The following is a 107,888-nucleotide window of genomic DNA, read 5'->3' as shown; positions in this document are numbered from 1 at the left end:
CTCCAGCCACCTCCATGGGGAGGTCCTGTGGTGCTGGAACTAAGCCCCTGTGAGGACAGCAGAGCCGGCATGCAGCCCAGGCGCACAGTGCCTGGCTCTGTGGCCCAGGGCCCACAAAGCCCTCATTGAGTCACCACCGGCCCCCGGCAGAGGATGAGGTGGCAGTGGCGCCGGGCGCCTGCCACCTAATGGCTATCCTGGCGGGGCCAGATGTTCCCCAGACCTCGGCGGCAGTGCCGAGCAGGGCCCGCCTGGGCAGCCGGCACCGCGGAGGCCACTCATTCCAATTAACCCGCTTCAGCTGAGCAAACAGCGGGCAGTGGGGCCTGGCCCGGGCAGCAGGCCCGGCCGGCAGAGCCTGTGAGTCTAGACTCCAGATGTGAACTGCCACCACCAGAGTCCCATGGAAAGATGGCACCCAGCCGGGCACGGACTGGGCCTCCACACTGGGTGTCAGCAGTAGGCAGGCGGTAGACAGGGCCCTGGCTGGTGTGTGGAGTCTTAGGAAAAACTCTGGGAGTTGCTGGGGCTCTGCCTCAGACTCCCCTGACTGCAGAAAGAAGAATTGGCCCAGGAACCCCAAGGACACTCCTTACAGTGGAACATGCTAATGTCACAAGTGACTAAGCATGTTTGATCGTGAGCCCTGTGAGGAGGGGGCCGGTAACATGTTGGTCAGAAAAGGAATCTGAGGCAGAAACGTTTAGTAAGTACACAGATGGGGATGTAAGGTGCACACTGGGACTTCCTGGTTCCTTCATTGATCCTTGGGTTTCTGGGGTCCTAGCTCGGGGGTGGGACACGGCCTCCCAGGAGGAGGAGCAAAGGGGTGATGACCTTGGCTCCTCCAGGGAGCAGCTACAGCACCAGGTGTAAGTCCCACGGGTCCAGGCCTGCGGCACGCCAACACACCCCCAGCTGACATTCTGGGGACAGATGTGGCTGAGCTAGAGTGGGACAGGAGATGAGGTGGCTCCTGGTCACCACCATGCAGTCCTAGCTGGAGTCCCTGACAACCCAGGAGGTCGCAGTTCAGGGCTCCTTGCACAAATGTTAAAACTGAGTCCTCCCCACCGCCAAGAAAAAAAAAGAAAAGGCTTGAGCCCGGAGTCCTACAGTCACTGCACAGCTGTGAGGCCATGGCCGCTCGCCCCGGCTGCCCTGGTCCCCGCCTCCCTTCCAGGCCAGGGCGCAGAAGGCTGCGTCCTGCCCGGGTGCTCAGGAAGGGCTCAGCGAGCGGGAAGGAAAGCACCCCCCACCCTCGCTACCCGCACCACGGCCACACCTGGGCTCCCAGGCAGGCAGCGGGGGACCCTGCCGGCGCCTGGCTCCAGTGAGTCTGGGACGCCTCCCCGCGCCGCCCCGTGGGGGCCGCCAGATGGGCCACCCGCCCGCCCAGCGACTGGAACAGGAAACAGCCGGCAGGGCTGCCAGGAATGGGGGCGCGGCCTGCAGCCACGCCCCGCCGCGGGAGGAGCGCAGGGGAGCAGAACTGGTGCCAGCCGCCCAAGCCCTCCTCGGGGCACCGGGCTTGTTCGAATCCAGGCTCACCTCCGAGGCAACGGGTGACCCGCAGGGGAGAGGCGGTCGGCTGTCCCAGCCTCTCAGGCTCCCTGCTTGTGAAATGGGGCTGCACAGCTAGCTCGTCTCACCTGGAGAAGGGGTGAAGAGTTGCACCTGTCCTGCCTCCCGCTCCCGCACACCTGTGAACAAGTGAACAGGCCTGGCGTCGTGAGCAGACACAGCCCTGGGGTCTCAGCACGCTGCTTCCCGCTGAGCGGCATTTTGCTCTCATCTAATGCAGAATTGGGAGGAGTCCGTGGGGTAATCCACGGAGGGCACACATCGGGTGTCCCCAAGAGGTGTTTTGTGGAAGAGGCTCTGAGATGTGAGAGACACAGGTGGAGACAAGGCACATGCTAGGAACTGGCGGCTTGTGAAGCCATCTTTGCTGTATGTGTAGACTATAAAACAGCACTTCCGGGGACTAAAGTCCTCGCCAAAGCCTTGAGGACCAGGAAAGGACGAGCAAAAGCCTTGGGACCCTGAACCTGCGTGGGAGACCTGGAAGTGGCTCCTGGCTCCTGGCTTCAGATCAGCTCCTTTTGTTGCAGCCTCTTAGGGAATGAACAGATCTTTCTGTTTCTCTTCCTCTCTGTATATCTCCATTTCCAGTAATAATAATTCCATCAAGTGGGTGCTTGGGCTGTTACCTGCTGCCTGCCCAGCCCATTACCAGGAAGCTGGTTTTGAAGAAGAGCTTGGACCTGAACCAGGCACAGCCACTCCCACATAGGGTACTGGGGTCCCAAGTAGCCTCATTCCCCACCACAAAACCCTTCCTCCCGACGAAGGGTTGCAATTCTGGCTGCCATTTTATTGGTTTTCCCCATCTGTGAAATGGGATGTGTAGTGGCTGGGCCTCCTCTCTCTCCTACTTGCCTTCTTCCCAAACGCTAGCCAGTTCTGTCTCCTCTGGCCAAGTTACCATCACTTTTAAGCCTCAGATCGATTCCCAGTTCCCTCAGCAGCTATGCCCCTGGAATGCAGCTAGCAGGCCCGGGGGGGGCCAGGAACGGCCCAAGGAACTTCAGGCACCGTCTGCACCGCGCAGGCAGGCACTCCTATGTCCACACCCCAGAGGGCCACACAGTCAGTGGGAAAGCTGCAACTGAGAAAGGAAAAGAAAGAAAGAAAGGGTGTTTTCTTCCTCAAAACTTTGCTTTGTTTCCAGTCCGTATCTGGGGAAGCCCCACAGGATGGAAATGTCCTACAAGAGATGAAACAAAAGGGAAAGTCCCATTATCTGGGGGGGGGGGGGTGTGTATGAAGTGGGTCTCTCTCCACCGGACCCCATTCCCAGCCGCTGTGTGGTCCGGGCCTGAGAACGCCAAGCCCCCGCCCCCCAACCCACGCCCACCCACCTCCAGCCCTCTGCCAGTTCCCAGGATTCACATGGTAATGAGGGCATCCATCTTTGCACAGACACACACTAGGCCCTCCCGGCCCGCCAGCCATACACAATGGCCCCAACACTCGGCCCCACCACCTGTTGGATTTTCCCAGGGAAGGGAGAGGAGGGGTAGAGTGGTGGAGGGGACCCCTTTCCTCCCAGCCCCAGCCCTGTGAGCATACTGCTCCTGGGAGCCAGACAGCCATGGTGTAGCCAGCGGCTCCCCAGCTTATCTGGCTCAGCACCCAGGTTTTTGAGTCACCGGGACCACCGGGGGATGCTGCAGCTCTTAGCAGCCTGGAGCCCCTGCTACTCTGCTTTCCATCACCTCCCCGCTAAAACCCCAGGAAGCAGGGGGTGGTGGTCCCAAGTGCTTTAGGCCCCTGCCACCTATGTAGGAGACCTGGCTGGAGTTCCTGGCTCCTGACTTCAGCTTGGCTCACCCAAGCTGCTGTGAGCCAGCAGGTGGGAAAACAACAGAAAATCTCTTGTGTGTGTCCCTCTGTTTTTTGAGTTGATGAAAGTAATTTTTTTAAAGAAATGACAGGGTCCGCCGTGGTAGCCTAGCACCTAAAAGTCTTTGCCTTGAACATGCCAGGATCCCATTTGGGCGCTGGTTCTAATCCCGGCAGCCCCGCTTCCCAGCCTGTGGCCTGGAAAAGCAGTCGAGGACGGCCCAAAGCTTTGGGACCCTGCATCTGCGAGGGAGACCCAGAAGAGACTCAGGGATGCTGGTTTCAGATTGGCATAGCTCCAGCCCTTATGCCCATTTGGGGAGTGAATCATCAGATGGAAGATCTCCCTCTCTCTCTCCTCTTCTCTGTATATCTGACTTTGCAATAAAATGAATCTTTAAAAAGAAAATAACAAAGACAAGGTTACAGAGGTTACAGGTTGTTAAGAAAAAAGGGAAAATCCACCTTAACTCTGAGCATCGGGGCCAGTTCCAGAGGGAAACATTGCTTGTTTTCATGGGTCCCAGTGAGTATAAAAATAGTTTTGGGGGTTGGATGGGGAGGTAGAGGTGGTACAATAGCTCAACTGGCTAATCCTCCACTTTCAAGCATCAGCAATCCTATATGGGCACAGGTTCGTGTCCCAGCTGCTCCATTTCCCATCCAGCTCCCTGTTTTTTATGACCTGGGAATGCAGTGGAGGATGGTTCTAAGTCCTGGGATCCTGCACCTACATGGAAGACCCAGCAGAAATTCCTGACTCCTGGCTCCTGGCTCCAGGACACCTCAGCTCCAGTGATTGCAGTTATTTGGGGAGTAAACCAGCAGATGGGAGATCTTTCTCCTTTTCTCTGTAAATCTATCTTTTCAATAGAAATAAGTTTAAAAATAATTTAAAAAAATACATTCTAGAAAAACCTCCAAGCTCCATGCTGTGTGATAACATCAGTCATGAAAGATCACACAGGAAATATCTACAAAGAATAGATCTATGGAGACAGAAAAAAAATGCATGGGGACACAACAGGTTATTTCTGTAGGTACAGGAGCTAGGGGGTGTCAGAATGTTCTCCAGTGAGCTGTGGTGGCTGCATCACAACACTGGGCATCCCAACAATTCCGGGGTGCCGGTTGGGTGGGTGGAGCAGGGCTGTGTGAATTAAGCCCGCCCAGCTGTTCTCGCCCTCTCCCTGGGTCCGCGTGAACTGTCCCCGACAGCTGAGTCTCCTGCGCTCAGGTGCCCTTCCAAGCACGTGGGCTCAGAGTGAGACAAGACGCCCAGTGGGCCCTCCACCTTTCCCGGAGCCTCTGTGGTATGTGCGTTTAATCCCCTCTCCGAGGCCCTTCCAGTTCCCAGGACAACAGCCACGGCACAGCAGCACTTGCCTTCGCCCTCCTTATCAGACACAAACAAATTCACAACCATCTTCGATCCTTCTCTAATTTATGGATTTAAGAAGTAAACAGATAGGCAGACACGAGCAGAAATAGAACTCTGATCAGCTGCTTTAGGCCCCAGACGGCCCATGACAGCTGGAACTGGGCAGACCAAAGCCTGGAGCTAAGACCTGACTCCTCCAGGGCAGCAGGAAGCTGCTCCCCACAGCCCGGGGAGCTGGGAGCGGGACCCAGACACTCCAGTGTGGAACACGGGTATGGGTACTTTCTTTCTTTTTCTTTTTTTTAAGATTTATTTATTTTTTTGGAAAGACAGATTTGGAGAGACAGAAAGATCTTCCATCTGTTCACACCCCATATGGACGAAACAGCCGGAGCAAGCTGATCCAAAGCCAGGAGCCAGGAGTTTCCTCCGGGTCTCCCATGCAGATGCAGGATCCCAAGGTTTTGAGCCATTCTCTACTGCTTTCCCAGTTCACAAGCAGGGAGCTGGATGGGAAGCGGAGCAGCTGGGACACAAACCAGTGCCCATATGGGACACCAGTGCTTGAAGGTAGAAGATTAGCCAGTTGAGCAATCATGTCAGCCCCTTGAAGTAATTTAAGATAGCAGTAGCATTCTCCTGTTTGTCAGCTGCACAGTTGTCGCCTAGTCCCCTGGTAAGGGATGTGTGGGAGCTTTCCCGTTGGCTGCCCTTCCCATCCATACATCATCTCACATGTTGGCTCACGTCCTTAGGATACATTCCTCAAACAGGAAGTGCTGCCTCATGGTTTCCCAGGGCCACATGGAATTCCGCAGTTTATTTAGTCATCCTCCTTGAAATGGACAGTTAGGTCAGTTCCCACTGGCTGCTCTTAGGAGCACAGCCGCAGGGAGTCTTGCGGCCCATCCTCCTGACCCCACCAACCCCTCCAGGAGTATCAGAGCTGCAGCTTTCTTTCCCCCAAAAAAACACACAGCAAATGCACAGTCTTGAACCCCATCCAGGAGCCCTTCCAAGCCCTGATCAGAACCAACTGCTATTTCTGTGGAGTGGAGAAACACAAGGTGCCTCAGGCTGGGCCACAGGTGTGCACATGGCAGGCAGCGCCACCGAGACCCTCCCTGCTCCAACCCTCCGGTGATTTCATGGTAGCCAGTCACAGACAGACCTCTCTGGGAACTCCCTGGGGTCACAGGATCCACCTCAGCAGGCTGGGGCCAGTCACACTGGCCTCGGCACCCAGCTGGGCACACCTTTGCCTCTGAACTTGGCCCTGCCTGGGGCTTGCACCTGCAATGCTCTGGGTTTTTTTGTTTGTCTGTTTTTAAATCCTCCCTCAATAACCAAGGGCAGCAGGAAACTATCCTTTTTTTCTTCTTTCCTTCCTTCCTTTATTTATTTATTTGTTCTTTCTCTTTCCTCCCTTCCTTCTTTCCTTTTTCTTTTTTCTCTCTTGCAAACAAATGGAAACTGATTTATTTGAAAGGGAGAGTTCCAGAGAGAAAAAGAGAGAAAGCGATCTTCCCTCTGTTGATTCACTCCCCGAGATGACCAAGGAGACCCAGGACCTCCATCCTGGCTTCCCACGGTGATGGCAGGGACATGCACTTGGGCCATCTTCTGCTGCTTTTCCGGGTGCGTTAGCATCCGGGTGGGAATGGGAAGCGCAGCCAGGTCAGCAGAGTACAGAGCACACTGGAAGTTGAGGATGTGTGATGCAGGCTGGGGAGCCTCTGCCGGGCACCAGGGGTGACCTTGGGCGAGTCGTTCAGGCCCTGAGCCCGTCACAGTCCCTGAACTGCACCTCTGCAGGGTGGCTCTGAGAACCCAGCAAGGTCACGGTTGACAGCCTCAGCTAAGGGCTTAGCCAACATGTGCCGGCAGACAGGTGCGCCCTGACACCTGCGCCTGCAGGACATGAGGGGGCGGGGCGGGCAGGCCCGTGGGGCGCTCAGACCGGATTCCTGAGGTGTGTTCTAGAACTTTCCAGCAACAGGGCGGCCAGGCCGCTGTGGCGGGGGCGGCTGGAGGTGAAAAGCTTCTACACCTGTCCTTGGTTCCCGGTTTCCCGGTCGCCTGCAGGGGCCACAAGGCGGAGGACGGCTGGAAGCCGGCCGGATTTTCCCAGGCCCCACCCCCCGCGAACATCTGGTCGCGAACATCTGCCCTGGCCTTTGTCGCGCGGCCGCGGGCCGGCCTCGCACCCATCTGCAGCCGCCCGCGGGCCCGCCCCATCTGCGCGCCCTCGCGCCGGCCGCCCAGCCCGGTTCCCACGGGCCGAGCGCGGGAAGGCCCGGCCGCCCCATCTGCCGCGGGCGGTTGCCAGGGGGCGGCGGGAGCTAGGAGAAGTGGGTCCCCAGCCCAGGAATGCCTTTCAGGCGGAGGATGGGGGGGACGCGCCCCAAACAAAACCCGATTCGGCCCAAAATCCCGGGCCAGGGCTGCTGGGACAGAACTCCCCAGGGTCCTGGGTGTCAGCCTGCTCGCTGCCAGCTCCCCTCGGCTCCCTGCCATGGAGAACTCTCAGGCCTCCATCTCGAATCCCCTGACTGGCCCGGAAGGCCTTCACACAATGATTTAATCTCGCCTTTTTTTTTTCTCTCTCTCTTTTAAACATACATTTATTTATGTTGGAAAGTCAGATTTACAGAGAAAAGGAGAGACAGAGAGGAAAGATCTTGCATCCACTGATTTACTCCCCAAGTGGCTGCAATGGACAGAGCTGAGCTGAGCTTAAGCCAGGAGCCAGGAGCTTCTTTTGGGTCTCCCACACAGCTGCAGGGTCCCAAGGCTTTGAGCTGTCCTCCACTGCCTTTCCAGGCCACAAGCAGGGAGCTGGATGGAAAGTGGAACTGCCAGGATTAGAACCCGTGCCTATATGGGATACCAGCAAGTGCAAGGCGAGGACTTTAGCTACTACGCTACCACACTGGGACCCCTGCACAACTCTTGATTCTATCACTATACCCTTTTACTTTAACTAGTACCCCAATACTATCATTAGCACCCCACTACTGTCACTAGTAGCCCATTACTAGTACCCTAGTACTGCCACTAGCACCCCATTACCATCACTAGTAACATTACTGTTAACTAGTACACCAGTACTGTCAGTAGTACTCCAGTACTGCCCTTAGCACCCCAGTACTCTAATTAGAACTCCATGACTCTGTTACCCAAGTATTGTCACTAGCACCCACTACTATAACTAGTACCCCATTATTACCACTAGTACCCCATACCATCACCGGTACTCCAGTACTGCTCCTGGCACCTCATTACTACAGCTAGTACTCTATGAGTGTCATCGGTGCCCCCTCTCCACCAGGAGCTCCAGGCCATGCGACTTTCAGAGTTCTCCATGCCTTGCATGGCACCCCTCCCCCTCCCCCAATACCGCTGTGGTCTCCTGACACCCCCTCTACGCATACATAGGTCAGCACCGTGTGTGTGGTTATGCAGGGTTTTCTCCAAGCAGCCTCCTGTGTGCGTGTGTCCCACAGAAGGGCCGCAGTCCTGCCCCCCTGTCTGCTCAGGGCTTTATCCTGCACCCTGGCCACTGCCCTCCCTACAGGAGCAGGTCGTGTTGTACTGGGTAGGGTGGGGGATTCGTGATGGCTTCCTGAGGGTTCTGCCCTGCCAGCACCCGCTGTGTCTCAGGCTGGGTCCGTGGGCGTAAGCTGCCAGGTCACAGGGGGTTCATGCGCTCACTTTTACTGGGTGTTGCCACATGGAGCGCCTAAGTGATCATACCAGTTCGCACACCCACCAACAGTGGATGCGAGCTCGCATTTTCCCACATCCTCATCGACATTTAACGTCATCAGACTTCAGCCGTTGGCAGCATGACGATCCTGCAAATGCCCCAGGTGCGCAGACACTGGCAGACATGGGCCTCACCCTTCCTCCTGCGGGAAGGCCTCCTAGACTTCCCTGGGCTAACCGGCAGGCTCTCCCGGGCACGTGTTTCCCACAGCCGCTGGTGCTTGCCCATCACAGCGCTGGGCATTCAGGGAGGTGGGAGATGAGTGCCTCCTTGGAGTCACGGCCCACCTTATGCTCCTGAACTAAGGGGTACCCCCTGAGGTGACAGCAGCACCCGTTGTCATGTGGCATTTCTGCGTTCCCAGCACATGGCTACCACAGCCAGAAGCTGAGCACCCAGCAGGTACAGTTGAACCCCATGTAGGGACTCCCAGCAGAGAGCAGTTCACACAAGTAAGTATATACTGCCTGCTTTTAGAATGGCTGCCAGTGTGTGACGTCCCTGGGCCTACACCCGGTGGTTGGACCAGGGTGACCTCCAGGTGAGGCAGAGCACCTGTGTCCAGGGCTGACACTGAGGGTACCTGCTTCAAGCTCCCTGAGTGGCTTCCTTCCGTGAAGGTACCCAGACTAGGGAGAAGATGGAGTTGTTTCAAAGGAGTGAAGGTGAGCTTTGAACCCAGGACTCTGGCTGCCTGCCAGGCCTCCATGTGCTGTGCCCAGGCCCGCTTCCCTGACCAACTGTGTCTGGAAGGCTATAGCTCTCAGCCAGCACGCCCCATCCAGCCCCTTAGCTTGGTGCCTCTGTCAAGTGATCACAGTCTTCATTTTATGAAGGAAAACTCAGCAAGAGATGGTCCTGGGTCCTAACATGTGGAGAGGCCAGCTCTGCTGGGGTCCCGAGGCCAGGGAGCCACTGTAGGTGCCACCCCGGTGTCCCTGGGGAAGGCAGGGAGCTGGGTGGGGTCCTGAGAGACTCTGCTGGTTCCTGGGTTCCAGGGCCCTAGGGCGGGGAGCAGGGGTGGGGCATAGACCAGGGAGGTAGGTGAGTCAAAGCAAGGCAGGGCTGAATGCCTCTGAGGAGCCTGGCTCTGACTCCACTCAGGGCAGGGGGCCAGCGGGGAAGCCACCGACCCTCCCTTTCTTCCCCCCCGTACCTCTTGCCCAGTCTCCCTCACACCACTTCCCTCCCTGCTGTCCCCAGCCTCAGTTGTCAGGCTCTTAAAGCTGTGGCGGTTGGCCCGAGGCCCCAACTAGCCGGTAGCATCAGCTCCTGTGGCTGCCAGGGTCAGGAGCGGCTCCCACACCTCCAGCCTGGGCAGGGCTCAGGCCTGCGTTCGTGGGCGTGAGATGACTGGGATCTGGACAGGTGTGACTGAGTGTCTGCAGGGCTGTGTGTGTGTGTGTGTGTGTGTGTTGGGGGTAACAGGTTGGTTTATATCTCCAAATCCCCAAAGCACTTGGGGGTGGTGGGCAGCAGGGTGGGTGGGTGCATGGGGGCTGGGAGGTGGTGCATACTTCACCAGCTGATTCTTTATCTGAGGCTGTGGGCGTGCGTGGCAGCATCGTGGCATGGCTGCTGCTGGGGGTGAGTGTTCGGATGTCAGTGTGCGTGGCGTCTGGGGTGTTGAGGTGCAGGGTACACGTATCTATGTATGTGTTACTGTTGTGGGGGGGATTACTGGGGTGTACTCCCTGCGTGTGGTTCTGTCTGGTGTGACATGGGTGGCCTCCATGATCTCTATTTCTGTAGAAGGGTGGATGTTGGCTGTGCAGTGTCGTGTTTGGGTCACATGCGTCAAGGTTGGTGGGTGCAATGTAGAGGATGATGAATTTTGTGTTGGGTATTCAGGCAGACTGCTCTGCACGGTGTGTGTGCGTAGGCTGATGGTCGTGGCACCTGCACACACACGTATTGGTGTGCATGGTACTTGCACATGCATGTGCTGTGTTGGTGTGCACTGTAAGCCGGCCCTGTGGCAGTGTGCTCCCTGCAGGTCTGGCCAGGGGGCTCCCCAGGCCTGGACTCTGCCCCTCCCTCTTGCCCTGTGTGCACAGGAAGGCCCCACCCCCTGCATCTGCAGCTCCCCCCGCCCCCCAGGGCGGGGTGCAGACTGGCCGGCTCCAGCCTCCCGCCCATTGTTCTGGGGCCTCTGGAAAACAGGATGGGAGGCACAAGGTGGACCTCGGCCTGTACTCCGACACTCCCTAAAATAATGACCCAGGAGCCCAGCTCACGATTCTTGGAACGAGGGGCCGGCCACGGACCCCATTCTGCAGACGGGGAAGCTGAGACCCAGAACAGGAAGATGGACTGGGCAGGGGGTTCGCAGTCTGCACCCCTCATGGGTCCCTCCACAGCCTTCCTGCTTAAGTCCAGGGATGGAAAGAGACGACCTTGGACGGTCACGTGCAACTGTTGACTCAGGGGCGCAGTTTAGGGCTTTCGTGCCCTAAGTACTTACAACACCCACCCCGCTATGCTTTGCTGTGTGACCTTGAGCCAGTCGCTTGCTTCCTCTGGCCGCGGATGCGCAAAAGGAGCCCCCAGGCTTCCTTCTTTCCTGGCGCTGAGGGCCTGGGGAAAGGAAGCAGGGAGGAGGGGAGAAGCAGGGCAGAAGGAACTCCACACCGGGAAGCGAAGGTCGTGGCCTGGGGAAAGGAATCCGCAGCATAATCAAGACCAGGGCAGGGGGCGAGCGAGGAGCCAAGGTAGGGCGGCCTCGAAGCCAGAGGAGGAGGATGGCAAGTCTGGTCCGTGAGAGCCCGGGGACAGCCAGGGCCAGGAGGCTGGTGCTGCGGGCACTGCGGGCGGGCATCGCTGGGCCGGGGCCACAGGCCAGGGGAGGAGTCTGGAGCGCCTCCGAGGGGCGACCGGCTGAGTTGGCTGAGCTGAGGGTCCTGGAAACGGGGAGGTCTGAGCTCTCCGGTTACAGGGATGGGGGCGGGGACAGCCGGAGCCAAAGGTCTCTCCCCCGCAGCTCGGGCAGCCCCAGCCCAGAGGCGCCGGCCTGGCGGCTGGAAGACTGCTCTGTGGGCACATCTGGGGAGCAGCTGCAGGGCCAGAGCGGGTCACGTGGCGCGAGGCAGGCCCGCCCCGGAGCCGGCAAGGCCTAGATTCCCAGGAGGAGCCAGTGGGAAAATCAACGCTGGACCCTGGACGTGAACGTTGCTTTCAACCAGGGTGCCCTGGGCTGGAGGCGGTGTGGACGCGCGTGCGCACGGGCCCTGGCAGCCCACCACGCAGTCTCTGCCTCCGAGGACGGGTTCAGGGGCAGCAACCCTCGGCGGGACCGCACGGAAAGCAGCTCTTCCTGGACGTTAGCACCCCAACCAAAAAGCACAGATGCCCGCTGCGCGTTGCCCAAAGGCTGCTTACTTAAGCAGGAACACGCCCCACCCCCCAGCACCTGCTAGGTGCCAGGCAGCGCAGCAAGATCCCAGCATGGGACACCCTGCCCTCCTGAACTTGGGGAAGGCCTTGGATCCATGCCTCCCAAGTGAGTGAGCACTGAGTCAATGGGAGACAACAATGGAGAGCCCAATGGGTGGGGGACATCTTTGTGAAATGGCCCTTCCACCCTGGCAGGTGCCATCCTCAGTTCCTGCTGTGGCAAATTCCACGCTCACAAGCATTCGCTGAGCCCCAGCTCACACACTGGCAAGCTGTGGTGCACCTGTCATAATGGGGGTCCCTTTTCCTCTCTGGCCCTCAGTTTTCCCATCTGTAAAATGGGAGGGTAGTAGGCAAGCACAGCTGCTACAAACCCCAGAGCAACGTGACTTGCAAGAAGGGCTTTCTGAGAGACTGGGTGCATGAGCCCAGGTCGCACTGAGAGGACCCTTGCAGGCCAGACGAAGGGGCCCTGGGTGGGCAGGCCTGGGAGCAGAGAGCATGCTGAGCCGCAAGGCTGGGGAGAGGGCTAGGTATATCAGCCACCGTTTATTTTTATTTGAAAGGCAAACTTGAGAGGAGAGATCGTTCATCCACTAGTTCACTCCCCAAAAGGCCTCAATAGCTGGAGTGGAGTGGATCTGAAACCAGGAGTTTTTATAGTTCTGCCATGTGGGTGCAGGGTCCCAAGCCTTTGGGCCATCCTCCGCTGCTTTCTCAGGACACATGCAAGGAGCTGCACGGAAAGTGGGGCAGCCGGGTTTAGAGCAGGTGCCTATATGGGGTACCAGCACCTGCAACTCAGGCCCCTAAACAGCCTGTCTTTATTCAAACTCCTTGTCAGGCCTTCAACATGCAAGAGATGAAGACCATAGCCCGGAAGTGCTGAAATGCATTTCAGTTGGGTTCAGGTGATGCCCACAGTCCAGGTGTGGAGGCGGGCTTGGGAGGAGAGCTTGTCTTGGAGGCCTTAAGGCCCATTGCAGGGGGCTCAATAAGAACCCCTGACAGCACAGCTGCACCCCACAGGGCCCTGGGGAGGCCTGGTCTCTGTTGATGGAGCCGCTACTCTGCCAGGTGCTTTCCCAGCTCACCTTCATGACTCCTTACAGCGACTTAGGGGAGGTAGAAGGGCCTGCATTTTTTTTTTTAATTTAAGTTTTGAATTTATTGGAAAGAGTGACAGGAGAGAGGGCAAAACAGAGAGATCTTCCATCCACTGGTTCGCTCCCTGAATGGCCATAATGGCCAGGGCGGGGCCAGGCCTGGATTTTGGCGCTCCATCCAGATGTGCCATCTGAGTGGCAGGGACCTGAGTAGTTGGGCTCTTTTCACCTGCTTTTCTAAGCCCATTAGCAGGAAGCTGGAGAACAAACACAGCGACCTGGATTCAAAGCAGTGCCCTGATGGGGGATGCTGGTGCAGCAGGCAGTGGCTTCCTGTGCTATGCCACATCCCCAGCTCCAGCAGCTGCGTGTTTCCCAGTGAGGAAGCAGAGGCCCAGAGAGCTCAAGACTCTTGCCCTTGGCTGCACCATACAACAGGGGTTCAAGTCCTCTGTGGTTGGCTCCCAAGCCACCGCCTTGCAAACCATTCCCAGCCACCGGTTCTCAGGAAGCTGTCAATATTTGACATTTGTCCTGCTCCTTGTGCCCCCAGGCCTTCACCCAGGCTGGTTCTTCGGGTACCTTTCTCCCATCGCATGCCGGAAGGGTGAGTCACCTCCTCCAGGAAGCCTTTCTGACTTCCTCCCAGATGGAATTCATTCTTTGTGTTTATAAGCAGGAAAAATCTATCATACAGTCCTCAAGCAAGAATCCATCCTTGCCACTCCCCAGCTCTGTCTCTCATCTTTAAAAAAAAAAAAAATGCACAAGAAAAAATGCAAGGGATGAGGAACCCTCATGATGGAGTTACTGTGCGCCTTGACAGTGGTAATAGGTGACCCTACTTGTGTGATCATAATTTGCACAGAAAGAACACATCTTTTTTTAAAAAAAGATTTATTTATTTTTATTGCAAATTCAGATATATAGAGAGGAGAGACAGAGAGGAAGATCTTCTGTCCGATGGTTCACTCCCCAAGTGACCGCAACAGCCAGTGCTGCCCTGATCTGAAGCCAGGAGCCAGGAACTTCTTCCAGGTCTCCCACACGGGTGCAGGGTTCCAAGGCTTTGGGCTGTCCTCGACTGCTTTCCCAGGCCACAAGCAGGGAGCTGGATGGGAAGTGGAGCTGCCGGTGTTAGAACCGACACCTATATGGGATCCCAGAGCAATCAAGGTGAGGACTTCAGCTGCTAGGCCATGGTGCTAGGCCCAAAGAACACCTATCTACACTGGATTGCAGATTAATACAGTAAAATCTGAATTTCTTTTGAAATTCAGTCGTGTTATCCCACTGTAGGCATGCAAGATGCTACGGGTAGGGAGGGGAATGGAGGTAAGGGATTTTCTACTTACTTTTTGTTGTGGTTGTAAAAACGAAGGGGCCTCTCTATTTCAAAGATTTATATATTTACATTGGAAAGGCAGACTTACAAAGAGAAGGTGAGACAGAGAGAGATCTTCCGTCCACTGGTTCACCTCCCCAAGTGACTGCAACACCCAGAGCCTGAGCCAATCTGAAGCCAGGAGCCAGGAGCTTTCTCCGGGTCTCCAGTGTGGGTGCAGGATCCCAGCCCTTTGGACTGTCCTCAGTTACTTTGCCAGGCCACAAGCAGGGAGCTAGAAGGGGAAGTGGAGCAGCTGGAATACAAATCAGCACCCCCATCGGACCCTGGCGCATGCAAGACAAGGTAGCCACTTAGGCTACCATGCTGGGCCCACTTTTTTTTTTTTAAGATTCATTTTTACTGGAAAGGCAGATCAGATTTACAGAAGAAGAGAAAACGAGAAAGAACTTCCAGCCACTGGTTCACTCCCAAAATGGCCATGACGGCCAGAGCTAGGCTGATTTGAAGCCAAGAGTCAGGAGCTTTCTCCAGGTCTCCAATGCAGGTACAGCGGCCAAAGGCTCTGAGTCATCTTCCACTGCTTTTCCAGGTCACAAGCACGGAGACAGATGGGAAATAGAGCACCCAGGACACGAACAGGCACCCATATGGGATCCCAGTGCTTGCAAGGTAAGGATTTAGCCTCTGAGCTATTGCACTGGGCCCCCTCCATCACTCTCTATAGTGGTAACCTAGTTTAATAAATTGGTGTTTCTTCTCTCTCTCTGCTTTCCAATCATATCTCTTATTACATCATAATCACATATCACAATCACATCTTTTATTGAGGTGCAATTTAAATACAAAGAGAAGCATGACAAGGCAAGGCATCCACCTGCAGCTACTCCTCATCCTGACAGGGGGCATGTCCCTCACTCCAGGAAGTCCTCCTCCCTCCCCTAGGGGCACCACCACCCTCTGACTCCCACTAGAGTGTTCTAGAACTAGTGCTCTAGAACTTGAGGAGCTGGCACAGTAGCCTATTTTATTTCCAATAAAATAAAATAAATCTTAAAAAAAAAAAGAACTTCACATTAAAGAAACCATATCAGGTTGTGTCTATAATTCCCTCTTGATTTCTTCTCTCTTTTTTTAAAGATTTATTTTTATTGGAAGGTCAGATATACAGAGAAGAGGAGGGACAGAGAGGAAGATTTTCCATCCAATGATTCACTCCCCAAGTGACCGCAACGGCCGGTGCTGTGCCAATCCGAAGTCAGGGTCTCCCACGCAGGTGCAGGATCCCAAGGTTTTGGGCCATGTGCGACTGCTTTCCCAGGCCACAAGCAGGGAGCTGGATGGGAAGTGAAGCAGCCAGGATAAAAACCAGCACCATATGGGATCTTGGCATATGCAAAGCGAGGACTTTAGCTACTAGACTATTGCACTGGACCCTTCCCTCATTATTTCAGTGTCACTCCTAGATACACATCCTTAGGAGCATCCTGTTGGCTTGTTCGCCTGCAGTAGGTCCTCCAGTGACCTTCTTAGGCCTGCTTTCTCTTTCCACCTACTACAGTACTGGGCCACACCACCAATGTGTCAGGTGTGGCTTCTTTGGTGTCGTGGGGGACCAGCAGGTCATCTCAACAGCCTCCTTAACCAGCAATGAATATCTGAATATCTTGGTTGTGGTATAGGGAATCTGGACCAGTGGCAGGCTCAGTGCAGGAACCCCGGTAATGAATGAGCCCTCACGTCCTCTGGCTGACCGTACCCCATCTATTCTCTTCCATCATCCCAGGACTGCTGAAGGTCTGGGGAGGCTGAGGCAGACTGGGGATGTGCTAGGGGAGTGAGGAATGCAGCTCAGTAATTACTGGCATGTCTGTCCCATCAGGCTGCTCTCATCCCCACCCCCCTTAAGATTTATTTCAGTATTTAATTTTTTGAGCTCCGGTCCGCAGAAACAGAAGAACAGTAAACTTCCTTCGGAACTAGGGAGAAGAGTTTTCTCTGGTCCTTGCCTGGTTCCGATTTTGGGTCCCCACCCTCACTGGCAATGACCATCAGGATAGCTCCAGAAACCCCTCAAAAACAACAAACAAACAAATAAGCAAAAAAAAAAAAACCTAGAACAGATAGAGAACAACAAGGAAAGCTTAGAAACAGACAGGAAACAGTCAGCGGGGATGCACTTATAAATCACTGGGTGGGACACAAAGATTAGTTACTCCTCACTAGGGTATTGAAGATTTCTCTGTACATCCCTCCAAAAACTGTTCACCTAAACTGTTGACACATGTCTTGTTAGAGTTATAGAGTTAGACTACCCGAAAAACAGCCAGGTTCAGCAAAATCATGCTTCAACGCTATAAACTGCTAAATACTAAAATTAAAATAGACATGAGACAGCTGAATAGTAATCTATAGCCATTCTAAAGTGTATAGAAACCAGTTGTATATAAACTAATAATTGAAATGTCAATGTGGAAGTCACAGGATGTGGTTCAGAACTTGCATTTTTTTTTTCTTTTAACATATTGGTTACTCAGTACCATGTCAACTAATTCCATAACGTTATAAATAGTTACTGATGTAATGTCAGGGCTGTTAATTGATCGGGATGATACTCTGCTGGCTCTACCTTCAGACCAGAGATGGTCTCCCCAAGAAACCGTTGAACTTACCTGGACAATAAGACGCTGGACTTTATGCTTGGTAAATGCTTGCAATGAAAGAATCTCAACTGAATCTGAACTGTGGTAATGCAACAAGGTGGAGAAATCCACCATGGGGGGAGTTGGGGAGGGGGGAATCCCAGTGCCTATAAAACTGTGTCACATAATACAATGTAATCAATAAAAAATAATAGTAATATTAAAAAAAATTTTTTGAGCTCCTTATAATGGCTCAACAGGCTAATCCTCCCCTTCAAGTATCGGATACCATCTGGGCACTGGTTCATGTCCTAGCTGCTCTACTTCCCGTCCAGCTCCCTGCTTGTGGCCTGGGAAAACAGAGAATGATCCAAAGCCTTGGGACCCTGCACCACGTGGGGGCCCAGAAGAGGCTCCTTGCTCCTGGTTTCCGGTTGGCTTGGCTCCAGCCATTGCAGTCATTTGGGGAGTGAGCCAGTGAATGGGAAATCTTTCTGTATCTCCTTCTCTCTATATATCTAGCTTCCCAATAAAATAAATAAATCTTTTTTTAAAAAAAAGAATTGTTTCATTTTTACTTGAAAGGCAAGAGTTACAGAGAGAAAGGAATAGAGATGTGCTGGGTCACTCTCCAAAGGGCCTCCTCACTGTTCCCACCCAAGCCAGGTGCCAAGACCCCAACCAGGGTCTCCCATATGGGAGACAAGGACCCTAGTGCTAATTTTTTCTTCCTTCTACTTTTCCAGGCACATCAGCAGGGAGTGGGATGGTAACCAGAACACCTGGGGCTGGAACCAGGGTCACACGGGCTGCTGGCTTGGGCAGGAGCTGGTTCAGCCGTTTAACCTGCCGCACCCCGAGGCCAGCCCCTGTCCAGGTTTCCCCATCTGGAGGCAGGCTAGGTTTATTATTCCCAACCTTGGTAGGACCAGGGAGCCTGCTCCCAGCCTGAGGACGCCCTGAGGGCGGGAGGCTGCGTTGTGGTTCACACCTGCTGGGCCCGTTTGTCCCCGATGGCTGGTCCAGGGCTCAGAAGGACGGGCTGTATTACCACTGTGAACCCAGACCATCTCCACGCAGTAACTACGGCTCCTAGGAGCCTCTGCACGCGTGGGCTCCGTCCTTGACTCTTCTCTGGACTCTGGGGCGAGCCCAGCAAGAAATGAGCACGCAGTAGAGCACGATGCGGGGACCCGGAGGGTGTTAGAGAGGTGGGCTGGCACGCGACCCACTTCATCCAGCAGCACCCCCCGGAATTGGAACTCAAGTTTCTGGCCCCTACAAGCAGGAGAGAGAGGAAAAAAAAACACACACACACACACAACCTCCCAGGCTGCAGGGCTGGGTGGGGAGGCTCGCAGGTGTGGGGCGGGGAGGTACAGTGACCCTTGCCCGGCGACCGCGCCCGCGAGCGGCGCATTCCCAGGCCTCCCGCCCGGGGTCTGCAGGTGACGGGCGGGGGGCGCGGGGGAACGCTCCGGCCCCGTTTGCCGTCTCCATGGCCACCGCCCGCGCGGCGCCAGCCTGACAGCCCGTCCCGGTTTTATGAATGGGTGACGTCACGAGCCTGGCGTCTAACGGTCTGAGCCGCTTGTGGAGACGCTGACACAGACCAGCCCGGGAGAAGGGAAGGGGGTGGGGGGCGCCTGGAGCTGCGCAGCTGCCGCGCCGTGGGAGGGAGCCCCTGCTCCGAGGTCTCGGGGGGCGGGGGGGATCCAGCCAAAAAAAAAAAAAAAAAAGGAGAAAAATTGGAAATCGCTGGTTGTTGCAGATGTGCGTTTTTGCAGGGAACGCAAGGTCGAGTTCAGGCTCCGACACCCAGCCTCCTGCCCCGAAGGGCCCCCACACCCGCACTCCGGCCCCTAAGTCTCTGGCCATTCGGGGGAGCGAGTTGCCTGGGGAGCAGAGTAAGAAAGCCAGCCAGCTCTCCGTTTCTGAGGCCCGGGACAGTGTGCAAACGCGGGGTTGTAGGGGTGTGTGTTGGGGGGCGCTCTCGGGGAGCCCTCAGCCTTTCCCATCTGCACAATCGAGCCGCGGGCTGAGCGGAGGACGCGCTCCAGACGCGCGCGGAGCAGCCCCGGCCTCACGTGCCGCGGCCCGCGCGCCCTGTCCGTCCCCCGGAGACGGCGTGCCTTTCCACCAACCAGAGGGCGCGCCCCCGAGCAGGGGGCGGGGCCCGGGCCGCGCCGTCCCGCCCCCCGCCTCCCATTGGCTGCTTTTGAACGCTCTGCGCCCGCCCCCGGCGGCGTCGTTATAAAAGGCGGGCGGCGGGGTTGCGCTTTTGCCTTCTTACCGCCGCCGCCTTCCGTGCGCTCCGGCTTCTCCCGGCACATCCCCGCGCGCGCTCCCCGCCTCCCGGCCGCTCTCCGCCCACCCACCGCCAGAGCCATGAAGGTCGCTAGTGGCAGCGCCGTGGCCACCGCGGGCCCCAGCTGCGCGCTGAAAGCCGGCAAGACGGCGGGCGGTGCGGGCGAGGTGGTGCGCTGCCTGTCGGAGCAGAGCGTGGCCATCTCGCGCTGCGCCGGGACGCGACTGCCCGCGCTGCTGGACGAGCAGCAGGTGAACGTGCTGCTGTACGACATGAACGGCTGCTACTCGCGCCTCAAGGAGCTGGTGCCCACCCTGCCCCAGAACCGCAAAGTGAGCAAGGTGGAGATCCTCCAGCACGTCATCGATTACATCAGGGACCTGCAGCTCGAACTCAACTCCGAAGCCGAAGTCGGGACTCCGGGCGGCCGGGGCTTACCGGGTCGGGCTCCGCTGAGTACCCTCAACGGCGAGATCAGCTCCCTGACGGCCGAGGTGAGAGCCGGAGCAGGCGCGCGGGCTCGTGGGCGGCGTGGGGGCAGCGGGGGACACCTGGCCATGCATGCCCTTGGGACACCCCGGAGAAGCGGCGGGTGGGTCGTGCCCGTCCCCCCAGACCTTCCCAGCTCACACCTCTGTCTGGTTTTCCACAGGCGGCGTGCGTTCCAGCCGATGACCGCATCTTGTGTCGCTGAGGCGCTTGCCCCCGCCCGGGGACCGACGGACCCCCCAGCCCTGCAGGGGTGGTAGTGGGTGTTTGGGGAAAAGAGTCAGTGCTCTCTGGTTATCCCCGCCCCCCACGTACCCCTCCACGTCCACCCCGTGCGTTGCCAGAGCAGGGGGCGAGGAGCAAAACCGACGGAAGCTCGCGAGTCCGGCCCGGGGCCGGGGTCGAGGGGAACGGCCGCCGGAAGGCCGGCCCTCCAGCCACACACCTGCCAGCCTCCAGTGACTGCCGCGCGCAGGGGCGGGCGGGGGGGACACACTTAACCCCCCTCCCCCGTTTGTTTCTATTTTTTGAAAAGCAAGACATTTTTTAAAATGGTCACGTTTGGTGCTTCTCAGATTTCTGAGGAAATTGCTTCGTATTGTATATTACAATGATCACCGGCTGAGAATATTGTTTTACAATAGTTCCGTGGGATGGAAGGGGGTGGGAGGGATGTGTTTTCCTTTTTTGTTATTAAACAAATACTTTAGATGACGGTGGAGTTGCTGTGACTTCTTGGGCTGAGGGGAGGGGCCGGAGGGTGGGTGTGAACTCTGACCCTTGTGCAGCTGGCGCGAGGAGGAGGGGGCCGCGGGCCACATCTGGACAGGCGACCTGAATGAGCGTTTCCGGTGTCTTTCAAGTCTATTCTTCCCCAGCCTAGGCCATTTCCCTGCTCCCTAGTGTCATAAAACTAAATCCCCCACCACCGGGCTTTCCCTCCAAGTAGCCACCGGGCCATCTGGGTCACCTGGGGAGATTGTTAAAATGCAGATGAACCTGCCGAGCCCCCTCTGGAGTGGGAGGTAGTGGAGCCCTTTAAGAACGGGGTTGGGGCCATCTGTTGTGTGTCCCCCCGCCCAACATGCAACATGAGGGTGACCCTAGGAAGGAGGGCCCAGCCCAAGGTCTGTCCTTGTCTGTCCCCAGCTCCCCAGAAGGAGGGCCCTGGATCCCAGCAGGCTGCCCCAGGGCTCCCAGCTTGTCCAAGTGGGTGAGCGAGTTGGCAGGGCCCTGTGGGGCACAGCTGCTCAGCCACCTGCTCCGGGTCTGCACTCGGCCCTCTGCCCTGGGGCTCCTGTGTGGGCCCAACGAGGAGTGGGTGAGTCCCTTCCCCACCTCCCAGCTTCTGAGCCGGAGGAGGTGTCCCTGGCCAGGGCCTATGTGCCTGGACATGCTTGTGCATCTGTGCTCCGAGTTGGGGTGTGTGGGTGCCTGGGCCTGAGTGTGTGTGGCAGGAGGGAGCTGGCAGCTCCCAGCCTCGCCAGGGGCCTGGGTCATCTTCCTGAACAGGCTTGGGAAGGGGGGGGGGCTTGAAGGTGAAAATGAGCCTTGCACACTGAACCCCACTGGGAACTTTCCGGAGATGAGCTGCCCCCTCACCCCGAGGGGCCTGGGCAGAATGGGGGCAGCTGTGTTTGTTCTAACTTGGGAGGCCCACCTCAGCTACCCCTCCAGCCCCAAGTATTACACAGGGAGAAACCAAGGCCGCAGAAGCACAAACAAGGGGTCCCAGGGAGGACAGGATTGTGAACACTACCCGTCCATAAAAAGGACGATAAAAGCTTTAGTACCTCGGTCCAGCAGGCAAATCCGGCGCCCCTTCACAAGCAGGACTTGGCCCAAGGCAGGGGGATGGGGCAGATTCCGGAGCAAGAAGGAAGCTGGGAGAAGGAGATGACCCCCACCCCTCCAATTCATGCCCACGGTTTGCCGCACGCACCAGCCCTCTCCAGGGTTTTCTAGCTCACACCGAGGAATACTGTACAGGCAGGTAAATGATGTCGCCCCTCCCTTCTCCACCCCCACCCCCGCGCAGGGGAACCTCACAAACTGGTCCAGAATAAATGAAATTAATCCAGGGCAACACAGTGCCTGGCACGCCGCGGGTGACAGTTACAAATGAGCCTGTGTGTCCTTGGAGTGTCCTCGGAGGCACACGTGTACACCCCTCCCGCTTGGGCCCCTCTCACCTCCCCCTCCGCCCAAGCCCACCCACGGGGACGCGGTCCCGCGCTCCCCGCGTGCGCTCCCCCACGCCAGGCAGGGCCTCCTTCCAGCGGAGGAAGGGGCTGCGGGCCCCCCCTCCCTCCCCGCCATTCAGGCACTCTCTGGATTCCACGTTTCGCTCTTTTTTCCCCTTTGGCCCGGGCCCAGCCCATCTGGAGGCCGGCTCGGCGGCGGCCTGGGAGCGTTTCCATCAGCTGGGCCCGAGGAATGCGGAGCTATTTAACCTGAGCATCCCCAGGTGTACGGAGGCGCCTGGCTGTCTGGGGCCCGCCGCCTTTGGCACGGCCGCGCTAGACAAACAGCGCGCCGCCCCCGCCCTGCCCCTCCGCCCGCAGCTGCAGCCGGGCCTGGGAACGGAGGGCGCCGGCGGCTTGCATAAGAGGCTCCGGGCCTGGCCGAGGGAGGGAGCGAGGGAGCGAGGGAGCGCGGGAGGGGGACAGAGGCCGCGCCGCCGGGCGCGCGCGCCTGGGCTGCACACGGAGCCCTGCTCCTTGGGAAATCATTAACGATTCAACCCCTCCTGGGCAGCGGCAGTGCAAGGCACCCGGAGAACCCTTCAGCCCCAAGATTTGCGGGGGCCCTGGCCTTGGTCTTTGCAGGGCTGTAGGTCGCAGATTGCCTGAAGTCCTTAGACACTTTAGCGAGTTTAGAGAGTGTTGGTAATCTGCTAGGCGAAGTCATTTAAGGACTAATCAGAGAGCTCATCTAAGTGCTTTAAAAGAAAATCCTTACAACCTTAGTGGGACCACTGGGACACACGCTGATGTTAATGACTATGGTAACAACCGCAGTGAAGAGGCAGGGAGGACTGAGTTTGGAACCCCACCTCTCAGAACCTTTCGCTGCTCACCTGAAATGGGTTCAGAACTGGGGCTCTGCAGCCCCGTGGACCCCAATGCTCCCCAAAAGCTCGACTCAGAGCAGACACTCTGTGTGGCCAGTGAGGGTTTTGAGTCCTTCTGAAGGGGCTAACTCGAGTTCCCTCAGTCTGGGCCACTGCTGGATGAGAGAAGACAGCCAGAAAGGTGAAGCAGCTCCCCCCCTCCCCGTCACAGCAGGTCACAGCAGGCCACCCCCCTGGAGTCCACTGCACACACCAGCCTTCTCCCCCGTGCTCATTCTGCTGGGAAATCAGGACCTGGACAGACATGTCCACGGCTCACCAGGCTGAGCTATTTCAAAAGATCAGACTCAAGCCTGGAATGACAGAACTGGCCCAGCTTCTGTTGACCTCTGAGAGGTCCAGGTGGGTGCCATGTGACCCGGTGAGGAGAAGAGACGCACGCAGCTTGGCCCAGGTGGGAACCCAGGTGGGAAACCAGTTGCACCACAGAAAGGGCTGACCCTGGGCTGGAGGCTGCTGGCTCCCGGGGCCCTGACATCTGGACATACCTCATCCCAGTGCCCCCAGGGGTCACGGATGCCTCCCACACAAACACCAGTCCTGCACCTGCCGGCTGACTCATCTGAACCTCGAGGTTGACTGCATGGGGAAGGCTGCCTAGAATGGTTCCTCACGCCACTCCTTCAGCGAGCACCAGGGACCCGCCCACCCAGCCGCAGGTGGGTCTCCCTTGCATCGCGCCCGGGGGTGCCCGAGTGAAAGGAGGAGGGTGAGTCACAGGGTCAAGCCCCGAGCTGGGTGAGGCTGCAGCCAGGACCCAGCGCGCTGCTGCTTTCCGGGAAAGGGAAGGGAAGGGGAAACCAGCGGGCGAGGTTGGAACAGGAGGAGCTGCAGGGGAGGGGGGGAGGGCACCCTTATCTCCTGACCCGCCCTGGCTGGCCACACTTCCTGCCTGCCCTGACTCTTGCAAAACCTCCTTACCAGTGCTGCCCCCAAGAGAGGTGCCCCAGGCCTGTGCCGGGTTGCATCACAGCCTTGTGCAAGGGGGCGGTTGAGGGGCGGGTGGTGGCTGGAGACCAGGAAGAGGCAAGGAAAGCAGAGTCAAGGACACTTCTGGTGGGGCGTCTGCTTCACCTCCCAGGCCCTCTGTGCCTCCCTCGCTTGACAGCGGGTCTGCCACTCTCTGTTTTGAGGTTTCCAAGATGTCACCCCAAACCTAGTGCTCCCCAAGCCCCAGGCTGGGTCGTTGTCATCACTACCTGAAAAATGGAACCAGCCCCAACTGGCTTGTTCAGGAGATGGTGTTAAATAGAGTTCCTAGGGTGTGCAGGGGCCAGCGGCTGCAGGAGCCGACAGCTCCCACAGACTCCTTGTCCTCCGGGCATGTGCATTTTGCGAGGAGGACAGTCACTAAATACGCGGAGGAGTGATCTGGCTCAGCTCCCCCAGAGGGTTCCTGAGGCTTAGCCTGCCAGCCTTCTTACCTGGAAACAGCTCTAGCCACGTGCTTTTTTGTGAAATTTGCAAAATGTGTATCTAATCAGAGGTTCCCCCAAAGCTGGATTGCCCCCATCTTCCCTTGGGGAAGCACGGCTGCAGCTTTCAGTCTGTGGGCGCTGAGCACTGAGCTGGGGCTGCGCCCGGCCTCCCGCGGCTCCCCGCGCGCGCCCTCTCTGCAGAGCCGAGAAACAGCGGCGCGGGCGACCAAGGAGACCAAAGCTGGTGCCGTGGCGGCCTCTGGTGGACCTGCGAGGCACTGACGGCAAAACCGGGGTGCGTGTTGCCTCCTCTGGGGCTTGAACCTGTGACTTTGTCCTGTGGCGACACCAGATACCATCACCCCAACCCCAGCTCTGATTGGGGTCTTCCTTATCTGACCTTCTACCCATTCTCTTTCAGCCCCTTCCCCCATAACAAGAAATCTTGGGCCCAGCACGGTAACCTAGCAGCTAGGAAGTCCTCACCTTGCATGCCCAGGATCCTATATGGGCACCGATCCCATATGGGCACAGATTTGTATCCTGGTATCCCAGCTTCCCATCCAGCTCCCTGCCTGTGGCCTGGGAAAGCAGTCTAGGACGGCTCAAAGCCTTGGGATCCTGTCCCTGCATGGGAGACCTGGAACAAGCTCCTGGCTTCTGATCGGCTTGAATCAGTGGACAGAAGATGGATGCATGTGGAAGATCTTTCTCTGTCTCTCCTCCTCTCTGTATATCTGGCTTTCCAATAAAATAAATAAATCTTTAAAAACAAATCTTGGGCTAAGTAGTTGAAGGATTTGTTTTAACAATAAAGTTCCTGCCCTTTTTAAAGAGATTTATTTAATTTTATTAGGAAGAAAGATTTAGAGAGGAGAGACAGAGAAAGATCTTCACGTGCTGGTTCACTCCCCAGGTGGCTGCAACGGCCAGAGCTGAGCTGAGCCAATCTGAAGCCAGGAGCCAGGAGCTTCCTCCGGGTCTCCCACATGGGTACAGAGTCTTTGGGCCATCCTCTACTGCTTCTCCAGGCCATAAGCAGGAAGATACGGATGGAGAGTGGAGCAACCAAGACACAAACTGGTGTCCATATGGGACCCTGGTGTTTGCAGGATTAGCCTGTTGAGCCCCAGTATCAGCCCCAAAAGAATATTTTTAAATTGTAAAATATGTCATCCCTACATACAGACGAGCAGCTGTCACAGGTGTCTGAAGCGTAAAGGTGATCGTTGCACTGGCCACGTGCTTAAGGAATGAAGCGTTCCTTCAAAGTCCCCAACGCCCCTCTGGGTACAGTCCCCACCCTTCCCGCGCTGTCCCCTCTGTGCACAGTCTTGTACTGATCAATCATTGCTTCCTCTTGTGTTTCTTTCACGTGCACACCAGCATGCATCCTAAGAGTCTTCTGCTTAGTTCTCCCTTGTTTTTGCCTTTTATGCAAATCAAGACAGAAGCAGGTGTTCAGCCCAGGGGTTAAAGACACAGGTGAAGATAACCTGTGTCCCACACTGGGACGCCTGCGATCTCACTCCAGCTTCCTGCTAAGGTAGGCACTGGGACACAGGGCAGATGGCTCCGGGCACTGGGCTCCGGGCACTGGGCTCCAGGCACTCCTAGAGGAGACTGACTTCTCAGCTCCTGGCTTTGTCTGCACCAGCCCAGGACCGGTGGAGAGTTTCGGGAGTGTGTGTGTGTCTGCTTCTCAGATATTTAAATGAAAGAAACAAGAAACAAAGTGGATCTGTGGTCCTCTCTCCTGTGTCTCCTGTGAACCTGCCTGGGGCTTTTTTTTTTTTTTGCTTGAACAAACAGGTGACAACAAAACTGCTGTCACGTGCAGTGTGAAACAGGAGCGAGCTGCCTTGTGGGCAGGGCCCCCGCACGGACCGATCACAGGTGCAGCTGAGCTCAGCAAGGGAGTCCCAGCCGAAGCTGCATCAGGCCCTACCTGAATCCCTCCATCAGACCACACTTAAATTCATGTCCATAGAATCTCTGAGACATCACCAAGCGCTTGTTGCTGAAGCCACTGAGCTTTTTGGTCTGTTACGATTCAGACTCCAGCAGGACAGTCCTACCTGTGTGTGTTTACTTCTGTATCACGTCTCTGTCTCCACAGTGGGTGCTCCGTGGCCTGCTTTGTTCTCTTACCACTTGTCCACCTTCTAGCACAGAGCCTGGCACCTAGCCAGTGCCCACTAACTCCCCCTGGAGCAGGTGAGAGTGTATATAGGGGGGCAGCATTGGAGCACAGTGCACTAAGCCACTTCCTACAAATGCTGCCATCTCAGAGCAGAGTGCGAGATCAGATCCCGGTTGCCCCCCTGGGGACTCAGCTTCCTGGGAGCTGAGCAGTGAAAGATGGGCTCCTGGCACCCACGTGGGAGATGTGGATGATGTTCCAGGCTCCCGGCCTCGGCCTGACCCAATCCCAACTGTTACAGTCATTTGAAGAATGAACTGATGACAGCCGTGGCCTCCAGGCACGTGAGCCCGAGGTTGGATCCCAAGTGCAGAGCAGACAGGAGGTGAAGCAGGCAGTCTGATATAGGATGCAGGCATTCCAAGTGGTGTGTCAGTCCGCTGTGCCACAGGGCCCAGCCCTCCCCCAGCCTCTCGGTCACAGACACCTGTAGGGCATCCTGAAAGGACTTGTCTACCTAGTGATGGCTGCCCCGGGCACTGGAGGGGAGGGGCTCGGTCCACTCCAAACCCAAAGCTCAAGCTTCAGCTCGGAGCAGGAAGTGACCACAAGAGCCAACCTGGCGGGATTCCAGCCGACCAATGACACACCTAAACAGACATTCCCTACTTTACTAGGGGACTGACAGCCCCTTTGCCAGTCCCCGTGTCCAGAGGGGTATGCGACTCCTCGTCGCATCTCTTGGCTGCGCGAAGGGGACCCAGGATATTATTTCACCAGCGGGCGGTCGGCGGTCATCGTCTAATACCAGGCATCCCCACAAAGCACCTCTCCCCAGAGCTGCCTCCTGCCGGGGGCCGCCCCTCCTGAAAGGGCTGATTGGCAAAGTGACTGTGTGCCTGGAGGGCTGGACCTTCCAGAGACTTACACCCTGTGATGAGATCACTCAGCTTCCGAAAGGCCATGAAGCCAAGGAGCGTTAGGCAGTACCTGGGAGTGTTAACGATTTACGGACAGACAGCTGTCGTGGAGGCATTCTGCATGCTATTGTTTGTGTTGAAGTGATGAGGTCAGAGGCCTGTGCGTACACATCCTTAATCTTCACTACCTGCTTTCTGCTTTGTGTCACGTAGGTGCCTAACCACCACCCCCCCACCACCACTTATTTTGTTCGAGGTGCTTCTTCGTTCATGGCAAGAAGTGGCCACCCGACTGAAGAATAAAGACATTTCACTTGTCTTCTGGAGTCTTGCTCTATTTCTTTATTTTTTTAAGATTTATTTATTTTTATTGCAAAAATCAGATATGTAGAGAGGAGGAGAGACAGAGAGGAAGATCTTCTGTCTGATGATTCACTCCCTAAGTGACTGCAATGGCCGGAGCTGAGCCGATTCAAAGCCAGGAGCCAGGAGGTTCTTGTGGGTCTCCCACACGGGTGCAGGGTCTCAAGGCTTGTGCTAATGGGATTCCATATTGGATACTGGCACTGCAGGACGGAGGATTAGCCTGTGTGCCACCATGCCAGCCCTGGGCCATCTTCTGTTGCCTTGCCAGGCCATCTGCAGGGAGCTGGATCAGAAACAGAGCAGCTAGGACTCAACCAATGCTTTTGTGGAGTATCAGTGTCAAGGGTGTTGACTTATCCTGTAGCCCTGTGACTGACTTATTCAAAATTGACTATAGGGACCAAGTATTTGGGCCCCTTTACCCACATGGGAGACCCAGAAGAATTTTGTTGTTGTTGTTGTTAAAGTTCATTTATTTTTATTGCAAAGTTAGACAGGGAGAAAGAGAGACAGAGAGGAAGAGCTTCTGTCTGTTGATTCAGGAACTGCTTCCATGTGAAGCCAGGGGCCCAGAGCCTCTTCTGTGTCTCCCACACAGGAGCAGGGTCCCTAGGCTTTGGGCCATCCTTGACTGCTTTCCCAGACCACAAGCAGGGAGCTGGATGGGAAGCGGGGCTGCAGGGATTAGAACTGGCGCCCATATGGGATCCCGATTGTGCAAGGTGAGGCCTTTATCCATTAGGCTACTGTGCTGGGACCTCCAGAAAAATTTAACTCCTGGCTTCAGCCTGGTCCCAGTCTGTACCATAGTAGCTATCTGGGGAATGAACCAGCACATGGAGAATCCCTCTCTCTCTTTCTCTCTCTTAAAAAAAAAAAAAAAAAGATTTATTTTTATTGCAAAGTCAGATACACAGAGAGGAGGAGAGACAGAGAGGAAGATCTTCCATCCGATTATTCACTCCTCAAGTGACTGCAATGACCAGTGCTGTGCCAATTCGAAACCAAGAGCCAGGAACTTCCTCCAGGTCTCCCATGCAGTACAGGGTCCCCAGGCCTTTACCATCCTTGACTGCTTTCCCAGGCCACAAGCAGGGAGCCAGATGGGAAACGGGGCACCAGGATTAGAACCGGTGCCCATATGGGATCCAGGCACATTCAAGGCGAGGACTTTAGCTGCTAGGCTACCGTGCCAGGCCCCCTCTCTGTCTCTTAAAGAGAAAAAAATCAATGTTTTTACAGAAATACAAATATCTTCTGTAATAAAGACCTCCAAGTTGGGTTCAGTTTCTCTCTGTTCCATCACTGTGCAAGCTGTGGACAAAAGGGAACGCTGAGTGAAGGTGTACAGAAAACTCTTCGTGCTATTTTCATCATGTCTGGGTGGCTAAAATTACCTCCAAAGGAAGAAGGCTACTAAAATAGTAAGAGCAGGTGAGAGGAAGAGGAAGTGGTCTTGGTTGAAGAAATCAGGGCAGCGGTGCCCTTGGCCACTGGAACCAGGGACAGGTGCCCGGCAGGCACAGGGAGAGGTGCCCGGCAGGCACAGGGGGAGGTGCCCAGCAGGCACAGGAAGTGCTCCCTGAGGCAAGGAAGTGGAGGGACAAGGCTGGCGGGCCAGACCAGCGCCTCAGGAGCAGCTCCAGGCCCAGGGCTGCTCTGCAGGGCCTTGTCTCCAGAGGAAAAGCCAACTGCCCACCTGCAGCCTCGAACCCAGGGCGTGTCACAGGGTCACAGGGATAGCATGAGGCAAATCTTGAAATCCTTGCGACTTTTTTCTCTTCTCTCTTGTTTCTTCCATTGCAGGGGAGGCAGCGCTGGTGGTGCAAACCCTGAGAGAATTCCGTGTTTTGAACAAAAGTGGAATGGGAAGAACAGATTTATAGAAAGAAAATTCTACAATGGACAGCATGGGTTCAGACTGCCCTGAATCTGTGCCAGTCAGTACCAGTCTCAGGTTCAACTTCAAGCTGTGTGCCCGGGACAACCCCAGAGAAGCACACAGGCCCCAAGTCCTGCCTGCCCAGGTCCCAGGGGCACCTACACAGCCCAGCAACAGTGCTGGCCTCCCTCCGCCTCCGCTCCCCCCAGGGGCCTATCTGTACACGGTCACCCTCGGCCCTGGGGCAGGCAGCCCCACACATGTTCCTCATCACAGCCTCCCTGGAATCTGGGGCCTGGAGTTCCCGTGGAAGCAGGCCGGGGGTGGGAATGGCCAGGGAAGTTACTGGGGGCCATGGTCCCTGAATGGCTTTGCTTGGGAGCTCCCGTGAGATATGGGGACACTGAGGCCCCAAAATGGTGCTGCTCGGCCACTCAGTGTGGCAGCAGCCCCAGCATGCAAGCCATTCTCTTGTGTGCTCTATTACACACACACACATACACACACACGTGCAGCAACCATCTATCCATCCTGGAAAAAGGTCCGAGAAGACTCAGGTAGCTGTTCTCCGGGATGCTCCCTGTCTCCTGTCCATAGGACTGACTATTCTACAGGACAGCCTGGTCCCCAAGAACACCACGGAGGCTTTGGGCCTCTTAAGTCTGCAATTCCTGGGGATAGAGGAGGTGCCGCTCCCAGGAGAGACCACCAGAGGGCGCCGGCTCCTGCATGGGCAGGTCGTGGAAGTTGGAGGTCACCTATTCCACTCTCCCTGCCCTTCTCGGCGCCTCTGCCCCCCTGGGGACAAAGCCACTTCTCTTCGGAAACTGGCTAGAGCAGCTCCCTAAAGACTCACAGGAGACCCTGAGAAAAGCTGTGGTTCCCCAGGCGACACAGGGGCCCCCAGCCCTCATCATCAGTAGTATCTGAACAGTCCTGGGTTCTGCTTTATGTCACCACGTCACACCCATCCTCCCCTCGGTGGCTTCCATCATCCTTAGAATAAACCCAGGATCCTGGCCATGGCTTACAAAGCTCTGCCTGGGGCTCCAGCCCGTTTCTCTCTTCTCTTGGCATCCTCTGACTCACTGCTTGGGCCAGGGTGGCCCGTCTTCTGCTCACTGACTATAACCCCCTGGTTGGAGCTGGACCAGGCACCCTGGAAGGGCCAGTCCTTTCGGGGTGACAGAGCTGGATAAATCACCCTTTTGGTTTTCAAAATTTATTTTGATTTATTTGAAAGGCAGAGTGACAGAAAAACACACCGTGAGAGCTTCTATCTGCTGGCTCACTCCCCACCAGGCTGCAGCAGCCAGGGCTGGGCTGGGCCAAAACCAGGACCTAGGAACTCCATCCAGGTTTCACACAGGGCTGGGACCCAAGCATTCGGGCCAGCATCGGCTGCTGCTTTCCCAGGAGCATTAGCAGGGAGCTGCATTGGGAGCAGAGCAGTGGGGACCTGAATCTGTGCTCTTGGGGGATGCCAAGTCCCAGGCTGTCTGCACCCCCTCCCCCTTTAGTAAATGATTCTTTTTTTTTTTTTTTTTTTAAAGATTTATTTTTATTATTTTTTCATTGGAAAGGCGGATATACAGAGAGGAGATACAGAGAGGAAGATCTTCCATCCGATGATTCACTCCCCAAGTGAGCCGCAACGGGTCGGTACTATGCCGATCCGAAGCCAGGAGCCTCTTCCGGGGTCTCCCACGCGGGTGCAGGGTCCCAAAGCTTTGGGCCGTCCTCAACTGCCTTCCCAGGCCACAGGCAGGGAGCTGGAAGGGAAGCGGGGCTGCGGGGATTAGAACCGGCGCCCATATGGGATCCCGGGCGTGCAAGGCGAGGACTTAACCACTTGCGCCACCGCGCCGGGCCCCAAATGATTCTTTTTTAAAAATATGTATTTATTTATTTATCAGAGATTTATTTATTTTATTACAAAGTCAGATATACAGAGAGGAGGAGAGACAGAGAGGAAGATCTGTCTGATGATTCATTCCCCAAGTGACCGTAACGGCCGGTGCTGCGCCAATCCGAAACCAGGAGCCAGGAACTTCCTCCAGGTCTCCCACATAGGTGCAGGGTCCCAAGGCTTTGGGCCATCCTCGACTGCTTTCCCAGGACACAGGCTGGATTAGAACCAGCACCCATATGGGATCCCAGCATGTTCAAGGTGAGGACTTTAAGCGCTCTGCTATCGGGCCAGGACCTTGACTGAGCCAGCACCTTGTTTCCTAGCCAGTAGGAGCCAGAGAGGGGAAGCTGTGTGTTGAAAGCCACACAGCCCAGGAGCAGCTTTTCCACTGCCCCTTCCTGAGTGCAGTACAGCGCATGGCAGGGTCGGAGGTCCACCCCGGCCAGCTCCCATGCTCCAGGTGCCCACTGCTTTCAGGCTGTTCTAGAAGGTCTAGAACGACTTCTGTCTACAAAGGCACAAAAGAAGGGCTTTTCTCTCAGGCAGACCCTCCCCACCACACACACACATACACACTTTTCCCAGCACAGGGAGGACAGCAGGGCCGCTGGTGTGATGGCCCAAGGCCCGACCGGAAGGTGGGCAAATGGGTTGAAGCCTGCTGGAGTCCCTCCCGCTGTGACCGCCACCAGCGCCCCTAGGGACGCGCGCTGGACGCTCCCACGCTGGGCTGAACAGGAGGTTCCCACGCAGCCTTGGCCTTGAGGGCTGGAGGGGCGGGGTCGGGGGCTGGCGCCGCGCGGGTCCCTTGTGGGCGGTCCTGCTGCCCTGGCCAGGCAGAGCCAGGTTGGGTTGCTACTGCCGCTAGCCGCCCGCGGAGGTGAGTGGGGTGGCTGCGTGGGATGGCTGGGACCCCTGCCCTTGCTGACCTGCACGCAGTCCCAATCGCGAAGGAGGAAGAGTAGGGGGCTTCCAACATCAGAGTTGAGCGTGCTTCTCTGCTGTTGCCCCTGTCTGGGAGGGGAGGGTATGGGGTTGGGGGGCGGAATTCTCCCCCAAATCCAGCACTCCGCTCCCCTTCATCTCCCCACTTGTGAGGTTCTCCCATCCCCAGAAGCGACGGGAACCCTTTCATTTCCCAGATATGGGGGCACTCCTCTCACTTGTCACAATCGAGGAGCCCCCCTCCTTTTCTCCATCGCGTGGAGGCCCCTGTCCCTGGTGTGACCCAGTTTGGTCCCCGTCCTCTGAAGCCCTCCCCCCTCCACAGAATGGCAGACCCTGAGACTGCTCTGGGGGTGAGGATGGACGCTGGGCCCAGCCGGCAGCCTCCCAGGCCTCCCCCCAGCCAGAGGGCCCTGCTGCACGTAGGCAGCCAATTAGGGAGGAAGGGGGAGCCCACCATCTGCCCAGATGGCCCTGGAGGGAAGGCAGCCTGGCAACCTACTCCCTCCCCACCTGGACTTCCTGCTCCCACTTCACTGCAGGGGGCCTGGTCCCCAGCCTAGCCCAGTTCAGACTGCTCAGACTTTGCCCTGGACGTGGGGCCTCCTCCTACTTTTTGGATGGTGAACTGAGGTTCCAGGAGGGGCTCCATGTACCCCCTGGGGACATCAGACTAAGCTAGAAGAGTTGGAGGCAGGAGGGTGACTTGAAACCCTGGGAATCCACTCCCCTGCCCCAGCTCAGATCCCCCCTCCCATCACACCAGTGAATGAGGGTCCCCCAGCCCTGGACTGAGCCGGAGGTGGAGGCAGGACTCATCCATGGGTCCCTGCTTCCTCACCAGATGCTCTCTCGAATTGCCTGGAGTTGGGGGCCATGGAGAACAGCAGGACCTACCCTACGAAGCGCTCACACTCCAGGAAATGCAGGTAAGATGAGGGCCCCCGTGCCCATCTTCCTAACCAGCCCCTGAGTGACAGGCTGCCATAGCCTGCAGCTTGCTGCTCTGGGTCCCACACGCGACTCCTTGGCAGAGCTGCACCAAGAAGCACAGCCCATGGAGTGAATCAGGCCCTCTCTCCCGCCCCAGGCTCCTTTGGGGATTAGCCCTGAAACCTCAGGTCCCTAAGACCTTGGGGATCCTGAGGCCAACGGGGAGCGAGGGCCTGCACAACTGCACCCTGCCAGTCCGGTGGCAGGAGGGCCTCCCTGGCTTCGGGGGACTGCAGAGGTGTTCTGTGCTGAGCCCTCACTGTGTGCCCCAGAGTCCACACAGACCTCATGACTACCATGTGACGTGGCCACTGTGCTTTCTCCATTTCTCAGATCAACCAACTGAGGCCCCAGGTCGAGCTACCAGAGGAGCCGGGGCTGCTTGCCCAAAGAGGTTTCCAACACTGAGGTGGTGCCAAGGCCTCCTGGGGCACCTCTGGTGCCTGTGGCTGTGGCAGGCTGCATGTGGTCCTCCTTGGTGTCTAGTTTCTGAGCGCCCTGGACAGTCACTGGACACCCAGGGACCTAGCCATCAAGGAAGCTTCCAGACATGCATGTGAGCAGCCGAGAAACTCCTCTTGGTCAGTGTGGATTTTTGAGCAACTGCTGTGGGCCAGACACTGCTCAAAGTCTTCTGAGTGTGTCTGCTTGCATTTTCATTTATTTTGTTTATTTGAAGGAAGTAGAGCCACCTGGCTGATAGTTGAAGCTCTCCATCAGCTGGCTGACTCCCCAGACACCTGCAAGAGCCGTGGATGGACTCCATCGGGGCTGCCACGTGGGTGGTGCAGACCCAAGTGCTTGAGTCATCACCTGCTGGGCTCCCAGGATGCAATCAGCAGGAAGATGCAGTTGGGAGTGGAGCTAGGGGGCTGGTGTCGTTGCTCAGCAGGTAACGTCCTTGCCTGTAAGACCCACATTCCGAAGAGACTGAAGTCCCGGCTGGCCCACTGCGAATCCAGTTCCCTGCTGATGGCCTGGACAGAGTAGCAGAAGATGGCCCAAGTGCTTGGGGCCGCTGCCACCCATGCAGGAGACCTGGGTGAAGCTCCTGGCTTCAGCCTGGCTCAGCAGCCATGGCCCATGCAGCCGCCTGGGGAGTGAACCAGCAGATGGCAGACCTCTGTCTCTCTCCCTGTAATTCTTGAGTTTCAAATACATAAATAATATTTTTAAAGGGGGAATTATTCAGCCAGAAAACTTTTTTACAAAAGATTTACTAATTTTTATTGGAAAGGCAGAAGGTATATATATATATCTTCCATCCATTGGTTCACTCCCCAGGTGGCTGCAATGGCCAGAGCTGAGCCAATCTGAAGCCAGGAGCCAGGAGCTTCTAGGTCTCCCACTCGTGGGTGCAGGGTCCTAAAGCTTTGGGTCATTCTCTACTGCTTTCCTAGGCCACAGCAGGGAGCTGGATGGGAAGTGGAGCAGCTGGGATACTAACCGGTGCCCATATGCGATCCTGGCAAATGCAAGGTGAGGACTTTAGCCATTAGGCTATCATGTCGGGCCCAATGAATATATATTTTTAGAAGAGTGGAGCTGGGTCCAACCTTGCGTGAACCTGGATCTTATATGGGTGCTACTTCGTGTCCTGACTGCTCCACTTCCCATCCAGCTTCCTGCTGGTGGCCTGGGAAAACAGTGGCCCAAACAGGTGGCCCAAAGCCTTGGGACCCTGCACTCACGTTGGGGACCCAGAAGAAGCTTCTGGTTCCTGGCTTCAGATGGACTCAGTTCTAGCTGTAATGGCCACTTGGGGAAGGAACCAGTGGATGGAAAGATCTTTTCCTCTCTGTAAATGTGACTTTCCAATAAAAATAATAAATAAACAAAGAGTGGAGCTAGGCTCTGAACTCTGATATGGGGCGAGGTGCCCCATTAAGCATCCTGACCTCTATGTCAAACATATGACGCAAATGACAGCCTGGACTCAGCTCCTTTCCTCGTGCCCACAGCCCGCGGTGAGGGAAAGATGTCCCCCTACACCAACTGCTATGCCCAGCGCTCATACCCCATGCCCGACGAGCCCTTTTGCACCGAGCTCAGCGCCGAGCAACAAGCCCTGAAGGAGAAAGAGAAGGGCAGCTGGAGCCAGCTCAGTCACGCCGAGAAGGTGGCCTGTATGTCATGGTGGCAGGGTGGGCAGGGAGAGTGGGCTCAGGGCTGACTTTGAAAGGAAGGACTTGGAAAGGAGAGGGCCCCGAGACCCCCTTCCTCATGCGCACACATGCACACACACACACACATCTGGATGCACCCCTGGCAGGTGAAGTGAATTCATTCTTTTATCCACTCGAACTGTGCACAGCCTGGTGCTGCTGCTGCTGGGGACACACAGTACCCCACCCACCCCCTGACATCCACACTGACCTCAGGGTGTCCCCAGCCCAGGGTGGGGAACCTCTGTGACTGGAATCCGGGTGAAATGGCCAGGGGGAGGTGTGTTCCAGATGCTGGAATCCTGGTGGGCCTCTCAGAGGAGGGTGCGTTCCAGCCAACCTTGAAGAGGATGCACTCAGCCCCGTACTGGGAGTAGAGCAGGAGAGGGAGTCAGTGGAAGAAGTAGGTGCGTGGGTATGTGGGTGAGAGTGGGGGTCCTGAGTCACTCATTAAAATTTGAGAGTGTGGAGGGGTGCTCCCATTTGTGGGCTCACTCCCCAAAGGTCCTCAGCCAATAGTCAGGGCTGGGGTGGCTAAGTGAGAGCTGGGACTGCAACCTCACTTGAGCAGCAGATGCCCAGTCGCTTTGTCTGCAGTGGCCCACCTCCCGGATGCCCAGGAAGCTGGGATCAGGAAGTACAGGTGGGAAGTGGTCCTGGGCGCTATGACACAGGACGTGTGCGTGGGCAGCCTGACCCCTGGGCCAAACACCTGCTTCAGGTGACGCTTTGAAAACACAAGAGGCTAGCCTGGGAGTTAACATCCAGGTTAAGATGCTCAAGCCCATATCACAGTGTCTGGGTTCGAGGCCTGGCTCTTACTGCACCTCAAGCTGCTAGCTGCTTCCCAGGGTTTGTGACATCAAGAAGACAGGGCCAGGAGCCAGAGGCAGGCGTTGAGCACAGGCACTCCACACACCTGAATTGCTGGGTCAGATGTTGGTCCCAAAGGCCTCTCTCTCCAGAGCCACTCCGCACCACTCCCACCATGTCTCTGCACAGCTTTAGCCACTGACACCTTCCCCAGCCCTTGGATCCCAGCCCATCTTACTGGCCCAAGATTGTTAAGCCATCCTCTACTGCTTTCTCAGGCCATAAGCAAGCAGTTGGATGGAAGTGGAGCAGGTGGGACACGAACTGGCACCCACATGAATGCCTGTGCCACAGAGTAAAGCATTAACCTGCTGTGTCGCCTCGCCAGCCTTCACACAGCCTTTCAAATGAATAAACCGAAAGAAGGAAAGAAAGAAAGAAAAGAAAAGAAACGAAACAGGAGAAAGAAAAAACTCCTCTGGGTTCTCAGCATTTGCGGCAGGCAGGGGCAGAGGTGTGGGTCCGGGGTGCGGGTTCCAGGCACGGCCACGCCTGAGGTGCCCTCCCCGCTGCCCGCCCTCCCAGTGTACCGGCTGCAGTTCAATGAGACGTTCGCGGAGATGAACCGCCGCTCCAACGAGTGGAAGACGGTGATGGGCTGCGTCTTCTTCTTCTTGGGCTTCACGGGCCTGGTGATCTGGTGGCAGCGAGTGTACGGTGAGTGCTCCGCTGCCCCCGGCCCGGTATGCCCCAGGGAATGCGCACTGCCACTTATCTGAAGGTCTTTATGAGGCCCACGGGGAGGGGCAGAATGGAGGACAGAGTGTGAGCTGCTGGCTTGAGTGCAGGGAGACTACCTCTCTGAACCTGTTTTCTCTCTGTAATTTGGGAAGTACATCTTAGGGTTCTTGTGATACAGAGAGCTGTGGGCTCCCCAGCCTGAGGGATGGTACTGAGGGCTGGGTTGTGTCTGAATTGCCTCAGCTGCTGAGGTCTGCTGCCTGACAATCCATGGAAAGGCTTCCGTCTGGGCACGTGGGGCCACTGCCCCAGCTGCTGTCCTCACGCCTGCGTTTAGCCGAGCAGATGCGTGCCTCTCTAGGGTCCAGAAATACTCACAAACTATCAGCTAGGCGTAGCTGTATAGGGGCCAGTGCTGTGGTGTAGCGAGTTAAGGCACTGCCAACAACGCCGGCATTCCACCTGAGCACTGGCTTAGTTCTGGCTGCTGCACTTCCCATCCAGCTGCCTGCGAATGCACTTGGAAAAGCAGTGGAGAATGGCCCCAGTGCTGGGGTCCCTGCACCCACATCCTGGCTTTGGCCCTGCTCAGCTCTGGCTACTGTGGCCTATTTGGAGAATGAGTCAGCAGACAGAATAACTCTGTCTCTCACTCTTTCAAAAAAAAAAAAAAAAAGATTTATTTTTATTGGAGTGGCAGATTTACAAAGAGAAGGAGAGACAGAGAGAAAAATCTAACATCTGCTGATTCACTCCCCCACGTGGCCACAGTGGCCAGGGCTGTGTTGATCCAAAGCCAGGGGCCTAGAACCTCTTTTGGGGTCTCCCATGTGGGTGCAGGGTCCCAAGGCTTTGGGCCGTCCTCGACTGCTTTCCCAGGCCACAAGCAAGGAGCTGGATGGGAAAGTGGAACAGCCGGGGTACAAACTGGTGCCCATATGCGATCCTGGTGCTTGCATGTAGATTAGCCAGTTAAGCCACCATGTCGGGCCCCATATCTCTGCCTTTTAAATAAATAACACATCTTAATTTTTTTTTTTTCTAGCTCCCAGCAAAGCTAGAACATGTAGTCTGCACCTGGATAGTCACCCATCCAACTGAACTTTTCATTTCTTTTACTTGCAAGGCAGAGGGACACACAGGCAGGCAGACAGACTTGGGCCATCTGCTGGTTTATGCCCCAGATAACCACAGGGCTTGACCACGCCCAAGCCAGGAGCTTCGTCTTAATCGCCCGTGTGGGTGCAGGGACCCCAGTACTTGAGTCATCCTCCACTGCTTTTCCAAGTGCATTAGCAGGGAGCTGGATGGGAGGTGGATCATCCAGGACCCCCACCAGGCATCAGGCATGGAATGGGGCTGCTCCGAGCCAAAGACCTTCCCTCCCTCCCCTGCCAGCCGAGCTTAATGAACTCAGAGAGTGATTTTCACGGTGCCACTCTTGGATCAAAAGTCGCTCCTGCAGATTCTCTGTCCCTGCTCCGGGTGGCGGAGTCAGACCCCCTGGGAGGGCGCCCAGCAGCCGTTGGGTCCTGCAGGTGGCTTGACGCCAGCTCACCCCGGGGCGCACGGCGGCGGAGCTCTGCTGCCCTCTTCTGGCTTCTTCTGCAAGCGCAGTGGGAATTCCCGGTGACCAAGGAGAGGAAGCCCCAAGGGGGAAGCGCTGGGCATGCGACAGGAGCCCCTGAAGCCTGGTCCCCTCCTGCCCATCTCCTGCGAAGAAGAGTACCAGGGATGGAGGCGAGGCCGGGCAGGCGAGTCAGCCTTGGCAGGGAGCCAGGGAGTGAGTCCCAACAGGGCCTTCCCTGATGTTCACGGAAGTTCATTTTATTTTCACTTGAAAGGGAAAGAGATCGAGAGTCTACTGGTTCATGGTCCATTCTCCAAATGCCTGCCCTAGCCCGGGCTGGGCCAGGCTGAAGCCAGGGGCCAGTGGCTTCATCCAGGTCTGCCTCGTGGGCGTAGGGGCCCAAGCCGTTGGGCCACCCTCTGCTGCTTCTCCAGGTGCATTAGCAAGGAGCTGGATGGGAAGCAAGTAGAACAGCTAGGGCTAAAACTGGCACTCCAGTGTGGGATGCTGATGTCACAAGAGGTGGCTCTCCCCGCTGAACTAAGGTGGAGGATGCAGTGTTTTCAAGGGCCTACCTTGCAAAGCCCCTCACCCAGGCCCTTGTCACTGTCCTTGCTGCAGTGGGCACTTCATATCCGTTCACGCCTGCCCGTGGCTTTCTCTGCACTAACCCCATCAATCTGCCAGCCCCCTGGGGCCGGAACCTGCTTCAGACAGGGAGGAGATGGAGAGGCAATGCTTCTTGCTGGGGGTCCCACAAACAGGGAACTATCAGGGATGGGATTTGGGTCTAGGCTATCTTCAAATCTGTGCTTATGTTACCACTGGCCATGGAAGGACGTGAGCAAATGGAGGCACAGAATGGGGATGCACTTTGGCCCAGCTCCCAGGGGGCGTTCAAGGCTCTGTTGGCATCAAAACCCAGGTCAGAGGTCAGTGCTGTGGTATAATAGGTGAAGCTGTCCCTCATGACACCAGCGTCTGATAGTAGAGTCCCAGCGGCCCTGCTTCCCATCCAGCTCCCTGCTTGAGGCCTGGGAAAGCAGCCGAGGACAACCCAAAGCCTTGGGACCCTGCACCCATGTAAGAGACAAAACGAAGCTTCTGACTCCTGGCTTCGGACTGGCTCAGATGGGGAGTGAACCAACAGATGAAAGACTCTGTGTCTTTCCTTGTCACTGTACCTTTCAAAATCAATCATTCAATCTTTGAAAGAAAATGAAAAGAACCCAGAAGCCCCTGGGTGGCACCTCTGTAGAGTCTGGTGGGCCTAGGGCGGGGCATGGGATGCTGCTGGGCAGGGTGTGGGTGCTGCTGGGCGGGGCGTGGGTGCTGTTTGCAGGGTGGGGCGCTGCTGGGCAGGGCATGGGCACAGCTGGGCGTGGGGTGGCTCCTGAGCAGCCGCTGTCCTGCCCCCGCCCGGCCCACAGTGTTCCCCGAGAAGCCCATCACCCTGACAGATGAACGCAAGGCCCAGCAGCTGCAGCGCATACTGGACATGAAGGGCAACCCTGTGCAGGGCCTGGCCTCACGCTGGGACTATGAGAAGAAGCAATGGAAGAAGTGACTGCCCGCAGCTGGCTTGCAACCTCTGGGGGGGGGGGCTTCGTCCGCAGCCCTAACTGTCCCCGCTCCAAAAAATAACAACCAATAAAGCCCACCTGTTCTAGTCTGCTTTTAATCCTCTGCTTCAGTCTTCATCAGGCACCTACAGCAGCCGAAGGACAAGAACAAGCCGCCTTCCAGGGTTTGGAGCTTTGCTAATCCAGGGGGGCTTCCTGGAGGAGTCTGCCTGTGTGCAGCTGAGCCTAAGGTGGGGTTAGGGAAGGCAGGGAGGAGAAGGGAGGTCATTTCAGGTGGAGGATGTGACCTGGGCCAGGGCAAAGACACTCCTTCACTCAGCCAGCGCTGGAAGCACCTACCAAGGCAGGCGGGGCGTGTGTGTGTGTGTGTGTGTGTGAGTGTGTGTGAGTGTGTGTGTTGGAAGGCAGGTCTGCCACTGGTGAGTGCCACGAAGAAACAAAACCAGACCTAGAGCACTAGGTAGACTGAAGGTGGCAGTGGGGACCTTGGAGGAGGTGGCACTCCAGGAACTGGCCCCGTGCCAAACAGGGTGCAAGCACCTGAGCGGCCCAGCCTGGCTCCGGCTTGTGACTGGCACGTGACGGGCAGGGCAGCTGGGGGGAGGGGCTGGGGCACAGAACAGGTCATATAGTGCCTCAGCGGGGGGGGGGGGTAGTTCTAATATTGACTGTTTTTTTTAATCTTATAAAAAGCTATTTTATTTTGAAAGATTTACTGAGACAGAGATAGCTTCCTTCCACTGGTTTACTCTCCAAATGGTTGCAATGGCCAGAGCTGAGCCGATTAGAAGCCAGGAGCCAGGAGCTTCTTCTAGGTTTCCCACATGGATGCAGGGTCTCAAGGACTTGGGAGCTGGAGCTGGAGGGGAAGTGGAGCAGTCAGAGCATGAACCAGCACCCACAGGGGCTGCCAGCACTGTTGGCTGAGGATTAGGCTACTGTGCCACCATACAAAATTTAAAATTGACTTGTGAAAACTTGGTAATGCGGACATACGAATTTAACAAGAATTCCCAAGACCGTTTATAATGAAATTATTCAAGCTAATTATTCATATGGGAACCTGTGAAATGAGGTGGCATAAATAATTGAAGGGGGAATAAATATGCCTGGAATTCGAACAGTAGTGAATGAATATTCACTAAAAATAAGACGTGCACTTATGTAGGTCATACATGTTTGTGGCTATTTTTACAAAAAGACTTATTTCGATTTGAAAGGCAGATTTACAGAGAGAAGAGAGAGATCTTCTACCCACTAATTGCCTTCCCAAATGGCCACAGCAGCTGGAGCTGGGCAGATCTGAAGCCAGGAACTTCTTCCAGGTCCCCCATGGGGGTGCAAGGCCCAAGGACACAGACCATCCTGTTTTCCCAGGCCACAAGTAGGGAGAAAGCTGGATCAGAAATGGAGCAGCCAGGACACAAACCAGCGGCCATATGGAATACTGGTACCTCATTATTTTTGCTGTGTGGCAGACGCTGTGATGGACATCATGTAATGAACTTGATCATGATGTAAGTTGCTGCTCTTTCTGCAAGATTTGCTAATTAAAAAAAAAAGCATAAGCAAAACGATTACTATCTTAAAGGGCGATAGGATTTAAGACTAAATAAGGGAAAGCTAACTGTTAACCCTCAGCTTGCATCAAGCACTCTCCACATTTTGAGCTCTTTTCCTAGCTCTAATATATATCCATTTATGTAAAATAAAGGGGGGGAGGAGAGAAGAAAAGGGGAGAAGATATTTGCATATGTGTATTTGCCTGTGTGTGAGAAACGTTTCTGGAAGCATATGGAGAACCCCGGGTGGGAACTCGGGTAGGAACGGGAGCCAGAAACATCAGAGCATGGGTTGGGCAGGAGGCTGGAGGCTCGGACCTTCCAAGTGCCCGGAAGAGCTGCGCAAGCTCTGAGCCCGCACCCAAGGGCTGGCAGTGTAGAGACGTCATTCCGGGAGTAGGTGGGGCTGCCGACAGAGCAGGCAGAGGTCGCGGCGCTGAGCCAGAGCCGCCTGGCTAAGGAGTCGCACACGTGGCCGCCAGGGGGCAGTCAAGGCCGCCAGTGGACGCGGGCGGGGCGGCTGGCATGGGGCGGTGCCCGTCTGCCGGCCCGGCCCCCAGGGGAGCCCACGCCCCGGCCTGGGTGACCGCTGGGCTGGTCCACACCGGCTTCGGGCCGCAGCCACGTGCACCTCCACCCGATGCGGGGTTCATCCTGCCCGCACGCTGGCATCCAGCCTTCTCCCATCCCACCAAGGCTCTCTCCCGCTGGACAAACCTGAGTTGTGAGCTGGGCACGCATATGCCCCATTTTGTACAGGGTAAAGCTGAGGCCAGGTGACCCAGCCTATGTCACAACCTCAGGAGTGGGGAGTTTGGTTACCTCCCTGGCCTGCGTGCCCAGAAACTGCAGCGGGAACTAAACCACGGCCTCCTTCATGGCCTGGGGGGTTCTGACTTGCAAGCTCCCAGGACAGCCAGACTTGCAGGGGCAGCTCACCGCGCTCTCTGGCCCTCAGGATCAGTTCGGTCCTCTCACCTCGCCCCGTCTGGCACCCCTTGACCCAGGGGCCCCTTCACCTTCAGCTCTGGACGCGCCTGTTTCCTTTGCCATAAGCCAGGCCCCACTCACCCTATGCACCTGCCTCTCCAGAACCCCTCTCCTCTTCTGTGCTCATGTCACTTCCTACAGGGAGTCTTCCCTGAATGCAGATCAGCTCAAGTTCCCCATTAATGCTGCTGACACACTGTGCACCCCTTGAGTCGCCCTCGCCTCAGACACGGGCTTCACCTCTGTAACGGCCCCTCCACTGCAAGAGAACCAGAGAATTGGAGACATGTTTCTCTGCCTTTCCTAAAAATTGACATCACAAATGTTTCCTGCAGTCCGACCCCTTTCATTTCCTACACTAACAAGTCCTTTGTGTCTCGCCAGATAGTGCAGTGGTGTCCTCTGCTTGCCCTGTCTGCACGCTGCCCTGCAGGAGCCAGAGCCCAGCCTGGCAGAGCACGCTCGCAAAGCAGTTGCCGCCTGGCTCTGTGACTGGCTCCTGAGGGCGGGGACGGGGTGGATCCTGCCCCAGCGCAAGCCCAGTGCCCAGCAGGTACTCTGGGGGGGGACCACCCAGGGTTGAGGTGCAGAAACCCTAAGCCCTTGTCCACGGCCCTCCCCCAACCCCTGGGCAGCCGAGCTGAGCCAGGACAGTGGCTGGTTCTCCAGCAGCCTCTGCCAGCCGAGGTACCCCTCCACTTCTCTCTCTCTCTCTCTCACACACAAACAAGCCGAGGCCCTTTGTTCACTGAATCAACACAGTTTATTACTGAACTGCACTTTCACCTTCACACAGACTATTTCAAAGAGCTGGAACAAGTTGGAGAGGGGGTGGGCTGGGGGAGGGACAGGTGCCCCTCAGGAGCCTGGACCCCTGGGCTGGCGTCTGCAGCCCAGGGAGGGTGGGGTGGGGTGGGGGAGCATCAGGCCGGCCAATCTCCGGGCAGCAGCTCTCCACGTGCACGCGCACAGCAAGCCAGCAGCTCCGCACACATAAATACAGACACGCTTAACAAAAATAGTCTATCATTTTCACAAGGAATAAAAACTAGTCTCGGATATGTACAGCAGAGAGCCCAGGTGGCCAGGGCGGAGCAGAGGAGAGAGGAAGGCCCAAAGGGCTCCTGGCCAGGCCCCTGGGACCCTGGCAGCCAGCTGCCCAGGCTGGGTTGGGGTGGGCACAGGTTGGCCAGGCCAGGCAGTTCTAGGCCCTGCAGCCACCCTGCCTGAGCCCAGGCTCTCCTACGGCCCTGCCTGCCTGAGGTAGGGAAGACCCGAGCCTCCCCCAGCTGTTCCTGCCAGCTCCCCTTCCCCTCCAGGCAGAGGCCCCTGCAGCCCCAGAGCCCCGGGCAGCAGGCGGGGCAAGGAAGCTGCCAGGGGCTCATCTCCTTGCAGAAGTGAGGCAGCCGAGGCCAGACCCAGCTCTGGGGCATCCATCTCGGGCCTAGTTGGTCCCTCAGTCATGGTCATGGGAGCCAGGGGAGGGGACGGGACTGCAGTGATGCCAAACTGCGAGGGTTCCCTAAGCTTTGGCATGGGGTGCTTCCTGCAGCTAGAGCCCCCTCCCTCCCCTGGGAGCTGGTGAGAACATTCAGCCAGGGAGTGGGGCCTCCAGCCATGCCAAGGCGGGGAGGGAGTCCTGGTCCTCCTCATCTGCAGCAGCCTGAATCCCTAACTAGTGGCCTCTAGAGGGGTCTGGGGAGTGTGGAAGAGGGGAGGTCCAGGGCAAGATGGAGAATGATGAACTCAGAGGCCGTGAACATCAAAACAAAGGCAACCTAGTTCCTCTAGGGAAGCAGTTTAGCAATCTTTCAGGCTCCCTGGCAGGTTAGCACTTGCTGAGGCTGAGCGGAAGGGAAGGGTCGACCCTGTGGGCTACCAGCCACAACTCCCCCCACCTCTGCACCATGCACCTGTCGGCTTCCACTGGGCAGCTCTGGGGGAACTGTGAATTCTGAGGTGTGTGTGGGAGGAGGTGGCTCTCACAGAAGCGTGGTAGAGTAGAGAACTAACTGCAGGGGACCAGGTCCAGGCCCAGCCCTGGGATGGGGCGGGCACGGGCTGCATGTAGTGGTTCTCCGGGTGGCGATGAGGGCTGGACGGAGGGATGTGGCGGGAGCAGGGCAGGGGCAGGCCAGTGACTGGGTGGTCATTTCCGACTGAAGAGCGAGCCCAGCAGAACCACGCCTGCCAGGGTCATGCCCGTCAGGAACCAGCGGTTGAAGCGCTCCTGGCCCTTGCGGCTCTCGGCTGCTGCGTTGTTGCCATACAGCTCCACAAACGTGTCCTGTGAGGAGAGAGGAGAACACCTGTCAGGCTGCAGGCTGCAAATGGAGGACGCCTACACGGCGCCCCGGGTGCCACCTGTACCCCTTGGCTAGACAAAGGGTAAGGGGCTGTCCTCTGTTTTGAGCCCCACTTGCAAATGACCAACCCATGCCCCAACCCACGTCACTGCTGGGAAAAGAGGTGCAGAGAGGAGAGTTTCCTTCGAGGTCCTGCAGCCAGGGAGCAGCCTGGCTCCAGAATGGAGAAGAAGCTGCAGAGAATGGACAGGAGACCAGGTGGCTGGTGAGGAGCGTAGGGCACAAGGCAAGGGCCAGGGCGGGTATGACCCGGAAGCCACCGAAGAGCTTGGGGCTGCGTCCAAACACATGGCAGAGGCATTTAGCCTCCACCTTTCCAGAGGCCAGGACAAGGGACTAGAGTGAAATGGCAGAATGGTCAGGGCCAGAGCAGGTCATAGGACTTTCAGTTTCTCCCTAGGGTGACAGCGTGTGACCTGGCCCAGCACGTCAGTGGGTGGAAGGGCAGACCAGAGGGCAGGGCAGGGAGGGCAGCACGGACGCAGACCGTGGCCTCGCCCAGGGGATCCCTGAGGATCTGGCAGGATCCCTGCACCCAGGGCACATGACCCCAGGAGGGAAGCACATGACCTGGGCAGGGAGTAGCCTGCCTATGCAGGTAGGTCCAGCCCCCTTTCGGGAGTGAGCCTCACAGCCAATGTGCCCTTTTATGTTCCCAACAAGGCTGCCATGTGGGCTGTGTCCCCCTTCCTCCAACAAGACCAGGCACTTGGGCATCAGGGATGAAGGTCACCTACTTCAGTGGGGGAACCAGAGTCCTGTGTGGGAGGGAGGTACCCCTGTGTGCCCCAGAGCCCTTCCAGGTGCCTGCTGTGGTGGTGCATCACATTAAACCTCCACCCGTGACTCCAACACCCCAGAGCAGCGCGCCGATCGGAGTCCCAAATGTTCTGCTTCCGATCCGGTTCCCTGCTAACATACTGGGAAGGCATCAGAGAACGATCCAAGTACCTAGGGCCCTGCCACCCCTGTGGGAGACGCAGATGCAGCTCCTGGCTCCCAGCCACGGCCGGGTCTAGCCCTGGCTGTGTGGGGATTTGGGGAGTGAGCCACTGGGTGAAACATCTCTCTCCCTCTGTCACTCTTCCTTCCAAATAATCTTTTGCTGTTAATAATAATAATAATAATAATAATAATAAACAACAAAAGAGCTGCCCCCATCCCTGGGGCCACACTCCCACTTGGCCCCAGCCTCCACCTGCCAGCTGGCTCACTGGTGGCATCTAGCCAGTCCCACTTCCAATCTTGATGAGCCCCTCAGTCCACGCTCCAAAGATTTCCTCCTCTTTTTTTTTTTTAAAGATTTATTTTTATTATTTTTTTTTATTGGAAAGGCGGATATACAGAGAGTAGGAGAGACAGAGAGGAAGATCTTCCATCTAATGAATCACTCCCCAAGTCACCGCAACGGCCGGTGCTGCGCCAATCTGAAGCCAGGAACCAGGAACCTCTTCCGGGTCTCCCACACAGGTGCAGGGTCCCAAAGCTTTGGGCCATCCTCGACTGCTTTCCCAGGCCACCAGCAGGGAGCTGGGTGGGAAGCAGGGCTGCCGGGATTAGAACTGGCGCCCATATGGGATCCTGACGTGTTCAAGGCGAGGACTTTAACCACTAAGCTATTGTGCCAGGCCCCTCCTTCATTTTTTAAAGATTTATTTGAAAGGTAGAGCTACCTGGAGAAAATTTCCCATCTGCTGGCTCACTCCCCAAATGGTCACAACAGCTGGGTTGGCCTAGGCCAAAGTCAAGAACTAGGAGCTTTTCTTGGGTCTCCCATGTGAGTTGCAGGGACCCAGGCAACTGAGCCAGCCCCCACTGCTCTCCCAGGCCACCAGAAGAGAGCTGGATGGGAAGTGGAGCAGCTAGGATTCAAATCCATTCTCACATGAGATACAGGTGTCACAGGGCTGACCTTGCTCGGTCCTAACGCCAACCCGAGCTGCAGATCTGACTGTTCTCGGCATAATTCATTTAAGTCACACTGACCTCCTGGCAGTTCCTCCAACATCTGCTTGCCATCCCTACTGCCTGAGGCCTTTGACTCACCCTCTCTCCCTGCTTCGCCACTGCTTAAATGGCATGTCTTTAGAGAGGCTTGCCTACCACCTGTGTCAAACGGTGCCTACGTCCACCCCATCCACACACCCCTTCCCCTTGCTTTGGGCTTCTACTCACAACTTGACCTAGCTGCTTCTGACTGGCTTCCCCTGGGATTTGGCTGCTGTGCGTCTAGATGAGGGCAGAGTCCCTGCAGATGACAGGATCTGACATGGCTGGGGTCAGTGGTCATGAGCCACGCAACATGCCGGTCCATGACAGGTGCTGTGGTTCCACTTGGTTCTACAGGAGCTAAGAACACCCAGCGCTGTTGGGCCCGGTGGCATGGCCTAGCAGCTGGAGTCTTCGCCTTGAACACGCCAGGATCCCATATGGGTGGTGGTTCTAATCCCGGCAGCTTCACTTCCCATCCAGCTCCCTGCTGGTGGCCTGGGAAAGCAGTTAAGGACGGCCCAAAGCTTTGGGACCCTGCACCCGTGTGGGAGACCTGGAGGAGGTTTCTGGTTCCCGGTTTCAGATTGGCGTAGCACCAGCCATTGCGGCCACTTGGGGAGTGATTCATTGGATGGAGGATCTTCCTCTCTGTCTCTCCTCCTCTCTGTATATCTGACTTTGTAATAAAAATAAATAAATCTTAAAAAAAAAAAAAAAGAACACCCAGCGCCTAGCAATGCTACAGTGGGTGGATGGCTGCTGGTGGGGATGCTGGCGTGAACAGACTGGTTGCCCTGCCTGGGACCCGGGGCAAGTGCCCAGCCTTGTGGTCGCATTAGCGACCTGGGTTTCATTCCTGGCTCTAGCTCCCAATGCAGACCCTGGTAGGAAGTGGTGATGGCTCAAGGAACTGGGTTCCTATCATGCACACGAAATGAGCTCCTGTCAGTTCCTGCCTTGGGCAGGAGCTCATCCCAGCCACAGTGGGCATCTGGATGACTGCACCTGCATTTGGAAACTCCCTCTCACAAATGACTGCATTTTAAAAAGTACAGCACCCACACAATATGCAGCACGTACTTGACAGTAACAAATGACTTACTGGGGAGCATATGTGCTATTCTTTTAACCACTGTTTTACAGTAAATACCTCCTGCTTATTAATAAAGAGAATGCTGTATGCAAAACAGTGTGCCATGTTACACTGGCAACAGCTTCAGACACGTTTTCCACATGCCTTATTGCATCATTTCTCTTGCACTAACACCACAAAGGCTTGTGTAAGCCCTCTGCTGTTTGCACAACCACCAAGCTGCCCAGTGGCACATTTCTCAGAATGTGCGCGCCGCAGTGATGCTGGTCAGGACACTGGCAGAACAAACACAGGCCTGCTTGCCACACGCCAGGCGCTGCTCCCTCTGTGCAAATGGCCAGGTAGAGACGTGAGCCCAATGCAGAGATGATGTAACTGAGGAGTAACACAGGGGACACCCAGTCCACGGCATGGCAAGGTAGGCTGGCACTGTGGGACTGCCTGGCCTCACAGTGAGTGCAGCGAGGCCTCCGGGACAGGGGCCACAGTCCGTGGTGGTGGCTGAACCCACCTCCGGGAGAAGAGGCAGTGGTGGGCAGTCACATGCCTCCCTCCGTCCTGGCCTGTCCCTGCTGGGCGTCTTGGTTGACATGGAAATTCTTATGGCAGCAAGTTTAATGGCTTTGCCCCAAGCCAAGGGTATCCAGGTGAGGTCACTTACCCATGACAGGGGAGAGTATCAGACTGTGGGAAACAGAATGGAGGCCTCAATCCCAAGGGGCAGAATGTCCCACAAAAGACCAGGGACACTGGGGCCATAGCCAAAGTGGGACGGGCCAGGCTCCCATGATGGGAACTTTCCTGAAGCTGCGGACTGGCAGCTGCAGGAAACTTTGGGCTCTGGGGCTGTGCTGGAGTAAACAGGCCCTGTCCCCACAGAGCACAAAGCATTCACTGTCCAGGGTGGAGGGGCCCCTGTTCCCTGAGGGCCCTGCCCGCCCAGAGAGCCTGACTCCCCTCCCTAGGAGTGCCTTCTCCGGGCAGGGGAGATGGGCTTCCACAGGGTGTGGGTCCTGGGAATTGCTTTTGCAGCGAGTGCACAAGCAGCCAGGGTGTGCTGCTCCAGGGCGGGGGCTGGAGGGGCGGTGGCTGGCGTGGGTATATTTAGCCCATGGTTCACACGACACACTTGGAAACAAATGCAGCCATTTTCTCAGTGAGGGCTGCTTGGGATAAACAAATAAGATCACAGCACAGCCTGCTCTGGACCAGCAGAGAGAAGCCCCTGCTGCTTAGGCCCTGGCCCCCACCCTCCCATGCAGCCAGCTCTTGCCTCATGGACAGGAGGGCACAGGCAAGGAAGGGTGGGCTACGGGAGGTCTCCAGGGAGCCCAGGGCCTGGGCTTGAGTTGAAGTGCGAAGGGGGGTGGGGCAGGTTAGCCCGGCCAGGCCCGCTGCCCAAGCCAGTTCTCCACGACTGATGTGGGGCAGAGTCTACACTGGGAACTCAGGCTCCTGATATGGGCCCAGGAGAGGCCCTGCTGGGGATCACTGGCAGTTCCTCCTCTGACATCTCGGTGCCTCTCAGTCCTGGGCACACACTCCTGAGGGTTCTGTGCCTGCAGACTGGTCGTCCTTGCCACGTCTCTTTCTGGCCCTCCTGACACCCCGTCTTTCCTGTTCATCCCGTTTCTGTCCCTGGTAGGAACATATCCCTGGTGCTTCCAGGACTTCGGTGCACACACACTCATGGAGCACCCACTGTGTTCCATGTTCGGCACTGAAAATACAGCGACCAAGGCTGCCCGGTGCTGCGTTCTTATGTTTCCAGTGGCAGTAGGGTCATCTCCCATGGGCACAGAAAGAACTTTGTAAAGAGAACCAGTACAGCTGTGCTGTGCTACTTTAATTTCCTGGGATGCCAATCAGGACAAAGGTGGCTAAAAGGACTACTGGCAAGAAGAAACAAAAGCTGAGAGACATGGTCCAGGTAGGAACCGGAGCGAGCACAGTACAAGGAAGCAAGACTCCAGCAGAAATGGGTTTGGAAGAGAATTAAGTCATGTGGAGGTGACAAGGCAGTAGAGATTTCTCTGGTAGCCGCCACCTGAATGACAAGGTCGAGGCAAGCCATGGGAGGATTAAAACGCAGGTGCAAAGGCCCCGTGGCTGGAAAGAGAGTGTCCTCGATGAGGCCCTCTGTGTGGGTGCAAGATGCCCTGCTGGGTGTGAGGACTGCAGGAATGAAGACTGGCAGGTGTGAAACCTGCCCCGCCCTCATAGGCGCAGACAACCTCTGGCTGTATCTCTGCCCACAGGCAAAGAACCTGTGGCCACCTGCACCCCTGCACGACAACGAAGTCAGGCCAAAGGTTGGCAGATTGAGAGGAAGGGCCCAAGATCCAGGGACCACGCACACGGCGGGGGGGCCAAAGAACAGCCCCTGACTGGACAGTTCTCACCCCCTCCTCTCTCACCTCCCACATTCTCAGCAGTGTGACTGAGCAGACGTCTCCTATGTGCGCCATGCTGTCCTCACGACAATAAATAAATAAATGCACAAGGTAACAATGGTTCCCATGGGAGCTGTTTGAATGTCTTACCTGTTCTACGAATCCTGATTCTTTTAGACCATGATCCCTAGTTTTTGTTTGTTTGTTTGTTTTTAATATTTATTTGAGGCCAGTGCCCAGATGTGGTGGGTAAAGCTGCCACCTGTGGTTCCAGTCCCGGCTGTTCCATTCTGAGTTAGCTCCCTGCTGAGGTGCCTGGGACAGCAGCAGAGGATGGCCCAGGTGCTTGGACCCTGCACCCACATAGGAGACCCGGAAGAGGCTCCTGGATGGATCTAGGCCAGCTTCAGACATTGCAATCATTTGGGGAGTGAACCAGCAGACAGAAAATTGGTCTGGGTCTGTAACACTGCCTTGGACATAAGTAAATTAATTTTGAGAGAAAGAGAGTTACACATGTTGGTTAACTCCCCAAATCTGGAGATGGGCTACATCCAGCCAGGAGCCTCTTCCAGGCATCCCACGTGGGTACAGGGAGCTGGACTGAAAGTGGGAACTGATGGAACTCAAATCGGCGTCCATACAGGATGCAGGACTGCGGGTGATGGCTACCTGCAGGGCCACGACAGCGGCCCCCATACTCACACAGTCATGCTTACTTAAGGTTGTCGCTTGTACTGTCTCCCCCATAAGCCTGAGTGGTTCTGCCAGCTCTACCTCTAGAATCTGGTGCGATACCCAAACACAGCAGGCAAGGGCCTAAAGCAGTGTCTTAGGTGAACACATGAATGCTTTCAGCTCATCAATCTGACAGATGTGGGTGCAGCCTCCTTAGCCTACCCCAGGCCCTGGCCAGGAAGTGCTGGGGTCGGGACTAGTTTGAGTTCGGGCCTCTCTTGCTCATCTTGGTCACCTTTACCCTGTGCTGATGCCACCCCACTACCCACACAGCTGACACTGCTGAGGTTCTCACTATCACATGGTCAGCGGGTGATTGGGTCAGGCTGCCCACATGGACCGTCTGGCTCCAACATTCACGCTCCTGATCTTAATGCAGTATTCTGCTCAGTTCCAGCAGGCCAGCGCCTTTCCAGCCCCCATCATGGGCCAGGCAGGTGCCTGCCTGTCCCTGGTGGAGGTCCTTATCCTAGGCCCAGGTGAATGAGGGCTTGGATATACTGAGACCAGGACAACTGCATATGTGAGGAAACTGGTTTCAAGACCCAGCATGGTGGGCAGGAAACCCCATAAACCAGCCAGCGCTGTGGTCGTCAGGCCTTCTGGGGGTGGGGTGGGGAAGTGACCCTGAGGGCACCAGCTGAATGAACTGGCTCTGGCCTCGGCCAGCTGAGGGGAACTGGGTGCTACAGGAAGAGGAAGTGACGAAAACCAGGAAGGAAAGTGAAATCCTGTGTCTCAGCTTCACCGGAGGGCAGGCCCGTGCAGACAGGCCCTTCCTTCCTCCCACTGCCTCGGGAGGGCTGAGGCCCACCGCTTCCTTCCTGCTGGTTATTCTAGGAAGAGGTAGGTGGAGGAGAGAAAGGGGCTCCCAGCAGCCAGGGCCAGAGCCAGGGCTCTTGGGATGGGTCCTCGCCTGGCAGCGGCATGGCTGGGCACAAGCAGGCTGCAGCACTGCAAAACAGCTCTCTACTCTGGCCTCAGTTTCCCCAAGGGAGAGGCTGCAAAGTGGCTGCTACGCAGACAAACAAGACAGTGCAGACAAGCCCCGGGAGGTAGCAGGAAGGGGGTGGGGGAAAGTGGAGGCCTTATCAAGCTCTTGGCAGGAGCTGGGGCTGGAAGAAGGAGGTTTGTGGTTGGATTCCACTTCCGCCGGCTCCCCCTGGGGAGCTGTTGGGCTCAGAGATGTGGGCAATAGGAGAGGCACGGCCTGGATGCAGGCTGCTGGCGGGGCAGGGGTGGGTAGTGGGCAGGGGTGGGTAGTGGGCTAGGAGGTGGGTGGCCACGATCAACAGTATGGCTCAGCCAGCTAGCCTCGTTGCAAGGACCTCCGCTGGTCCTTGGCCTGCCGGGTCTCAGTTTTTCCGGCTTCGACGTCACAAGGCAGGGATGGTGAGATCAGGGGAGTGCCGGAAGCCAGGTGATGGCGGTGCACTGGAGAGTAGGGTCCCTGCCGTGGGTGTTTTGGGGACTGTCTGGAGACTGAGGTGTCCTCACAGCCAACTTGCTGTTCCTCTTCCTCAGCTGCCAGCCTCGGCGCCCCTCCCCCCATCAGTTCTAAGAAGTGCAGCCTGACAGCTGTGCAGCTCAGTTCTTAGAAAAGGAAGTGGTTGTGCCGGTGGGAGATAACACCTCCTTGGCTGGGCTGGGGACTGGAGAAAGCTGTCAGCAGTGGGAGTGTGCCTCTATTGGCCCGGCTCCAGCCCGGAGTTTAGGCATGTGGGCACAGGAAGGAAGAACCTTCATGGGGAGCAGAGATGCTCACACCTGCTTAACATGCGGCTGATGCATGCCGGGGATGGAGCCTGGAGCTGAGCAGTTCACAGGCAGCGGTGGGGAAGGGGCCCATTCAGTCCTCACAGTCACCCTGGCTGCTGAGGGTGGTCGCTACTCCCGGGTCACAGAGCCATACAACTACTGAGGGGCAGCCCTGGGGCTGGAGTGCTGGCCCCACAGCCCTGGCATTCAACCCGAGTTCCTGAGCAGCCACTTTGTGTTCGCATGCATCCATCCCGAGGACTGGGAGGCCTCCTCATCTCAAACCTCTCTCATCCCATCCCTGGGGACCCTTTTCTCTCACAGGCAGATGGCCATGGCAGATCCCAGTGTCAGAAACTCTAGGTCTTATCCACCCAATCATCCATGTGACACCGCATGCCTAACACTCCCATTTCACAGATGGGACTCAGAAAGGTGCAGGGCCAGGGCCAGGCAACACAGCACACGCAGGATTTCACAGGCACATTTGGGTGTTCTTGGATGGGGTTCCCTCCTCTGAGGAAGTGTTGGAACAGCCCCACCAGAAAACATGTCCCTTGTCAGGAGCCAAAGCCACTCCCTGTCTCCCCCAACCGGTTGCCCCTGTTCTCCTTCTCAATCATTCTCATTCTCGACCTCTCTGTTGTTCTCAGGCAATCCTGACTCAAGAGCTGTTGCCCAGGGCAGGAGGGACGGGCAGGACAGGAGCAGCTCTGCTGGCAGCCCTGGGCCGATCTTACTCCTCTCCTCATATGTAAAACGGAGATGCTATCTGGGTGGGAACAAGGTCACCTCATATTTCTCTACCTAGCTGAGTAGCCAGAACAGAGTGGGTGGGTAACTAAGAAATCGTTTAAAAACATTAATCATATTTGAAACGTAGAGAGACAGAGAGAGATCTCTTCAAGTGCCCACAAACAGGGCTGAGCAGAGCCGACGCCAGCAGGCTGCAACCAAGTCACCCGGGTGGCAGGAAGCCAAGGACATGAGCCATCGTCGGTTGTCCTCCAGTCATACTAGCAGAAAGCTGGATCGGAAACAGGGGAGCGGGGCTCAAACCAGGCACTCCAAGCAGTACCTTATCCGCTGCACCAAGCACCTGCCCTATCAATGCATCTTGTTGAACTCTGAACTTTGTAAAATGGGATGAAAATATTATTTCTTTTTATATAAAAAAGATTTATTTATTTTTATTGGAAAGTCAGACACACAGAGAGGAGGAGAGACAGAGAGGAAGATCTTCCATCTGATGATTCACTAACCAAGTGACCACAATGGCCGGCGCTGTGCCGATCCGAAACCAGGAGCCAGGAACCTCCTCCAGGTCTCCCACATGGGTGCAGGGTCCCAAAGCTTTGGACCATCCTCGACTGCCTTCCCAGGCCACAAGCAGCGAGCTGGACGGGAAGTGGAGCTGCTGGGATTAGAACCGGCGCCCATATGGGATCCCAGTGCTTTCAAAGCGAGGACTTTAGTCGCTAGGCCACCACGCTGGGCCCAAATGATCTTCTTTCAAAAAGAATACTAGAGGATTCAACAGTAACACACATAAAGCCCTGAGAGCTCTGTATGGCACACAGTAAGCGAAGTTAGTGTCAGCCATTCTTGTGCTCACTTCCTCCACAACCTCACTGGGAGGCAGCTCGGAGGTCCAGGCAGCTGAGCGTGGTGCTGGGCCTTCAACACACAGGAGAGAGGGCAGGGACTTGTGGGACGGCTGTAGAAAACAATCTTCTCTACTGTGCTGAGACAACAGGCCAGAGGGATTGGGGGAATAACCCGACTCAAGTAGGACCCACCCTCTCCCTCAAATTGAGATTCCTTCCAGAGTTTTTGACTCCAAATGCTTGCTCTAGGGTCCCAGCATCTTCTCCCTCCTCCTTCTCACTGAGGAGGCCACGGCCCCCTCCTGCCTGGTACTGCCCAGTGCTGGTCACTGAGGAGCGAATGGCCGTGGCCAGCCAGGACAGGAGGGTTCTGCACCCCAGCTCGGGACCTGCTTTGCTTTGGAGGATTCCACTCCCTGCCTGGTACATTCCTCCTTTTCCTGTCTCCTAGGGGCTTCTCAGGGTGCTACCCCTGGCAGGGGGATGGAAGCACCTCACACAGGTGGCTACCTGGCTGCTCCCTCTCTGAAGCACCTAAAATACCCAGAAAGTTGGTGCATACGGTGAGAGGCAGTGTTCTGGAGCAGAACGCCTTATGGCCACCAAAGGGTCTGCTCCCCTCCACCCCTGCAGGATTACAGGGGAGGAGGGCTGGGAGCATGTCTGTGACCCAAGGCAAACTCCTGCCCTGCGTCCTCCACCTCTTCACCCCCAGCCCCTGCACTGCGTTAACTAGTCCAGACAAGTCCTGGATATTTTCAGCCACCTTTATCTGATCGGAAATGTTTGGAATTCCACAGCAGAAGCCACCAGCCCTGGAGGATTTGGGGGTGGGAGCAAATCCCCACAACACCCTGGCCTTCCCCCCTCAAGTGAATGTTCACCCCCTTGCCCCCCTGTAACCCAAGACTGAGTGAGTGCTCCTACAGGACTGCATTTTCTACATTCCGGTTTCTTGGCCGCCTTCTTTTCCATCTCCTTGCAGTGCTCCCCTCACTCCAACCTTGGCCACCAAGGTGCTAAGAGGGCTGCAGGGCTGGGGCTGCAGCTGCCATGAAGTGGGGCTGGTCCTCCAGTCAAGACCCAGAGCTCTGGGAAGTTGCACAGCTACGATGTTGGGAAGCAGCCCACCGTCCCAGCTGATGTGGCTGGGCACTGCCCAGCTCTCCTGGGTGCAGGGGCGTGCGGGTCCCTGTGGTGTCGGGTTCCATTCCCTTTCTGAGTGGGGTGGGGGGACACGGAGGCTCAGAGCAGCCCCTGTCTCCACAGGGACAGGGCAGAGTCTCCTGACCCATGGAATTACCACAGAGTGGTTTTCAAACCCAGTGACAAGCAGGACCACCTGTCCGCTGAGCCTGGGAAGACCCTTGGGTCCCTGAGCCCCTTGTTCTGGTGTGTTCCCAGGCCCAGGAGCAGAAGAAATGGTGCTCATTTCTGCTGCTGTCGCCAAAGTCTGCAAGTAGGTGTTGTCCCTACTTTATCAACATGAAAACTGAGACTCAAGTGACAAAATTTTCCCTCAGGTACACTGGTCACCAGGGAGGGTAGGGTATCTGACTGCTGAGCATACTGACTTTGCAGGGGGATGGGAAAGAGCAAGCAAAGGACTTCACTGGGGGTTTCCTTCCTTCATCCTTTCACCTACCAATGCTTTGGCTGCTCTGAGCTCAGTCCCTGCTCCTGCAGCCCCGTTTGGCCAAGCCAACACATGCAGAGAGCGCTCCCCCTCTCCCAGTCACCAGTCACGCTTTGGAAATGTGTGAGTTTTGTAAAACAGAACAGGATGTCTTTGTGAACCAGGCTGACCTGTGTAGCTGCAAAAAGGCCCAGAGGAGCTGCTCGGGCCAGTTCTGGATATACACCAAATCTTTACTAGTGGACACCATGCAAGGCACTGAGGGTAAAGCAGTGCGTCTATGAAGCAGTGGGAAGACAAGCCACAAGAAACCTGTCTGACGGTGATGACTGCTAAAGAATACGTGCAATAAAGGAGACAGAGAATCGCATGATGAGATCAGCATTAGAACCTGGCCTGGGAAAACGTTCCAGGAGGTGACCTTTGGTCAGGAAGTACACACTGCAAGGACATGAACAGGAAAAACGCCATGCGGCTGAGGCTGACTGCCAGGTGGGGGAGCAGGCAGTGATGCGGGCTGCAGGGAGCCCAGGGTCAGGCTGCGCACCCAGGGCCTTCTAAGACTTGGGCTTGCCTGGTGAGACACTGCAGGGTTCTCCGCCATGGGTGGACTCCATCTGACCTTGGTTTTCACAGGGTCCTCTGATGGCTGTGTAGATACATATCTGACAACAATGATGGAGGCAAGAGTCTAGAGAAAAGCTTAAACAGGGATCAGGAAAAACATAATGGTAGCCTGGCCACAATGACTCCAGGGAAGCTGAACACGGGCTGCCAGGTCCAGAACTCAGTCTAAGAATGGAGCTGAGAGGGAAGCAGGTGTTTCGAGTTTGCTTGGCTGTTAAAGGAACCCACATCCCATGGCGGAGAGCCTTTTAGGATTCCTGACTCCACCTTCCCACTAACGCAGACTCTGTGAGGCTCAAGGGAACATGTAAGAAGGCCTGGGGAGGCCGGTGCACTGTGGCATAGTAGGCTAGACCTCTACCCGTGGCACCAGCATCTCACAGGGGTTTCAGTTCATGTCCTGGCTACTCCACTTCTGATTCAACTCCCTGCTACTGTGCCTGGGAAAACAACAGGAGGCCCCAGGTCCTTGGGAGACCCGGAAGAAGTTCCTGGCTGTAAGCTGATCAGTCTAGTTCTGACTGTAATGACCATTTGGGGAGTGAATCAGTATCAGTGGATGGAAGATCTTCCTGTCTCCTCCTCTCTATATATCTGACTTTACAATGAAAATAAATCTTACAAAAAAAAAAAAAAAAGGCGTGTATCCCTGCCCTTCATGTGGACACCTGGATGGAGTTCTGAATTCTGCATTTGGCCTGGCCCAGCCTTGAACGGTTTTTACTTTGTGTTTCTGCCTTTCAAACAAATAAGAGCAATAAGCTTTTAGAGAGGAAAGGATTTACTGATGTATGGCTTATGGACTGGAAGTTGCGGTCTCTCTGCCCTGTCCCAACCATAAAGGCAAAGCAGAGGGTCATGAGGGCATTTCCCTAGACTGCTACGATGGGGACCCAGATGAAGAAAGGGACGGACCATTTCTGTTGGAATGGAGGCAGAAGGCCTTTTGTTCACCGGGTGCCAAAGGGTGGATGGCAGGAGGAAGAAGATGGCGGGAATGAGTCAGGCAGTGAGGCACAGCGAGGTGGGAATGTCCAGCCTGCGACAATCCTGCTCGCGGCGCACACACCGCCTGACGAGGAGCAGGGCTCAGGTGGGAGGAATACAGGGAGAGAACAGCCCAGGCAGCGGGTGCTCAGGGATCCGACTCACCGGCTGACGGAGGCGATGCCAGGAGGCCAGGATGTACGCACTCACTTCCCATGGGAATCTTTCCAAATCAGCAGAGCGAGGCCTGTTCCATGGGACACCCCTCGTGCAACCCCTTCTGCTTCTATTCTATTCTGGGCTGAGTCTCAAGTCCCTCTGTGTGTGAACAGATTCTGAAGCCTGCGGCCACTGAAGTGCAAGTTTAGAGCTGGAAGGAATCACTGATCCCTCTGGCCTACAATGCCACGATTCTAGTCATCCCTACTTTTTTTTTAAATTTATGTTGTTATTATTATTATTTTTAAATTAGTTTATCTTGATTGGAGTCAGATGTACAGAGAGGAGGAGAGACAGAGAGAAAGATCTTCCATGCGATGATTCACTTGCCCAAGTGACTGTAACAGCCAGAGCTGAGCCAATCTGAAGCCAGGAGCCTGGAGCCTCCTCCAGGTCTCCCACATGGGTGCAGGGTCCCAAAGCTTTGGGCTTTCCTCAACTGCTTTCCAGGCCACAAGCAGGGACTGGATGGGAAGCGGGGCTGGCACAACATGTGCAAGGCAAAGAACTTAACTGCCAGGCCATTGAGCTGGCCCCCAAGTTATTTTTGTTTTTTTAAGATTTATTTATTTTTATTTGGAAAGTCAGATATATAGAGAGAGGAGGAGACACAGAAAGATTTTCCATCTGATGATTCACTCCACAAGTGATGGCAGTGGCTGGAGCTGCGCTGATCTGAAGCCAGGAGCCAGAAGCTCTTCTGGGTCTCCCATGCGGGTGCAGGGTCCCAAGGCTTTGGGCCGTCCTCAACTGCCCTCCCAGGGCACAAGCAGGGAGCTGGATGGGAAGCAGGGCTGCCGGGATTAAAACCAGTAACCATACGGGATCCCAGCGTACTCAAGGTGAGGACTTTAGCCGCTATGCTACTGTGCCAGGCCCCCCAAGTCACTTCTTAAACATTTAAACAAATGTATTGAAAAAAAATTTTATATATATATATATTTTTTTAAATTTATTTTTTATTTTCACAATCTTTACATAGTTAATTAGGGTAAAAAGGTTCAAGGGCTACAGAAAAGTGGATAAGGCTAGTATTTTTTCCATACTGTTTCCTTTATGTTTAAAGGGGGGTATTAAGGCAGCAGGCCCACCCAATTTCCCACCCTCCCCAGGTCCCGTATGTAGGGCATGCTCTGAGGTTTTTGCTCAAGTGGTTTTGTATTGAAAAATTTTGACGTGCTCCCTAAACACGTACTTCCTTTGTCTTTCTCCTTTTTGGAAAATGACCACTGAAACCAACATCCAGGAGCCAAGCATAACTCCTCTCTGCCAGCCATCCGTAGGTACATTCCCACGGATTGCATTCCCATCTCTCCTCACCCCTCCAAGACCATCACTGGTCCACGCCAACATCATTTCCTGCAGGTGTTGAGATGGCCTCCTTGCTGCCTCTCAGCAGCCAGAGGTGACAGCAGAGTTGGTTCCCAGCTGCTCAAACCCCGCCCCATCTTCCTGCCTCCCAGAGCAGGAGCTGAAGCACCTCACCATGGTTTCTCACACACCTTCATCTTCCTCCACCTTCCTCCCTGCCCACTCTCCTCCAACCCCTTATCTTTGAGGTCTCCCTCAAACACACCATGCACATCCTTTCCACCTTGGAGCCCTGCACTTGTTCCCTCTGTCTGGAATGTTCTTTCCACGGACTGCCACAGGGTTTACCCCCAGCTCATGTAGCTTTTGTGCGGCTGCCTCCTCTACTTCCTCCTCACAGGCCATTCTTAATCTTACCCTTTATTAAAAATACAGGAAAACACCAAAACTTTCTTGGTCCCCCCATGACTCTGCCCTCATAGTATGTGAACTCCATGAAGAAAAGTACCCTTGGACCCGGCGCGATAGTGTAGTGGTTAAAGTCCTCACCTTGAAACCATATGGGCACTGGTTCTAATCCTGGCCGACCTGATTCCCATCCAGCTCCTTGCCTGTGGCCTGGGAAAGCAGTTGAGGACAGCCCAAAGCTTTGGGACCTTGCACCTGCATGGGAGACCTGGAAGAAGCTCCTGGTTCCTGGCTTTGGATTGGCTCAGCTTTAGCCATTGTGGCTGCTTCGGGGGTGTACCATTGGACGGAAGATCTTCCTCTCTGTATATCTGACTTTCCAAATAAAAAGAAATAAATCTCTCTCTAAAAAAAAAAAAAGAAAAAAAAAGAAAAGCACCCCATGGAGCTAGAACTGTGCTTGCATGTGATGGACACTAAGTATTTGCTCAACTAACAAATGAAACAAAAAGGCAACACGGGATTGTTACTAGAACTAGAAAACCAGCATCATCTGCCACAGATGGAAGTCAACATAAAATACAGCAACTATTAAAAATAAAACTCTCCATTTGCATATTATCTCTAAGCTCTCTTTGAAAATCAACAGGACACGTGTTCGTGTTGGTGTGACCTCCTTACAGAGACACAACAAGCGGATGGCAGGAGAGAGCTGGGGTGGGAGTGAGTCAGTTCCTGGGAGAGCAGACCAGGGTGGTCACACGGGTGCTCCAACCCAAGTGGGCGGAGTGTAGGTACAGCCAGCCCAGACCCCCAAGAGTCCTGAGAAGCTAGGAAAACCCTCCCTAGGGCCAGGCAGCTTTGCTGAAGAGAACAAAGAACAAAGCGTGGCAGGCTGAAGGGGCCTCATGGGGCCACATCGTGGGGGACAGACACGCACGAACCTGTAGGTGAGGTCCGTGGAGACCAGACAGCTGAGAGCAGAAATGAAAACAGGCTAGGTCCCAGAGGGTGGCAGCTTCAATCCCGTAAACACCAGACAGGCCTGGGAGTTCAGGTGCAGGTCTGTGGACCCAGCTGAGCGCGGGGGTGGGTGGGAGGGCTCCCATGTCTCCACTGTCAGAGATGCTGAGTCTGAGCTGAGCACCTGTGAACGGGACAGAGCCTCCCTACCCCAGCCTCTACATTCCAGATGATCTCCCAGTTGCAGCCAGCCATGTCCTTGTGGGCCCATGGGACTTGGATCCCGGTTTCGAGGGGACGATTCTTTTCCCGCCCCCATGGGGCTCAGTGAACGCGGCTGCAGGTGTAGAGGGTGAAGCCAGAGCTGTTGCAACTGCCAGGCCAGCAATGCCTGACCTACATCTCCATGGTTGGCTGCATGCAAAGAAAAATACCAGGGCTTTCCGTTGGTGTTTACCAGATGCAGGCAGCTCAGAGAAGGCTGTGTCTGCTGCATGTCTGGTGTGGCCAGGCCAGGATGGTGGTGAGCTGTGTGCCACAGGGCAGAGAGCCAGCCTGCATACTACTTTCTGGCTTTGGGGATTCCACAGATTTTATAGACTACACAATTTTATCTTCTTCCTATAAAAGTCTTATTAAATCTTTTTTCTTCTTCTAGTTTATTATTAAGGAGACAGAGAAAAAAAAATGACAAGATTCTATTTAAAAGGGAAAAGAAAAAACACCTCCCTACACAGTTACTCTCATTGTAAACCACTGGCACTTGGAGTAAGCTTTCATTTTTCAAATTGTATTGGGAAAAAACAAAACAAAACAAAACAAAACAAAACAAAACAAAACAAAACAAAACAAAAAGGATAATCTGAAAGTTGGCCCGGTGGCCCAGCAAGAAGAACCTTGGCCTTAGGTCAGAAAACGCAGCTGGCTCCTGCTCTGCAGTGGCCTGGTCTGTGGTGGCCGTGCCACCTGAGCACTGAGCATGACTCGAGCGCTTCCTTTCATCTGACAAGTGTGGAGGCTGGGCACTAGGATCCTATTCCAAGGACCATGTGCACCCCAGAGGGAACAGTGGTGTGTAAGAAAACAGACAGGATACTGACAAGAAACTGAGCTCTAATCCCAAGACAGTCCTTTAGGAATTCAGTGTGCGATTCTGGGTCAGTCACTTCACTTCTAGGTACCCAACTCTCCTGTACAAACCAGAGACCCACAGTTCATGGAGAAAGGTGCCTCTGACATCATCATGCCACTTCATGCTCGCACATATTAGCATTCCCTCGGCCTATATCTATCTCTCCAACTTCAACTTCCGTCCTTGAGAACTGGTAGGCTACAAGAGCTGTGCCACAGCAACTGTAAAGCTCTGGTCCCCTTCTGACATCAATAAAAAAGCACTTCTACTTACTGTATATCTTACATGTGTTGGGTACTCATTTGTGTTTAAAATTGAGTTCTGGGGGCTGCGCTGTGGTGCAGCCCATTAAGCTGCTCTCTGTGACCTGGCATCCCACATCATAATGTCAGTTGTGAGTACCGGCTGCTCCACTTCTGAGCCAGCACCCTGTTAATGTGCCTAGGAAAGAAGTGGAAGATGGTGCAAGTGCTTGGGCCCGTGACATCCACGTGGGGGATGTGGATGGAGATGCAGCTTCTGGCTCAGCCTGGCCCAGCCCCAACTGCTGCAGCCTTTAGGGAAGTGAAGGAGCAGATGAGGAGCTCTGACTCTGACTCTTCCTCTTTGTCATTCTGCCTTTCAAATGAATAAGCACTAAAGAAAAAATATATCATGAGCTTGGTGGCTAAATCCTTGTCTTGCAAGCACTGGGATTCCAAGTCAGAAAACCTGACCTCTTTGCCTCCTCACTCTGTTGGGGGCTCAAGGAGTTAATGTGGACACAAAGAGGCACACAGATAAGCTGTTTTATGAGCAAGCTTGGATTTCCTCACATTCTTCTTTCCTTTGTCTTCATTTTACTTCAAAGGCGGGATAGAGAGAGAGAGAGAAACACACACACACACACACACACACACACACACACACACACACACACACACACACACACGAGACTCTTCAGTCCACCCGTTCACTTTTCGAAATGTCCACAATAGCCAGAGCTGGGACAGGCATAAACCAGAAGCTTGGAACTTAATCAGGGTCTCTCACGTGGGTGGTAGGAACCTAAGTACTTAGGCCATTACCTGCTGCCTTCCAGTGTGCACTCTAGTGGGACTGCTGAATAAGAAGTGGAGCAGTGGGCCCAGCACAGTGGCCTAGCAGCTGTCTTTGCCTTGAACGAACCAGGATCCCATATGGTCACCGGTTCAATCCCGGCAGCTCCACTTCCCATCCAGCTCCCTGCTTGTGGCCTGGGAAAGCAGTCGAGGACGGCTCAAAGCTTTGGGACCCTGCACCCGCGTGGGAGACCTGGAAGAGCTCCTGGCTTCAGATTGGCACAGCACTGGCTGTTGCAGTCACTTGGGGAGTGAATCATCAGACAGAAGTTCTTCCTCTCTGAATATCAGACTTTGCAATAAAAATAAATAAATCTTAACAAAAGGAGCACATGTACTACAGGGATTCACCTGGGTTTAATCCTAGCTCTGTTACCTACTAACTGGGCCATGGACTGTGGCATGCCTGCTACCCTGTCATTTCCTCATGTAAAAGCCTTCCTTATGGCATGACTAGCAGGATTACTAGCCATATGCCTGCTGTTTGGCACAGTAACCACTTCACTTAATACATGAACCTGCTATCTTGTGTCCAGGGCCTGGATCTAGAAGGCACTTTATTAATGTGCTCAATCAAACCCCATTTGGACAGAAGGGTGCTCAGAGGAAATCACTCCAGCATACCGCTTCCACTTGCACAGGCCCACATAGATAACGATGAAAATCACCAGGGCACACACGTTCCGACTCAGCAGCTCCACTTCTAGGGATTTATCCCCCACAGATGCACTTACACACGGGCCAAATGGCAAACAGCGCTATTCACTGAGGATCATTATTGTAATTGCATAAGACTAAAAAAAACAACACACCTTGTGTCTATTAGTGGGAATTGGTTAGAATGGGACAGTGCCCCTCATGGGATGCCGTGCAGTTATTAAACAGGATGAGAGGGCTGGGGAGTTAGACTGGCAAGTAGAATGTCTGTGCGCTACCCTGGAGGGTGTGTTTGGGTTTGATGCTGCTTTCTGTGGACCTGAATAGCAATGGGATGGCTCAAACCACTGTGTGCCTGCCATCCATGTGGGAGACCTGGCTTGAGTTTCTGCTAGGAGGTGGGCCACTGTGGCCACTGAGAAGTGACCCAATGATTGGAGCTCTCTATCCCTTTCCAATAAATAAATATTTTATTAAAAACCTTGGGGCCAGCATTATGACACAGGGGGTTAAGCAAACACCTGTAATGTTGACATCCCATAAGGACACGAGTTTGCATCCCAAATGTTTCACGGCAAGTCCAGCTCCCCGCTAATGGGAGGTGGTCAAGGGCTTAGGCCCTGCATAGATGCCCTGGAAACAGCTCTTGGTGTGGCCATTTGGGGAACAAACCAATGAATGGAAGATCTCTGTGTTTTCCTTTCACTCTGCCATTCACATAAATAAAGCAATCTTAAAAAATTTAAATGAAAAAATTCTTTTAAGAATTATTTTATTAGGAAGGCAGATTTACAGAGAGATGAAGAAACAGAAAGATTTTCTGTCTGCTGGTTCACTCTCCAAATGGCTGCAATGTTAATCTGAAGCCTGGAGCTTGGAGCCTCTTCCAAATATAGGATCCTAAGGCGTTGGGCCAATCTCCATTGCATTCTCAGGCCATAAGTAAGGAACTGGATTGGCAGTGGAGCAGCTGGGGCATGAATCAGTGCTCACATGGGATGCCAGCATTGCAAGGTTGGCAATTAGCCGATTAAGCCATTGCACTGGCCCCAAGCACCAAAAGTGAGAAAATGAAGGGGCTTGTATATATAGCACCCAAGCAAGTGTCAAAATGAGGAAACATATATACATTTATTACATCTACTCTGCTTTCCCAGGAAAGAAACCAGGTAGAGCTGGGCAACAGGGTGCTGAATTTTTATTTTTTGGGGGGCCACCTGCAGTGTTGGCATTCCATAACAGAAGCTGGTTCCAGTCCAAGCTGTTCCACTTCTGACCCAGCTCCCTGCTAATGCATCTGGGAAAGAAATGAAGGATGGTCCATGTGCTTGGCCCCTGTACCCACATGGGAGTCCCAGATGGAGCTCCTGGCTTCAGATCATCCCAGCTTTGGCTGCTGCAGCCATTGGGGAAGAGTGAACCAGCCAACAGAAGACTCTGTCTCTGTAACTCTGTCCTTCAAATAAAAATAACTTGCCATCCAGGTTAAAAAAAAAAAAATCACCCCTAGTAGCCCTGGAAAATAAAAGGAGAAGGAACTCCCCAAAGGGAGTGAGGAACCACTTCAGTCAATCTTTAGGGCAGAAGTCGGGAACCTGTTTTCTACCAGGGGGCAATTGGATATTTATAGCATCATTTTACAGGATCTACTGAATTTTAAGTCCTGCCTGCAGTTGTCTTGCCAAAGTCAAACCAAATGATTTCAAGAGCTATATAGCCCCAGTCAAGTGGCCCCAAATCCTGATCTATGTGTAAACGCTTGGACCCCTCACCTTTGTTCCCACAAGGCCCCTATCACGGTCCCCTTCCATTTTTCATTCATTTCTTTCATGTTTGCTAAAATCACTCCACCACTACTCCAGAGGCTAAACTGGAAGAAATATACATGACTAAAAAAGATAAAAGATGCTCTGTAAAATACTCCTTGGTTTCTTTAATATGAGAATAAGAGAGGACACAATGATACGATGAAGCCATCACACAGCACCAATCCGATTCCACCTGCTCCTCATCCACCACTCATCCCACATGACTCTGAAGCGACCCCAGACACACTTTAGTATGATTTTATTTTATTTTATTTTATTTTTATTGGAAAGTCAGATATACAGAGAGAAAAGGAGAGTCAGAGAGGAAGATCTTCTGTCTGTCGATTCATTCCCCAAATGGCCACAATGGCTGGAGCTGAGCCAATTCAGAGACAGGAGGCTGGAACCCAGAGACTCTTCCAGGTCTCCAACAAGGATGCAGGGTCCCAAGGCGTTGGGCCATCTTTGATTGCTTTCCCAGGTCACAAGCAGGGAGCTGGGTGGGAATCAGGGCCGACGGGATTAGAACCGGCACCCATATGGGATCCTGGGTGTGCTAGGCCACCGCTCCAGACCCTAGCATGTATTTTTTAAAAAGTGAAACCCAACATAACTATGGTGCTACTATCATGTCCAGAAGTTGAAAAGTCCAACGAAAACCTTGGAAATGTTTTGAATGTGATCAAAACTTTCCCACAGAGGGCACCTTACTGCAACATGAAATATTAATGCATGTATATAATGAGCTCTAGGTACAAGTCATAAATAAGTCAGCTTTGTAGCCTTTTAAACATCGTGAAATAAAGACTGTGCACCAAAAATGCTAATGGGACAAGAGTCAACTCCAGACATATTAAGAACTTAAATGTGGAGGCAAAACTCTTAGAAGGAAATGTTAACAGTTTTTTTTTTAATATTTATTTAATTTTATTTGAAAGGCATATTTATAGAAAGGAGAGAGCTCTTTTATGCCCCAAATGGCCACAAACGCAGAGCTGAGCCAGTCTGAAGGAGCTAGGATCTTTTTTTTGGGTCTCCCACATGGGTGCAGGGCCCCAGTGATTTGGGGCCATATTCCACTATTTTCCCAGGTACATTAGCAGCGAGCTGGATAGGAAGTGGAGCAACTGGGACTTGAACCCGCATCCATATGGATGCTGGCACCGTGCGAAGAGGTTTAACCTACTAAGCCAAAGCACTGACTCCAATGACAAAAGTTTTTTAGGATCACAAAATAAGCTAGGAAGAATTTATTCAATAAAACAAAAGGTACAAATCATAGAAGATCCAACTACTTTAAAATGAAGAAATTCTAAGTCAAAAGGTATCATAAGAAAAGCGGAAAGACATACAACTGAGACTACATTTATAAAACACTAATAATTGTAGACAAAATTAATATTCAAAATATGTGAAGACTCCCTGTGGATCTGTCAGAAAAAGCCAAATTCAAGGCATGGACCACAGACACAGGTATTTTATGCATAAGAAGAAAACACGCAGGCTAATGGGACTGAAGAAAAGCTTCTCGATCCCATTTGTAAATTGAGAAATGCAAACTAACACCATCAGATACCATTTCAACCCAAGTAGCTCCATAAAAATTTAAAAGTCTCAGCATATAAAAGTAACAAAGATGTAGGGACCAGTGCTGTGCCATACCGAGTGAAGCCAGAATGCTGGCAATCCCATAGAGGCATCAGTTTGAGTCCTGGCTGCTTCACTTCCAACTCAGCTCTGTGTTAATGTGCCTGGAAAAGCAGCAGAAAGATGGCCCAAGTGCTCGGGCCACTGCCACCCACATAGAAGACCTAGAAAAGCTCCTGGCTCCTAGCTTCAGACTGGCCAAGCCCCAGTTGTTGCACCATCTGGGGAGCAAACCAGCAGATAAGAGATCTTTAATTCTGACTTATTTTAAAGATTATTTTATTTTTACTGCAAAATCAGACATACAGAGAAGAGAGAGACAGAGAGGAAGATCTTCTGTCTGATGATTCACTCCCCAAGTGACTGCAATGGCTGGTGCTGTGCCAATCCAAAGCCAGGAACCAGGAGCTCCTTGAGGGTCTCCCACACAGGTTTAGGGTCCCAAGGCTTTGGGCTGTCCTCGACTGCTTTCCCAGGCCACAAGCAGGGAGCTGGATGGGAAGTGGAGCTGCTGGGATTAGAACCAGCGCCCATATGGGATCCCGGTGCATTCAAGGCGAGGTCTTTAGCCTCTAGGCCACAGCGCCAGGCCCTAACACTGACTTTTAAATAGATAAATTTTCAAAAGAAAAAAAAATGAACATAAAGCTCTGGAAACCATATGCTGTTCCATAGTGGGCACCTGGAAAACCACCTGGCATAGCTGCTGAGTAAGCACTTTCACTCCTGGGTACATATTCTTCAGCAGCAATTCTCAAAGTGAGGTGCCAGGGCCAGCAGCAGCCCCGAAATGCAAATTCTCAGGCTGGTACTCTGACAGAGAAGCAAACACTGCAGGGGTGCAGCCCAGCCCTCTGGTCTAACAAGCCCCTGAGGTAACTAACTGGCCATCACTAAACTCTAGAATGTGTGCAAGTACAGGAGACATCCCCAAGCACTCCGAACAGCTCTACTAAACAAGCAGCCCAAACACCACCGACAGCAGGACATGTAACTCGAGATAGAATCACACATGAGTCTGAACATGCACTACCTACAGAGCAGTCCTCCAACCTGGAAGGATCTCACAGTGTTGAGTGGAAATAGGAAACCACCGGGAAATGCACACAGCATAACAACCCTATGAAGTTCAGCAGCACCCAGAAAAATCTTTTATAGGGTATGGGAGTATGGCCTGAAGGAGTTCAGGGACACCACCCCAAGCTGGTTACGGACTGGGACTGCAGCCACCAGTACATAAGGAGCAATGGAGCAGTCAGCTTTCTCTGAGCTTCCGGCACCTGCCTTAGGGCAGACCCTCCAAAACAATCCCTGTCAGGAGGTCTCACCCCAGGAACCGTACCCCAGAGAAGACTAACTTGTGGGGGTGCAGAGGTCAGGGTGAGGGGAAGACAGACAGGATAATGGAATAAAACAGCATACTCGGACTTTGCCACCTGTTGGCGATGTCCAATTGCTCTTCTTCCCCTCTCCAATGAAGCGGGTATGCAAGCACCTACATCTTTTTAAATGTTTATTTGAAAGGGAGACACTTCCACCTACAGATCTCTTCTATCCCCTGTCTTATTACCTGAATGCCCACAATCACCAGGGTTGGGCCATGCTGAAGCAGGAGCCAGCATCTCAAGCCAGGTCTCTTACGCAGGTGAGCAGAGACCCAGGTACAAGCCTCCCACCACACACATCAGTAGGAAGAGGGAATGGACAGCAAAGCATGATTCAAACCCAGGCACTTCCATACGGGATACAGGCGTCCCAAGTGCCCATCCCAGCTTCAGGATCACAGATTCCACTACTGAAACCCCAGAGCACAGAGGCCAAAGGCCAAATTTTCCCTCCACTGTCTCCTAGGTAGTAAACCCTGCATTCCTCCCTCAGTTCAAGGGAATGAGAAGCACAAAACCCAGGAGGAGGAGTAAAGAAAAGGTGACAGAGTGGGCAGGGCACAGAGTGGACCCTAAGATATTCATATATTCGATTAAAAAATTATCTCTTTGAAAGACAGAGACAGAGATCTCCCATCCACTGATTCACTACTCAAATGCCCGAACAGCCAGGGAGGAGCCAAAGCCAGGAGCCAGGAATTGGATTTGAGCCTCCTACCTGGGTAGCAAGACTCTAACTACAGGAGTTATTACCTGCTGCTCCCGGCATGTGTCCTGGGAACAGAGCCCAATCTCAAACCAGGCAGATGTAATGCAGACATCTCAAATTGCACCTTAACTGCTAGGCTAAACATCCACCCTCATGTTTGAGTTTATTAACTGTGTGATGAGTGTGCAGGTGATCCAATTTCCTATTCTTGAAACTGCACATATGTACTTTTTAAAAAAGATTTAGTTATTTTTATTGTCAAGGCAGATACACAGAGAGGAGGAGCGGCAGAGAGGAAGATCTTCTCTCTGATGACTCATTCCTCAAGTGGCTGCCAGTGACAGCCAGAACTGAGCCAATACGGAGCAAGGAGTCTCTTCCAGGTCTCCCATGCGGGTGCAGGGTCCCAAGGCTTTGGGCTGTCCCTGACCATTTTCCCAGGCCACAAGCAGGGAGCTGGATGGGAAGCAGGACCATTGGGATCAGAATCAGGGCCTGTATGGGATCCAGTGAGTACAAGGCGAGGACTCCAGCCACTAGGATACTGTGGCGGACATGAAACTGTACATAGGCATTACATAGTCTCTGCCATCTGTATTTATAGTAAATTTATTGGGGGTGGGAGGAGAACTGGTATACCAAAACAGTGCAATGCTCTCACCCAGAACTGCAACCACTAACTGAATACATACGTGGTGTCCAAAGGGTTAAGCCGCTTTTGCCTGTGGGTGGGAGGGCAAGCAGCAGCTGGGGCACAGTGGGAGATCCTGGACCCAGCTGGTTTCAGACTGGATCAAGCTCCACACTGGCACCTGGGAGCTGGGGGAGGGGAGATGGCCTTTTGGACAGGTGGCACCTGCAAACCTTAGTGACCAGATCCACGTAAGGTCACTGGGCCCAGTGAGAAGGCTAGTGGGCCTCCTTCAGTTGCAGCCCCTCCAGCTGGGAAGGAAGGAAGTTGGCGGCAGCTTAGAGTGGTGGGAAGGGAAAGAGGCTCTACAGCAGGAGATGGGGGAGGGAAGAAGTGGGTGGGCTGGGCTCAGCTGGAGGAGGAAGGCTGGTGGGATTAGCACCTGCTGAGAATGAGATTAGGTTTCTTGGGAAGGGCTCAGCTATCTAGTGCTCCCCCAAAGCTGTCTCCCTGTGGCTTTTCTCTGCTGGACAGATGGCGTCTGAGCTGCCATAGAGGGTGGGCTCCTTGAGGGGGAGCAACAGGGGACAGGACCTGCTCTGTTGAGGGACTTCCTGCCTTCCAATAATAACAGGATCAGAGTTAACTCCCACTGAGGGCTTACTCTACAGGGCAGTCACTCTCCTAAACCCTTTGCACAAATTAGCTCCATTTAATCTTTTTTTTTAAAAATATATTATTTTTAAATTTTTATTGCAAAATCAGATATACAGAGAGGAGGAGAGACAGAGAGGAAGATCTTCCGTCCAATGATTCACTCCCCAAGTGAGCGCAACGGCCAGTGCTGTGCCGATCCAAAGCCAGGAACCAGGAACCTCTTCCGGGTCTCCCACACAGGTGCAGGGTCCCAAAACTTTGGGCTGTCCTGGACTGCTTTCCCAGGCAACCAGCAGGGAGCTGGATGGGAAGCAGGGCTGCCGGGATTAGAACCGGCGCCCATATGGGATACCAGTGCATTCAAGGTGAACACTTTAGCTGCTAGGCCACCGCGCCAGGCCCTTGCTCCATTTAATCTTCACAGCACCCAACTGCCCACGGCCTAGTCAGTGAAGCAGGTTTACATTTGAGGAAATCGGTGCTTTGGTGAAGTTAATTACTTGCCCAATGTCAAAACAGCAAGCAAACTAGGACCTAAATGCAGGCAGTCCAACTCCACAGCCCTAGCAGGAAACCACTATTTCCTATGGTTTTCTACACAAGACCATGGTGTCTTCCCCTTCTTCAATACCAGCAATCTCCTTTCAGCTGCTCACCCCGAAAACCTGGCATCCTCCCTCCCTTTCGCTCCCTTTCACTCGGCTTCTCTTGCCAGTATGGTTTGTTCACACATACACCAGACTGGTCCTTCAACACCCTTAGCTGGATCCTGTCACTTCTCCACTTGAAAATCCTGTGTGCCTTTCCACTGCTTTCAGAATGAAGGCCAGAACCTGTGTGTGGCCCTGGAGGTCTTGGCACCTGGCTGGCTCTGGGAGGTGATCCCTGGCATGCGATTCCAGCCACCTTCCTGTACTTCAAGAATGGTGGGCATCTTTCCTGTATTTGCCTTATTACCTGGTGCTCCTGCCTGAGACACTTTACTCCAAATTCCTCCACAGATCATGCCCTCACTGTAATCAGATCCAATGGCACCTTATGAAGAGGCCTTCCTGATGAACCAACTTAAGACAGACTTCTGGGCCCGGCAGCATGGCCTAGCGGCTAAAGTCCTTGCTTTGAATGCCCCAGGATATGGGCACTGGTTCTAATCCTGGCAACTCCAATTCCCATCCAGCTCCCTGCTTGTGGCCTGGGAAAGCAGTCGAGGACGGCCCAATGCTTTGGGACCCTGCAGCTGTGTGGGAGACCTGGGGGAAGTTCCTGGTTCCCGGCTTCAGATTGGCGCAGTACCGGCTGTTGCGCTCACTTGGGGAATAAATCATTGTATTGAAGGTCATCCTCTCTATCTCTCCTTCTCTCTGTATATCTTTGTAATAAAAATAAATAAATCTTAAAAAAAAAAAAAAAAGACTTCTTTCCCCATCCCAAATCCCTTTACTGATACACTAAATACTACTTGACATGTTAAATCTGTCTCACCCAACTCAGCGAGAACAAGGACTTGGATTTGTTCACACTGTATGCCCAACCTGTAGCTCAGGGCCTCATCACATACGGCAGGAACTCCATAAAGTTGTTAATGAACAAATGAATGAATGACCAACATCCGTCAGGAAATGACTCAGACTCAGAAGGGACGAGGGCTGCCTGAGTGCCCTTGGCTTCCTTGGCAGCCCCACGGCACTGGTCAGTGTCCCTATTACGAAATGTTCCGAGTGCATCACCACGCTGTCATCCACTTGTGCTCGCACAGCCACACGTCCACAGAGCTGTCAGTGCTGCAGCACAGTGTATCTGTGAAGGAATGCCCTTGACGGCAGCAGGCGAGGCTCAGCAGACTCCCGGGCGCTAATTCCTGGGTGACTCTTCTAGCCACTCCTGCTCCAGCAAGATGACATCCGTCATCTGTCCCAGCACTGGATTCATTCATTTATTTATTTATTTAAAGATTTATTTAGTTTTATTGGAAAGGCAAATTGTAGAGAGCAGAAAAGACAGAAGGACCTTCTACCTGCTGGTTCACTCTCCAGGTGGCAGCAACAGCCAGAGCTGAGCCAATCTGAAGCTAGGAGCCTCTTCCAGGTCTCCCACGCAGGTGCAGGGTCCCAAGGTTTTGGGCCATCCTCAACAGCTTTCCCAGGCCAAAAGCAGGGAGCTGGATGGGAAGTGGAGCAGCTGGAACACAAACCAGTGCCCATATGGATCCTAGCGTAAACATGACAAGGAATTAGCCACTGAGCTATTGCTCTGGGTCCTCTGGATCCATTTTGACTTATATCTATATCTAATTTCATGACTAAGTCATTGAAGGGTTTTGAACCAAGGTCTGACAGGATTTTAAAGGATCACTGGTTGCAATGAGGTTGCTGTTGGATGGTTGGTGCAGAGCAGGGAGACCAGGGAGGGAGAAGGCTGTGCGGCTTCCTATACGAGGACTGATGGCTAACTGCTGTGCCTCCTCACATCCTATTTACCAATCTGGGCTAGTTTCCCTGTCAAATGTGAACCAGCAAGAGAACATGCTGGAGGCTATTTACTGGCGTGCTTCCATTCGGTAGCATATTCCCCAATAGTCCTTCCAACCATCCTACAAGGTAGATTCCAGAGAAGAAAAATCAGGTTCTTTTAACAGGTCAAGTCACCCATCAAAGACTGACCCTCTCAGTTCTATTACAAGAGCCTGTCCTTTTCACACCTCATTAGGTTGCTTCCAGCCAGCATACATCCCACCCAGGCTCCGAAGCCCAGTCCCAAGCCAGCTTTTACCAGGAAGCCTTCCCAAGCTTTTATGCTGCCCAGCCTGGCCCTCTGCTGAACACATGGCAGATGAAGGTTCCACACATGTTCCACTTATAATATTCTGCCAACACAAGAAGCCTTAGACACTGGGACCCTCAGAAAGACAAGAAAGCTGTCTGCTGGCCCAACCACCTGGCAATGAGCCATCTTCTCATTCTTTTCTTTGGATTTTTTAAGAAACCTTTTTTTTCCTCTTTGGCCCCTGGGTTGAGTGGTGGGGTTTCTCCAATAGTTCTGAGCGAGATGGCTGCTGTGCTTTGAAATGTAAACAGTTTCTGTGCTCTTGACCAGACTCTAAAAGCCTGAAGGTCAAAGTCCACACACAATAGTTTTTGTGTTTGCTTGCTTGTCCATCCTTAGCCCAGGACTTGGGCAGTTGGGTGAGGGGTTCCTGTCAAGGTCAGGGAGATTTGCTACAAACCTTTCTGCCTCTATGCTGAAGAGGCTTGCCAAGCAGAGAGGGCCAATGACTTTCAGTTCCTGTAATATGTCTAGAAGCAGCAGCTGATTCAGCTAGATGATGTCACCTTCCCAAACCTCCTGACCAGCAGCTGAGATGGTAAAAGCAGGAAACTGGGGGATACTACTCAGCTGCCTACGCCCGGACATGCCCCTGGCAAAAGCGTCTTTCTGCGGATGAGTAGAAGGAGGACTCCTCGCAGTCGGGGGAGCAGTGAGCATCCTTCAAGACCCGCATTCCAACATGCTGTCCCAATTTTTCTTTTACAAACCAGCATTCTGAGTCAGTGATGCTTCATTTATTCCAACTGGAGCCATGGAAGAAGCCTGGCTTTGCAGCCAGGGCCGCAACGGTCTAGACCCATGTTATACGAGGCACAAGCTGCATGAGCTTTGCATGCAAACTCATCTCTCTGAACCCCAACGTTCTCAATCAGAAAAGAATACTCACCATCCAGGTTAGGTGGGAGAATTAAACGGAAAATATATACATACGCAGTCTACATGGAATCGGTACTCGGTAAATGGCAGTTGCCATGATTCTTCTTGGTTTTCTGATGAGGAGACTTTTTTCCCACCAATAACAGAGGCTCAGGGGCCCATTGACATCACCACTGAGTGGGCCCTACTCTTTTCTTTTTTTAAATTTTTGATGATTTTTACATAGCTAATAGGGTGCAAAGAGTCAAGGGCTTTAGGAAAGTGGGTGAGACCACTGTTTCCACATTCTCTTTTTTTTCTTCCTGCCTCTGGGAGGAGGGGGGAAGACAAGGAGAAAAGCCACACCCAGCTTTCCAAATGCCTCTGTACCCTGGGATGGAGGACAGGCACGCAACACCATTCCAGAGTCCCAGATGTGGGGAATGCTCTGAGGCTCCTGCTCAAAAGGTTTTGATAGTTTCACAGTTCTGAATTCCTGCCAATCTCATCACTCCATGCACAAAGAAATCTTTCCAGAATCCATTAGTTGACACAGTTCACCTTAGAGTCTCCATTTGCCCAGATCAATTTGTTCTGTCCTCTGTCATGGTACCAGGTGTCCTCTGCAGGCTCCAATGTACTGCCATATTCCCCATGTGCACCTGAATATGCTGTCCACTGCTCCATGTAAGCCACTGAGGAGTCCGAGCTCTGACACATGCACTCCATGGTCAGACCACGGAACCTGCAATTCTCTCCATGGTTGGGTTCTGAGTCCAGCAATTCAGTTGGGGGAATCCCCACAGAAACTTCACCTGAGGTGATTCCAGACTTAATTTTTGTGTGTGCTTGCTAATACAGGGTCTGTCACAGTCTGTTGCACACACTGGTAGTTACAACTGCTGGGTCAGTTCTGTCTCCAGCCCTGTCTTCTATGTAAATCAACGAGTGTTGCAGTCCATCCCGATCCTGCCCACTGCACACCTGGCCCTCATACAAACTAGTGGGAGTTGCAGCCTCGTTGGAGCAACCCACAATAACCCCCGACAGGCCCGTCCTCTGCCCTGGTTCATATGCTTGCCAGTACGTATAGTAGACTGGTCCAGTCTGTCCCCATTCTGTTCAGCTCTCATACATGTCAATGGGCACTGAAGCTTAGTTCCAGCTAACCAGCTCCACTATCCAGCTCACACACCTGCTGGTAGGTGCCACTTTCTGTTTAGCCATGCCTATCCCAGTCCTGGTTCTCATGTTCACCAATCAAAGTGCAACCCAAGAGGGAGGTGCCACTATTTCCCTAACGGGCCCATTCCCGGACCTTTTACTCTCCAGGTGGTTCTGCAGCTTATCTTGACAGAATGCCCCCGTGCCAGCATCTGCTTACTGATGCTGCAGCAAAGCCCAACCAACCCACACCCACTTTGGCTATGTATGTACTAATAGAAACAGTCAACTCAGCTTGGCCTTCCCCTGCTCCAACTCACATACAGGCCAACAGGTGTTGTGGCCCTGCCCGGCTGATTTGCCCCTGTCCCAGCTCTCATGCTCTCCAGGGGGAGCGGTTGGATCCTGATCTTGAGCCAAGCCAAATCCTGCCTTGATTCCTAGTCTGCAAAAGCTTTGCTTCACATATTGTCAGGCTCCCTCTTCTCAATCTGCTCTCAGTTCAAACACCAACTCACAGACACCTTCCCTGACCACCTTGCACACAGTTGCTTCTCCAAATGCCCCATTATTCAGTTTCAGTTCTTCGCAGTATTTTATCTGAAACCATCTTACATATTTGTTTTTGGGACTAGCTTTCTCCTTCACTTTAGAGTCCTGTAAAAGCTGTGTCCTTGACTGTCCTGTACATCACAGCATGCCTGGATGTCGCAAAGGACCTGGCCCATAGCTGTTGCTCAATGAACTACTACTGAATCACCAAGAGAAGGAAGTCACTTGGCATGGCCTATGGTGAACTGCCAAACACTTTCTCCTCTATTTGTTGGTCCAAGGCTCTGACTCCTATTTCAGATACTGATGCTGCCACCTTGGCATCAGTGGTCAGACGGGCATCCCTGCCTAGCAAAGACTCATGTGCTTATCAGTGGCTGCTGAAGAGGGCCTTGGAATCTTCCTCTGGCACTAAAGGTTGTTACCAATCAGGTTCTTGCTGATTCTTCTGTTTTGTTTTTTTTTTTAAACTTTTTCCATTTTTTAAATTATATTTTTGACAATCTTTACATAGTTAATAAGGGTGATCCTTTTGGTTTTATCACCTAATAAAAGAAATCTCTCCACACATGCTCCAAACCACATTGCCACTGCTGTTTTCGTAAGAGCCCCCTAGCCCATACACCTCAGCACCAGGCTCCTGTTTTATGCCTAGCAGCAAAGCAGTACACACCTCACTTCTTCCGTTTAGTCCTTTCCTCATTTGGAATTTAGCATTTACTGCTGGTGGCCACAAGATCATGTGCATTATGTGTAATTCAAGGAAGTCTCTTAACGGGGCTTTCAATGTCAATATCTCAATTAATAAAGCTGTGGGAAAGATTCCTTGAAATGAAATTCGGCAAAGTCCAGAGAGGACTGGGCCCTGCTGTACTGGCTCCCACCAGTAAACGGGCAAGAAGAGACTTCTGATTGCCCTCAGTCCAGGAGTCCTGAGGAGTCCTGAAGAATCTGCTACGAGGCAGCAGACAGCCGGTTAACAGGCGCCTGTGAAACGTGATCTGGGACAGTCTCAAGGTCAGGTAAATGAGTGGGTAATCCTTGAAAATGCATTTTCAATCACGTAGTCAATATCTAGATATCATAAAGAACAGCAGAAAAACTCAGTTCCAAAGGACTTGTGTCATATATGTCATCTACATATTTACATGAAATATCCTTAGTTCTGGTTGTCTAACCCATATTTTCCTTTCATCTAACTCCCTGAGATAGTCTGTCCTTTTGATTATATGAATTTTCCCAAATTGCTTCTAATACTTTATAAAACAGAATCAACATGCCAATAAAAATTGAGTTGTTTCAGTTTTCTTCTAAATGTTACAGTGATATACATTTTTAAATGAAGCTCCAAACAACTCACTGTAACAATTAACAATAAATAACAACAACAATACATTTAAATCACTGAGTACAATTCAGAAGTAGGTTGAACACATACTATTAATTTTCCTTTGCTTCTCTTCTCTGGGCTTCAGTTTCTGCATGCTCCAATTTATCCATCTGGTTACTCACTACAAAATTCACTCACTGTTCACTATCTGCAAAAAATAGCTGTAGAGAAACAAACATGAGCACACTGAAGTCCCTACAAATATGGGACTAATTAATATTCTAGTACAAGAGACCAAAAATTAAACAAAAAAAAAGTAAACAAAAAGAACACAGAAGTTGTTGCTATGCCAAAAATGCAAGAAAATAAAAACCTACAGAATGACAGACATAGCTCAGCTACTTTAAACTAGAGGTCAAGGAAAGCCAGTCAGAGTAGGCCATCAGTGAGCTGAACCAACTGTACGGATCAGAAAGGAAACGCCAGCAACAGAACTTCCCAGGCAAAGAGAGCAGCAACTTTAGGCCCCAGGTAGGGACATAAATAGGGCAGGATCCAGGAACAGCAAGGAGCCTAGTCGCTGGGGTGAAGCGAGGAACAAAGCAAAGGCAGCTAGTACTAGATCACTTAGACCCCAGGGACCTTGGGAAGGCCCTGAAGGCTGTAAGCAAGAATGTGTTAAAATCTGAACTTGGTTTTTAAAAGACCAGTGGCTGTGCTAGGGGCAGAAGTGATTTTCTATGGTTCTTTCCCAGCTCTAATCTGACTTTTGCCCTGTTATTCTAGGCTCCCATGAGTAAGAAAGACGTGTTCTCAAGGGAGTGGTTCCAGCTCTGGGCGGGACGGAATCTGTGTTACCTTATTATTCCATTTGAGATGGAGGGAGCGGCCCACTCGGGGCAGGGTGTGAATACCAGCTTGGAAAACATCCCCAAGCCACTGGTATTGTTTCTGGCTCCTGTATGGAAGTTTCTTACCAATGATACAGTGCTATGGAATGCACTGCTACCCCCCTCATCTTCCGGTTACAGAGGTGTGGCTGTACTTTGCATTCCTCCCAGGAGTTAGCTCAAAGCTAGTGTACAGGAAATGGTCGATAAGGAGCTACTGATTGATTGATGAAGAGACTGAGGAACAGGAGCCATTATGCAAGTATGAATGAATGCTGTGAGCACTGTGTTGGTCTCTGGAGATGTAAGGTGATTAAGATGGGATTTGGGTTTTCACTGAGCTCAGAACACAGTACAGACCAACAACCCCAGACAACTGTCTGGATATAATAGAGTGCCAGCACTGATCATGCGGTCCTTCTGTAACTTGTCTATACGTCTCCTTTCTCTTCTGTAGAATGGGAATAAGAAGAGTATCAGTCAGAGCCTGGCGCAATAGCCTAGTGGCTAAAGTCCTGACTTTGCGTGCACCAGGATTCCATCAGGATCCCATATGGGCACCACTCCAGGCTGCTCCACTTTCCATCCAGTTCCATGCTTGTGGCCTGGGAAAGCAGCTGAGGACAGCCCAAAGCCTTGGGACCCTGCACCCGCATGGGAGACCCAGAAAAGAAACTCCTGGCGTTGGCTTCGGATCGGCGCAGTTCCCAACCATTGTGGCCACTTGGGGAGTGAATCAGTGGACAGATCTTCCTCTCTGTATATATGACTTTCCAATAAAATAAATAAGTCTTTGTAAAAAAACAAAGGAAAGAGTATCACTTTCAAAGGTTCTGTTTTGGGAATTTCACAATTTAACACTTAGGACACACATGAAGTATAAGCACTCAGTGGATTATTAAAATTACTATGCATTTTAAGGTGTATAGAACCCAGTTGTGTATAAACTAAAATTGAAATGTCAACGAAGGAGTCACAGGATGTGATATAGAACTTGCATTTTTTTTTAACATGTTGGTTACTCAATACTATGTCAATTAATTTCATAACGTTATGAATTATTGCTGATGTTATGTCGGGGCTTTTAATTGATAGGGATGATACTCTGCCGGGTCTACCTTCAGACCAGAGATGGTCTCCCCAACAAGCCGCTGAATTTGTCTGGACAATAAGATGCTGGACTCTATGCTTGGTATATGCTTGCAATGAAAGAATCTCATGTGAACTTGAACTTGGGTAATGGAACAAGGTGGAGGACTCCACCATGGGGGGAGGGTTTGGGGAAGGGTGAGGGAAATCTCAGCACCTATAAAACTGTGTCACATAATGCAATGTAATTAATTTTTTAAAATGATAAAAAAAATTACTATGATGCCTGTGAAGAATTCAACATGAACAAAATTCCTATGAGGTGGGTATTAATATTCTCTCTTCTCATATAGGAGGACTTAGCCTCAGAAATGAGAAGCCTGGGGCTGGCATTGTGCCAAAGCAGGTGAAGCTGCCACCTATTCATAGCATCTTATGTGGGAGTTGATTTGTGCCTGGAAGTTCCACTTTTGATCCATCTCTCTGCTAATGTGTCTGAGAAAAGAAGCAGAGGATGACCCAAATTCTAAGAAGCTCTTGGCTCCTGGCTTTTGCCTGACCCAACTTCAGCTTTCGGAGCCCTCTGAGTAACAAAACAGTGAATGGAAGATCTCTCTCTTTCTCTGACTTCAAATCAATCACACAATCAATCTTTAAAAAAAAAAAAAAGGAATGGAAAGGATTGTGCCAAAGACTCAACAGCTGCTAGATGAAAAGATTCAAATCCAACCCTGATTCCAGAGCCCAAACTTCCTTAAAAAAATAAGAATCCCTTTCTCATAAAGAGCCCCAGTGCAGTGTCCAACACATAGCAGACTACATAAAGGGAGGCAAGACATACACCACACCCTGGAGCTCTTCCAGTGGTGGGCACTATGGGACGCACAGGAGGCCTCCCCGCTCCCAGGGACCCTGATGGGTTCAGTGGTACTAGTCTGTGGGTGCCAACTGCAGGCTTTGCTCTGGGGTCCTACAGTTTCCCTCACTGACAAGGAACACCAACTTCCAGGACTAAACCAGGTCCAGAAACTCCTGCCAGGTGCCCAGCCACCTGCATAGACAGGCAGGCAATTTCCTCTGGACTCACTTCTTGTCTGGCCTTCATATCTCTCAGTTTCATTACTCAGCCACCAACCTGGCAACTCATACCTGCACCTGCTGCTTGAAACAGTCCCAGGAAACCCTGAGCCCTAGCCCTAGACGCTACACGCTGTCCCAAAGGGCTACTTCTAATCGACTCTGGAGGAACTTCTCTGATATGGTAATCCCTGGAGCTCCGTTTGGATGTGGGTGCTTGTGCACACAGGGAGATGAGCATGGAAGGAGGCCCACTGTGGCCTGGGTTTGAAGCTTAAGGACCACTGTTTCCAAACGAGTCAGGGCTCCCACTCAGTGGGCCTTGCTTAGGAGGCTAGGGATGCCTTGGGGTGAGGAGTTACCGCTCATTTCTACGCACCATGAGTCAGCCTCAGAGTTTGGCCTTGCCAAGCCTTGCAACGAGGGGAAAGAGAAAAACCTAGGGTTTGGGGCACTTTGTGACTGCATGGGGCCCTGTACTCTGTACCTTACACAAACTGTTTGCTGTTAGGAAATGCTGGCTACCTTGGTTACCCAACTGTAGCTGTAAGAGTAAGTTTTCAAAGTTCTGAGCACTTTGCTAAGTTTTTCACACAACACTCCTGCACAATGAGTATTATTTTTATTTTATAGACATTCGGGCTTAGAGGAGTAACTGTCTAAATGTATGAAGCCAGACAGTGATAAGATAGTGTTTCCAGTCAATAAATACTTGTTGGTTGAATGAATGGACACAGCTATGGCTGTGACCTTGGCCAAGGAGCTGTGACAAGACCAAACATTTTTAGTTCTCAAAGTGCTTTTTCATCTATCACCTCTGTGGGCCTCCTGCTAGCCCACGACAGACGCAAACTGGGTCTTATCTTTCTTCAACACATGAAGCAATGCAGCAAACAAGCAGGGGAGGCATTCTGGAAAATGGGGTTCTCACAGGCCTTGTTTAATCATTGAAACGCCTCATGTGCTTAAGCGCTACAAACTTTTTAGCTTTGTTCTTTATTTTTTTTTTTAAGATTTATTTATTTTTATTGAAAAGTCAGATATACAGAGGAGGAGAGACAGAAAAGAAGATCTTGCATCCATTGACTCACTCCCCAAGTGGCTGCAACAGCCGGAACTACGCCGATCTGAAGCCAGGAGCCAGGAACTTCTTCTGGGTCTCCCATGCAAGTGCAGGGTCCCAAGGCTTTGGGGTGTCCTCGACTGCTTTCCCAGGCCACAAGCAGGGAGCTGCATGGGAAGCGGAGCTGCCGGGACACAAACTGGGACCATATGGGACCCTATGGGATCCCAGCACATGCAAGTCCACTAGGGTACCACAGCGGGCCCAGCTTATTTATTTTCATCCATCTGAAAGGCAGAGTGACAGAGACAGACAGGCACAAAGCACTCTTCTTTCTACTCTTTTCAACCTGGTCAAATGCCTATAAAAGCCAGGGCTGGGCCAAGCCATAACCAGGAGTCCAGAACTCCACGAGGATCCCCTACCTGGGTACCAGGACTCCAAACACAGGAGCCATCATCTGGTACCTACCTACCTACCAGGGTGCCTGAGCAGGAAGCTGGACTGGAAGGAAACACAGGCGCCAGGACTCAAACTAATGGGATGTCATCATGTGCTCTAATACCTACGTCTGAACTTTAAATATTTGACTTACTAAGTCTTCATTAGGTTAACTCAGTCAATAGATAGGGAGGTCCTTGCCTCCTTGAAGATGCTTGGCAAACATCAGAGAAAACATGTTGTGTTGACAAATGTCTGGTAAACATGATTGGCCAAATACAAAGTGTGTACAAAGTGTGACTTCAGGCCTGAGTAGAGGAAGTAGGCACCATGGTTATACAGTAAGGTCTGCATCCCCAGGAGACCTTAGCATCTGGTCCTAGTTCAAAAGACACTTATATGCAATCTGTAAAAAATGCATGGAGGTTAGTGCCTTGACACAACAGGTTAGGCTGCAGCCTACGACGCCAGCATCCATCACATGTCAATCCATATGGGCACTGGACTGCATCCTAGCTGCTCCACTTCTGTTCCAGCTCCCTGCTCATGCGTCTGGGAGAGCTGTGCAAGGTGCCCCAAGTGCTTGGGTCCAGTGCACCCACTTGGAATACTAGACTGAAGCTCATGGTTTTGGCCTGGTCCAGCCTTTGCCTATTGGGGCCATTTGGGGAGTGAACCAGCAGATGGATGATCTCTGGAGTTCTGCCCCTTAGAACAAACAATCTTTAAGTTCACAGATAATACATTTTATTTTTTTTTTTTTAAATGGGACTGGCACAGTAGCCTAGTGGCTAATGTCCTCATCTTGCACACGCTAGGATCCCATATGGGTGCAGGTTCACATCCTGGCGGCCCTGCTTCCCATCCAGCTCCCTGTTTGTGGCCTGGGAAGGCAGTAGAGGACGACCCAAAGCCTTAGGACCCTGCACCCATGTGGAAGACCTGGAAGAAGCTCCTGGCTTTGGATCAGCACAGCTCTGGCCATTGCAGCCACTCGGGGAGTAAGATTCATTTTATTTTTATCAGAAGGTCATATACACTGAGAGGAGGACAGAAAGAGAGGAAGAATTTCTGCCCACTGATTCACTCCCCAAGTGGCCACAATAGTTGGAGCTGTGCCCACCCAAAGCCAGGAGACAGGAGACTCTTCTGGATCTCCCATGCAGGAACAGGATCCCAAATCCTTTGGTCATCCTCGACTGCTTTCCCAGGTCACAAACTGGGAGCTGGTTGGGAAGTGGGGCGGCCAGCATTAGAACCATGGGATTCCAGTGCATGCAAGGTGAGGACTTCAGCCATTAGGCCACCATGCTGGGTCACTTCCATGGACTTTGAGAAGGAATCTTGTATTCTGACAGCTTGAACATTTTCTCTTAAAAGTGTTAATGACAGTCACAGCAACCTGATCACCTGTGATGACAAGCTGCTAGTAACAGTAACAGGACAGACACTGCAGCGCAGCCAGTGCTGTTTGTAACGTGCACACCCCCTGTGAGAGAGCCGATCTGAGTCCTGGCACCTCTGGCTCCATCCTGGCTTCCTGCTAACACACGCTGGGGAACAGCAAACACGGCTCAAATGCTTAGGCTCCTGTCACCCATTTGGGAGACTCAGGTATTGTTCTGGGCTCCTGGCTTTAGCCTGGCCCAGCCCTGGCTATGTGGCCATTTGTGCAGTGAATCAGTAGAGCAAAGATCTTTGTCTCTGTCTAGCTCTCTGCCTTTCAAGTAAATGAAAGTAAATAAATATATTTAAAAGGCAGAGCAATAGGGCCTGGTTCGATGGCTCAGTGGCTAAATCCTTGAATGTATGCACTAGGATACTACATGGGCACGGGTTTGCATCCCAGCTGCTTCACTTCCCTTCCTTCTAGCTCCCTGCTTATCGCCTGGGAAAGCAGTCAAGGATGACCCAAGTAAATCTTAAATAAATTAATTTAAAAAAAAAAGAAGAAGAAGAAAGAAAAAGATAAAAAAGCAGAGCACCAAAGAGGGAGATCTTCCATCAGCTAGTTCGCTCCCCAACAGCTGCAATAGCTGAGCTGAGACAGGATGAAGTCAGGAGCCAGGAACTCAATCCTGGTTTTTCACATAGGGGGCAGGGTTCCAAGGTCTTGAGCCATCTTCTGCTACCTCCCCAGGGAGCTGGACCTTAAGTGGAGTAGTTGGGACTTGAACACTCAAACACGGAGTGTTGGCCTAGCTCCCTGCATCACAACACCAGCCCCCTAAATAAACATTTTTGAAAAGAATAATAATGGTGACTGTCATACTGAGTAACTGCTATGCAGCAGGCTCCATGCCAAGTGTTCTACAGTTCTCACCAGCTATTTTCAGGTCCAGAAGAGTATTTTTTAAAAAGTACCCTATGTTGCTACTCCCTTTTTATAAATGAAGAAACTAAGTCTGGGAGAGACAAAGTACTTTGCCAAGGCACCTTTTGAGCACACGAGAGGCAGCACCGGTTTAGGCAAAACCTGTGCCTGACACCCGAATGTGGTAAGATTTCCGAGAAGGCACTGAGGAGGCAGGTGGCAGGAAAACCAGGACCAGCTGCTGCCTGGGAGGGCTGGGGCCTCCAGACCCCCAGCAGAGGGCTCCCACCCCCTCTCCACGGGGGTTTCTCACACTGAGCTGGGAAGTAAGGAAAGAAGAGGTGTGTGCTGACTATCCTGAGGGCAACAGGCCTCTCTCTGTGCCAACTTTCATGGGATGAAATCTGCAAGCCCTACCTGCCACCAGACAAAGCCACCTGCGGCAGGGGCAGATGAATCTTTTCTCCTTGGAATGTGGGTCGGGGAGCTTCAGGGAAGGTGGAGAGAAGCCTTCATAGCTCCTACTGCCCTTGGGCAACAAGCCCTTAGGTGTGACAGGGTGCAATTTCCCCACAAGGAACCTCCTCGGACCCAGGACGCCTTGGAGAGGAGAGGCTGGCACAGCTCTGAACTGCTCACTGAGCCAACTAACTAGGCACAGTAAGTAGGTCATCAGGTTCCTGGAGAAGCCAGCTGTAGATGAAGAGTGGGGGGTTGGGAAAATTTTGCAGCCGCCTACCAAGATCCCTACTTCCCTTCAGGCCCCACCCTCCCAGAAATCTGCACCTGCTGCCAAACTGACCCCGCCCCCCCCAGCCGGGCCCAGCTGTCAACGGCTCCCAGCGCCCCGCCCCTGCCTTGCTGGGGCAGGGACTAGGGGCCTCTTGGACAAGAGGCTCCTTACTGCTACCTGAATCCTGCGGAGAGGACGTTGTGGGGGTAGGGAAGGGACAGCCTCTCCTGGAGGGTGTTTCTTGCTGCATGGGTAGCAGGAAAGCTGGGCACCTTTGGGCCTGTCCGGGGTCCCTTGCTGGCACTGTCATAGCAGGTGGCAGAAGACAGGTGATGTTTACCCTGCTGAGCCAGAATTGCCAAAAGGCTTCAATCAATCCTTTGAACCTGCACCTGGCCCTGAGCCCCAAAATAACCACCAGGGCAGTCGACCTGCTCAACAGGTTGCATTGCCTCCAGTTTTCATTTGCTTGTAGCATTTTCCCAGGAGTTACTGGAGCCCTGACATTCCAGACGTGCTTCAGGCCCCTCCCAGACGCACCTCTCCCCCTTAGCCATTCCTGTTCTGCAGTTCAGAGATCTCTGTCACAGGACCCCCTTCCCCAGCTAGTTTCACTGTCAACCCAGTTCCTCTTCATCTCACCATTTCCCACAGGCTTCGCGCACATACCACCCTTCAGATGGGCCCGGGCGGTGCCTGTCTGTGGAAGGACATGGTGAATCTTTGCCAGTGTGGCACCAGAACTAGTTGCAATTCCTCCAGGAAGACCTCATGAGCAGTTAATACGGAAATGAATAGACAGGAAATTCCCCAGTCCACAGGTTTACATAATAGATCAGAGAGGTGCTTCCTCCCCCCGCAGCAGGTGAACAAGCATGAACAGACTAAGGAAAGGAACCTGCTAGAGGAACAAATTGTGTATTAGGGGACTGTCTCTTGCTGTTGAAATTGTAAATGCCTCAAACCCCCTCCCTGATGAGTACATGGCAACCTGCTTTTAAAAGGCTGATGCTGTTAAACTTCGGCTATCTGACCATCACGGTAGTCCATGCGTGTTATTATAGACTTCATGCACCAAGTCCATCGCTGCTGGACAGCGAACACCTGTCCATCTGGCCTGTCTCTGCCTTTTAAGATTTATTTATTTTTATTACAAAGTCAGATATACAGAGAAGAGGAGAGACAGAGAGGAAGATCTTCCATCTGTTGATTCATTCCCCAAATGGCTGCAATGGCTGGAGCTGAGCCAATCCGAAGCCAGGAGCCAGCAACCTCCTCCAGGTCTCCCACACGGGTGCAGGGTCCCAAGACTTTGGGCTGTCCTCAACTGGTCTCCCAAGCCACAAACAGGGAGCTGCACGGGAAGCGGAGCTGCCGGGATTAGAACCAGCGCCCATATGGGATCCTGGTGCGTTCAAGGTGAGGACTTTAGCCACTAGGCCACCGCACTGGACCCGCCACATTCTTTTCAACTACTTAAAGCCTCCACTGCTCTCCTAGGTAATGATCCCTAATACTTACTGAACCTCCCAGATACCAGGAACCATGGGAGGTGGTGTACACTGTCATTGGTTCACGCAACAGTGACAGAGTGTGCCTCCTCTGCCTCCAAACACTTTGCTAGGAGCATGGATTCAAGCAAGGAACACCACAAAGCCCATGAACTCTGGAAACTTCTGTCTGACGGAAAGAAACAGCCAGTAAGCATGCGCACATGGGTGGCATCTGGAGATAGCTACCTGAGCTGAGCCCTGAGAGACAACAGCAACAGCCCCAATCAGATCTAGGGCCAGCTGCTTCAGCAGGGGAAGAGAGGGCATGCCCATGAGGTAGACGACCATGTCATCCCACAAAGGAGGACAGCAAGGCCTCAGTGGGGATTCTATACCACGCTGCAGAGAAAGCTGGGATTCCTTCAGTCCCCAGGGACCTATCCCCTTTCTGACCCTTTCCATTGTTGGTGCAGAACACGGCTGGGATCGGCAACGCAGCTGGCTGGGGAGGAGGCACACTAATGACGCACACTCAGGGTGGGGGCCTTGGGTCGAGTGATCCCAGTGGGTAGCTGATGGTGGAGGCGGCCCAACTGGCAGAGGTCCAGGACACCTGTGGGATGTGGCTCCTGGTCCTAAGCTCTGTTTCTGGATTTGCCACAGATTTGGCAGGCTTGCCTCAAGCCACTCACTGAGCATCTTGGATTTATTCCCACTGCCTCAATTGAGTTTGCTCCCTGAGTGGCAGAGGTACATTTTGTAGGCTAACCTGCATCGAACACTCACAACCTCACAGGTTCATTGAGCAGCCCCAGGCCCCGTGCCAGGAACCCTGGGCCAGTCCAGGCTTGCAAAGAAGCAGTGACACAGTGACTTGACAGTCGGCTTGGGCTCCTAACAAGCCTGAGTGCAAGACCAGCTTGGCCACTTCGAAACATGTTAGCATGAGTGTGCGACGAGACATCTCTGAGCCCTGGATTCTCCATCTTCACATCAGAGCAGTTGTGAAGACCAAACAGGGTGATTCACCAAGGACAAGAACAAAGCGCCTGCCATCGAGCTAGCAAGCACTCCACACACAGTATCTGATGTTCCTACTAAAATCACCTTGGCCTGTAAGAACAGAAATTCATACTAAAAAGATTATGGCAGCACAATGCTAACAGCTGATTTTTGCTTCTGTAAATAAGCTTGTTTGCTCTTGCTAGGGACATCTGGAGTAAGGACATGACCTAGGCAACTGTGAGAGACAGCAGCCAGGACAATAAGATGTCACCACAGGTGGTCCACCTGCTGGAATTTATGATTCAATAAAATGTCGTCACTGCAGGAGGTCCACCTGCTGGAATCTGTGATATAAAAGATGAAATATGTACGACAGTGTTGTGTGTAAATTATAAAAATCTCTCTTAAAATTACCTCACGGCCGCATTCTGCTAAAGGTCGGTCCTGGCCAGTCAGTTTGCCTTGCTACTCAATAAATTCGTTGCAATGTATTTCTGAGTACTTTACATCTGTTTCAGAAAGCAAGTGGATGCCAACAGGCCTTTCACTTTCTCCTCAATGCCTTGCTTTCTCTCTGGGTTGGCATTCTTCTCTCAGGTTTAACGATGAGTTTGAAGCTGATGCATGTCTAGTGTCACGCCACCAACAAGGCAGTTGCACGGGGGTGTCTAAAGAGCTGTCTGGGTGTGTGCTGAAGTGATCAATACAGGCTAATGATCGTGAGCCCTACCTGGCGTGTCTGGAACCCAAGGGCACCGGCAGGTGACTGGAATGGCATGGACAAAACCCACCAAGGGGTGGGGCTCAGCAGCACTCAGCAGGTCCACAGGAGCATCACCTAGTAAAAGCCCTCATCCGTCTTTACTGAGTCACAAAAGAAGAACCCCCCAGGATGGTTCTGAGCACTCAATCTGGCCTCAGAGGAGGCAGGTGGCATGGGTAATGGCTGCTCAGAAGCAGAACAGAGAGTCTGAGGTTGCCATTCAATGCCAGACAAGCTCCCTTGCTTGGTTTCCTCTATGAACACACATCTCACCTTGGACCTCGCCGGGAATGGATCTGGTGAGTGACCTTGCACATCAAAGGATTTAACATTATACTACCCACCATTAAGTCAAACATTTTGAATGCCAAGGGCACCCCAAACTTGAATCCCAGCTTTTTTTCCCCTGTGGTAAGGCCCTGGACATATCACTTTCCTCTGGGTGTCAGTTTTCAAAAATCCTGAAACAAACACACTGCCCAACTTGTAGGATTTTTAAGGGGTAGAGCTTGAGCACAGATTTAGAGTAAAACAGACTTGGTTTCAAATCCTGATGCCACCTATTGTTAAGCATGAGCCCTCCCCTAACCTTGTGCCTTATAATAAGGTTTGGATTAGCAAACAGAGAGCATGTCGGGGAAGGCCTGTAGCAAAGTGAGCACTGCTTGGGAGCTGACCATCACAGGGGTCCCCATGACCGGGCAGAGCAAGCAGAGCCCCGTGTTGGTGCCCTCCTTGGCTCTGCCACTCGACTGCGCTGTCTTGGGTGAGTTGCTGAGCCTTTCCATATCTCAGTTTCCTCACTTGTGAAATGGGGATAAAAATAGTATTTACTTCAGAGCACTGCTGTACGAATGGAACTAATTCAATCACGCAAAGCATGGGGAACAATGCCTGGCATAGGGTAGGAACTCAATAAATGCTAGGTGCTATTAATAGTCATGTTAACAATAATACTAATCACCAGGCGGAATAAGAGGGAGGGACTGTTTAATCCTGGGACCTGGACATCCTGGGAAATAATTCCAGAGAAGTCCCTGGCCAGCTGTTTGTAGGTAAGTTGTCAGTCAACAAACTCACAAGCCAGGCTGGGGGCTCCTGAGCAAAACTCCCAGCGCCACTGGGGACAGGGGAGGGGGTTGGGGGAAGGCACATCAGGCGCCCTGGAAGGCACACAGTGTTCCTGGCCCTGCCTGACTCAGGGGAACAAAGGCACGTGTGTGTGGCCAAGGGGGAGGGAGGAGGCCGTTCCCTTTCAGGAGCGGAACAAAGGATCTGAGGCATAGCTGAGCGCATTCCAATCCCCTCCCAGCCAGCTCCCATTCCTTGGATGATTGTCCAACCAGGTTTGAAACCTTCTAGTTTCCTCCAGAAAGGTGACTGGGGGAGGGAAGAAGGGGGGTGCCCCAGGCTGCAGGCTGCTTTGCTCCGCCCCGCTGTCAACCATCTCCAGGAAGCAGCATTTATTGATGCCGAACCTCTGAGAGTTCTCGGCGGAATTTCTGTCCTCTGCAGGGGTGCAGAAACCCTGGGGAGCTGAGGGTTAATGGATGACCTCAAGTGACAGGCTGAATACTCCTCCCAAGGGGGTCCATGGCTCAAACTACTACCTGGCCCTGGATGTGGGGGCAATGGCCTGGCATATGTAGGCAGATTGAGCTTTGCTAAATCTTACAAGAGTGATTGACTACAGGCTCCAAGGAGAAGCTAGGTGAAGGAGGCACAGGGAGGGAGCCAAGAAGTAACGGACAAAAGGAAAGGGAGGGACCTGCCCACCCCCCTAAAAAGAGGAGTTTGGGAGGAGTTGGGGTCACTTCTCTGGACATTGCTTTTCAGCTTCCACATGCTGGCCTGCAGGCATCTGGCTACAGGGCTGGGACAGGAAGCAGTCCATGGAAGTCACTGCAATGGCATTTCCGGAAGAGCAGGAGGAAAACCTCTAGTTCCGAGGGGAGCTCTGGATTCCACCCAGAAACCCTGGAGTTTGGAGCCTGCTGTAACTGGGCCTTCAGAGCCTCATCCTAGAGGAACCCAAGGAGCAGGGGGGGTCTTCAAGGAGGGGGTCTGTCTACAAAGACTTAGTTTGCAAAAATCCCTAAGAAAGAAACGAGAGGCCGAATGATGCTCCTGGGAGTGAGGCTGCTGCAGCCAGGGACTACAACACAGGCCAGTGCATTCAGCCTTCAGAGAAGGGGTTGGGATTATTCCAGCCATTCACACATTACAAGTCTTGTCACATGACAAGTAGCCCAGATGTGAAAATTCAAAGCCTGCCTCTTCTCCTCATGTGATCTCAGCCAGTTACTTCATCTTTCTCACCTGAATTCCCTCTGTTCACCTCTCTGGGCAGCTATAAGGATGAAGAAAGGCAAGGCAGACATGAAACGCACGTGGTCTGTCAGCTGTAATGTGCTACACAAAGGCCAAGTGTCATTATCATGGGGTCAGCGATAAACTAGCCCATCTGTCCACAGGCGAGAGGTGGACCCAGCCACTGAGCCTCAGGCCTGCCAGCACCAGGATCCCCGACTGCCTGCTTCAAAGCCTGCACCTGCGGAAGGGGAAAGTGGGCTCCTGTAGCCCAGTGGCTTGGTCAAAATGAGAACTGGGATCCCGACTCCAAACCCAGGGCTTGCAACCTCCACAACCCTGAAACACCACAAGTGCTGCCCACTGCAGCCTCCTGGAGAAGGCAGGGGTGATTTCAGAGTCTGGGAGCGGGTCTCAGTCACACGTTCTGTGCTGAAGACAAGAACCAGAATGCCACGGCGATGCCATCTTGACGTGCCATCTCCAGCCAAGCCACAGTGCGGTCCCCATGGGAGCTGCACCAGCCTCTTCCCTGGGTTACACCCATCTCACTGCCTCCACCTCTAACCTGCCCTTGGCCTCTCATGCAAGCCAAGGCCAGCGGTCACCACGGTCTGTCACAGCCTAGGCAGGAAGGTCCCTGCTCTCTCTGCTATTTCTTCTCCGGACAGCCTGACCTTGCTCACTTGAGTATGCCAAGCGCCTCCCTCTGCTTGCAAACACTGTCTACAGGAAGAGTACCTTAGCCATCCCCTCAGCTCCTTCAAGTCTTGGTTCCAGTATCACTTGGAGATTGTAATCAGGACATATCACCCCAAAATACAACTAGAAAATCAGAATATTCCACCTTAAGAAAAAAAAACATACTTCTGTGCCCAGCGCAGTAGCCTAGTGGCTAAAGTCCTTGCCTTGCATGCACTGGGATCAAATATGGGCACTGGTTCATATCCCGGCAGCCCCACTTCCCTTCCAGCTCCCCGTTTGTGGCCTGGGAAAGCAGTTGAGGACGGTCCAAGGCCTTGGGACCCTGCACCCGCATAGAAGACCCAGAAGAAGCTCCTGACTTTGGATTGGCGCTGTTCGGGGCATTGCGGCCACTTGGAGAGTGAGTCAATGGAAGCAAGATCTTCCTCTCTGTCTCTCCTTCTCTCTGTATATCGAACTTTCCAATAAATAAATAAATAAATCTTTAAAAAAAACCCACTTTCTTGGAATACTTTGCGTTGGTTATTCTGAGAAAGCGCAGAAATAGGAGTAGCCCTGCAAAGCTGAAACTTAAGGCTACAGAGGAAATCTATGTGAGTGCAAACAAAGAGCTGGTGGTCCAGGAAGCATCACCATCACAACTCCTCACCTGGGTAAGGAGAGCTCCCGACAAGGCCCCGCCCGTGCCCTGACCAGTGTTGCCGCCACGTGCAGCAGCCTCAGGGCCTGCTCCTCTTCTGTAGCTCAATGCCCTGTAAGGCTTCAGTCATCTGACTCTTCTGTAAGCTTCATATTCTGTGGGATTCCTGTGTACACGGGTAACAGACATGGTTTTTAAATTTCCTTCCTGTTACTCTGTGCTATGTGAATTTAATTCATAGCCCAGCCAAAGAACCTGGCAGACTGGAGGGAGACCATTTTTCATTTCTGTATGCTTTCCTTTTTTCCTTCTTAAAATGCCAGTGCCCATCTCCCTTCCTAGGAATGTCCTATGCCTCAAACTTGGTTTTCTTGTTTTTAATGATTTGATTATTTGTTCTGAAAGGCAGAGTTGCAGACAGGCAGAGGCAGGGGGAAGGAAGTGGGAACAGAGTTCTTCCATCTGTTGGATCACTCCCTGAATGGCTGTAAGGACCAGAGCTGGGCCAAACTAAAGCCAAGAGCTTTACCCAGGTCTCCCTTACGGATGTAAGGGAGCCCAGGTTTATAGGTCATCTGCTGCTGCTTTCCCAAGCACACTGGTAGGGAGCTGGATCAAAAGTAGAACAGGCGGGACTGGAACTGGAGCCCAGCTGGATGCTGGCAATGCAGGCGGCACTTTCACCCACACTGCCAGTATTGGCCTGCCTCAGACTGCTTTATTTTCCTCATAGCATTCAAGCTTCACCTGCTATATCAGGATATTTTAAAAAATTTGTCAGGCCCTGCAGCGTGGTCTAGTGGCTAAAGTCCTTGCCTTGAATGTGCCAGGATCCCATATGGGTGCCTGTTCTAATCCTAGCAGCTCCACTTCCCATCCAGCTCCCTGCTTGTGACCTGGGAAAGCAGTCGAGGATGGTCCAAAGCCTTGGGACCCTGCACCAGCGTGGGAGACCTGGAAGAGGTTCCTGGTTCCCAGCTTTGGATCAGCACAGCACCGGCCGTTGCGGTCACTTGGGGAGTGAATAATCGGATGGAAGATCTTCCTCTCTGTCTCTCCTCCTCTCTGTATATCTGACTTTGTAATAAATTTTTTTTTTTAAATTGTCGAAAACGAAATTAAAAGTTAGGTTTATGGGGCAGGCATTTGGTGTAGTACTTCAGACAATGCTTGGAATGTCTGCATTCCAAACTGGAGTGCCCAATGTTGAGCCCTGACTTAATGCACAACGTGGGAGGCGACAGCCATGGCCCTAGTCTCTGCTAACATGGGAGAGCTGAGTCTCTGGCTCCTGTCTCTGGCTTAAGACTGCTGCAGACACTTGGTGAATGAACTTTTTCTACCCTCCCAGTAAAATTAATTACCAAATATTTTTAAAGGGTTAAGTTTACTTTGGTGCAAATAAAAATTCTGAAAAAAAGCACAGAGGTATTCCCTGAGATGTCAGCGTCCCATCTGTGTACCAGTTTGTTCAAGTCCTGGCAGCTCCATTTCTGATCCAGCTCCCTGCTAATGTGCCTGAAAGAGCAACAGAAGATGAGCCAAGTGCTGCCTGGGCCCCAGGTGGGATCAATCCCAGGTCTTTTGTTACAGGATACTGGGTTGCTGGTATCCCAAGTGGCTGCTTAACCTGCCATGCCACCATGTTGGTCTCAAGAGCTCGCCTGTTTCTTCAAAAACGTAGTGGGCAGCTTTTTCATTAGGTACTTGCGATGCCTGAGACCTCTGCTCAGGAAACAAGCACAGACAAGACACAGCCTCCACCCTCAGGAAGCTCCAAAACCTGAGAGGCTAGATCAATTAGCCTGTCTTGTCTGCACCCAGTCAAACGCTCCCACTGTTGTTTGCATTTTTCAAGTTTTGCAGGGTACCACACGGACATAAAAGGGCTTGTTTGAAGTCTCTTTTCCTTCGGACATTGGAAGCTGACCACACCCCTCTGGATCTTCTCTTCCCCGGCTAAACTAAAGACCCAGTGAGGGCGTCAGATGGAGATCTACCCCTGGGCCTGGGAGGACAGGCTGCTCCCCACGAAAGCGCCAAAGAGAAAAGACTCCTCCAAAGAAAGAGAGGGTCCTTAGGCAGGACCCCAGAAGTCGGTTAGAGGTCGGGGTGGGAAGTGGGGGTAGGTCCTGCTCTAATTAGGTAGCAAGATGATTACACTTCCTTGGAAGAGCGACTCACTGGGAGTGGTCCCTCAACCTATCCCCGCTAAACTCACACACAACCACCTGCTGAAGGCAGGCCCCACGCCGGAGGGCGAGGTCAGGCACAGAGGAGACCCCAGGACAGACACCTGCTGAGGGAAGAGGCAGCGACAGCAGCTGCTCTACATAGCCTCCCCCCACCCCTGAACTCTGGTGATTGCCACTCCACAAAGTCAAAGAAAACCCTGCAGACTCCCTAGGGACCCCCTGAAAAACTACCTGGGTAATTCTGAACCAGAAACTGAAGCGTTTTTTGGGGCTCCTGGGGACGCTATTCCCAGGAAGTCTGGAAAACCCTGTGAGGGCGACCGGAGTTTTCAGAACTACCTAACATGCACACGCAGAAGAAGTGGGTGTTCCGAGGGGGAGCCCCAAGACACTCACTGCTACCTCATTCTGGGACCTGAATGAGATTACTCAAAATTTCCACTTTTGGGGTTTCTGATAGGGTTTCCCCCACAAAAGAAACCACAGCCTTGCCAGTATCTGCACAGGGAGCTAAGGCATTTTACCCAAGCAGACGTGGGTGCAGAAGGCACCAGCTAGGGCAAGAAGAGCCCGGCCGAGCCAGAAGACGCGGAGCCAGTCAGGCAGCCACCTGCCTGGGCGCTCCCCTCCCACGCTGGCTCCGTGGTTCTCGGCCACAGGTTTCTCCAGGGCCAGCCAGACCAAAGTGACCAGGCCCTCTGGTTCTCACCCATATTCCCACTGGGAAGCCCCAGAGATAGTCCCTTCAGAGAAGGTCACAAACATAGACTCTGAGCATCCCCGGATGGGTCTGGTCTCCTCAGCAGTGACTGGGGGAGGGGGCATGGTACCACAGCACAGCAGGTGAAGTTCCCCGCTTCCTGAGGGGGGAAGCCCATTCATTCAACAAGAGCTTCCACCCTACAATTAATGCAGGGCAAGGGCTTTTGTTCTACATCCTTTACTAGAGTCAAGCTAGCGAGCTGGCTGCCATGATTCCATTTTACAGGTGGGAGAGACAAACAGGTTCATCTGTCCAGCAGGTGACTCCAGTCAGGTGGTGTCTGGCATTCCAGCCTGGGGAGTATCACCTGGCAATTAAGGCGACCTCCTTGGAACAGGCCACCTCCTTGCGCACGCACGCCATTCTGTTTCCTACTGGCAGGGCCTGCACCGGTTCTCACCATGAAAAACTTCACAAGCAGCCCACTGTGATTGGCCCCAGGCCTGATCCCCACTTGACACCTGTCATTTCTGAGTTTTCCCAGTGCGGTTAGCCACATGCCTTTCAGAACCTGCTGGGGAAGAAGACAAAGGCAGTGGCTTCCCCCACAGCCTCTCAGACAATGCTAAGGTCACAGCGCACGGTGAGTACCTCTGCAGGTATGTTTTGCTTGGCCCAACGGCAGCTTTGGCTTCCCCTGCCAATGTGTCTAGATCACTTTGTTAATTCTCCGGATAACCCATCCTGACATTAAGGACTGAGGCTTTAGAGCTAGACCAACTTCAGTATCAATTCTTGGGTCTTCAACTGGCTGAGAGACACCCTGGGGTCTGTCACTTGTCACTAGGTGCTTCATGTGTAAACTGCGTGTAAACCCAGCCACGCTGGAAGGTCACTGTGTGCAAGAGAGAAAACAGCATGCCATTTCCACAAAGGAAGGTACCATGGCTGGCTGTGGCAGCACCCGGCACCCTGCCTGCTCTGTAGTAAGTGCTCAGGGAACTTGGAGCTCCAGTAAAGAATTAACACAATGCTATATGTGAGGTCCTCTGTAAAGGCTCATTTCCTTCCCCTTTCCTGTGAGGAGGCTAAACTTAGACAACATCCCTGGGCAGAACAGCCCACGATTCCTCCACCCCAGGCGCTCCAGGCTGCCGCCTCCAGGCTGACCAGCCGCTGCAGGCGAACTGCCACCCTACCTCGGCAGGCTCTGTCTCACCTGGCCTCAGGGGAAGAACACAGGCCCAGGAATGGCTCTGACGTAACCAGCTAGCTCTTCCACACATATCCTCTGTCATTCCCCGGGAGGAAGTGACCTGTGAGAGGTAGGCTGGCCAATGGATCCTGAAATTCTTCCCGCAAAGAGATGTAGGATACAATTTGAATCCAGGGGTGCGCTCATGGAGCAGCCCAGGCCTGCTGGGTTTCAGACCTTGTTCACGGCCAGGTCGGGCCAGGTTGGGCACACTGGCTGGCTGACCAGCTACCTCTCCCAGGTGGCCTTTGTTTACAGTCAGCTGCAACTCACCTGACTTGGACCACTGGCCGGAGGACAGCAGTCAGGCAGGAGGGTGGCCGTTCGCCCATTCCCTACAGGGAGATGCCCACGGGTGTCTGCAGGGCTGGAATCCTGTCCTTCCTGTAATCAGCTGAGCAAATATTTGCTCCCCCCCCCCCACTCCCAAAGAGAATCAAAGCGGGCAGGACTAGGAGAGGTCAGAACACAAAAACCCCACAGGAACTGTTTAATCATTTATCTCCCAGGGAGTTCATTTACAGAAAGGCTTTTCAAGTCCGATCGGCCTTCACCCCAGCTCCAGGAGGCCTCCCACCTTTCCCCACCAGTCAGCCCCACCCCAGGCACCCAGTGACTTGACCCCCTGGCCATGTGCAAAGAGACCACAGCTAATGAAGTTGCAAAGGGAAACCCAGAGACAGGGGTGGGTCTCAGGAAGTGCCTGCCACGCCCCAAGCCCAGCCTACAGACAATTGCATTCCTGGAATTCCTAGGTGCGCAGTGCCAGGGCCCCTTCCACCTGAGCTGGTCAGTAGGTACTGTATTCTCCATTACAAGCTTTATTCTCCACAGCCTATGGGTTCTGGGAGGGTTTCAGGATACCTAAGTTCTGCATCTCCCTTAGGTGGGGAGATGGGCAAGGATCTAGGACCAGGTTTGCCGAAGAGGGGTGCCCACTGGTAAAGAAAGGTACTCCATGACCTCACGGTGACTCAGGGAAGTGTGAGCCACTGTTACCCTGCCACACACACAAGGTGTCCTCATAGCACTCATGTTACCTTCCCACTTGGCAAAACTCTGCCAGGCAAGGCGGGCCTGTCCATTTTTTTTTTTTTTTTTTTTTTTAGTGGAAGAACCTAAAGCTCCAGAAGGTAGGCTATTGTGTCCAAGGTCACACAGCTAGTTAGCAGAGAGGGCCCTAAGTCTGTCACCAAAGATGCCTGTCCCAGGCAGAGGCCCACGGTCGCGCTCCACGCTCTGCCAGCAGAAAGTGCTGGACCACTAAGACGCTAAAGCGGTCAGAGCTCCCACACTGCCCTCCACGCGCTGGGGTGTGTGAGGTGCAGTCCTGGGCTTGAATGTGAAATGCAGCAAGAATCCCACAAACAGGCAGACCATGCAGAAAGTCGCGAGCCTTGGGGAGAACCCACTGCAGGGGACAGAGCACAGACACGGCTGGCATAGCCTGCGCTGACCTCAAATCAGACAAATCCTGAACTCTCCAAGACAGCGGCACCTCCATCCTGGCTGTGCCGGGAAAAGTTCGAAGTAAAGGGAAGGAAGCCCAGCGCAGGTGTGAGAGCCCTGGGAGAGAAAGGCTAAAGGGGTCAGCAGCTCCCTGGCACACATCACCTCCCCCAGACATCACACTTGGCACGCTCTGACATGGAGGACCACTGCTTCAGGGCGAGAGGCAGTGCCAGACTCACTCCCCATTCTCCCAGGCTTCTGGGGCCAAACACACAGGCCGTTCCTCAGAGAAATTGCAAAAGAAGTTCAGATGATCAGGGGTCATGGGGTGCTCAGAAGGAAAAATGCCTGCTTCTTCAAGAACTACACATCTGATGCTGAAAAGGGGTGGGGGGGTACCTTAATAACCAGAGTCTCTAACAATCACCCAGCACGGCAAAGACGCAGGGGCCAAAGCAGAGAGAACCGAGGGGCGTGGTCCTTACCCAGCCGCCGTTCTCCTGGATCCAAGGCTCCAAGTGGTCATTCAGGTAAGTGGCCATCCACGCTGCGATCCGACTCACCAAGACCTGCATCTCCTTGTCCACGCTCTCCACACACAGTGCCCCGCCGAAGGAGAAAAAGGCCACGATGCGACCCCAGTTGACCCCATCACGGAAGAGTTCGTTGACGACTTGCTCAAAGCTCTGATACGCTGTCCCTGGGGTGATGTGCAGTTGGGACGTCAGATCGCTGAATGCCCGCCGGTACCTCAGTTCAAATTCATCCCCTGCCTCTCTGAGAGCTTGTTTCACCGCTGACATAGGGATCACCTCCCGGGCATCCAAGCTGCTGCTAGGGCCCGTGGCTCCATTCAGCGCAGGGCTGTCCGCCGGGTGCCAGGCCGGGGTGCCATTGAGGGTGCTGGGGGTCTCCATCTCTGGTTCAATCCCTTCTGGGGCCTCAGTCCTGGTGTCTTCCACATCACTGAACTGGCTCCAGCTGTATCCTTTCTGTGACAGCTTGTAGGAGAGAAAGTCAACCACCAGCTCCCGGTTACTCTGAGACATTTTTATAACAGGGATGGGCTCAACCAGTCCATTGTCCAAAACACCTCCTTACTCACGGGGTCTTGTCTCTGTGGAGGGATTGTCTTCTAAGACCCAAAGCCAAGATGAGGTTCTGAAGGGAGAGAAAGAGCTTCAGGGGAAATAAAATTCGTAGGTATGCCAATGACCCCCACAATATCCCACTCCCCCTTCCAGGTACCAGAATCCGGCCCTTCGCCGCACCTAGGAAGGTGCCGGTGGAGGTTCCACCAGACTTCAACCAAGTCAGATTGAAAGCACGAGTAGATTGAATCATCGCCTCCCCTGCCGGCCCATTTTTATCCCAAGCCACCCCTTTTTCTCTGAAATGCCTTCCTCGGAAAGTCACCCCGAAGCGCAGTTCCCCTCGTCGCCCCCGCACCACCTACATTCAATTCTGTGTAAGCCGGCGACAGCAGGCAGGTGCAGCCCCCTGGAAGATCTTTTGTATCATAGGTCGGGAGAGAGGAGGCGGCGGCAGGCCAGGATGCCGGTAACTCAGCCGGCCTCGCGGCAGCTGGCGAACCAGAAACAAACAGCTCCTGCCGGAGGGATCATGCGACCCGGCAGGCTGGGAGCCCGGGAGGCAACACAGGAATTGCGAAGCTCAGGAACCAGTCCCCTGGCTGGCTTGCTCCTCCATCGCCGGGATCCGGGGCGGCCGCTCGGCTCCGCACCCGCGGCCTCTAGCCACCGGGAGCCCAGCCCCCTCGCTCTTGCACGCCCCTTGGCTCTCCGCCTCCTACTGGGAGCCCGGAGAACTCTCCCGGAGGTGGCTGGTGTAGGCTTAAGGAGCTTTTTTTTTTCTTGCTTTTTTTTTTTTTTCTATTCCCTTCTATTTAAGTACCTGCCCGAAACCCTGAAGGGACTTCTCAATGAGGCTCAAGGTTTCGATGAGGGACATGAATAGGACTTAACAGCCCCCGCTCTGCGATCTGACTTGGGGAAGGCCACCCCCGGGCTTTTCCGGGAGGCTAAAGGCCGGAGACCCCCTACGAGCGCCGCTGATTTTCCTTGAATTCCCCAAAGGCCCAGAACCTGGCGGTGGGGGGATTGCCGGGTCCTCCATTCCCCACCCGGATACAATGGCCGCCGGCGCCCTGCACAAAGACGGGGTGAGGGGGAGGCGCTGGGGCCTCTCCTCGGGTCGGGGAAAGAGGGGTCGAGGCCTGCCTGTCCCCCGCCCCCTCCACGGCTGAGACCACGTTTTCCTAGGGACAGGCCCCAGGCGGCTTTGGGGAGCCCCCGAGGGCCAGGGGCTACACGTCTCGGGAGCCCCGGCTGGGTGGGCTGCGGCCTGGCGGCTTCTGCTAAACTAGGCCGGGTACCCGCCGAGCCACCGCCCTGTTGCTAGGCAACCACCCTCCCTCAGGGGCGCCCCCGAGACCTTTCAGGAAGGAGGAGTCCAGCGCCCGGCGGCCCTCCCCCGGCGTAGCCAATCGGAGAGCCCAGTCGGCACGCAAGCGGGACGGCGAAGGTTCCCATTGGGCGTCGTGCGCGTCACACAGAGAGTAGGCGGTGCTCTCACCTGCGAGCCCCAGGAGCCGTGGGGGGCCACATCCCCCTTCATCGGCCGGGTGGTTTCCAGACTCGAGGGTTCTTGGCTGCCGAGTTCCGTGGCGCGGACCCCGGGCCGGCCTACCTGGCTGACGCGGCTCTCGCGGTCTCTTCTCCAACCAGCCGGCCTCAGTTTCCCTCGAAGAGACCGGGGGAACTTGCAAGCTCAGTCACTTCCGGTGCTGCGGCAGCGCGCGCGAGCCCGAGACGCACGGGGAGTGCGCGCCTCAAGTGACGGGCGTGGAGACCTGGGTGAGAGCGCCCCCTGGTGGCAGGTCTGGAGAAATAGAAGATGTACAGAGTCTGGAACGTCTCTGGTTCACCTGTCGGTTCATCGTGACATCTGTCAGTTGACATCACAAATGCGTTGGGGCTCAGCGCAGTGAATTCCACTCAGCAGTAAGGATTCTAGTTCTGCCGGTTGGGGAGGTTTCTCAGATTCTCTGCGTCTCAATTTCCTCGAATGGAAGATGGGGTAAAGGGCACATGCCAACCCTCCCCCTCAGTGTAAAGAGTATTACTATTATTGGGCATTCTGACCTTTCCACTTCCGATCCAGCTCCTGCTAATGCACCTGGGAAGGCAGCGGAAGATGGCTCAGGTCCTTGGACCCCTGAACCCACTATAGACATCTGGAGGAAGCCCCTGGCCCCCCGACTTTGGCCTGGCCGTGTCCTGGCTTTTGGGGCTATTTGAGGTGTGAACCAGTGAATGGAAAACCTCTCTCTGACTCCTTTCAAATAAATAAATATGTTTTAATAGTTACTTTTTGATTTAGGACTTTTTAAAAAAGATTTATTTTATTTGGGGCTGGCGCTGTGGCTCAGTAGGCTAATTGTCAACCTTTAAGTGCTCATAAGGGTGCCGGTCTATGTCCCAGCTGCTCCACTTCCGGTCCTGTTCCCTGCTTATGGCATATGAAAGCAGCAGAGGATGGTACAAGTTCTTGGGACCCTGTACCCGCGTGGGAGACTTGAAGAAGCTCCTGGCTCCTGGCTTCAGATTGGATAGCTCCAGCTGTTCTGGTAATTTGGGGAGTGAACTAGTGAATGCAGGATCTCTCTTCTTCTGTCTGTGAAATCTGCCTTTACAATAAAACTAAATCTTTTTTTTTAAAAAAAGATGCTGGCTTAGTCACCAATGTCCCGTGTCGGAGTGTTGGATTCATTCCCACCTCTGGCTTCTGCCTTCAGCTGCTGGCTAGCGTGAGCCTTCGAGCCACGTGGGGACCCGGCCTGAATTTCCAGCTCCTAGCCTCTCTCCCGACCCAGTCTTGGCTGCTGCGTGCATAAGGGGAAGTGAACCTATATTCTCTGTCTCTGCAGGCCTCTCAAGTAAATTAAAAAATCTGTAAGATAGACATACAGAAGTAGTGAAAATTGTGAGATACAAAAGAACATAGAATGAAACACGAAGTGCTTTTCTATCCTACTTTCAATGTCTAACTGTCCTGATCGAAATCTTTTATTTTTTTTTAACTCAGGGTTATGTGGAATGACGAAAAGACAGAGAGAGAGAGAGAGATAATCTCCCATTCCTGGTTCATTCCCCATATGGCCACAGCGGGTGGGACGTCCAGGCCTGGGCCAGACTGAAGGCGGGAGTTTCCTGTAGGTCTGCCACTACTTGAGTGACAGGGTTCTAAGTGCTTGGAACATCTACTGTTGCTTTCCCAAGTACATTCAGCAGGGAGCTGGATCAGAAGTTGAGCAGCTTGGGCACAGCACGGTGGCCTAGCGGCTAAAGTCCTCGCCTTGAACACGCCAGCATCCCATATGGGCACAGGTTCTAATCCTAGCAGCTCCACTTCCCACCCAGCTCCCTGCTTGTGGCCTGGGAAAGCGGTCGAGGACGGCCCAAAGCCTTGGGACCCTGCACCCGCGTGGGAGACCCGGAAGACATTTCCTGGCTCCTGGCTTTGGATCGGCTCAGCACCAGCCGTTGCGCTCACTTGGGGAGTGAATCATCAGACAGAAGATCTTCCTCTCTGTCTCTCTTCCTCTCTGTATATCTGACTTTGTAATAAAAATAAATAAATCTTAAAACAAAAAAAAAGAAGTGGAGCAGCTGGGACTCATTGGTGTCCATATGATATGCTGGTGCTGCAGGCTGTGGCTTAACTCATTATACCACAATGCCAGCCCCAAAATCATTTGTTTTCTTCCTCTTCTTCCTCTTCCTCTGCTTCTTTTAAAGATTTATTTGGTCTTTAATTGGAAAATCAGATTTACAGAGAGAAGGAAAGATAGAAAGAATTTACAGAGAGAAGGAAAGACAGAAAGATCTTCTATCTGCTGATTCACTCCCCAAGTGACCACAATGGCCAAAGCTGAACCAATCTGAAGCCAGGAGCCAGGAACTTCCTCCAGGTCTCCCACGCGGGTGCAGGGTCCCAAGGCTTTGGGTCATCCTTGATTGCGTTCCTAGGCCACAAACAGGGAGCTGGATGGTAAGTAGAGCAGCTGGGACATGAACTGGTGGCCATATTAGATCCTGGGCATGCAAGGCAAGGACTTTGACCATTAGACTACTGCGCTGGGCCCTCAATGTCATTCTTCTTGACTTCTTTGCTGTGTAGCCTCTTAAACATGTTCACTATATTCAAAAGTTATATTTGTATTTGCAAATATTTCTATAGTGGGTCAGTAACTATGTTTTGTCCCCAATGGACTGTGCGTTTTAAGCTGACTTAATATTTAAAGTTAGTCCACTCCTTTATAAAGCTGTGCCCTTCCTCTGCGTGTGAGCCTTCAGGTAGTTTCCGAACTTTGCTGTTACATGCAGTGCTGTAACTGTGGGTTTATCTGTCAAGTAAAAATCCTTGCAAGTGAAATTACTGGGGAATAAGTTGAAGAATTTGTTTCCGTTTTTTTCTTCAGTGGATGTTGGTGAAGGGCTTTGCCCAGCGGTTGTACCGGTTTATCTACCCATCAGTCAAGTAGGAGAGAGCCTGCTTCCTGGCTTCTTGCACTGTGCAGGCTGTTGGCAGATGCTGTTTGATGGATTGATTATTTAGCTATCTGAGAGGCAGAGTTAGAGAGACATGAGGGGAGACAAAAGGGGATCTTCCATCCACCGGTTCACTCACTCGATGGTCACAATGGCTTGGGCTGGGCCAGGCTGAAGGCTCAGGAGCTCCCACAGAGGTGGCAGGGGCCCAGGCACGTGGGGCATCGTCTGCCGCCTTCCCAGGCACAGCATCAGGGAGCTGGATTGAAAGTGGAGCAGCCGGGACTCGAGCTTATGTTCCTGTCTCTGGGAGCCCAGCTCACTGCACCAGCAGGCTGGGCCCTGACTCCTCTTTCTCTGTCATCAAAGAAAGAACTTCTCCAGCTCAGAACTGTAGAAACAGTTCTCCTTTTTTGTCTAGTTTTACTCTCTTCTTACTTAGCATTTTATTTTAAAAGATTTATTTATTTTTCTTGGAAAGTCAGATTTACAGAGAGAAGAGAGACAGAGAGAAGCGCTTCCCTCTGCTGGTTCACTCCCCAAATGGCTCCAATGGCCAGAGCTGAGCTAATCTGAGGCCAGGAGCCACGAGCTTCTTCTGGGTCTCTCATGTGGGTGCAGGGTCCTAAGGACTTGGGTTGTCCTCCCCTGCTTTACCAGGCCACCAGCAGGGAGCTGGATGGGAAGTGGAGCAGTGGGAACATGAACTGGTGCCCATATAGAATCCCAGTGCTTGCAGACAAAAGATTAGCCAATTGAGCCACCTAGCCAGGTGCCATATTTAACATTTAAATCCTTATTCCTCCATAAATTCACTTTGTTGTAAGGTAGAAATCCAAATTTTTCCCCTCACATAACCTATTCATATTCCCCTACCAATCTGAGATGTCATATACCGATCAGAAACTCCCATGTCACGTGCATCCAGCCGGTTTCTGAACTTCCTGGTGTGTTCCCTGGGAAGACTCACAAGCTGGGCTACATCTGACAGACATTTCCGAAGTCCTCGGTGTCACAGTTATTCATATGTGCAGCGTATGTCATCAGCAGGGTCTGACTGTGGTGCCGGTCAATCAGCTATCACGTGGCCCCGGGCTCATGCTGTTGTCAAGTACACATCTGGTCTTCATCCCCATGACCTGGCACAGGACTCTCACAATCCTGTACACTTCCAGGGGGAGTTGACAGATGGCCGGCAGCCCTCAGTCATCGGATGACAGTTGCTGGTCACTGCAGAGACCAAGGCTGAGTGAGAGGGTTGGGACCGACAGAGGCTGAAGGCCAGGCTGTTCACGTGGTCAGCCACAGCTGTGGAGTGAAGCTCCTGTCAGAATCCGGAGGCGTGGGTTCGGGGAGCTTCTGCGGAGCTTTGAAGGGTGATGTCACAGTTAGGGTGCAGAAACCCTGTATCCTTCCACCCTACTCACACCTTATCCTAGAAGAGATGCTTTGAGGTGTTCCCCTTAACGTGGCTTGCTGCTGAGTTAGTTTACCAAACCCTGGAAAGGTGGGGCAGTGCTGCAGCAGAGCCAGTCAAGCCACTGTGGATAGTGCTGGCATCCCATATGGGCACTAACTTGAGTCCCAGCTGCCCCACTTCGATCTGGCTCCCTGCTAATGCAACTGGGAAAGCAGCGGAAGACGGCTCACCTGCAGCGTGGGGGAGACCTGGAAGAAACTCTTGGCTCCTGGCTTCAGTCTGGCCCAGCCCTGGCTGTGTGGTCATTTGGGGAGTGAGCCAGCAGATGGAAGATCTCTCTAATACAGATGTGCTTATTAAATGGAATTGTTCTTGTATGTCTGTAGGAGGACATTGTGAGCCTGGAAGGTCAGCGAGCACAGGTTTGCAGTTCATTGGACAGTATTTGCATGACAACAACCTAATGGCTACCTTTGGTATAAACAGCATGTAAATGAGAACACCTGGTGGGATATACAAAACAAAAGGAATTCCAATCAAGAGGGGGACACAGTACGGACTCTCAGTGTATAAAGTCTGATGCCCCTAATAAACTTCGGCTTTGACCCTCAGTCAGGGTCCACGCGTGTTATTATCGGCTCCGTGCACCAAGTCCGTCGCTGCGGGACGGCGACATAATGTACAGAGACGTTTTTGGCTTCACCCTTCATATCTCAGATATATCTTAGAAACATAATAAAACGCACACACAGATTTGTTCCTTATGAGGAAAATTTTAGATTTAGATTTTAGAAAGACTAGGAGATACAGGCGTATTGAAATCCCAGTACTGGAGATGTTCCCGCTCCAGTGGATGGATTATAACTATTTTTTTTCTTCATCGCTTCTGTATTTTCAAATATTAAAAATAAGAAATTATCACTTTTAAAATTTTTATTTATTCCTTTATTATTGAGACATTCATAGAGTACTGGTTCTCTCATGCATTGGTTCACAAATGCCTGCTCTAGCAGGGCCAGGCCAGGTCAAAGCCGGGCAACAGGGACTCAAGCCAGGTCCCCCAGGTACATGGCAGGGACTGACTCCTTGTGCCCTCCATCCCTGCTGCCTCCCACCATATATATCAGCAGGAGGAAGGAATCAGGTGCAGGAACTGAGGATCCAGTCGGGGTACCTTCACCACCTGACCAGCAGGCTGCCATAGAGAGCATTACTTTATAAAGGAGAAATGAAAATATGCATAGGGGTAGGTGTTTGCGTTGTGGTTAGGATGCTTGTTGAGACATCTGTGTCCCATACTGGAATGCCTGGTTTGCTTCCAACCTCTGAAACCTGTAACAAAGCATAAGGTTTCTGATTCATAGATTGCAGCATGTAGTAGAATTCTTCTGTTAAAGAATACTACCCTGGGCCTAGCGCAGTAGCCTAGTGGTTAAAGTCCTCACCTTGCAAGCACTGGGATCCATATAGGTACCAGTTCATGTCCTGGCTGCTCTACTTCCCATCCAGCTCCCTGCTTGTGACCTGGGAAAGCAGTAAAGGATGGTAAAGGCCTGGAGACCCTGCTCCTGCGAGGGAAAATTAGAAGAAGCTCCTGGCTCCTAGCTTCGGATCAGCTTAGCTCCAACCATTGCAGCCACATGAGAGTGAACCAGTAGAATGCCATGTCGATGCAGTTCACCGAGTCAGAAGTGAGCTCACCCCCAGCTTAGCACATGCTCAGTCCTTTCCCTTGCCCTTGCCTCCTTACGCAAAATGGCGCCCAGTTCAGCTCTAGGGGGCTGACTGGGCTATGAAATCCACCCTGATCTCACACTGCCCGTCTGAGATTTGCTGCTCTGTCTCTGCTCCTGGTCAAATCAAACAGACCAACAGGACGGACAGTTCTTTGTCTGGGTTCACCTCCCAAGCTCCCAGTGAAAGCCCCTTCCCACCTGGTTGCTGGTGGAGTTCAGACTGCCATGGTGGAGTATCAGTTACTGCAACGCCACACTGCTGTGCCCGTTGCTTTCCTGTGTCTGTCAGTCTCCAGGTACCCTTCTGCTGTCCTTCTGTCTTTTCCTATTTCCTGAAATATTTCCTCTCTGTTTCGTCCTGATTAAATGTTTCTCCATCTGTTTAAATGTGTCCTTACCCTATTCCGCCGTCTTGATTCTCCCAAGAGGTCTTATTTTAATCATATGTTTCACATACATTTTGAGTGATAAAAATAAAATTGTGGGGGGCCTGCCGGCATGGCCTAGCGGCTAAAGTCCTCGCCTTGAACACGTCAAAATCCCATATGGTCACTGGTTCTAATCCCGGCAACTCCACTTCCCACCCAGCTCCCTGCCTGTGGCCTGGGATGGCAGTCGAGGACGGCCCAAAGCTTTGGGACCTTGCACCCGCGTGGGAGACCCGGAAGAGGCTCCTGGATCCTGGCTTCAGATCGGCACAGCATCAGTCGTTGTGGTCACTTGGGGGGTGAATCATCAGACGGAAAATCTTCCTTTCTATGTCTTCTCCTTTCTGTATATTTGACTTTGTAATAAAAATAAATAATTTTTAAAAAAAATTGTGAGGATTAAAAATATTAAAGTGTGAAATAGTTAATTCTGGATGTGGATCAGAAGGATTATTATTCTTTTTTTACTTTTTCAAAAATTTTATGATATACAATTGCAAAGGCTCTGGGATTTCCCTTACCCCATTCCCAAATTCCCTCCCCGCCCACTGACTTCCCCCCTATATTATTACAATAATATAGTCCTTCATAAGTAGTCATAAGTCCAGCATTCTGCCATTTAAGTGTATCCTGACCCTGCGGGTACAGGCAGTGGCATCCTATTGTCAAGATATATTTAACAGTTTCATAGGGAGTCCATCTTTGATTTGGAAGTAGAGATGTATGTATTGTATCTTTTTATCTAGATATGATAGTCTCTATTACAGAGTTATTTTTAAAAAGATGTATTAATTTTTATTGGGAAGGCAGATATAGGAGGAGCGACAGAAAGGAAGATCTGTCCAATGGTTCACTCTCCAAGTGAGCGCAACGGCTGGAGCTGAGCCAATCTGAAGCCAGGAGCCAGGAGCTCTTCCAGGTCTCCCACACAGGTGCAGGGTCCCAAGGCCTTTGGCTGTCCTCGACTGCTTTCCCAGGCCACAAGCAGGGAGCTGAATGGGAAGCAGGGTTGCCAGGATTAGAACCGGTGACCATATGGGATCCTGGCGCATTCAAGGCAAAGACTTTAACCACT

At 53.3% G+C, this 107,888-nt stretch overlaps 3 protein-coding genes across 9 annotated transcripts; 2 read left to right on the top strand and 1 right to left on the bottom strand.

The window, feature by feature from the left end:
* Nucleotides 1-19,351: 19,351 nt before the first annotated feature.
* ID1 (inhibitor of DNA binding 1, HLH protein) lies at nt 19,352-20,543 on the top strand. Of its 2 annotated transcripts, none has more exons than XM_040981138.1 (2): nt 19,352-19,846; nt 20,005-20,543. In XM_040981138.1, exons 1-2 carry the CDS (start codon nt 19,433-19,435, stop codon nt 20,044-20,046), a joined length of 456 nt encoding a protein of 151 aa, XP_040837072.1. In that variant the 5' UTR covers nt 19,352-19,432; the 3' UTR covers nt 20,047-20,543. The 2 variants fall into 2 exon arrangements, with proteins under 2 accessions (XP_040837072.1, XP_040837071.1); XM_040981137.1 differs by having other exon boundaries at nt 19,352-19,848; nt 20,002-20,543.
* Nucleotides 20,544-35,514: 14,971 nt separating this feature from the next.
* On the top strand, nt 35,515-40,516 carry LOC121157122. 2 transcript variants are annotated; one of them, XM_040981136.1, is made up of 3 exons: nt 35,515-35,679; nt 37,117-37,248; nt 40,273-40,516. In XM_040981136.1, the coding sequence occupies exons 1-3, from the start codon at nt 35,532-35,534 to the stop codon at nt 40,407-40,409; spliced, it is 417 nt and encodes a 138-aa protein (XP_040837070.1). In that variant the 5' UTR covers nt 35,515-35,531; the 3' UTR covers nt 40,410-40,516. The 2 variants fall into 2 exon arrangements, 1 of the variants encoding a protein (XP_040837070.1); XR_005883985.1 differs by lacking the exons at nt 35,515-35,679; nt 37,117-37,248 and adding an exon at nt 38,576-38,810 and having other exon boundaries at nt 40,273-40,359.
* Nucleotides 40,517-43,721: 3,205 nt separating this feature from the next.
* Nucleotides 43,722-100,411, bottom strand: BCL2L1 (BCL2 like 1). 5 transcript variants are annotated; one of them, XM_040981677.1, is made up of 3 exons: nt 100,252-100,411; nt 98,142-98,817; nt 43,722-45,264 (listed from the first exon to the last, which is right to left on the bottom strand). In XM_040981677.1, the coding sequence occupies exons 2-3, from the start codon at nt 98,703-98,705 to the stop codon at nt 45,127-45,129; spliced, it is 702 nt and encodes a 233-aa protein (XP_040837611.1). In that variant the 5' UTR covers nt 98,706-98,817; nt 100,252-100,411; the 3' UTR covers nt 43,722-45,126. The 5 variants fall into 5 exon arrangements, with proteins under 5 accessions (XP_040837611.1, XP_040837612.1, XP_040837609.1 ...); XM_040981678.1 differs by lacking the exon at nt 100,252-100,411 and adding an exon at nt 99,109-99,960 and having other exon boundaries at nt 98,142-98,835; XM_040981675.1 differs by lacking the exon at nt 100,252-100,411 and adding an exon at nt 99,113-99,960 and having other exon boundaries at nt 98,142-98,835.
* Nucleotides 100,412-107,888: the final 7,477 nt, after the last annotated feature.

The sequence above is a fragment of the Ochotona curzoniae genome, unplaced genomic scaffold, assembly GCF_017591425.1.
Source record: "Ochotona curzoniae isolate NIBS_2020 unplaced genomic scaffold, NIBS_Ocur_1.0 contig_3520, whole genome shotgun sequence".
NCBI lineage: Eukaryota > Metazoa > Chordata > Mammalia > Lagomorpha > Ochotonidae > Ochotona > Ochotona curzoniae.
This window is presented reverse-complemented; position numbering and strand designations above follow the sequence as displayed.

Coding starts and splice junctions, on each gene's coding strand:
- ID1 (XM_040981137.1), top strand. CDS start 19,433: ATGAAGGTCGCTAGTGGCAGCGCCGTGGCCACCGCGGGCCCCAGCTGC. Junction 19,849..20,001: donor AGCTCCCTGACGGCCGAGGT/GAGAGCCGGAGC, acceptor TCTGGTTTTCCA/CAGGCGGCGTGCGTTCCAGC.
- LOC121157122 (XM_040981136.1), top strand. CDS start 35,532: ATGTCCCCCTACACCAACTGCTATGCCCAGCGCTCATACCCCATGCCC. Junction 35,680..37,116: donor TCACGCCGAGAAGGTGGCCT/GTATGTCATGGT, acceptor CCGCCCTCCCAG/TGTACCGGCTGCAGTTCAAT. Junction 37,249..40,272: donor CTGGTGGCAGCGAGTGTACG/GTGAGTGCTCCG, acceptor CCCGGCCCACAG/TGTTCCCCGAGAAGCCCATC.
- BCL2L1 (XM_040981677.1), bottom strand. CDS start 98,705: ATGTCTCAGAGTAACCGGGAGCTGGTGGTTGACTTTCTCTCCTACAAG. Junction 45,265..98,141: donor TCCAGGAGAACGGCGGCTGG/GTAAGGACCACG, acceptor CTCTCCTCACAG/GACACGTTTGTGGAGCTGTA.